This window comes from Elgaria multicarinata, chromosome 3 (assembly GCF_023053635.1).
Source record: "Elgaria multicarinata webbii isolate HBS135686 ecotype San Diego chromosome 3, rElgMul1.1.pri, whole genome shotgun sequence".
Taxonomy (NCBI): Eukaryota; Metazoa; Chordata; class Lepidosauria; order Squamata; family Anguidae; genus Elgaria; species Elgaria multicarinata.
In genome coordinates this window covers 2,797,232-2,916,179 of record NC_086173.1, presented here as the reverse complement: position 1 = coordinate 2,916,179, position 118,948 = coordinate 2,797,232, and the positions used below count along the sequence as shown (strand labels likewise).

Below are 118,948 nucleotides of genomic sequence, written 5' to 3'. Positions count from 1 at the left end.
TCTCTGCATTCTCCTTGTAGCACTTACAAAAGGCCACCATTTGGAGTCACTCCTAACTGAATGACTTTTTAACCCCTGCTGGCATTGACAAAAACCAAACATCGCTTTTGACTCAGGGATTCTGGTTTTGCTGAATGAAAAACTCAGTTGCAAAGCATATTGAAAAGGGCGGCTCTGGTGGAGCAAATATTTGCCATTATTCATCTCTGGGATAGCATAAGAAGCTGTTTGTGGGCTGGTTCCTACAAGACTTTCACCCCCTTTTATCTAGAGTATGAATACTCAAAGACAAAACCAACATGTAACAAGTCAAATATGGGCACACCTGAGGGCAAAAAAAGTCCACTAGGAACTGGTGCTCTGACCAGGCTGCCCCCCTGAGGACTGTTCACCTTCTGCAACCAGTTAACTGCTGGGCCCCAACAGGGAAAGGTCTTACTGGCACAGTTCTTCCATACCCACATGCACCTAAACCATCTAGAACACCTCCACAGCATGCCTAGGGCAGCCACTTATGGATCGCCAAAAAGAAGGAAATTCATGACCCCCCAAAATAGGACAGCAATTTGCATAACATTTGAACACGCTAATTAGAAATACTTTTAATTTAAATAGAAATCCAGTATGTCTCAATAGAGTGTGGAAGACGGTGACCTTCTGTGTGCCTGCTAGTTCAGGCTGCTGTCCAGGTGCTAATTGCTTGAACAGGACAGCCGTTCAAACGGAGGGCTGCCTTTTGGCAGCCCTTCAACTGGAGGATTGTCCTCTGTAAAAGAGGCCACATGGCCCCCCTTGCGTGCTCCTAAGTGCAGCCGCTGCTGCCCCTGGCGTATATTTCCCCCATGGACCCACGCAAAAGGTCTCTGTGCAGCTGCCCAATACAGGTCTAGCCTAGGAGAAACCTAGCAGAAAGCTGTGGGTGGAAAGCACTTGGGGCGAGGCATCAGTGTCCATCCAGATGTGAAACTAATATGCGTGGGTAAGTAGCTCCCTGGCACCCGCCCCTTTGCCTCTCCTCCTTGCGCCAAGGAAATACATGGGGCAGGGCAGCCATCTTTAGGTCTTCTTTCTATCTGTGGCCAAAGCGGCTGTGCAGGCATGCTTTTGAAACCACTGTCAGATCAAACGGCTCAGTGGAAAGAAAGAATGATTGGCTCCAGAGGTGCATGGCATGTTATGCTGGTGCAGGTTTGGGGGAGGCATCAGAGAGCCTTTTCCCTGGAGATGCGACCCACTGCCGCTTCATGCTGTGGCAGCCCCTAATCCTGGCTCTCCTGGTTGCCAACAGCCCCGGACTCCCAGCGCTGAATTAAGGCACTCCTCTGGCGACGGAACATTCGAGGGCTTCTCTCCAGCTGTGGGGGTGAATGGGGAGAGAGAGAAAAGGGGAGAGAGTGAGAAAGAGACTGTGGGGATTCAGGAAACACATGTGTGAAAGGCTGCCGGGGGTGGGGGTGGGGAGCTTTCTGGGCTGACACATATGGATAAAGGGCAGGAGGTCTGGGGTGAGGGGTTACTGTTTCCAAGCAGAGAAAAGACCCAGCGCCAATTTCTCTGTCAAGAAGAACCCATTGCTTCAGTGGAAACCTTGTGTTGCCCACTTCTGCTGTTGGGCAGCTCTGTGGAGCCCCGGGGATTATCCAAAGACCTACAGAGCTGAGACCCAGACCTAAAACACCAGCTGAAAATGCATTTATTTGTGCAATCTTTGAGGGTATAGACAAATGCTCTCTTTGTTTATCTGTCTGTTTTTGAAGCTGGTTTTATATATTTTATTATATATTTGCTAGCTGCCCCAGACTCTTTGGGACAAAGGGTGAGATACAAAGGCGATAAATAAATGAAGCAATCCCTGATTTACCCCTCCCATTCTCCTGGTGCAGATAAATCTTCTTCATGCACTTGGTCTTCATGCGCATTGTCTTAAAAAGAAGCCACAAGTTTTAAGCACCACCGTTGACCATAAGTTTGGAGTGGTGGCCTGGCTGCCCCTGTGAAACACAATCCTACGCACATAAACTTGGAAGTAAGCCCTGTTGTGTTCAGTGGAGCTTTCTTCCTAGCAAGTATGTTTAGGACTGCAGACTTCACGATGTACAAGGCATTTTAGTGCTCAAGGCAGAAATACAGTAGCCACAAGACGGTAATTGCATTATTCAAATTAGTGCAAAATAAGTTTGTTCCTTTGGAAGGTTTAGACCTGCCCTTCCCAACCGAGTGCTCTGTGGATATGTTGGGGGACAACTCTGTTCATCCCCAGCCAGCAGGGAGGGGGCATGCTGGCTGGGGATGATGGGGGTTGCAGTCCAACATATTTGGAGGCAGTGTCGGCTTCAGGTTTCTGAGGGCCTTTGGGCACGGCACCCTCAATGGGCCTCCTCCCTTGGTGAGTCTGTCTTCTCAACATCTTGCAACCAGCTGTTAGTTCTCCATCTTCTTTCTCATCATTGCCGCCATTGGCTTGCCTGACAGGCAGAGGGCAAGCAGGCAGGAGCATCCACTGCCCTCCTCACCACTACCACAGTCGTCTGGGCCAGAGCAAGAGGCAGGTGAAGAAGCAGACTGCAAAGTGAAGAGCAGGAGCAGTTACTCCAGGGGATCCTGTCAGCATTGACTCCGGCCCTGTCTGGAGGGCACCCAATTGGGGAAGGCTGGTAAGATTCTCAAACCAGTTTCCCAAAGTAAGGGCTGGCATGGCTACAGGTTTATATGTGCCACTTGGTCATCCAAGTGCATGTTCAACGTATGTCATGAGGCACAGCTGGTGTGGGCAAAAGGTAGGTCGTAATTCACCAGTGACCCACTGGCCTACAAGGTTTCTGATGGACAACCTGGTTCCTACTGGTGGTTGAGATTCTTCCAAAAAATATTGGATTTGGTAGAACTTGATCTGATCCAGGAAGTTACTTCTAATACTCTGGAGCTCACCCCATTGCATCCTCTTGAAACCGAAGAAGGTCTTTTGACATTCAAAAATTGAATGGTTGGGTGGGGGTGTTTTTTAAAATTGTATCAGTAAGTGAGCAAATGAAAGGAAGGAACGCCAAGCTTCTTGCTGGCATTTGCAGCCGTGTGAAAAATCAGCCACGAAGGATCTCAAGAATGACAACTCAGCACTGTTATGTACCACCCACTTGCCTCTTACTATCAGCAGCAAAGGAAACAAAATTTAAATGCATTACAATGAGCCTCTTGAGTTTGTTTTATTGAAAAGAGGGTGAGGTATGCAAAGGAACAGATAACCCACACGGCTTGTTGTTTCCACTGGAGGTGGATTTTGTGTTGCCATTAAGGGCAGCAGAGCTTCAAGCAGATCCGACCCATGGGATAGCTTGACCACGGTGGTACAGGCATTGGTAACCTCAAGATTGGATTACTGCAACGCGCTCTACGTGGGGCTGCCTTTGAAGCTGCTCCGGAAGCTGCAGCTAGTGCAGAACGCTGCAGCTCGGCTGTTGTCTGGAGCTGCCCCTTTCCGGCATGTAACTCCTCTGCTGAGGGAACTGCACTGGCTGCCTATTCGCTATCGGGCCAGGTTGAAGGTTCTTGTGCTTGTGTACAAAGCCCTAAACAACTTGGGACCAGGATACCTGAGAGAGCGCCTTCTCCCCTACCAACCTGCCTGGTCACTGAGGTCATCCGAGGGCCTGCTCCTGGTGGTTCCACATAGACCCATCCTCCGATTGGAATCCACCAGGGGAAGAGCCTTCAGCGTGGTGGCCCCCCTCCTGTGGAACTCCCTGCCTCTGGAGGTCAGACAGGCGCCAACCTTGTACTCCTTTCGGCGCCTCCTGAAAACATCTTTATTCCAAGAAGCCTTTCTTTAACATGCAGCCTTGGATTACTGTTATTGCTTCTTTTAAAATTTCGTTTCAACTGTTTTTATTTTTCATTTTACCTTGTACACCGCTCCGAAATTTTTCAATGGGGAGCAGTGTATAAATATTCTAAATAAATAAATAAATAAATAATGTGGCACGATCCACCAAGAGGTTTCCTGAGCAAGACTAACTGCAGGAGATGGGAACTGGAGGAGGAGTAGAACCTCTCCTTGCACCATGTTAAGCATGTAAGAACATAAGAGCAGCCACGCTGGATCATCTAGCCTAGCAACGCCGTTCACACAGTGGTCAACCAGCTGCATGAGTGCAACAGCAGCCTCCTGCCCAGGTTCTGCAGCACGTTCCCCTACTTCTGATACCAGAGGTAGCATATAGGTATCAGGACTAACCCCCTTTTAAAGCCATCAAAATTGGTAGCGAATTCCATAGTTTAACTATGCGCTGTGTTAGAGGGTGTCAAGCACTCCACCCACCCACCCCACCCATCAAAATTAGTGTTTAGAGTTTGGGGGGAAAGGTAGGAGAGGCCTTAATAAACTCTATAGAAAGGAAAGGAACCTCTCGTGCAAGCACAGAGTCATTACTGACTCTTGGAGGGACGCCAGCTTTCACTGACGTTTTCTTGGCAGGCCTTATAGCGGGGTGGTTTGCCGTTGCCTTCCCCGGCCGTGATTACCTTTCCCCCAGCTAGCTGGGTACTCATTTTACCGACCTCAGGAGGATGGAAGGCTGAGTCGACCTGAGCCGGCTGCCTGAAACCAGCTTCCGCTGGGATCGAACTCAGGCCGTGGGGAGAGTTTCAGCTGCAGAAACTGCTGCTTTACTGCTCTGCGCCACACGAGGCTCAATAAACTCTATAAGCTCTTCCTAATTGTAACTAAATTATTCTTGCTCTCCGTAGGCTTTTGAAAATCATAGGTAAGGAGTTTGTCATGAAAGGAAAGGGGTGGTGGATCCTCTCTGGACCCACCCTGCTGCCCATAGTTTGCACACTGAGACCAAAATAGGTTTCAAGCCCTGTTCATCACGCCTCGCTATGAATGGGGCTTGGATTTCCAGGGCCGGATCTACACTATTGCTTTAAAGCGCTTTATAACCGTTTTATAGCGCTTTAAAGCAGTTAAAGCGCTTTATAGCTGTTATAAAGCACTTTAAAGCAGTAGTGTAGATCCGGCCCAGCAGGTCACCTGTATCAAACTATCGCCCTGTCAAGCTTGTGTTTCCACTTTAGGAAGGTAATTGAGAGTCTGGCCCCTGTGCAAAGGATCAAGCTTATTTTGCACATATATTTACAGTGTGATTACAGTCCTGTAGCTGGCTCAGTCTGTTTATGGATGCGTGCGTACTCCTCAATGTGGTGCTGATTTGCTCTGAGTTACTGTAAGGAGGTGAAGACAACAACAAAACTAATCACAGGTTACTAGTGATCAACAATGATCAAGTTTCTAGCCCTCACTATTATTTTGGATTATTTCTGTAACGCCATCAGTACAAAGTCACATAAGCCCAAAAGACAGATCTTTCCCCTCCATGGAATTTCAAATCTAAATGTAGGGTGACCATATTTGGGAAACCAAAAAAGAGGACACCTAGCATGTGTGTGGGGAAGCAGCTTTCTGAGTCCTGCAGAAAGTACGTGATTCCCCCGCCACCTTAAAGAACCCGATTGGAGTGGAGGAGGGGAAAGGATTTCATTCTGCACCACCACCATCCACTCCAATTGGGGCCTTTTCTATAATGTCCACGAATGACCCACTTTCCCCTTTAAGATCTCAATTGGAGCTCGGGGTGGGGGAATGATGTGCCTCAAGAAAGCATGTCATTCCCTCTTGCCATGCTAATGGCAGCCTTAAAGAGGAAGGTGTGTCATTCCAGGACATTATTGAAAATTACAGAAAATCCCCCCTGACACCATGGAAAGAACAAAAACCAGGACAAATCCGGGGAAATCCTGACAGTTGGTCACCCTACTAAATGTTAACAGTGAGGGAAAGACAGCAAAGGGAAGTGAGGGTTAAGGGGAAGGGTAGCAGACAGCAGAGGGCTGTAGCTCAGTGCTGCCGCTTTCTGCTTTGCATGAAGATGGCTCCAGGTTCAGGCCCAGACTGAACCCACCCTGGAGAACTTCTGCCATTTGGCATAAACCACCCTTCTCCAATGTGGCGCCCTCCAGATGTGTTGGACTGCAACTCCCATCATCCCCAGCCAGCATGCCAGGGGGTGCCAGTTTGAGGAAGACTGATATAAACTGTACTGAGCTATAAGGGCCCATGGTCTGACTTGGTGCAATGAGTGTTTTCTATCTTGCTAGTAGAGAGAGGAGCTAAAGGTTATAAGAAATGAGCGTGAGCACCAGATAGGACGTGGGAGATCTGCGATTAGCATTTCCTACAGGGTTGTTGGTTTTTAAAGTGAACAGCAGCTGTCATGCTGGTTGTGCAGAAGGCATTTATAGCGTTGGAAAACAGATTTCATTCTGTCTGTTGTGTGGTTGGGTTTTGGTGGGTTCACAGGCTGCTGTGGTTCTTACCTGGTGGAGGCCGTTCACCTGGGAGGTCTCAGAAGGGCTGGGAGGGGGCCAAGTGACGTCCAACTTCTTGCAGGAAGGTTTCTCTGAAAACAAGAAGGGAGAACCAGGAGGGCTTAATCTCTGTGAAAATAAAGTGCTTCAGAGCATGTACAGAATGCATTTCCCCGAACACTGAATAACCAGACCAGTCCACACCCATCTGGGGTGGAGGGAGGGGCGTTAAAATCCAGATGGTGTGACCTGAGCCCCAGCCCTGCAGCTGGGGAACCAGAGAGGGGTCCTTCTCCCCTGCCAGGCAAGCTGTTTCCCATAATCTCTGCGAGATTTGCAGTTATTGTGCCCTTCTAGGGATATTTCCAAGTCCCTGGTCACACCCACTGATGACAGGTAGGTTTCTGTTTCAGGCTCGCCTCTGTTAAAGTTCAACCCAGTGTTTGCTACAGCAGCCTGGGAAACCTATTAACACCCACTAGGTACACACTCCTGCCTCTGCTGAGCGCCAAGTTCTAGTACTGCAGCTAGGGCCACCTTTTATTGACTTTATTCCTCTCCAGCCTTTCCTCCAAGGAGATCAAGACAGTGTACATGGTCCCTTCCCCCATTTTATCCTCACAACAACCCTGTGAGGTTAGAATCATAGAATCATGGAGTTGGAAGGGACCTACAAAGCCATCTAGTCCAACCCCCTGCTCAATGCAGGAATCCACCCTAAAGCATCCCTGACAGATGCTTGTCCAGCTGCCTCTTGAATGACTCTAGTGCGAGAGAGACCACAACCTCCCTGGGTAACTGGTTCCATTCTCATACTACTCTAACAGTCAGGAAGTTTTTCCTGATGTCCAGCCGGTTGATAAGGACGAAGAGTTTGTGACTGGCCCAAGGTCACCCACTGAGCTTCATGGGTGACTGGAGGTTTGAACTCAGGTCTTCCTGGTCCTAGGCCAACACTCTGTCCACCACACCACACCAGTACTTAGTTTGGTAGAGGCAAGGAAATGAGGCCAGATGCCTTCAGGCCAACCACAGCCCACATCCATCTCTCAAGCACTGAGCAGAGTTTCTCCTCCCCCGAAAAGCAGAGATGGCTCAGACACATTTTGGTGGCTGAGCCAGGAAGTCCAACCACAAACGGGATGTTGCTGGACCTTTATGGCTGTCGAAGTACGTTTGAGAATGTGTAAGCAATGTGTGCAGAAATCTCAGCAGCTGGATGGATAAGATTTTCACACAATCACACAACAGAGCTTGATCCCCTACATATTTCCTTGATTTTTTCCCCCCATCACTGGCAAAAGATGGAATAAATTATGCTGTACAGTAAAGAGTGCAGCACAAATTACACAATTGATCATTCACTATGTAAATCTGCATACTTTATACAAATCACAGAATTTATCTGTTCTTGGCACCAAATTTAGATTCTTCCTCTTTTTCCTTGACTGCAGGAAATGCAAACATGCACCGATAAATGAGCGGGGCATGGTGACACGTACAGAGGTGCATCTGTACACACTAGGCATACATATGGGATTTGTGCATGTATGTGCAGTGCGCCACAGAAGCACACACACAAAATGTGTGTTCAGGAATGCAGGCATCCCACTAAAAGAATAAGGCATGTACACAGATATGCAGTTACATCGTTATCCCACATAAAAAGTACGCATTTGATCGGCGTGGGCATCTGTGCCTTGAATGTCCAAGAGAGGCTGGAGACATATGAAGCAGAGAGACCCGTGGAAGATTCATGCATACAGAACCCCAAGCATCCATGCACATTCACAAGCCTTCTGAGGACCAAACTAGATGTGCTGATGGCCGCCCTTTGTGTTTAAATACAGAACGCCCTCAACCCTGCAGGAGGGCAGAGTACCTAGTTTTAGCAGCCCCTCATCCCAAGTTAAGGTCGCTTCCGATATTGGAACTCAGCAGTGGTAGGGTGACCATATTTGGGAAACCAAAAAAGAGGACACCTAGTGTGTGTGTGGGGAAGCAGCTTTCTGAGTCCTGCAGAAAGTACGTTATTCCCCCGCCGCCTTAAAGACCCCGATTGGAGTGGAGGAGGGGAAAGGATTTCATTCTGCACCACCACCATCCACTTCAATTGGGGCCTTTTCTATAATGTCCACGAATGGCCCACTTTCCCCTTTAAGACCTCAATTGGAGCTCGGGGTGGGGGAATGACGTGCCTCAAGAAAGCATGGCATTCCCTCCTGCCATGCTAATAGCAGCCTTAAAGGGGAAGGTGTGTCATTCCAGGACGTTATTGAAAATTATAGAAAATCCCCCCTGACACCATGGAAAGAACAAAGACCAGGACAAATCCGGGGAAATCCTGACAGTTGGTCACCCTAAGCAGTGGGGAAATGTACATGGGGAGGGAAACTATTGGGAAATATACAGAGGGCGGGGGGAGTTCTGCACCATCACAGCACCTTTTGCTGTTAAAAACACTGGGGCAGTTCTGGGTTTAAACACACAGAGCAGCCGCTGCGATTTCAAGTTTGGTTCCGGGAAAACGCCAGAAGTGCCGATACGCTGCTCAGAGCTGCTTCCGTGCGCTGCAGACCCCTTTCCTTCCCCTCTGCCTCATCCCACCCCTTTGCCGCCACTTACCTGGCTGGGTGCGCATCTCCTCCTCTGGGTCAGAGGTCTCTGCTGGGTGACAGGGCAACGCTGCGCCGTACAGGGTGTACCTCTGCCTTTGCAGCTCCCATTCCCGTTCCTGGGCCTCCTGGACTTCCTGCTCCAGCAGGGACTGGGGACTTTTGGCACACAAGCAGAAGAAGGGGTTGGCTGAAGAGGCCCTCCCTTGTGGGAGCTGTTGGGATCGTAGCAGAGGCCCAGAGTCCAGGATGACAACGTTGGCAGCATGGTTAGCCTCGGCAAAGGATGGTCCCTTCATGCCTTCGCTGCTGCTGCTGCACACCATCCTCCTGGAGGCTGGCGACTCTGGGATGGAGTGCTGTTCGAAGATCAACTTCTTCTCCTGCAGCTCCTGGGGGGTGCCGCGGTCGTAGGCTCCCCGCACTTTCCCCAGCTGCACCAGGTCCTCTTCGCGCCGACACTCCCGCTGGATCTCCCGCTGCATCTGGGCCCCGGCCCGCTGGCGCTCCTTCTCCTTGGGCAGCATGGAGGACGCCATGCTTTGGCTCAGGATAGACCTGATGCGCACTTCTACGTACTCCTGAGTGCCCCGGGGGTTGGCCAGGCCCCTTTCCCGCCGCAGGAGCTCTTCCCGTTCCAGGTGCAGGCGGATCTCTCGCTCAATTGGGGTCTCTGGGTGATCGGGGACATTCCCCATCTGGTTTGTAGGCCACCCAGATCCACCGGTCACGGAGGGCTCACCAGAAACCGGGATGGCCAGAACGGGATCTGCAGCGCTCACCAGATGGCCAGTATTGGCAGGCTCCCCAACGTCAACCAGCAATCCCTCGCTGGGATTCAGATTGGAGCCAGCATGCTGCGAAACAGCCATGGGATATGTGCTACTGCCTAAATCCTGAGTGTCTGCTCTATCCCTGGCACCGAGGGGATCTTCAGCGCTCGCCAGAACCATGGCACCAGCTGGGTCCCTTGTACACTTCAGTCTTTCCCAGCCAGGTAATTCTTTCGCCAAGCCTTTGGAGACAGCTGGGTCCTTTGTGCCCTCCGGATGCCTGGCGGTTTCTTCAGGCTGGGCGTCCCTGGTTGCTTCCTCCCCTCTCCTCTCAGATTCCAGCTCAGCCTCGATGCCAACCTCACCCTGGAGCTTACTGTTGTCACTGCCGGCTCCGCTCGATTCATGAATAGCCAGTCCTTCCCTGCCTTCGCTGTCACACGCAACAGCCAGGCCCTGGTGGGCAGGTCCATCGGTGACACTAGTTGCCACAGGAGACGGAGTTGGCAGTGCTGCTGGCACCTGGGGAGCAGTGTCATAACCTGCAGCTGCTGCCCTCTGCTGGCAAGAGGTGTCGACATCTGACCATGGGTCTGCGGATGCCAGGGAAGAGGCGTCTGGGGTGCAGGTAGTTCCTCGGGTGACCTGCTCCTCAGTTGTCTGGGGGTCATCCATTGAAGCCTCTCTTGAGACCTGCCCCTTCAGCTTGCCCAGGTAGTCGCCTGAAACGAGTAACAGCTGTTCTTGCCCACTGGACATTCTTTCCTCCTCCGCGCTCCCTGTAATTTCTTGGCCACCAGGCTCAATGTCTTCATGAATCTTGGCAGGATGAAACGACTCAGTAGAGGAAGCAGATCTGGGAGGGGGACCAGGGGAGATTAAACAGTTTCCCTCCAGTGGCCGCCTTGGAGAATTTGTCCCCAGAAGCGATACAGTGGGGGAGTCCGGAGAAGCCGCAGCAGCACAATCGACTCGGCTGTTCTCCTCGCTGCAGACCACCGGTTTGGGGCTACCTGAAAGTTCTGGTTGCCCAGGAGATCCTGGACACTCACCCAGAGGCTGGCCATGGCTATCCCCAATGCCACTGCCCTCCCTTATGTCCAGTTGATTTGAGATGCTGGCGGATTTCTGCTGCTCTGAAGAAATCTCTGAGATTTCCCCATCATGAACATGAGGGCTTCCTTTTGCCTCCTGGCCAAGTTCCAAGGAGTCAGTAGGCCCAATTGCGTCCTTCTCGTGGCCACGGTCGTGCCTGTCCTCCTCCCCCTGGACCAGCTGAACTGAGGTTCCAGCTGGACTCGGTAGCTCTGAGAAGGCATCTGGTATCTCATCATGGCACTCAGGATGGCTGCCCTCCTCCCCTTGGCCCAAAGGGCTTGATGTAGCATCAGCTTTCAGTTGCTCCAAGGAGAGATCTGGCATTTTGTTCTGATTAAGAGAATGGCCCTCCTCCTCCTCTTGGATTGGTTGGCTTGAGACATCCACTACATTAATCCTTTCTGAAGGCATTGCTGCGGATCGGGAGTCCTCCTCAAAATGGCCGTCCTTTTGTTCTGAGCTGGCTGATGCTTCCAGTACGTTGTCTTTGGCAAGGGAACTGATGGCACCGTCAAGTGGAGGAACAAAGGAATCGTCTGGTGCAAGGGTTACAGGGACGTTCTTCGCCATGTCCCTGCTCTCCACCATGTCCCTGAATACATCCACCTCAGAGCTCTCCTGGTCTCTGTGACACAGGCCAGTGGCAGGGGGAGCCAGTGACAGAGTTCCTGTGGACATCTGGGGAAGGGTGCGCCTCTTCTGTGTCCAAGAAACCTGGAATAAAGGCACTCTCTTTAGTGTGGTCATCCTGATCTCAAGAAAGAATGAAGATACGGCTCCCCCTCATGGACCCAAGACATTTCAATGCCTGAAACGGAGCAGCAAAGGCCCTCCCCAACATCAAGGGCAATGGTACGCAATGCCACCCATGCTATTTTGGCACATGAGGCAGAAAACACCCCAAGCACGTGCCCCCACCCCTGCTAGTAAAAACAAAATTTGCTGCCCTTTCATGACACCCCAAATCTGCCATCTGAGGCAGCTGCCTCACGCTACCTAATGGCAGAGCCGGCCCTGTACAGAAGCCTGCAGAGGCAAGGGGTGGGCTTCTTGCTAAATGCAATCTTACCCATACGTGCAGTGAGCTGTAAGGGAACAAGACTGGCATGCTGCCCAACAGAGGAAAACTGCCTGCTGAATGGGTGTTAGGAAAAAGAAGCGGCTAGCTCTGGTGCTATGAAATCTCAATAAGGTTTCTTTATTTTTCTTATACGAAATCTAGAGTATTGCGTCTAGTTCTGGGCTCCACAATTCAAGAAGGGTGCAGACAAGCTGGAGAGTGTTCAGAAGAGGGCAACCAGGATGATCAGGGATCTGGAAACAAAGCCCGATGAAGAGAGACTGAAAGAACTGGGCATGTTTAGCCTGGAGAAGAGAAGATTGAGGGGAGACATGATAGCATTACTTGAAAGGTTGTCACACAGAGGAGGGCCAGGATCTCTTCTGGATCCTCCCAGAGTGCAGGACACGGAATAATGGACTCAAGTTAAAGGAAGCCAGATTCCAGCTGGACATCAGGAAAAACTTCCTGACTGTTAGAGCAGTGCGACAATGGAATCAGTTCCCTAGGGAGGTTGTGGGCTCTTCCACACTAGAGGCCTTCAAGAGGCAGCTGGACAACCATCTGTCAGGGATGCTTTAGGGTGGATTCCTGCATTGAGCAGGGGGTTGGACTCGATGGCCTTGTAGGCCCCTTCCAACTCTGCTATTCTATGATTCTATAATTCTATGATAAAAAAATGTTCTAAAAACTTCAAACCAAACTTTAAACCTTCAGCTGAAGGAGAAAGAATGAATACAACTGCGATCTTGTAAAAAAAAATATCAGTGAGGTTTTTGAATTTATAATTACTTAGAAAAGTAATTCATTTCGTTGTGCAGCTCCTGACGAAGGACCAACAAGATCCGAAACGTCGAGCGCTGTACAAGTTTGGTTTAAAGGTTTTTGAACATTTTTTATATTTCGTATAAGAAAGATAAAGAAACCTTTTTGAGATTTCATAGCACCAGAGCTAGTTGTCTCTTTTTCCTATAGACTTTTCGTGGTGCTTTTCCCCTTTTTCACAGCTGCTGAATGGGTGGCCAGCAGTGTGAGGGCATTCCCCCCACCCCTGCATCTAGCCTTTCCCAACCTGCTGTCCTCCAAATGCTTTAGACCAACTCCCATCAGCCCCAGCCAGCATGGCTAATGGTCAGGAATGCTAGGAGTTGTTTTCCAAAACACTTTAGGAGATGCTGCTGCTTGGAGAAAGCGGTTTCCACCTCTTCTTTGGCTTTTCCCCTCACATGCAAGCTTTCAAACCTTGCCACCAAAATCACAGAATTTGAAAACCCCTCTAACCAACAAAAATAGTCTCTAAAACATTTTACCACCTGTAGCAGTTCCTTTGTCATCTATGCCATCCAGTGCAAATGCCTAAAAATCTATGTAAAGCAGATAGGACCTGTACAAATGGTACACATTGCAAAAAGAACTGTACAAATCATTGCTGTATTGAGCAAACAATCAAATTGTGTATTACATATGACATAGAATCATAGAATCATAGAATAGCAGAGTTGGAAGGGGCCTACAAGGCCATCGAGTCCAACCCCCTGCTCAGTGCAGGAATCCACCCTAAAGCGTCCCTGACAGATGCTTGTCCAGCGGCCTCTTGAAGGCCTCTAGTGTGGGAGAGCCCACAACCTCACCAGGCAACTGATTCCATTGTCGCACTGCTCTAACAGTCAGGGAGTTTTTCCTGATGTCCAGCCGGAATCTGGCTTCCTTTAACTTGAGCCCGTTATTCCATGTCCTGCACTCTGGGAGGATCCAGAAGAGATCCTGGCCCTCCTCTGTGTGACAACCTTGCAAGTATTTGAAGAGTGCTCTCATGTCTCCCCTCAATCTTCTCTTCTCCAGGCTAAACATGCCCAGTTCTATCAGCCTCTCTTCATAGGGCTTTGTTTCAAATATTACAATTATGTGTTAATACATTAAACATTATAAAAATTGTAGAACTTGAAATAGAAGCAAACATATTTGCTGTAAGTGAACAAGACAATGTGCAGAACGCTAAAATGACAACTCCAGATTATAATATGCGTTTCAATACTTCTTCAGTGAACCATTTTTATCATGTTTAATGTATTAACACATAATTGTAATATTGATGTCATATGTAATACATAATTTCATTGTTTGCTCTATACAGCTATGATTTGTACACTTCTTTTTGCAGTGTCTACCATTTGCACAGGTCCTATCCGTTTTGCCTATTTATAGTAAGGAGTTTTCTCTTGTTTGGCTGTTGGATTCTATTCGAGGTTTCACTATGGCTTTTTCCTTTACGGTACAATTTAATACCTTTTTTGATGACCTATCACTTTAAATTAACAAGTATATTTCTCTTAGTGATTTCATACATTCACTTTATATGGACCAATTCTATGGAACATTTCACCATCTTCTTAATTGCCAGACTATCTTAAGCCTTCACTTTGGAGCGTTAACAATTGTGTTCTCTCCGACGCAGCTGTTTTTGCTACACCATAATATATAGATCTTGGTGATCTTTCTCATTAGCAATCCACTCCCTCCTTCATGTTGTTTTCAAGATTAGCTCAGCACAAGGTGGACTTTTACAGACAAGTGAATTTATATTTATTTCACCTCTAAGATGGTTAAAATTTATAGTCATTTTCCTCACCTTTAAATGTTGCCGTAGGTGAGATCCTGCATAACATTACTGGAGCTTTTTTCTAAGAAATTAAAAGATTCAAAGTCCTGATATAGGAAGGTACCATGTTCAATTACCTTATTAAATGACATAATAAGAAAATTGCAGGAATAATTATTCTCTTTCATTATTGTTGTCACCCTTGTGTCTTCAGCTTGCCTCCAACGTGTAGAGAGAAGGGTATACAGCACCTTTCACTTATTAAAGTCTCAAAGTTTCAGCATGCAGAGTTGACTGAAGAAGTATTGAAACGCATATTATAACCCGGAGCTGTCGTTTTAGCATTCTGCACGTTGTCTTGTTCACTTACAGCAAATATGTTTGCTTCTATTTCAAGTTCTACAATTTTTATAATGTTTAATGTATTAACTACACATAATTGTAATATTTATGTCATATCATATGTAATACATAATTTGATTGTTTGCTCAAATTGTACAAATTGTTTGATTTGTACAGTTCTTTTTGCAGTGTGTACCATTTGTACAGGGGTCCTATCCATTTTGCCTATTTATAGTAAGGAGTCCTCTCTTGTTTTGCTGTAAAAATCTATGTAGGCAAAACCATCAGATCCCTAAAAAAACGCATAGGGGAGCACCTCAGCAACATAAAAAAATCATAGGCCAGGTGCACCATTAACTAGGGTGACCAACCGTCAGGATTTCCCCGGATTTGTCCTGGTTTTTGTTCTTTCCATGGTGTCAGGGGGGATTTTCTATAATTTTCAATAATGTCCTGGAATGACACACCTTCCCCTTTAAGGCTGCCATTAGCATGGCAGGAGGGAGTGACATGCTTTCTTGAGGCACATCATTCCCCCACCCCGAGCTCCAATTGAGGTCTTAAAGGGGAAAGTGGGTCATTCGTGGATATTATAGAAAAGGCCCCAATTGGAGTGGATGGTGGTGGTGCAGAATGAAATCCTTTCCCCTCCTCCACTCCAATCGGGGTCTTTAAGGTGGCGGGAGAATAACGTACTTTCTGCAGGACTCAGAAAGCTGCTTCCCCCCCACACACACACACTAGGTGTCCTCTTTTTTGGTTTCCCAAATATGGCCACCCTACATTAACCCCTCAGTTTGCAGAACAACATTCCCACACAGACCTAAAATTTTGGGCACTTAAGCTTAATATAAACAACAACAACAAATTACTACGGAGGGAGATTGAATGGATTCTCAAATTAAAAACTTTAAAACCTAAAGGATTAAATGAAGATTTGGAACTGCTACCATTACTATGATTTAGCAAATCACTGTAGATAATTTCCCCAGACAGCAACTGTGTCCGAGCACAATGACCTTGGCGTTTGCCCCAAAAGATAACATCTGACAAAAGGAAAAAAGTGTACAAGGATATAATCGAAGGCCAATGTTTTCAGTTGCTTTTAACAATCAGAGAAAGACATTCTGTTGATAAGAAGATCTTTGCAGACCTCTTGCTACAAGTAAGATATGATATATATTCTTTTGATAAGAAATGTTTTGTATGAATGTAATAAAATACTGTATACAGAGCACTTTGTCCTCTTATAAATTAGAAAATGCTTCGAAGAATTTACAAATGTACATAGGCCCCTGTAGCAATATGTCAATCTAATTTTATAATAATAATATATTTTTTCTTACATGTTGTTCCTACCATGTTTTATAGTATGTATTTTAAATGTTTAACAGCCCCCTGAAGAAGGCCTTGAAAAGGTATAGGCCGGAACGCGTCGGGCTTTACAACCTACAATAAAAAGTTCAGCTTCCTGAGAATTCGTTTCTCCCTTCTTTTCACTATACCCAGAAAGGGCAGGGCACCAGTGGGCTGCAGCCATGAAGACGTAAACGTACAGCTACAGCACACCTTCCCAACATCAGAAGAGCCCTGATGCTGGATCAGACCAAGGGTCCATCTAGTCCAGCGCTCTGTTCACACAGTGACCAACCAGCTGTCGACCAGGGACCAACTAAGCAGGACATGAGTGCAATAGCCCTTGCTAGGTTTTGAATGGTACAGCCGAGCAAGCAGGAATACAACCCCATTAGCAAAAAAAGGAAAAGGAAAAGTGTATTTGTGAAAAGCAAAGTAGCTAAGACTTATATTATAGGAACATGTAAGAGGACGGAATTAATCCCATGATCCATGTTAAGGAAAAAGTCTCTATTAATCCTACAGTAATGAGGGACTTTTATCCGACACAGCTATGACTTCCGTGGCTCAGAGAGGGCATTCCTTTTACGGTGGCCTTGATGTCCCATCGTGTCCACAAATGATGGGTTGCAGAGTACTGAGATGGCTAGATCTAAGGATAAATTAGACAGGCAGACAGATGGGGCAGCATTCCTTGGGAAAGTGCAACTCCAACCCCTGCCACGCCAGAGCCTGACCATATGTGCCCCTAAACCATTTCTCTCTCTCCTTCCACCCACCCTCTTCCAGTGATCCTCTGGATTAACCAGTGGTGATGACTGCCCTTCCCATGCACCTTTTCCTCCCTGCAGTGATGCCCACCACCACCCCACACACACCTTGCTTCTTTCCAGTCTGGCCACTGGGACTCCTCTTACCTGTCGCCGGTGCTCTCCGGATTCCGTCTGGCCAGAGCTGCAGACCCCTGGCCTCTCCCGGCAGGAGGTGCTTTCCTTGTGCTTTATGCTCAGCTCCTGAGCCAATTACACGCCCGAGGCTAATCTGCTGGCAGGGCACAGCCCTGTTTCTGTACAACTACAAAGAGTTGACAAGAAAATGCACAGCCCTGGGGCCACCCCTCCCCGAAACACGGTCACACAACAAAGCGCAGGCAGCTGGGCGACAGCATTAACTATTAACCATGCGCAAGGGACATTCCTAGCATTAGAGAGAGAGATGGATGGAGGAATCCGTGTCTCTCAGTGGGTATTAGCAGAAATCGCTGAAGGGAGCCTCCATGTACAGAAGCAGTATATCCCTTAATGCCAGCTGCTGTATTAACAGGGGAGGTCTGCTGTCAGCTTATGGGGTTTTTCAGAAGCAACTGAGAGGCTAGTGTTGGAAGCAGGGTGCTGGAATAGCCTGCCCTTGGTCTGATCCAGAAAAGCGGTTCTTATGATTTTGGGGGTTGTGAGTTGTGCACTTTTGGAGTATGGGGGTTTCTTCAGGATCAGACTCTTTGACCCACTTCCTACAGAGACCCCAGGGGAGTGGGAAGCATTAGGGGCCCTTGTTCCACTGTTACCAAGGCCAAGAACGCCTCTTCTCCGTTACCTCCGTGGCATGCCTGCTCTGCTCCTTCACAGCTAGGATTCCTGTCCCTGCCCTGAGCTGGGACTCCCTTCCACAACCCGCTGAGAAAGTGGACAGAGAGAAGCTTTTCTCCCTTCTCTCATAATAGTAGAATCAAGAGCTTTTCTACACAAGGCATTCGTTGTGTGCTCATGTTTCCCTACTGACGGTTAATAATATTTATTTACTTATTTATTTGTTAGTTACCCGCCTCTTCCTCAGGATCGAGGCAGGGTACAACACAAATGAAAACACCATAAAATACATAAAACTAATTCAAATGTTTAAAACCAGTGCATCATTAAAAGCAGCACACCATTAAAAAAGGCATCTTAAAATTCAACTGGGTAGGCTTGTTTGTGAGTTCTTTAGATGACATTGTGACCTCCAGTTTCACTTATGTTTGTAAACAGAACTTTCCACATCTTTTTTTTTTTTTTTAGAGCAGGGGAAATGGGACATTATTTCTGATTGGTTCAAGTAAGCGTGATTTCCTCTTGTGTACTTGCACTATACCACACTGCCATCTAGAGGTTATGTAGCAGGAAACACTCCTTGTGTGGTGCTCAGCTCTGAATTTTGTGACGAAACCGAACATAGATGCAATGGATTAGCCCCCAGTGTGGTCATCCAATGAAGCTGAATGGTGAGAAATGCCCAGGTTCCTACTTTACAGAGGACAGTCCTACGTTTGAAACGCTGTCAGAGGACAGACCTCTGTTTGAAGGCATCCTCTATATGAAGGGCCAAGTCCAGTCCAAGTCCAGTTTAAAGAGAAGAAACTTTAAGAAGGGAGAGAAGCAGGGGGCCTTGAAGTTGCCCATCAACAGACAGCATCCAGGCAGCAGGCAGAACAGGCACACAGGCCTCCTGGTCACACTGTTTCCCACTATGGGGAGATGGACCAGATTCCTATTTAATAATTATTTCTGAAGTAGCATTTGTACATCCAAATTAGCGTGTCTGTGACCTCTTTTGTGAGAATGCATTTTCTCTTTGGTGGCAATGCGTAAGTGGCAAAAAGGAAGCCCTTCTTCGCACAGTGCATAGAATCATAGAATAGCAGAGTTGGAAGGGGCCTACAAGGCCATCAAGTCCAACCCCCTGCTCAATGCAGGAATCCACCCTAAAGCATCCCTGACAGATGGTTGTCCAGCTGCCTCTTGAAGGCCTCTAGGGTGGGAGAGCCCACAACCTCCCTAGGGAACTGGTTCCATTGTCATACTGCTCTAACAGTCAGGAAGTTTTTCCTGATGTCCAGCCGGAACCTGGCTTCCTTTAACTTGATCCCGTTATTCCGTGTCCTGCCCTCTGGGAGGATCGAGAAGAGATCCTGGCCCTCCTCTGTGTGACAACCGTTTAAGTATTTGAAGGGTGATATCATGTCTCCCCTCAATCTTCTCTTCTCCAGGCTAAACATGCCCAGTTCTTTCAGTCTCTCTTCATAGGGCTTTGTTTCCAGACTCCTGATCATAGTTAAACTGTGTAATTGTGTACTCTGTACGTTGGGTACAGTACGTTGTGATGGACACCAACTTATACAACTTTCAAAGGGGACTAAACAAATTAATGGAGGGTAAAGCTCTCAGTGGCTACTAAGATCAGAGACAGCACACCTCTGAACACCAGCTAGGGAAGTCTATGGCTTCCCATTGGGTCATCTGGCTGGTCATTGTGAGAAACAGGATGCTGGACTAGATTGGCCTTTGCACTTATGTTCAGTCTATACTGTACTGTTCTTGTTGTCATGAAACCTCTGCCGTTGACAGGATGAGCTGGGGTGAGGGCACTCAGTGTTCACAAATATAACGGCTCAGGAGCAAAGCTGTCATCAACCAGCAGCTCCGTTGAGACAAGACAATTGTCAGTTTGGAGGGTAGGAAATCTCACACAGGTCCTATTCAAGGTGGGGCAAGACGGGAAGGCTGACTTGGAGCAGGGCCCAGAATATAGGGAACCTTAGAGGGCAGAAAGCGGCAGAGCAAGCAGTGGGCTGACATGCAAGGTGGACCTTCCTCCATCACTGCTGGACTCACGGGCTTGTCTAGATGGGTGCTTTTCCCCGCGGTAGCTTCAGAGTGGCAGCAGGTGATCTACATGATGCAGCCGCCACTCCGAAGCGATCCAGGGGCAAAGCCCCAAAGCTCCGCTCTAAAAAAGATGGGCACTTACCCTGACTTTTTTAGCTTGGAGCAAGGCTCCGTACTTCTGTGGACCCTTGTTAAAAAAAATAATAAAATTAAAAGGTTTTTTGGGGGGATATTCTGTGAGGGAGGGAGCACCCCCGTTCTTCCCCTTGTCCCCCCCAATTTAGCTCTAAATGTGATCCTTCGCATTTACAGGTTTTTGTTAAAAAAAGAAAAAAAAAAGAACAGAGGCCAATTTTAAAACAACAACACCCTAACCTTGGAAGAGGGGACACGGACGCTCCCAGGTGCCCCGGAAATGCAGTGTGTGTGCTCGGGTGGGGGGGCACAGAGGCACCGGCGCCTACCGGAAAGCCTGCAACTGTGCCCCTTCCACTGTAGATGGGCGGAAGGAGTGCTAACGTAGCGCCACCCCACGTTGCATACTCGACATTGTGGAGACGAGGGCCTGGCTGATATTTTAAATTTCCCACAATGCCCCAGGGCGGCACTTCCGGAGCATGCTGGGAAATTTAAAAATGTCAGGTGGCTCCCAGACCCAGTTGCCTTCCACAGGGAGTCTGCCCAGGCCTGAGTAATGGGCCCTGATAGGCCCATGAACAATGCAGTGCGATGGTGCCATAAAAATCAAGTCTGGAAGCACCTGCAGGCTTATGGCATTCATGGGATTTTAAGGGGATTCGCTTGTGGTTATCGTCCACTTGTAACCTTCCTATATTCTCCCACCACTTCTTCCATCCCCCCCTCCCTTAACTGTGGAAAGTCTGTTAAGAAGGAAAAGACAGGAGAGGTGAATAGAGTCTTCTGATTGGTAATGCTAGGACCCCTCTCTTGATGGAAGCATCTGTAGGGATACAAAAAGCATGCCTTGCTGAATTTCGGCCTGCCCTCGTCTGGAAACACCCTGCATCTCCATACTAGGAAAAGCTTCACCTTCTACGTTTCCGCCTTTTCTTGCCGGGGATTTGTGCGGAGGTGGCGAGAGAGGGAGAGCTCAAGTTCTATTGTTTGATGGGATTAGAGGACGCTCAAGGACTTGAATAACTGCAATCAGGCTGAGAGGCTTTGCGCAACCGCCCGGCACAGACTGGATCCACCTGCCACCCTCCCTGTGTGCAGCTGGGTGGGGGTGGGCAGGCAGAGCCTGGAGGTGCCGAGCTCAACTCCAGTCGTTCCTGGGATTGGAGGCTCCAAAGTCACCTCCTGTCCCATGCACATTATAATTACCCAGGCTCGAACTGGACAAATCCAGACTCTAGAGCCCTGTAGCAATGGAGAGGAAAGGTTCCTTCGAAGTGTTTTCACGTCACCCAGGAGAGATTGGGATCAGTTCTGTGAATGGAAGCGAGCAGCAAAACGAGAGAGTGAGACCAAGGTCAACTGCACAGACTGAGCTTGACCTTCCTAGCAGCCCAGAGGTCCACTGCTGGGGGGCAGAGACAGCATTATAACTTGGGGGTTTCAATGTGGTTCAAGACACCCCACATTCCTTTGCACACAGTCTCAGAGTTGGGCCCCGGCAGCACCCTCTGCGATGGATCCTGCGACGATTTCCTCAGATCATGGGGTGCAGCTGCTTGAGGTGAGGTAACCAACTGCCTTGGACTGCAGCGAAAATGACACTCGCACAGTATAGGCCCGGCCTTCCTCAACCTGGGGCGCTCCAGATGTGTTGGACTGCAACTCCCAGAATGCCCCAGCCAACTGGCTGGGGCATTCTGGGAGATGCAGTCCAACACATCTGGAGCGCCCCACGTTGAGGAAGGCTGGTATAGGCCCTATAATTATAGACCCTATAGGAGGACAACGGTTCCCATCTCCTCAGCTTAATGCTTAAATTGTCTCAGGGAAACAGTTGTGATTTGTCATGCTGGCATGCTTCTTTGTCAAACTCAGACCCAGTCCTGTCCACACCAGGGCCCTTAGTGGTGCCAAGAGACTGCTATTCCATAATCAGGAGGAAGCAGAATTATAACTGTGGTCCCATGCAGCATTTAACATCTTCCTCAAGAGATTCCCGCAAAGCCCTTTCCCATAGCAGTGTTCTTCACTGCAAGGCCCGAGAGCCATTGGTGACTCCCAGTCACCTCACGGGTGGCTCTCCACCTCTCTCACTCATTCACTCCTTTTCCAGGAGCTGCTCGCTTTCAGAAGGGCTTCCCTAACTTTGCCTTGGCGTGTGCTTTAGCAGGGATTTGGGCTACCGGAGGAGGCTTCAGGGGTGCAGAGTCAAGGAGACCTGCAGCTCATCAACGCAAGAGGCTTGCTTGGAAGACATGAAAGGGGATGAGGACGAGAGGCCCCAAAGACCTCTGCCCAAGTCCGATGATGCACAGTGTTGCTGCATAAACAAGGAGCGGGAGAAGGTCCCCGATGGCCCAGGAAAACTTGGTGAAAGTTCCTGAAGCCAAAGAGGTACCTGCTTAGAAAATAGCGAAGATCACTGTCATTGCTTAACCAAAACCTGCTCCCACCGCAATGGCTACAGTTAAAAAGTAGTGCGGAAAAGGACCAGTTTTCAAATGAAATGTATTTATTTATAATTATTTTAAGTGTTTAATTAAATCATTTAATGAACATTTTTAGTGATGCATGTCCAGAGGTCATGCCAGCTATTCCTAGTTCGCACTTTAGCCTTCTGAAACTTGGCACCCTCCAGATGTGTGGTACTACAATTCCCATCACCCTCAGCCAACTGGGAGCTGGCTAGAGCTAATAGGAATTGCAGTCTAATACATCTGCAAAACGCCAGGTTGGGCTGGGCTAACAGCCTGTCAGGAAACGCTGGGAGTGCATCGATGCTGCCATTTTAGGAAGGAGAACAGGCAGCGCCCCAGGAGCAGCTCACGAAGGCCAGAGGTGGTAAGCATGAAAAAACAAGATCAGTCTAGTTTCCCACTGTGGCCAGTTGAATGCTCCCCAGCAACTGGGGCTCAGCAGAATTCTGCCTTGGAATGTAGAGGTTCCATTTAGCTATCTCGGCCAGGCTTCCTTCCCCAACTTGTACCTTTCAAATGTTTCAAACTACAACTCACATCATCCCCCAAACACTGACCATGCTGACCAGGGGAACACTAAGTGCTCTCTCTGCCCCACATCCTCCCCAATGGGGGAAAGCTGAAGCTTCAGTTGGGGACCAAGTGTTATCAAGGGGTCATGGGCCTGCCCACGGACATTATTTTGCTCATGGAAGGGTGGGGGTGATCCAGCCCCCCAAAAAACTGTTTCCAAAAATCTCTTTGCCAAACTACAAATATTACAGTTCGCAGGGACTGCTACATACACATGGTTCAAGGTGCTGGGGGACCCTTTTTATCATGTTAAAGTAGGGTGACCAACTGTCAGGATTTCCCCGGATTTGTCCTGGTTTTTGTTCTTTCCATAGTGTCAGGGGGGATTTTCTATAATTTTCAATAATGTCCTGGAATGACACACCTTCCTCTTTAAGGCTGCCATTAGCATGGCAGGAGTGAATGACATGCTTTCTTGAGGCACATCATTCCCCCACCCCGAGCTCCAATTGAGGTCTTAAAGGGGAAAGTGGGTCATTCGTGGACATTATAGAAAAGGCCCCGATTGGAGTGGATGGTGGTGGTGCAGAATGAAATCCTTTCCCCTCCTCCACTCCAATCGGGTTCTTTAAGGTGGCGGGAGAATAACATACTTTTTGCAGGACTCAGAAAGCTGCTTCCACACACACACACACTAGGTGTCCTCTTTTTTGGTTCCCCAAATATGGTCACCCTATGTTAAAGGAATGATTTAACATGTTAAAGGAAACATGTTAATGTCAAGTTAAAGGAAAGGGATCAAGTTAACATCAGGAAAAACTTCCTGACTGTTAGAGCAGTACGACAATGGAACCAGTTACCTAGGGAGGTTGTGGGCTCTCCCACACTAGAGGCCTTCAAGAGGCAGCTGGACAAGCATCTGTCAGGGATGCTTTAGGGTGGATTCCTGCATTGAGCAGGGGGTGGACTCGATGCTATTCTATGATTCTATGTTTTATCAATACAATTTCACAAATCCACTATCATGCACAATCTGAGCATTATACCACCCCAGCATCGCTGCAAAATGAAGAAACAAACAAAAAACCACCCAGGGACATATTTCTTGGATCATGCAATGTAGTTGCGGGGTGCGGGTGCCCCTGCATACTGAGTAGTTGATGAGGGATTCTCCCCTCTCCTACCTCAGCGTTCTGTCCAGCGAACCAAGAAGAACGTACTTCTATTTCTGTCTTGCTAATCACCAGGCCTGCCTTGCTAGCCCAGTGTTTGGTACACAGCCCTCTTTAGAGCGCTAAGCTCCTTAATATTCCCAGGAGAAGAAAGAGAGAGAAAGCCTCGGGGAGGGGTGATGAACGGAGGGGTGGAACATCAAAGCAGCAGAGGCCCCACAGGCAAAAAGAATCCAGCTTTTAATTGTTAAAAGTAACAATGAGCAGCTGAGTTTTGCCAAATGTCATGTGTTATACCTCCTGCTCTTCACCAAGCAGCCTCTTTAATTAACACGTGAAGGAGGGGGTTAAGGAGAAGCGGGATGTGCACAACCTCCATAACTAAAAACATGTCGTTCCGCTAGCCGTCTGTATTTCATTTTAACTAGGGTGACCCTATGAAAAGGAGGACAGGGCTCCTGTATCTTTAACAGTTGCACAGAAAAGGGGATTCCAGCAGGTGTCATTTGTATATATGGGGAACCTGGTGAAATTCCCTCTTCATCACAACAGTTAACGCTGCAGGAGCTATACTAGAGTGACCAGATTTAAAAGAGGGCAGCTTTAACTGCTGTGATGAAGAGGGAATGTCACCAGGTTCTCTAAATATACAAATGACACCTGCTGAAATTCAATACAACTGTTAAAGTTGTATTGTTCCTTGTGAAGCTGTTCCTTGTGAAGATTGTGTAGCTGCAATTTTGATAATTGTTACTTTAGTAGTTCCAAGTGTTTCTTTAATTGCCATAGCAAATGTTTTTAAGAAAGGATTTGTGCCTTTTACCACTCATAAGTGACTTGGCTTCGTTCCACAATTGCCAAATGTTCTTTGCAAACGCTTATCTTCCTTGCAAAAGCTTGTGATCACCACACAAGCCAAAATATAAGATAATTAAAGGTTCAGAATCATAGACACATATTATGATTCTACCCAAGGATTTTTAGAGCCCTACGTTAGTTGTAAATGAAAGTTAACAAAGAATCATAGAATAGCAGAGTTGGAAGGGGCCTACAAGACCATCAAGTCCAACCCCCTGCTCAATGCAGGAATCCACCCTAAAGCATCCCTGACAGTTAGTTGTCCAGCTGCCTCTTGAATGCCTCTAGTGTGGGAGAGCCACAACCTCCCTAGGTAACTGATTTCACTGTCACACTGCTCTAACAATACAGGAGCCCTGTCCTTCTTTCCATGTGGTCACCCTATTTTAACCATTTTCTATACTGCTGCCCTTCTAAAGATCGAATGCGGTCTTCAAAACAACGGAAGCAAAACTCGAATGTTTCCATACGCGCTCTCCATGCGTGCTCTGAAATGAAGACATTCATATATGTCAGTGCACTTTGCTTAACTTTCCTACTTCTTTGCTTATTCACTAACCTCTCATCTTGAGTAAATGAAGCCGCCTTGTGAGAGGCAATACTGTAACTGCCCCAGAAATCTCTCCCAAGCATGTCTGGTGCACAAAATTTCCCCTTAGGCTTAGCTAGAGAAATTGAGGCTTCACTTCCGAAGCTGAGTGAGCCCATGAAATGGCCAGTTTTAAAAGCTCTCCCAGTTCAGTCTCAAGTCCAAGAGAAGGAGCAAACACAGTCCAGTGTTTCTGCCATACCAAGTTGTAAAGAAACTCCTGTGGTGTGTTCAGAAGTAAAGACTGCAGGTATAAAGCTTGTTGAAGAATGCTGTGTATCGCAGAAAAAACATTCTCAAGAGAGAGAAGCAGGACTTGCTTTGTCTCCTGACCTGGTGGCAAAGTCTAACGAAGAAATCCTTGTGTTTGTTAACCAGACTTTGCTTCCTAATAAGCGGCCTTTTCATACAAGAAAGACTTCAAAAGTAGAGCCTCCAACTGCAGGAGGTGTCTACCTGAAACCTGAATCCAATTTAAAAACTAACATTGCTTTCTCCCATAACCAGCAGATAGCCTCAGACTACAGCCACAAGATAGCGGACAAAGATCTGGAAGCCCAGAATCCTGTGCCTGTGTGAAGCCAAATATTGCGAACACTGAAATTTTCTTTTTAGATGCCAGCAACAAACCGCAAGATGCTAAGCCAAAGTTCACCCGTGGCATGTGTGTACAAACACTAATGATTTTGTTTCCCAACAGCACAAGTGAAAAGCAATCCAGAGCAATTGGTTTGCAGACAGAATGCTCACCTAAACAACTCACTGCCACTGCTAAGCAGGCAGTGAGGTGGTTATTTGATTTCCATTTTTCTGCAGTAATAACCTTCCTTTGTTTAGAAAATCTTGTAGACGGACTCAAGATCCAAGACTGGTACAGTGATTATAAAGATTACAGGCATTGGGTAGTCCCTTGTAAAGCACATTATGAGCCCCTTCAAGACACCAAGGCCTCAGCTAGACCTACTGGATCTAGGTCAATGGAGGGGTGAGGATCTCACGATATTTTTATCGCGAGATCTCCGCCTCTGTTTACATGCGGCGCTCGACAACCTCGGAGGGCGAGGACGTTGTGCCTGCCATTTTGTTTTCCCCCCTTTAAAGGAGACGAATGCACAAGCGCTCATGCACAAAAGGTCATTTTTAATTTCTTTTTAACAATTTCCCCTGCTCACCCCACCCTGCGCCGCGGGACAAACCTTGACGCCTGCCCACACATTCCACGGTCTTGGGATCAGCATGACACTGATGATCCCAAAAAGCGGGCTCAAAGGGTAGGGCGAGATCCCAGGGAAAGGCAGGGATCATCCATCGGGGCAGGGGGAGAGGTCGGAGCCGGGGGCGGGGGGGATCAGAGCTGGGGCGGGGGGGAGCGGGGAGAATATTTTTTTAAAAAAAATACTTACCTAAGCGCACGAGCGTTCATGCGCATCTGGCTCCTTTAAAAAAAAATGGCGGCTGCGACAGGGCTTTCTTGCAGCCTGTCGCATCTGACGTATGGATAGGAGCGACTACTTCTAGTGCGGGCTAGCCCCTCCGGATTATCAGGTAAGTCTAGCAAAGCCCTATATAAACGTGATACAAGCCGAGGTGTGTGTGCTTGCTTTGTGAATTATCACCAAGTACTCCTTTCTGCACAGATTGAGGAAATAAAATTAAGTTGGATCCTCCACCCCTGTGTGTTTTATTGGACCCAGCGTGCTGGGCAACGGGGCTTATTGTCATTTTGGGGGAGAACAGTCCCATCAGCCGTCCAGAAAGCAGGAGGAGGAAATGCAAAAAAATTAAAAACACGCGGTGAAGAAAAGACACGCCCCTCTTCCCATTGCAAAGCACATCCCCACCCCCACCCCAGATCTCCTTTGTACCTCCTCCAACAGTTCATTGGTTGGGGGTAGTTGGACATCACGCCCTCCCTGCACACCCCTCTCTTTTGTCAGCAAGACCGCGCCTTGAAAACACGCCCACAGAACAGCGGGATGCTTTCACGTTACCGGAAGAACCGGACTTTCCATGCACCAAAATATGTTGCTAAGAGGGGGGAAGAACTGCAATCACAGCAGGACATGGTCGGTGTCATAGGAGTCCTTTGCCCCGACAGCAGACTGTAACGTTGACATCATCTGAGTCCTTTGCAAGCAATTCGCCGCGACAGCAGGCTATAAGGCTGGTGTGGTAAAGCTCTAAACCTCCCTCTGCTGTAAATTCAGTGTGTGCTTTGGGCATAGGCTCTACCTTCTTTTCCCCATCTGTGAAACAGAAAGGAGACTATTGTAAAAGTATTTTGCGATTAAAAGGCACTATTTAGCTGTGGGAAGTAGAATGGGTAAAAGGATCGCATGTTTGCTGGGAGTGTAGGTTTTGAATTATGGGAGTGCAACAAGAGATTGGGATATGATCAGGATGGGACTGCAGGAATGGAAATGGGGAAAGAAGCTGCAAAAGAAGACCAGAAAGCAGACACTATAGTTGCATGCCAGCAGAGGGTGCAAGAAGACTAACCAGAAATGTCCCAGTGGCTTCTCTGCTTCCACCTGTAAAGGAGGAGGAGGAAATAGAAGTGACGGGGTGAAAGCTGTTCAGTTCAGGTCCAACACTGCTGGCACATATAGTGACGTGTTCCAATGTACTCACATTTAAGGGCCAGAATCTGCACACCTCATGGATGACAACTTGCTGAGGCACTCCTGCAATAGTTATAGGTTCCATTTGGATCTTACATTTCCTCCAAGGCGCTCAGTGCTTTCCAGTCGCACAACAACCTTGTGAGGTAGATCACTGGAACATAGGAAGATGGCTTGTACCACTGGTCTCTGCCACTCCGTATTACACTGACCACCAGCAGCTCTCTAGGGTTTTAATCAGATGTCTTTTCCAGCCCTGTTGTCTTTCCGTTAAAAATGCTGTCCAGCTTTTCACCAGGGTGTGGAAATTAAAGAGCTGAACAGTAAGAACTGGTGCAGCCACAATCTCAGGAGTGTCCCATTTACAAGGGTATTTCACATAGCAGGCAATGTTAGATGCACTGTCTCTCTGCAATTGCCTCACCTAAATTGCACCTTTAATGTCCTTCCTTCCGTTTTTCTTTCAATTAATCCAGAGCCCTTTCTATGCCTCTAATAAGAGCCTTCCCAACCTGTTGGATTGCAACTCCCATCATTCCCATTTCCATAATTGACATTTCCATAATGGCCACTTCTTATCAAGAGGCAGCTGGACGACCCTCTGTCAGGGATGCTTTAGGGTGGATTCCTGCATTGAGCAGGGGGTTGGACTCGATGGCCTTTAGGGGCCCCTTCCAACCCTGCTGTTCTATGATTCTATGATTGTATGTAAATATCCAATTGAAGCAAGAGTCGAGGCTGTCATTGCTTCTCTGACAAACTATTTGGCAGTTCTATTGTCTCCCTTCCCTCTCAGCTGCAGTCTCTACACTACTGCTTTAAAGCGCTTTATAACAGTTTTGACAACTGTCTACCGGGTGTGTTCTGGGCCCCAACAGTTGTCAAAACTGTTATAAAGCGCTTTAAAGCAGTAGTGTAGATTCGGCCCAGGAGGGGATCTACACTAGTCAAGTTAGAACGTGTCTTACCATTTTAAAGTGTGCGTTTGGTAGTATTTCGCCACATGACGTTCAGTTTGTGACGTTTTATTGTTGTCTGTTCTCCGGTTTTTATTTTGAACTTCTCCGAAATAAGTCGTTTTATTTGGTATGATGTGGCCGATTTCATCGTATTAAATGGGTTTCCCATGGTTCTTAATTAGCCAATCGCATTCCTGGGGGGCATGTTTATGTAATTTCCGCGCCCAAAGTTGGAGCCATTTTTTTCTTTCAAGCCTCTTTTTTGCAGACACTTTTAGTTTCACTTTTGGGAGACTGCTTGCTGGATTGTTTGTAAGTGGAGGATTCTCGGAGAGAAGAGGAAGCAGGAGGGGAAATTGGCAGCTGGAGAAAAAGAACAAACAGATTTCTTTTCTTAGTGTGGCCAAAAGGAATGTATTCCCACAAAAAGAGAAAAGTAAGTAAACGTTTTAAAAACTGCTATGTTTTAAATCGTTCAAAAACAAAACATTCAATGACTGTAAAAACAACGTTTCATATACTAGTGTGATCCCCTCCTGGACTCTACATGGTAGGGGTGTTTGCAGATGAGGATTTATTCTGCAATTGACATCTTCCATTTGTAACCCTCCCATGTTTTTCCACCATGTTGTCGTCGTCGTCCTCCTCCTCTTTCTTCTTTCCACAGGAAAATCCACTAAAAACGAAAAGATTTATTTATTTTATTTATATATTTACAATATTTATATACTTCTCCCCATTGAAAACTTTGGAGTGGTGTACAATATAAAATAAAATAAAAGCAGAATAAAACACTTCAAAATATATTTTAAAAGATGCAAAATGTACAGTAAACCATGGCTAGTCATTAAGGAAAGGCTTCCTGGAATAATGATGTTTTCAGGAGGCGCCAAAAGGAATACAAAGTTGGTGCCTGCCTGACCTCCAGAGGCAGGGAATTCCGTAGGAGGGGGGCCACCACGCTGAAGGCTCTTCCTCTGGTGGACTCCAATTGGAGGATGGGTCTATGTGGAACCATCAGGAGCAGACCCTCGGATGACCTCAGTAATTGGACAGGTTAGTAGGGGAGAAGGCGCTCTCTCAGGTATCCTGGTCCCAAGTTGTTTAGGGCTTTGTGCACAAGCACAAGAACCTTCAACCTGGCCTGGTAGCAAAAAGGAAGCCAGTGCAGTTCCCTCAGCAGAGGAGTTATATGCTGTAAAGGGGCAGCTCCAGACAACAGCTGAGCTGCAGTGTTCTGTACTAGCTCCAGTTTCCGGAGCAGCTTTAAAGGCATCTAAGTACCTAAGATGACACAGGTACTTAGTGCCTTTTGATCGGTAGCTCTATGAAGTCCACCCTTTGGAAACACCCCAGGCAGATTAAGAGACTGCAGAGGGAACGGGCAGCAGAAGCCCATAACTGCCTTTTCTTCTGAACAAAACCTTGAAGTAATATTTTTAAGAGAGAAAAGCTGCATTGGGAGGGAACTATTTGGAGTAGATTCAGTTTTCCTTACTTGTTGCTTTTCATAGAAACACAGAATAGTAGAGTTGGAAGGGGCCTACAAGGCCATCAAGTCCAACCCCCTGCTCAATGCAGGAATCCACCCTAAAGCATCCCTGACAGATGCTTGTCCAGCTGCCTCTTGAAGGCCTCTAGGGTGGGAGAGCCCACAACCTCCCTAGGTAACTGGTTCCATTGTCGTACTGCTCTAACAGTCAAGAAGTTTTCCCTGATGTCCAGCCGGAATCTGGCTTCCTTTAACTTGAGCCCGTTATTCCGTGTCCTGCACTCTGGGAGGATCAAGAAGAGATCCTGGCCCTCCTCTGTGTGACAACCTTTTAAGTATTTGAAGAGTGCTATCATGTCTCCCCTCAATCTTCTCTTCTCCAGGCTAAACATGCCCAGTTCTTTCAGTCTCTCTTCATAGGGCTTTGTTTCCAGACCCCTGATCATCCTGGTTGCCCTCCTCTGAACCTTACCTTCTTTCCATCTGGCTGTTTTCTGAATATTGGCCACCAGGGGCCAGACTTACCAGCAAAAAAGCCACCATAATAGAATCATAGAATCATAGAATAGTAGAGTTGGAAGGGGCCTACAAGGTCATTGAGTCCAACCCCCTTCTCAGTGCAGGAATCCACCCTAAAACATCCCTGACAGATGGTTGTCCAGCTCACTCCAAATCACCTCCAAGCTTCTCTGACTTTTGTGGGATTCCCCCATGTATATGTAAACACACATGTGAAATCTCATGACAGTAGGGGTGGGAGATGTCTTAGGAGGAATTATAGTGGAGAAGCCACTGTTGGGGAAAGGGGTAATTTCCCGCTTTTTCTGTTTCTGTTTTCCCTTTATTAAAGCACCCTTTAGCTTTCTCTTGCATTACCACCCACCCATCCAAAAATGCCATTAGAGATTTGTTATATCAGTTTGCATGGGTGTGATAAGAACTTCTTACAATAATTACTAGTGTGTAGAGCCCCTTTCAAGGTTTCCATATACATCTTAAAATACAATCCTATGCATGTTTTGATGGAAAAAGTCCCACAACTCCCAATATTTGCTAGATGAGAAATGCTGTGAGTTCTAGAACTTTTCTACATGATGGCTTTATTGTGCATTGGTGATTCCTTACTCACAGTTGTTTACATGTTCTTTAGACAAGGTTGTGATCGTCCAGCTTCGCTTCTGTTTTTTTCAGAGTGTTTTCAGGTATGTGTTTTTATTGCTGGGAAAATGGGGTATTATTTCTGATAGTAAAAGGAAAGGTATTTTCCTGTTTGTGTATTTGTGCTATTCTGCTATAGCACAGCACCACCTAGAGGCTATGTAGTGGGAAAGTAGGGAAAGGGAAAGTTCTATGTAGCGCTTGTGAGCATCATCAGATGAGCGTTTTATACCACTCTCGTTACTGGCCACTCACAGATTTTTGCGGGTCCTTTTCATGACGCCGTCTGCCTCCCATTCCTTCTGCTCATTTTTCCATCACAAATCAGACCCAGAAAATCCTTTTTTTTTTCCTTGTGATGAAACTTGCCACCATTTGCTCCTGTGTGCAGGAGAAGCAGTGTGATAAAAACACCCACTGAATGGGCCATGTGGTCGTTGTTTGCTCCCTCTTTTTTTCCCGTGTGAAGAAAGAGGAAGCTGTTGGTTCCTATTGTGGGACAGAAGCAGGAGATAAAGTGACGGTAGGGAAATGCAATTCCCCCCACCCACCCGTCTGATGCCGCTCTGTATCTTAATATTGCAACAAAACTAAAAGTAGATACAGCTGTTAATAACCTCTTGTGGAAAAGGTTGTAGGCATAAGCCTTTGAGGGCAGCCCCTATTTCATCAGTTGAATGAAGGGAACACCTAAGCGGGTGGATATACCATGAGTAAAGGGGAAAGAAAGTTTGTTGTGTTTAACAAAAGTAAGGCCAAGCAATGCAAGAGAGGTGCATCATAGTAAAATGCAGAGTGCTGTGTAGGTCTGGATGCTCCAGAAATAATAATAATAATAATAATAATAATAATAATAATAATAATAATAATAATAATACAAGAACTGGATATATGCTACTTTGAAACTAAGTATCCAGAATTTAACTTGGCCTTCCCAAACATGTTGCCCTCCAGTTGTTTTGGACTATAACTCCCATCAGCCCCAGCCAGGATGGCCACTGGTTGGGTGATGGAAGCTCGTCAAAAACACCTGGAGGGCACCAGGCTGAGAGAGACTGGTTCAACCACCTGACCATATGTGCACCTTCTTATGGGAGGCAGGGGCGTCATAGCTCTTCTCTAACTGTCAAGCTGTTGGATGGTCTTATAGGATGGGGGGGGGGGAGAGAAAGCGACAAAACAGGCAGGTAACCAAACAAGGCAGCCCAGGAATGCTGGTAAATAATTCAGCTAGACAGCTGATAACGTCTCTGACCCAGGAAGGTGGGGGGAGGTTTTCAAGGGCACCAGGACCTGGAATTGCTGGTGTCGCCTGCGAAGAATCTCGCCTCCCTTTGCCCACGTCTGCCTGACTACCTCTCAGCTTTCCCTGAACTCAAACCGGCCAGACCAGCTCCGGCAAGGCTTTCTTCTCCCACCTCTCCTTTTTGACTCACACACCCACAAGGGAGAGCGGAGCCAAGCCGGCCTCTGCCAAGTTGGAAAAGATGCCTCCTCGTTGACTCTGCCGTTCGGACGGTGCCGAGGCACCCCTGGCCTGAGCAGGACCGAAGACCCCCCCACCCCTCCGTCCCCCCTGGAGGCCTCATCCACGTCCTCCTCAGCAACAGCAGGCGCTAAGCCCTGGGAAAGGGAGTTTGCTTTCTGGGTATCGGCTGCTGCAACGGTAAGTGAAAAGTGCAAGGGAGAAGGCAGAGAAGCTGTGGCAGGTGTTGGCCTACAGACACAGAGAGGATGGAAATGTGGGGCAAAGCTCATAACAGCCCAAGACCAGAACTTTGCTGTTGGGTCAAAGCCAGTCCCTCCTTTTCAGACATTGGGAAACGGGCCCCACTGCTTTGTCCTGCACTAAATTTGCCAAGCACCCTCAGAGTGCTTGCTGTTCATGAGAACCGTGGTGCTCCTAGGTCATTTTAGACCCTAATGGGCCTCCCCTTTAGATGGTTGGTTGTGCTTCAGGTGTGACGCACACAACAGACTTTTCTTTTCTCTTCCCCGCAGCCTCCCCCAAAACGAGCTCTTTCATACTTTACAGCTGCTTCGACATGCCTGGTATTTTAGACTGTTTGCCAGCCCGGATTTTAAAGAAATGCTGTGAGAGTTTTGTGCGGTTTTGTGTCTTAAACTCTTTTGAATCATAGAACGGTCATAGCTCCAGGAATAAAATAGTTTGCTCCTGCTGCCCTGCTGCCACTTTCTGGGTGGTCATTGGGGGTGGGGGTGGAATTTGACCCCAAGGGCCTAGCTGCATTACTTTCTGCGATGCAGAGACTGACATGATGTCTGTCCCTTTAATAGTTCCTTGGGGAAGGGAATATTGGCAGGTGGAGCTTGTCACGTAGAGAGGAGAAAAGCTGCCCCATTGAAATTTTTCTCCTCCTCCTCCGTATCTGGTCATACTACTGAGATTATGGCTTCATGTAGAGCCTGCCTTCTGGGCAGAGGAACCAACAAACCTAGGGCTGTAATCAAGGTCAGCGTTGAGGGAAGGGTAACTTTAATGCCCCACAAATTCCCTCCGGCACTATTTATTTATTTATTACATTTCTATACCGCCCAATAGCCGAAGCTCTCTGGGCGGTTCACAAAAATTAAAATCATAGTAAAACAATCAACAGGTTAAAAGCACAAATACACAATACAATATAAAAAGCACAACCAGAATAAAAACCACGCAGCAAAATGGATATAAAATTAAAATACAGAGATAAAACAGTAAAATTTAAATTTAAGTTAAAATTAAGTGTTAAAATACTGGGAGAATAAAACGGTCTTCAGCTGGCGACGAAAGGAGTACAGTGTAGGCGCCAGGCGGACCTCTCTGGGGAGCTCATTCCACAACCGGGGTGCCACGGCGGAGAATTGACATGTACAGGTATCTGTAGGAAGGAACATTGTACCTATTTTTACCTCAGGGACACACAACCTTTCTGCTTTACCTCTGGGTACTCTGCACGTTCCATGGTGTAGTTGCTACAAGGGAAATTTCAAGGGAGCCTAATGGTCCGTTCAGCACTATTCCAATGTGGCTTATGGAACACGTCATTCCTGGTTGTCCACATACCCAGGGTGCACGCTGAGGATAACTTATAGATGTATTTTTCCGTTAAACCCTTTAACTGTCCTGTATGTTTATATAAGCAAAAATGTGGTTAAAATATGGTCTCCCCTCCCCACAATGCTTCAGGAAATGCTTATGAAAGAAGAGGCAAGTCTTTTCCTTTTGATTTCAGTGATTGTATGTCACTAAGGGGCAGTAGTTATTCCAGACGAACACAGAGCGGGTGCTTCCTTCCAGGCAGACAGAGGGCTCCTAAGAAAAGAAAGTTATTCCGTCTTTTCTTCCTAAAGGATTTTCTGTGGTAAGGTAAAGACTGAAGAAGTGGTGGGAAAACATGGGAGGGCCAAGAGTGGAAGACGCCATCTCTCCTCGTCCGTCCCCTATCCTGCCCCAGTAAAATTCCTTGATAAAAGCTTTGCCTGGAAGCACCGAGAGTTTAAAAGTCTGTGGTTACATATTTTTGGGTTGTCTCCTGCATAACCTTGGGCTGGCCTTGGAATGACTTGGGAGGTTTGGGAGAGACCTTGGTTAGGAAATGGAGCCTTCAGGCCTTTTTCGTTTCCAGCGTAATTTGAATTTTGCTTAGCTATGTTAATTTTTTCACCTGCTCTCTGGGACTTGACACAGATTTCCCACCCACGCCAGCTAACACTTCCTTTTCATCTGGGGTGGCCAGAGGGTAGATCAGGATCTACTGCTAGATCTGCAGGTGATTTGCAGTAAGTAAATCAGCAAGGGTATATTCCTACCGTATTTCTTTGATTGTAAGACGCCATCGATTGTAAGACGCACACTATTTTCAGTACCACCAACAGAAAAAAAAAACCTAAGACACACCCGCGATTCAAAGACGCACCCCATTTTTAGAGATGTTTATATGGGGAAAAAAGTGTGTCTTAGAATCGAAGAAATAGGGTACTTTCAAACCCTGTTCAGATGACACGGTTAAGCATTTTGAGCTAAACATTATGGCTTAGTGTGTCGTGTGAACCATGATGTAGCGTGTCGTGGGAACCATTCCTAACCATGGTGGCTGCCTAACCGCGGTTTAAACACGCTCGCTAACCATTTGCTGTGAAAGGGTTAGAGGTCTAACCTGTCTGAACAAGCCCTCAATGGTTTAACAATAGTAACAACAAGTAGAAGCCTCCTTTTTTCTTAAATTAGGCTGCTGAAATCAAGAACACTTGGATGGGAAAACAGGCATGTGTGTGTGTGTGTGTGTGTTAGAGAGAAAGGATTTGTGTGTGAGTTCCAGGTTTGGTACTTAAAATGAATTCCTGGGCTTAGCATGTGCTCAGAAGGGTCACTTTGTCCCACAATTCTATGTATGCCTTTCTGAGCCACTGTTTTGTACCTGGCTTTTGGGGTTCTAGTGAAAAGCAAGAAAGATAGATGTTCAAGGACTGCTCCAAACGGTGGTGAGATCAGGCATTTGCTGGGACTCTTGAGGCCTCAAGGAGCCTATCAACCCAATCTTGCCACCATTCTCACTTTGCATAGGGCATCCAGAAAGCCGATGAAAGAATGTCTGTTTTGCATATCCTGTCACTTCCAGGTTAAGAGGCCTCATAGAGGATGTCCTGCACAAGGCCTCCACAAACCTTGGACTGGGATGCACTAAAATTGATACGGGCAGTGGCTCACAGGTCTGTTTTACTAGCCCATAGCTGGAATCTCCAGGGGCCAAAGTGGATCTGGGTTGGGCCTGGGCCTACTTGGAAGTCCCTAGAATCAATGTAATTGGAGTGCACTCATAGACTCTCAATTGGACTTCCAACAGACAAGGAAATGAGAAGGATGGTCCAATCTCTGCTGCACAAGTTGCAGCCTGCTCAAAGGCACAGGATACTAAGGTGCATACTAGGGCCTCCTTGCATTGTGGGAAATTGAGTTCCCGTGCCTCGGCACCCTAGGCCTTTGAGCTGGCAGTGGCAAGAACATGATCATCATGTGACTCTTCCCATTCCCACATAGATGAGGGTCCACCTCTTATTATGCAGGCTGCAGCTGTTGTATCCCCTAGTTCTGAGGTTCGACATTACCCTGAGGAAGACTCAGATGGGTCACAAGTCACTCTGATTCAAGGGAAGCCCTTCGCAACCCATTCTATACCATCCCAGAGGATGTAGCTCTCCCATCTTCTGACTGAGGATGGCTCTCTTGCAGCTTCTCCTGTCCCTTAGGAATGCAGGCCCACAAGATAGCACTCTTCGAATACTTAAAAGGTTGTCACACAGAGGAGGGCCAGGATCTCTTCTTGATCCTCCCAGAGCGCAGGACACGGAATAACGGGCTCAAGTTAAAGGAAGCCAGATTCCAGCTGGACATCAGGAAAAACTTCCTGACTGTTAGCGCAGTACGACAATGGAATCAGTTCCCTAGGGAGGTTGTGGGCTCTCCCACGCTAGAGGCCTTCAGGAGGCAGCTGGACAACCCTCTGTCAGGGATGCTTTAGGGTGGATTCCTGCATTGAGCAGGGGGTTGGACTCGATGGCCTTGTAGGCCCCTTCCAACTCTGCTATTCTATGATTCTATGATTCTAAGACTGGAAAAACAGACACTGGCCTTTTAAGAACTGCAATCAGCATTCAGCAGGGCTGGCTTGACCAGGCTCCATAATAAAGCTAGTGCTACCTAGCAATGAAAGCAATTACTAAGCACATCTGCTCAAGCATGGCCTGAGATATTATATGCAAAACCCGAAGGCATTGGGAAACATGCTTTTTTTTTTAATTACATGAAAATGGCCTGATTAACATTTTGTAGGGTTTTAAAATTTTGCAACTTCCAGTCCTGCATGTAATCCAAGAGTTGCGTCCCAACATCCTCTGTGCGTCAGATGGCTGATGTATTTGGTCTCAGGAGCCACGTTTCCTGCAGACAATGGTCTGAAAGCTGCATGTGTTTTAGCCACACAATCTCCTCCTGGATGGGGCCAGAGAAAATATTTGGAGCTCCAACTGCCAGGTGTCCACTTCTACTCTGTGGTGTTGCTTGAGACCCAGAGGCGTAACTCTCAAGATTGTAAATTGCTTCATCAGCACCCTTAATTTTTTTGTAAAAAAAATGGTGCCTGGCCTAGGTGACTGTTTGGGTTAGGGCTAGGCCAGTCTTGACTGGAGGCGATGCACACCATGGCAATAGGCCATAGCCCTGCTCGATCTATGTGGCTGGCTTAGGTGGGCCAAAATCCCAACCCTCAGGCTAGCAAGCAGGAAGGCGGTGATGACGGAGCGTCCTGGGACGTAGCCCTGCACGACGTTCCCCGTCAGTCACCCTCTGCTGCTTTTCAGTCACACCCTCCCAACAGCCCGGCATGCCTACCAAGGACCTTCAGCCTAGTCCATCGCACTCCATTGCTTACGTGGCCCAGTTCTCTATCATCTTACGCATGAGTGACCCTTCCTCCAACTCCGAACTTGTGACTCCAGGCCTATTGGGTCCCAGGATCTGACCATTGGTCCTTGCCCTAGTGACTGAGAAATAGTTGAGGTTTTTCTTTTTGTTGGACAGCTCTTGCCAAAGTGCTGACCCTGAAGGACTCCATCGAAAAGACTTAATAAGCAACCACATATTAAATCATCTAGTTCATCTAACTAATCATTTATTTATCCAACATAAATCAAGCTGGCTCTGTAGCAGTGTTTTCCAAAGTTCAGTTGCTGAGACACCTTTCTTTTTCTTTTCTTTTTAAATTAAAGGCTGGGGGGTCCACTTTACTCTGACTCCCAAAAACGCTTATTTATGAATTACCTGTCCTCAGTGAAGACCATCCCTGTGTTTCTGTGTGAGTCGTTGTTCTGAGCGTGCCTTCTCACGGGACATAGGCAAGCCCAGTGCAGATGTTTCTGCTGCAGCTCTGAAGTGGTTGAATGATCCAAGCATGCAGATACCCAGCAGAGTTATTGGTTTCCAATAGAGGCTGATTGTAGAGAAGCAGCCTTCCCCCCACACCTGATGCCCCGAAGATGTTTTGGGCTTCGGCTCCTATCAGTCCCAGCCAGCATGGCCAATGTTCAAGAATACTGGGAGCTGTAGCCTGAAACATCTGAGGGCACCAGGTTGGTGAAGGCTGGAGAGAGGTACGGTCAGACCAGTATATCATGCAGAGACACAGCAGGCTCCCTCTTCCGTGATTGGGAGCCTCAGGCTCACAGGAGCCTTGAATTAATTAATTTAGCATAGCACACTGGCGCAGTATTCCACAACAAACTCATGAGCCCTGCCACTCAGTGTCTGAAATGGTTGCTGTCTGTTACCAGCTGAGGTCAAGGAGCCCAGTGCGAATGACGGGAAAGAACTTGCTGAAAAAGTTTCGCAGGAGGAGGTCTGACTGCCTCTCAACATAAGAAAGCCAGTGCTCTTTGGAGCAGCACAGTTACTTGCCTTGACCACTGAAGGCTTATTGTTGGCCTTCCCGATGTTTTGGCCTACAACTCCCATGATCCTTCACCGTTGCCTATCCTGGCTAGGGATAATGAGAATTGTAGGCCAAAACATCTGCAGGGCCACAAGTTGCTCACCCTACAATAACTTATCACCTTCAATGCCCTTTAACTTCCTTGTGGACCTGACCTTGCTTGGAAATCCTTGACACCATCTACTTTGCTCAGGCCCCAATCGCACAAGGGCAGGCTGCTATTTCCCATCCATTTAAAATAAAGGAGCAAAGTACTCCCTGCTTGAGGAGAGGACCGTGAGTCCGGCTTCCCAGGTAGACTGCCAGGGGACCCTGCCATTTATTTCTATATTTAGTACATTTCTATACCGCTCAATAGCCGGAGCTCTCTGGGCGGTTCACAAAAATTAAAACCATTCAAAGTATAAAACGACAGTATAAAACCAGAATATAAAATACGATATAAAAGCTCAACCAGATAAAAACAGCAGCAATGCAAAATTACAACTTTAAAACACCAAGTTAAAATTTATTTATAGACTGTTAAAATGCAGGGAGAATAAAAAGGTCTTCACCTGGCGTCTAAAGGCATATAATGTAGGCGCCAAGCGAACCTCCTTAGGGAGCTCATTCCACAGCCGGGGTGCCACAGCAGAGAAGGCCCTGCTCCTGGTAGCCACCTGCCTCACTTCCTTTGTCAGGGGCTCATGGCCAAGGACCCCTGAGGATGACCTTAGGGTCTGGGCAGGTACATATGGGAGGAGGCGTTCCTTCAGATAGCCTGGCCCCAAGCTGTTTAGGGCTTTAAATGTTAATACCAGCACTTTGAATCGGGCCCGGACCTGGACTGGTAGCCAATGAAGCTGGAAAAGGACTGGCGTGATGTGGTCTCGTCGGCCAGTCTTGTTTTCTCCCAACTGCTAGTGACACCCCAGAGAGACTCTTGGAGGGCAGACAGAGCTGCCACCTCACAGGACCGGGCCACTGAGCCAGGCCTTTCCACAGGGCTTTTTTGCCAACCTGGGAACATCTGTCAGCAACTTTCTGGAACTTGAGCCTAAAAGGGAATGCTGCTGCTATGGCAACGGACCCACTGCCTGGCAGCATCACCACCAAATGAACTCAGTAGGCATGGCTTTGCCTCTGGCATTAGGGGGGATGGAACCCTGAACCCTGACATAATTTGATCCCTGGGCCACCTGGTACAGGACTCGGCTTTACTGTGCGCAGGCTTTGACCACTGTGGAAGGTCTGTGTGCCATGAAGCGTTGCCAGCCAAGCTCACAGCTGACTTCGCTCCTGTTTCTCGTTCCCCACACAGGGAAGGTGAAAGATGAGCAAAGCCAAAGCCTGCTAGCTTTGTGCCTGCTCCTGGCTAGCATGGCCAGTACTTAGAATCATTGAAGGCCTCTCCTGGACAGGGATAGCTTGACCACGGTGGTACAGGCATTGGTAACCTCAAGATTGGATTACTGCAACGCGCTCTACGTGGGGCTGCCCTTGAAGCTGCTCCGGAAGCTGGAGCTAGTGCAGAATGCCGCAGCTCGGCTGTTGTCTGGAGCTGCCCCTTTCCAGCATGGAACTCCGCTGCTGAGGGAGCTGCACTGGCTGCCTATTCGCTACCGGGCCAGGTTGAAGGTTCTTGTGCTTGTGTACAAAGCCCTAAACAACTTGGGACCAGGATACCTGAGAGAGCGCCTTCTCCCCTACCAACCTGCCCGGTCACTGAGGTCATCCAAGGGCCTGCTCCTGGTGGTTCCACATAGAATATGAGCCAACAGTGCGATATGGCTGCAAGAAAGGCAAATGCTATTTTGGGCTGCATTAATAGAAGTATAGCTTCCAAATCACGTGAGGTACTGGTTCCTCTCTATTCGGCCCTGGTTAGGCCTCATCTAGAGTATTGCGTCCAGTTCTGGGCTCCACAATTCAAGAGGGACGCAGACAAGCTGGAGCGTGTTCAGAAGAGGGCAACGAGGATGATCAGAGGTCTGGAAACAAAGCCCTATGAAGAGAGACTGAAAGAACTGGGCATGTTTAGCCTGGAGAAGAGAAGATTGAGGGGAGACATGATAGCACTCTTCAAATACTTAAAAGGTTGTCACACAGAGGAGGGCCAGGATCTCTTCTCGATTCTCCCAGAGTGCAGGACACGGAATAACGGGCTCAAGTTAAAGGAAGCCAGATTCCGGCTGGACATCAGGAAAAACTTCCTGACTGTTAGAGCAGTGCGACAGTGGAATCAGCTACCTAGGGAGGTTGTGGGCTCTCCCACACTAGAGGCATTCAAGAGGCAGCTGGACAACCATCTGTCAGGGATGCTTTAGGGTGGATTCCTGCATTGAGCAGGGGGTTGGACTCGATGGCCTTGTAGGCCCCTTCCAACTCTGCTATTCTATGATTCTATGATTCTATGATTCTATGACCCATCCTCCGATTGGAACCCACCAGGGGAAGAGCCTTCAGCATGGTGGCCCCCCTCCTGTGGAATTCCCTGCCTCTGGAGGTCAGGCAGGCTCCGACCTTGTACTCCTTTCGGCGCCTCCTGAAAACATCTTTATTCCAAGAAGCCTTTCTTTAACATGCAGCCTTGGATTTCTGATTTTTGCTTCTTTTTAAATTTTGTTTCAACTGTTTTATTCTGTTTTTATTTTCATTTTACCTTGTACACCGCTCCGAAATTTTTCAATGGGGAGCGGTATATAAATATTCTAAATAATAATAATAATAATAATAATAATAATAATAATAATAATAATAGAATCATAGAATACCAGAGTTGGAAGGGGCCCACAAGGCCATCGAGTCCAACCCCCTGCTCAATGCAGGAATCCACCCTAAAGCATCCCCGACAGATGCAAGAGCTCTTACCAGCACCAGCAGAGTGTGCAGTATTTCGTGTGCCACTCCTCAAGAGAATCGCCTTGTTATCTCTGATCTGTGATTTTGTCCTTTTCAGATTTGTGTGTTAAACATAATTTACCTGCTACGGCTCAATGGCAATACTTGCAATTGTAACACCTGCTGGAATCTAGGTTTGGCCTAGCTGCTTTTACAGCTTCAGAGCCTCCAGCACTGTTAGAAACACTTTCAACAGCTGAACTGACACGTAGATATAAGTACTTAATAGCAGCAAGTAAATATGATACCAATCTAGTTTAAGACTAGATTGGAATAGAGAATTGGAGTGACCTACCTTGCCTAACCAATGGACAGTTGTTCTAGCATCTGTATCTGAACCTTCTATGGATCTTAGGTTACTTTTTAAAGTTCACTGTTTTTAACTTTTGTAAACTGCCCAGAGAGCTTCGGCTATGGGGCGGTATATAAATGTAATAAATAAATACGTCTTATTCAGCAAAAAATGTTGTTTGGGGTCCATTGGACTCCACAATGCCTTTTCAATAAGGGTTTGTTTAACTTGCATAATTGCTGGAGATGTAAGGCATCTGATGCTTCTTTAACTCATATGTTTTGGCAATGTCCAGTAGTTGACCCCAGGGAATCTTTTTGTTATCTCCAATCAGATTGAAGATAACAAGCAGTTTCCTCCTCAAGCTTCTGGTGGCCTCCAGCTTGGGAAGAGGCGTGGGTGGAGTCCACGGAGGCCCAAGCCGCCATGGGATGGTTGGGAAACTGCTGCGGGTCAGATTAGGCCCATGCGGTGGAGGTTCCCTGTCCTTGCTTTAGGATGCCGGCCTATTTTTAAAACGTCTCTGTGGGAGCCTACATACATGCAGGGAGTATTGTGGGTGGCAGTACTCTCAGAGATATGCATCCATGCCATAATACACATAGGGGAGAATTGGTGTGCATAAGAACTTAAGAAGAGCCATGCTGGATCAAACCAAGGGTCCGTCTAGACCAGCCTTCCTCAACCTGGGACGCTCCAGATGTGTTGGACTACAACTCCCAGAATGCCCCAGCCAGCTGCAGTGGGTGACCTGGGTGGCTCTTAGCCCGGCAGCAGGAGGCCGGCGGGGAGGCAAGGACGTGGCCGGTTCCCCAGCCGCCGCCTCCTCTGCCTCTTCCTCCGTCTCTTCTTTCTCGGTCTACACAGTCGTTGTGGGGGCGCACTGGGGGCGCATGTAAGCGCCCTCACAACGACGTGTAGATTCCCTCCTGGTGTACATCCTTAACCTCGGCTATGGGGTGGTATATCTGCTTGGGAGATAAGGGCTGCAGGTTTGGAAAGTGCTGCAATCCCCAGCCGAGCTCAAGCCAGTGATAGTAACCGCATATTAACTTTTCCCCTAGTTTAGAGGCCTGGCACGGACAGCAGGCAGAAAGTGGTTGCTGTCCCATTGGCTGCCCTCCCCTCCCACAGAGTAACCTTTGGAGTTACTCCTGGGAACTGCAAGCCTCCTTGAAGCGCCATTTTTTGCGGTTTGGAATGTTAACCTGGTAGCTGCAGGAGGCCTCTGGGAGGCTGCCCCAAAAAGCAGGACAGCAGCTCCAGCAAATGGGCATTGCTCCGACATCGGCCCCTCGCAAATGATGTCCAGTGAAAACGGTGAAAGGGTATGAGTTAAACTGGGCCGGGCGAATGTGCTTTTGTAGCCAAGCTAAGCTCTGTGCAAGTCATAGGATTAAGCCGTTCATCCACCTGACAAATGGGCATTAGCTCGGGGTCATCGAGAGAGATGCTGATGTGACAGTCCTTGAAAGCATGGTGGCTCTGTGGCTTAGCTGCAGGGCTTTTGCTGGGAGTGTGCCCATGGAATAATGAGTTCAAATCTGTCTTTTGCCCCTATGCAGGGTACTGAGTAACCATGAACTCACAGTAGCAACCCAGATTCATCTGGGTGCAATGAAATGTTATCTGCCTATATATGTGGTTCTCTGGTGTGTATGAAAACTTCTCTGTGTTGCTTGTGTACAAGACACACTCACTCACTCACTCTTTCTCTCAGTTTCCCCTTCCCTGCAAATGTGTATGTCTTATCAGTGGCCGTGAATCTTGGAACCTCAGAATAGGTTCATTTTCCTATGTGTATGTCAGCTGTAAAATGCCCATCTCTGAATACCAATTGCCTTTCCAAATCCATGCATGGAGGCAATGTCTGTGCTCGTGTGAAGCTCCCTCTCTCTTCCATAGGGCTTGCACCGGAGATCTTCCCAGTGGATTGTTTCCCCTTTGCAGGAGATATGCCTGTTTCCTATTATGTCCCCATAATGATGCCCCAAATCCACCATTTGAGATGGCCACTTCTCCTTGCCTCATGGTAAGGCCAACTCTATGCATACATTCTTAAACTATACATTTTCTCAGTAAAATACAAGAGTGGCAATCGGTAAAGGATCAGCTCTCTACATACAAGACATTTTGCTTTAAAATGTGGTTATTTCAGTGTGCCATTCATAACTGATACAAGGCACATCGATTATGTACTTGAGTATTTGAACTGAGTACATAAAATTTTATGGGCTGTCCATGTCTAAGCAGTGAGAGGTTCCAGGAACAATGCTACTGAGTTCAGTTTCCTTTAAAGGACAGAACACTGGAGATTCATGGTGTCTTTGTGATATTTATTTACAAATATGAAAGCAGAGCAGTTTGGAAGGAAATAGGTATGTACCTACATTATCCTCAAAACAGCAAGTTCACTCATCAATGTATAGCTAAGAGCTTTATCACACCAGCGTTATACTGTGCAATCACTGCGAATTGCGTGCAAAGGACTCCGAAGTTTTCCAGCTTATAATCTGCTTTTATTGTGAAGTACTCCCAGGCATCCTGCTTTAATTCTGCTTCTTAACCAAAAGAAGCGCAATATTTTGCTACTAGTTTTCGAGCGTATCACTTGTTGTTTTCCGAGGGGCCACTGGGGCGCAGGAGCAGAATTTGAAGAAAAATTAAACAAATGCTTACATCTACGTAAGTTTTAAAGATAAAGACATCAAAATTGGCACAGTAATAGATACTAAGGAGAGCTTTATGCATACCAAATTTGAATCAAATTGGGTCTTCCGTTGATTTTTTATGATTTTTTTACATTTCCCCCCCTTAAACCCATTTCCTGGTATGCAAAGGATCTTGCTGCCTGGTAGCAACAGCAACAAGAATGGTCACAGCTTAGCGCTGTAGGGGATAATTCAAGGGAAACAGGTACATGGGATGAAGCTCTAACTCACGGGTGTCTGCCTGATTCACTCTGAATCAAGCTGCAAACTAGGGGTTGCTTAGACAGCGCCGAGTTGCAGCTGCGTTTAAAAAAGCCCCATACTTTCTCTGCTGTAGGGTGGCAGCGGCTAATCCTGACACAGAGGAAGGGTATGGGTTTTCCAGCGGCCATTCAGCTTGCTGGACCTCCCTCTGCCCGGGCGGACAGCAACCAATCGGGGTCACCATCCACCCAGGAACTCCCCTGCCGTGATGCTGGAGCGAGGTTAGATGGCAGAGGCACCATATTCACCTCGTTCCTGTGAAAGATTGGGGGGAGACATGATAGCACTCTTCAAATACTTAAAAGGTTGTCACACAGAAGAGGGCCAGGATCTCTTCTCGATCCTCCCAGAGTGCAGGACACAGAATAACGGGCTCAAGTTACAGGAAGCCAGATTCCGGCTGGAAATCAGGAAAAACTTCCTGACTGTTAGAGCAGTACGACAATGGAACCAGTTCCCTAGGGAGGTTGTGGGCTCTCCCACACTAGAGGCCTTCAAGAGGCAGCTGGACAACCATCTGTCCGGGCTGCTTTAGGGTGGATTCCTGCATTGAGCAGGGGGTTGGACTCGATGGCCTTGTAGGCCCCTTCCAACTCTGCTATTCTATGATTCTATGATTCTATGAAAGAGTCGGGGCAAGATCCTGACTTTTTTACCTTGCAGCTTCACGGGAAAAACCCCATGATGGCTGCAAGGCGGCTGCTGAATCGTATAACTGACGCAACACCACCGCGCACCCACTGCAGGGGCATCTGGGCATCTAGGCATCCCCTGGGCTCCAAACTGTTTCTTCGCTCGCTCCCACTAGGTGGAGGCTGTCACCTTCCAAAGCTATATCATTCCAAAGTCTGGAGAGGGATTTTAGCTTCTAGGAGAACATCTTTTATAATTAGCTCCAGCCATTAGCCAGCCATTAGCCTAACAAACAGTTGTCAAACAGCATCCATAACAGTATTGTAAGAAATAGCCCACAATGTGGGGGACACCATTGTGGGTGACATGTTTCTATATTTTGCAGTTTAGGGCCCTGAGTTAAACAGGCCGGCTTACATGGTTGAAAGACTCCCCTTAAAAGCATTCCACCCTGATTTAGAGAACAATTTTGAGTTGATATCCTTTTAGCAGACTGGATGTGATTACATCAGCAAAAAAATCGAATCCAGCAAAACGTAATTAGGTATCCATTTCTTAAAATCTGGGAGAAATATAGACTTTTTTCTTGGCACCTGGAACATTTCCTTTGAATAATGTTGGCCTCCGAAAGCAACAGAAATGGCAAATTACTCAGTTTGGTTTGATAATAATTTGATAATAATTTGGTAGAAGATGAGGATTTTGTATTGCAGGGAGTTTTCACTTTGTATACCCAGTTAGCAGGAAATATTAATCTACATCTCCCATTCTTTCAGTATATCCAGATTAGAAATTATATTCAGAAGATTTATCCAGAAACTAAATTCCCTTTTTAAAAATGGCTTTCTGGAATAAATAAAGGGTTATTGTGTAACATAAACAAAAAGCTACTGGATATATTAATTAATTATTGCATTTAATCCCACTTTCTTTCCTCCAAGGAACCCAAGGCCGTGTGCATAATCCTCCTCCTCTCCATTTTATCCTCACAACAACCCTGTGAGGTAGGTTGGGCTGAGAGTCTATGACTGGCCCAAAGCCACCCAGTGGGTTTCCATGGCTGAGTGGGGACTAGAACCCGGCTCTCCTGACTCCCAGGCCAACGCTTTAGCCACTACACCACATTGAAGTAGTTAAACAGAAATAGGAGAATATGGTATAGTGACAACAAATGAATAATGGGAATATGTGCAAATTTTCTCAGACATGTATCTGAGACATTTTCAAGAGAAAACTTTGCATATTATGCATATGTCAAACTTGTGACTTTGGACATATTAAACATGGGATGAGATATGTTTAATTATACCATGTATTGGAGAATATATATTATAGCTAGAGTGACCAGATACAAAAGAGGGCAGGGCTCCTGCAGCTTTAACTGTTGTGATGAAGAGGGATTTTCACCATATACAAATGACACCTGCTGAAATTCTCTTTTCTATGCAACTGTTAAAGATACAGGAGCCCCCTGTCCTCCTTTCCATATGGTCACTGTACTATTAGGGTATAATCCTATGCATGTTTACCCCTGAAAAAGTCTTACCACTTCCAGCATGCCCCAGCTAGTAGGACTTTTTTCTGTCTAAACATGCATAGGATTGCAAACTTAATTATTAATCCCCTAACCAGAATAGGCAGGAAGCAAAACCATCAGGACATGCAAACAGGAAACTTTTCAGTGAAGTTGGAAAGCATCTTTGCTGAACAGGACTTACTTCTGAGGAAACAGAAGATTCTTGGTTGTGGAGAAGGGCATTGTCGGGTCATACGGCACCATAGAGAACTGTGTGGAAACTACATTTTAATTCCATTTCTGGGTAATTATAGAAAAACTATGCCTCAGCAGTGTGGAAATAACCCAAGCAGTTATTATTATTATTATTATTATTATTATTATTATTATTATTTATTTATTTATATAGCACCATCAATGTACATGGTGCTGTACAGAGGAAAACAGTAAATAGCAAGACCCTGCCGCATAGGCTTACATTCTAATAAAATCATAATAAAACAATAAGGAGGGGAAGAGAATGCACCAAACAGGCACAGGGTAGGGTAAAACTAGCAGTATAAAGTCAGAACAAAATCAAGTTTTAAAAGCTTTAGGAAAAAGAAAAGTTTTTAGCGCGGACCCCCTATGTCAGCCAGTTAGCCATTGTATCTGCCTGTCTGCTCACCCAGGAGCCACCTTGCTTCACCACCCGCCCCCAGCCTGTCAGGCCAGTGGTGACCAGCTTTCTGCCTGCTGCAGCAGACATGGCAGAGTGCTCCAAATTGCTGGTTCTGCCACCTCTAGTGAGTGTAGCTGAAATCCTGCAAATTGGAAATGGCAGCTATTGTGGATGAAGCCTCTTGTGCCCTACTTACTTTCTTTGACCCCCTTTCTTCTCTATGCCCCCTAGATCAAAATGAAGATGGGTTCTCAATCTTTTATTATTTTTGCCCAGTTGCAGAATATCATTAGGTAAGGCCTGATGCTCATTAACATAACAAACTCAAATATTATTTATTTTTCTTCTCTTCTCACACAAGGAGGCACTGCCATAATGCATGAATGTGCAATTGCATAGCTTAGGCTGACTTTAGCTAGGAAGATGACGGAAGGCGAGTCATGCCTATTCATGTCTGATCAACCCATTTGCCTGCCACCAAAGTAACCTAAATTTACATCAGAAGGAGCAGATGACCTCACAGGGGACCTTATAAGAGCCTGGAAGTTGCACAAGTGCATGAACTGGGATGATTATGATTTAAAAGTAGCACACAGTTTCAAAATGCACTAAGAGCCAGAATTAAAACGGAAAAAAAAAGTCTGCTGAGATAATACTTGCATAAGAGCAGGCAATAAAGAAGCCAGGTGTGACTGTCTTGGGAGACCATTGCACAATCTGGGTGTCACCACTCAAGAAGTACCCCCACCATGCGTCTGTTAGTGTGAGAGAAAAACTTCATATGTCAAGTGAAGCAGGTGTACATGCAGGGCCGCTGCCAGACTATTTTACGCCCTAGGCAAGGTGAGCTACTTTCACACACACACACACACACACACACACACACACACACACACACGTATGCCAACTTTGATTTTTAAGAACAGATGTTTCCTGGAAAAAATAAGAAGCACAAAACTTGAAACTGCTAAATTTATTTTAAAGTGCAAGAAATACGTCATGCCAATTATAGCAAACAAATTGGAAAGGAACGTCTGTGGGTCTAAAATGCATGATTTAATAGGAATATCGCCTCCAAATCATCCCCCCAACTCACACACGCGTGCACGCACACACTCTGCATCACTGACTCCAAACAAACACACGCATGAACACATGCATTCACTCAAAGACCCCATACGCCCCATTCACGCATACATTCTCTCTCTCTTTCTCTCTCTCTCTTTCGGGCGCGTTCCGGAAGTCCGAATGTGGAGCCGCCCCACCCCCACCCCAGCGTCTCTGGCTTCGCTTCGGCTGGGCGGGCACGGGGCGCCATCTTGCCCGCCCAGGCCCATCTGAATCCTCGGGCCGGGCCGGCTCACAGCCAACGCATGTGAGTGCTGCACTGTGCCCGGCGCCCCTCTTAGCTTGGCGCTGTAAGCGGCCGCCTGAGTGGCCTCTATGGTAGCACCAGCCCTGGGGAGAGGGGGTCCCAGGCCATGTGGGGCATTTGGATCAAAGCTGACACTTTGAATGGAGCCCAAAAACAGATTGGCAACCAGTGAAGTTGAAAGAAGACCAGGGCTGATGAGAACCAATCTGCTAGCCCCAGATGAAAAACTGCAGATGAAAAGCACTGTGGCTGCATTCTGGACCAATTCACGTTTCTAGCCACCTTCAAGGGTGGCTCCAAGTAAACCACATTCCAGTAATCCAGTCTGGAAGTGACTTGAGCTTTCCCAAGCTGATGCCATCCAGAAGATTTGTACTATGACTCCCAGAATTCCTGATCATTGGCCATGCTGGGAGTTGAAGTCAAAAACATCTGGAGGGCACCAGGCCCTCGTCTTCACGACGTCGGGTCTGCAGCGCGGGGCTTGACGCTCCTTCCTACTGTCTACAGTGGAAGGAGCACAGTGGCCGCCACACCCCGTTGCTGCCACACCCGCCCAGCCTAGCACAGAGGCAGCAGTTCCAGGACGCCTGGGAGCATCCGCGCCCCCTCTTCCACGGGTTTGTTTGTTTTTAAATTGTTCCGTGTTGTTATTTTTAAGCTGTAAATGCGAAGGATCACATATTACAGCTAAATGGGGGGAGGAACAGGGTGCTCCCTCCCTCACAGAATATCCACACAGATATTAGAGCAGAGCTTTGATGCTTTGCCCCTGGATCGCTTCGGAGTGGCAGCTGCGTCATGTAGATCACCTGCTGCCACTCTGAAGCTACCCCGGGGTAAAGCACCCATCTAGACAAGCCCCAGGTTTGAAAACTCTGGACTAGAGCATGGGTAACATGCATGTCATGCATGTTTGTATGACTGAGCACACGTGTGGAATTTTGCATAGAGCCACTCCAATGGTCTGGAAAAGCATGCAGAAGGCTGATCTGTGTAGCATTCTCAGCATATTATTGGCTGTGACTTCACTGCCTGAGCCTATAGTATCTACAGATTTGCAGAGCCACCGCCTTGTCAAAAGTCCTCATGTGACTTGGCCTTGAGTACTTTTTGGAAGAACCTCTCTTTCTTTTAAGCAATTTGAAACTTAACTCACCCATTATGTCTTCAAGCTGTGATTGTATCAGGATATTTACCTTCAGCAGTGGAACGCTGCTGCATTGCAAAAAATTAAAAAGAAGACACAACCATGGGACAAATTTTGGAAGATGCCAGAGAAGAGGAACCTGTCTGCAATCCCCCCTTCCCCCCCCATGCCCTGGGTTTGCTACTGAATGCCATAAATGCAGTAACCAGATGTCAGATGTGGGGGAGGGGAGGGGGTCTGTGTGTGTGTGTACGGGATCAGAGCAAGTAAGGACGAGAGACGGAAGTTGGGGGAGGAGGGAGCGAAGGTGAGTTCTGGCATCCAACTGGCATCCAGTGTCCTCTGGACACGTCCCAAGAGGCTCGGTTTGTCTTTCAGAGGGAAAATGGCAGAGAGATCCCTGTTTGCGCAGCGCCTGCAAGCCATTACGGTAAGTATTCTTGTTTCTACCCCACCCCACCCCACCCCAACCCCTGCCCCACATGTGCAGAGATGGAACTCTGATTTATTAGCGAGGATTGTCCCTCTGTTCCCCAAAGGAGCCCCCCCCCAGTGTCCCAAAGATGGGGAGGGAGGGGGAAAGGGAGGGGGAGGGGATCCATTTCCTCAGAATAAGGGACTCTTATGCACAGTAGCATAACTAAGAGGGGGGGCAATAGAGGGGCATCTTAACCTGGACCAAGAGAGATGGAAGACTGGGCCTAAAACCTCATGCAAATATATTTGTAGTTATCTCAACTTACATTTCACCCTTCCTCAACCTTGTACCCTCCAGATGTTTTGGGCTACAACTCTCATCATCCCTGATCATTACCCATGCTGTCTGGGGCTAATGGGAGTTGGAGTCCAACATTTGGAGGGCACCAGGTTGGGGGCATTATGTAATACTTTCTTTTCAGTTTGGAATAGGCACATTTTTGAGACTGATATCAGCTTTCAGGGAGGCTTACTGAGGGCAGCAGGATAGACGCAGTAGCCTCTCATCATTTGCCCTGGGGTTGTAGCCTAGCACAATAATTCAGCCATCCAATACTGCTGGTGGGAAAGAGAATGTTGGTGGCATGTGACTCTGTCCAGGTACTGCTGATTGGATAGCAGATAGTGTGTGATTTGGGGTCCTAATTTCAAACAACAGGATGAAATTTAATAGGGATAAATGCCAAGTTCTACATTTAGGACATAGAAACCAAATGCACAGTTAAGAGGCAGCTGGACAACCATCTGTCAGGGATGCTTTAGGGTGGATTCCTGCATTGAGCAGGGGGTTGGACTCGATGGCCTTGTAGGCACCTTCCAACTCTGCTATTCTATGATTCTATGTCACAGCTTCTCAGCTGACACACTGTAACATGCAAGCAGCAGGAACGTCCTGATTGAGCAGTGGAAAACTTGGCATTTCAGCATCAGTACTCTAAATGATACAAATGATGAATTATGGCACAGCTTTGAGTGCAGGGCCGGGGAACCTCTTTCTACCCAAAGGCCGAATTCATAGAATCATAGAATCGCAGAGTTGGAAGGGCCTACAAGGCCATTGAGTCCAACCCCCTGCTCAATGCAGGAATCCACCCTAAAGCATCCCTGACAGATGCTTGTCCAGCTGCCTCTTGAAGGCCTCTAGAGAGGGAGAGCCCACAACCTCCCTAGGTCATTGATTCCATTGTCGTACTGCTCTAACAGTCAGGAAGTTTTTTCCTGTTGTCGAGCCAGAATCTGGGGGATTGTCTACATGGTGCTGAGATGGCACTGCTCCACCACCAAAATCTGTGGTATTGCTGGTGCAGGGTGGCACTGAGTAAGCTAAGTGAAGGGAGGCAGCACGGGCTTTCTGGTGGCCATTAGGGTGGCCAAGTCCGCACCCTGCCTGGGCAGACAGCAACCAACCAGCTCCCCGTCCGCCCGGCCTTGCCTCTGCCACGACACCGGAGTGAGGATAGATGGTGGCTGCACCATACTCATCTCACTCCGGAGAAAGAAGTCGGAGTAAGCCCCCGATTTTTCTCCGCACCTTCGCTAGAAATCCTCGGAAAGTATAATCAATGCAGTGCCACCGTGCACCCGCCTCAGGGCTTTCCGTGTGTTTAGACAGCCGCTGGCTTCCTGTACCTTGAGCCCACTACATAAGAACATAATTTTTGTGAACCACCCACAGAGCTTCAGCTATTGGGCGGTATAAAAATGTAATAAATAAATAAATAATAAATAAAACATCAAAAGTGCCCTGATGCTCGATCAGACCAAGGGTCCATCTAGCCCAGCACTCTGTTCACACAGTGGCCAACCAGCCATCGGCCAGGGATGAACAAGCAGGACATGGTGCAACAGCACCCTCCCACCCATGTTCCCCAGCACCTGGTGCACACAGGCTTACTGCCTCGAATACTGGAGATAGCACACAACCATCAGGGCTAGTAGCCATGGATAGCCTTTGCCTCCAGGAATTTATCCAACCCCCTTTTAAAGCCATCCAGATTGGTGGCCATCACTACATTGTTCCATGTCCTGCTCTTTGGGATAATCAAGAAGAGATCCTGGCCCTTATCTGTGTGGTAGGATTTCAGTGGTAGGCTTGGGACCAAAATACCAAACTTTTATTAGCTTAAAGCTCTTACTGGCAGTAACTAAGCTTTGTGAGAGGCACTTCAGAATTGTTGTTTTTTGAAGGGTGATGGACTGCCCAAAAGCCAGGAAACCACCCAAGAGTTGGCAGTTGGAAAAAGGGGGTGTGGCCAGGGGAAGAGGGCGTGGCCCTTTGAGGAACCTGGCAGGCCAGATTGAAACCCTGGAGGGCTGGGTTAGGTCCTTGTCCCACCCACCCCTGTATTTATTTATTTATTTATTACATTTCTGTACCGCCCAATAGCCAGAGCTCTCTGGGCGATTCACAAAAATTAAAACCATTCAAAGTATAAAACAACAGTATAAAACCATAATATAAAATACAATATAAAAGCTCAACCAGAGAAAAACAGCAGCAATGCAAAATTAAAATTTAAAACACCAAGTTAAAATTTATTTATAGACTGTTAAAATGCTGGGAGAATAAAAAGGTCTTCACCTGGCGTCTAAAAGCATATAATGTAGGTGCCAAGCGAACCTCCTTAGGGAGCTCATTCCACAGCCGGGGTGCCACAGCAGAGAAGGCCCTGCTCCTGGTAGCCACCTGCCTCACTTCCTTTGGCAGGTGAGGAACTGTGGCCTTTTCTGTTGGATTTGTGAGGTGTGTGTTTTTCCTATGAATTCCCTATGAATTCCTTTGATCGCCCCACATCACATTTATGAGACACAGATCAAGTCCTGTGACACTTTGCTTTTTTCCTGGCTCCATCTTCCAAGCTAGGCACGGTGGGAGTGCGCCAAGGTGGAGGGCCAGATGTAAAAGAAGACAAGGCTGAATAATTGCGTCGAAGAGGCTGTCCCACCCGGTGTATTTTGTTGCTCAAGCTACACCTGGGGATGTCCTCTCTCCTACATAATCATTAAATGTGCAGGAGTTCTGGCTTCTTTTGCCTCTGCCTGCCCTAGCTCTAAGCGGCAGTGCTGGGCAGCTGGTTCTAGCCACCCTTTTAATGTCCCACAATGCCTCAGAGAGTGAGGCAGGCCCAGGGACATTCAAAGGCTGCCGTCTCTTGCAGAATGACACGTTGGGAAAGGATTAATTCAGCCTTCTTCAACCTGGCCATGCTGCTTTGTAATTATGGGAGTTGTAGTCCAGAACAGTGTGCTCCCAATCTAGATAAGGAAAAGACATGGGAAATCCCAAGTGTGTGACTCAAACGTACCATAAAAGTGATGTCTGACTTGACAATGAGAAAGAGTGTTAGCTAAGAGCTGAGGCCCTTGCAGCTCAATTTGCTTCTTTCTACACACGGCATTTATTGTGTGCTTGGGATTCCTCATTCATGGTAGTTTGTGTGATGTTGCCATCCTCCAGGGTCTCTCCCATGCTTGCAACTATTATAGCAGGGTTTTGGTTTTTTTCTTATGAGGAAAGTCTGGTATATCTGTGAATGGCAGCATGAAACCCTAGAGCATTTGCGCTACTCTGCTTTGCCACAGTACCACCTAGTGGTTGTGTAATGGAACATATAGAAAGGCAGAGGGGGGGGGGAAAAACCTCAGTTAAAAACACGTGTAAAGGAACCAATCTTAATCCCACAAAAATTCTGGAAGCAAAAGCCTTAATAAAGTGGTGGGTTAAAAGCCTCATTGAATGCAGGGTGGCCTGATGCAAAAGAGGACAGTGCAGCTTGAGGTAATTTCAGTAAATATAGCTTGGCATGCAAGCTACACATGCTGAAGTCACCAGTTCTACACAGCTGATAAAGGTGCAGGAGTCTTGTCCGGCCACTCCAAGTGGATGCTTCATTGCTTTCTCTTAGTCCCAGACTAACAGCAGAGCCCTACTTGGGTTGATGTGAGAAATAGTGCATGTGAAGTACTTTTCTCATCCCATCTATACAAATTCCCTTCTGCTAACAGGCAATTCCTGCTTTACCCAGCCCATGCCAATGTCTGTTGACAAGCCCACCTGATGATCCTGCAGGGAATGGTGCAACCGTGTTTTTTACTAAAAAGTGGACTTGCTGCAGATGACATTTCTGGGATCTTCCTTCCAGTCCCACATATGCCTTCACCTGGGAGAGGCTCTGGGAGGAAGTGGCCCCTCGGAAGAAAAACACACGCGCTCCTGCCCGGTTTCTCAGTACATTCCATTTTTGCTAGAAGAGAGTGATGCAGCCAGAAAATCCCTACTTCATCTAGACAATGTACTCAAATGGATGAGAAAAACATCCAGAAGATCAGGAGCAGCTATGGGGGTGGTGGGGGTGGTCCCAGTCCAGATCAGGAACACAGCATAGAGGAAGGGGTTTGTTTCTTTAAATACTGGACAACATTTGTGTCCAGTTATATGGCTATCGCACGGGAAGGACAGGGCAGGTCTGTTCTGGTTTACAGTCCTTGAATCTAGTCAGAGCATCTTTGGATTTGGGCTAAATCCAGCCTGTTTGTTTCCCGTGCTCTTTGGGAGGAAGCACTGAACAAGCCCTGGGTAATCTGAGCTCCCCTTTTCTTTGCTCATCCTATCTTGGAACAAATGAATTATTCACCAGGCAGGCAGTAGCTCCAACCTGAACCAAACAGAAAGAGGAAGGTCTGGAGGGCTGCCCGGATTGGGAGAGTCGGGGCTGGGGCTAGTGACTGGCAATTAGGATGCAGCCATGCTGCCCCTGTGTGCAGCCCCACGCACGCATCCAGATGGAGATGTTGTCATGAATGGTGCATGCCAGAAAGTGTAGTAAACATTGATTGTTGTGAGAAATGTTTCAGCAGATGTTTCTGTGCAGGGAGTGAACACTGGGTGGGGGCGGCGGTGGCAGCGGCGAGGAAGTGGAGGCTACAAATAGCAGCAGGAATGCACCAGAGCCTTGAGTACGTGAATAGCAGCAGACACATCTGTGGCCATACGTCCGTGGCAAGGCGTCTGAGCGCATGGCACAGACTGTGTAAACAGCAAGGACACTTCTGCACACAGAGAGCACAGCCCGTGGCGGCACAGCCCCAAGCACCTCGTCAGAGATCACGCCCTTGTACTCAGCATTGACTCAGCCCCAAAGTAAATACCACTCCTTCTTTGCATATGCCCAGTCAGTCATGCAGATTGGAATCCCCTTTTCACCCATAAGCGTGCAGGCGCCGAAAACTGGGCCAGGCCATGGCAATCCAAACCAGCCTTCTGCTGCCCACACTCATTAACATGAGTTACCCAAGCACGGCTCCTCCTCGTACGCTTGTGTGGAATTCCCATTCATTTCAAGGCAAGTTGCTCAGGAGAACATGCTGGCGGATTGTGTCCTTTGAGTCATCACTGCCCGTTTCCTAGAGTGACCCTATAAAAAAGGAGGACCGGGCTCCTGTATCTTTAAAAGTTGTATTGAAAAGGAAATTTCAGCAGGTGTCATTTGTATATATGGGGAACCTGGGGGAATTTCCTCTTCATCACAACAGTTAAAGCTGCAGGAGCCCTGCCTTCTTTTAAATCTGGTCACTCTAGTATAGCTCCTGCACCTTTAACTGCTGTGAAGAAGAAGGAATTTCACCAGGTTCCCCATATATACAAATGACACCTGCTGAAATTCCCTTTTCTATGCAACTGTTAAAGATACAGGAGCCCTGTCCTCCTTTCCATATGGTCACCCTACCGTTTCCTGCTCTTTGACCTTTAACGGTATCCCAAATCTACTGCTGGAGGCAGCTGCTGGGCTTATTTATTTATTGCCCTCTTAGCAAAGCTCAGGGAAGGTCTGTAGCTGAGTGTAGAGCACCTGTTTTCTATATCCGAGGTCCTAAGTTCAACCCCTGACCTCTCTAAATAAACAGTCTCAGGTAGCAGGGCTGGGGGAAACTAAGGCCGTGGGCAGCCACTGCCTGTCAAGAATCAGCAGCACTGGCCTCTATGGACTAGAGGTCAGAACATCAAAATCAGCATTCAGTTAAGTTACACATATTTATTTATTTAGTACATTTCTATACTGCCCAATAGCCGGAGCTCTCTGGACGGTTCACAAAAACTAAAAACATTCAAAGTATAAAACAACAGTATAAAACCAGAATATAAAATACAATATAAAAGCTCAACCAGATAAAAACAGCAGCAATGCAAAATTACAAATTTAAAACACCAAATTAAAATTTATTTATAAACTACTAAAATGCTGGGAGAATAAAAAGGACTTCACCTGGCGTCTAAAGGCATGTAATGTAGGCGCTAAGCGAACCTCCTTAGGGAGCTCATTCCACAGCCAGGGTGCCACAGCAGAGAAGGCCCTCCTCCTGGTAGCCACCTGCCTCACATCCTTTGGCAGGGGCTCGCGGAGAAGGACCCCTGAGGATTCACCTTAGGGTCCGGGCAAGTATATATGGGTAGGGTGACCATATGGAAAGGAGGACAGTTGTATTGAAAAGGGAATTTCAGCAGGTGTCATTTGTATATATGGAGAACCTGGTAAAATGTCCTCTTCATCACCACAGTTAAAGCTGCAGGTGCCCTGCCCTCTTTTAAATCTGGTATAGCTCCTGCAGCTTTAACTGTGGTGATGAAGAGGAAATTTCACCAGGTATGACATGCATACAAATGACACCTGCTGAAATTCCATTTTCAATACAACTGTTAAAGTAGGGTGACCATATTTGGGAAACCAAAAAAGAGGACACCTAGTGTGTGTGTGGGGAAGCAGCTTTCTGAGTCCTGCAGAAAGTACGTTATTCCCCCGCCACCTTAAAGAACCCGATTGGAGTGGAGGAGGGGAAAGGATTTCATTCTGCACCACCACCATCCACTCCAATGGGGGCCTTTTCTATAATGTCCACGAATGACCCACTTTCCCCTTTAAGACCTCAATTGGAGCTCGGGGTGGGGGAATGATGTGCCTCAAGAAAGCATGTCACTCCCTCCTGCCATGCTAATGGCAGCCTTAAAGGGGAAGGTGTGTCATTCCAGGACGTTATTGAAAATGATAGAAAATCCCCCCTGACACCATGGAAAGAACAAAAACCAGGGCAAATCCGGGGAAATCCTGACAGTTGGTCACCCTAGTTAAAGATACAGGAGCCCTGTCCTTTTCATATGGTCACCCTACATATGGGAGGAGGCCTTCCTTCAGATAGCCTGGCCCCAAGCCATTTAGGGCTTTAAATGTTAATACCAGCACTTTGAATGTGCTCACCTTCAAGAGGCAGCTGGACAAGCATCTGTCGGGGATGCTTTAGGGTGGATTCCTGCACTGAGCAGGGGGTTGGACGCGATGGCCTTGTAGGCCCCTTCCAACTCTGCTATTCTATGATTCTATGAATCAGGCCGGGACCTGGACTGGCAGCCAATGTAGCTGGAAAAGGACTGGTGTGATGTGGTCTTGTCGGCCAGTCCCTGTTAGTAACTGTGCTGCCCTTTTTCTACAGGGCGAAGGTTGTTGTTTCGGAACCTCTTTCGGTGGTGGTGGGTCGATCCTCTTTCAGCCCAAGTGCTGAATTCCTTTTCAGAGAAGCTTTTGGGGTGGGGGTGGGGGGCAGGGTGTGTGTGTGAATTCCATTGTGGGTGGGGCCAAAGGTGAAAGGAGCGGGCCAAAATACCAAACATACCAGCATATTTTAGCTCAAAGCTCTTACTGCCATTGACTAAACCTCCGAAGAGGCATTTCGCCCTTCTAGAAAGGGCGGCAGCGGCAGTAGTGGTGGTGGAATCGCACAGAAGCAGGGAAACCACCGAGCGATTGATGGTCAAGGAAAGGGCGTAGGGTGAGGCGAAGGGGGCGTGGCTGTCTGAAACATCCCAGAGGGCCAAATTAGGACCCCGGGCAAGATGGATTTGGCTAGGGTGACCCTATGGAAAGCAGGGCAGGGCTCCTGTATCTTTAACAGTTGCTTAGAAAAGGGAGTTTCAGCAGGTGTCATTTGTATATATGGGGAACCTGGTGAAATTCCCTCTTCATCACAACGGTTAAAGCTGCAGGAGCCCTGCCCTAGAGGGCAGGGCTCCTGCAGCTTTAACCATTGTGATGAAGAGGGAATTTCAGCAGCAGCTGCATGCCTACGTATGACACCTGCTGAAATTCCCTTTCCTATGCAACTGTTGAAGATGCAGGAGCCCTGTCCTCCTTTCCTTTCAGTAGGGTGACCGTACGAAAAGGAGGACAGGGCTCCTGTATCTTTAACAGTTGCATAGAAAAGAGAATTTCAGCAGGTGCCATTTGTATATATGGGGAACCTGGTGAAATTCCCTCTTCATCACCACAGTTAAAGCTGCAGGAGCTGTACTAGAGTGACCAAATTTAAAAGAGGGCAGGGCACCTGCAGCTTTAACTGTTGTATTGAAAAGGGAATTTCACCAGGTTCCCTGTATACACAAAGGACACCTGCAGAAATTCCCTTTTCAATACAACTGTTAAAGATACAGGAGCCCTGTCCTCCTTTCCATAGGGTCACCCTAGATTTGGCCCACAGACTTGAGGTTCAATAAGTCGTTAAGGTGTCAAGCGCAGTCTCTCTCTCTCTCTCTCTCTCTCTCTCTCTCTCTCTCTCTCTCTCCTTCTCTCCTGGTAGGGTTAAGGGGGCAGGACCTTTGCAGTGTGGGGTAGGGGTGGGGTGGGGTGGGGGGCAGTCTCCCCCCTCCCCCTTCCAGCCTTTAAAAGAGGGATGCGCTGGCACACATGCAGCATCCTCGGCACTGATGCGTTTCCTTTCAACCTGGGGAGGGAGAGAACTAGCAGGTGCGGGATGCGTGCGCGGGGGGCGCGGCCCCTGCTCCCTTCCGAGCGACGCCGAGGAGAGCGGCCCAGCGGGGGCTCCTTGAGGCTCAGCCGGTGCTGTTGGGGTTAAGTCGCCAGCGGCGCAATCGGCCAGGCAAGGAGCCTCGCCTGCCTGTCGGCCACGTGGGCTCGGTACCGCCCTGCTTCCCTGCGCGGCGGGCCCTTTGTCCGCCCCACTGCAGGGCGGCTCCTGCCTCGCCTCGCCTCGCCTCACCCCCCGCCCGGGTCCCTTTGCTTTGCTTTGCTGCAGGAGCGGCGCAGGCTGCAGGAGCGTATCCTGGCCACCCGCAGGGAGTTGGAAGAGGAGAGACTGCGAGCCCAGCGCCTCAAGGTACCACCCGGGAAAGGGATGCAGGAATGGATGGACCAAGGGATGCAGGTGGCGTTGCGGTAATGGGAGGATGAAAGGGGAAAGGAGGGGCGGGGGTAGAGGGGTAGGTGGGTTGGTCTCTGATGGGGGGGGGACCACCAGTGTGAAACTCTGGGGGCGAGAGGACATGCCAATTAGGTCCCCTGGGGGAGGGGGGTGCCCATAATGTGCTGTAGATAATACATGCACATTAACGCTATGCACATCGATACCTACTCAGACATGTGCAAGTAGGCATTGATTTTCTGCCTTTTGTTTTGATGATCTTGGTGAGCTCACAGGTGTGCAAATGGCCAGGGTCACTTGTGTGCAGATGCTTGTGCCCATAGAAATTCAAGGTGTGGGAATCCCACTCTGGTTATGTGATCCTTTGTGTGCAAATGCTTAGCCAGTGTAGATCTGTGTGTGTGTGTGCGTGAGAGAGAGAGAGAGAGAGGGACAGACAGACAGACAGACAGACATTCACATTCTGGTTATTTGTGGATACATGATCTGGTTATTTGTACAAATACTTGGCTAGTGTGTTTGTGTGTGTGTGAGAGAGAGAGAGACAGACCGGGAGAAGGAGAGAAACTGAGCATTACGCATGGAGTATCTGCACTAGTGGGTGTGTTCAATATCTGCTCTCAAGCCATGTAGCTTCATATGTAACTGTGTTCACATATATCATATGGGCATGAGTGGTCGAATATACATACAGTTCTGAATGCGCCTAGGGATGAATTTGTCTGTGGATGTGCTGGTATGCATGCACATCTGTCTGAGTGAAAGTCAGTTGTCTCGCCTCGATGTGTTCCGACAGCCCACGTGTCCACATCGCGGGCATGTCTAAGGCAGGTGAGCCGGTCGACGCATTCTCTGTCTCTCTCTCCCTCAGAGGAAATCCTTGCGCGATCGGTGGCTGATGGAGGGAATGTCCGCACCCACTGATGACAACGGTCACATGTCTTCCGTCTGGGAGGCGCAGGCTCGCATCCAGGGATTAGAACAAGACCTGTCCAGGTGGGTGTGTCTTGGGTGCTGGAGGGCTGGGGGAGCATTGACAATAGCTCAAAGGAGTTCTGCTTCCCAGGATTTCACCACGCAGCACAGAGAAGCAGCAGCCTCTTCTTAAGATGAAGCGCAGCAGCTGTTTCAAGAGCTGTACAAGGGTCACAGCATCCAAAGACAGTGATGTGCTCAGCTGGCAAGCAGCAGGACAGGATTGCTTTAAGGAGATTGATCCGCTGTCCTCAATTACAGCCACCTCTGGGGCATAGCAGTTGACGAATAGCCACCAAGATCTTCCTGCCTGTAACCTCCCCTCCCTCAGCACCACTCCCCCCTCACCTGTGCAGAAGTCTCCCGCTCCCTCAAACAGGAGACACTGCCTTTGCCGCCCCTTATGCCAGGAACTGCCTCCCATGATGCTGCTACTTCTCCTGCCTCCTTGAAATCCCTCCTTCAAAAGCAGCCCTTTCTGTGATGCCTTTGTCCCTGTGCCCTAGAGCGGCCTTCCCCATCCTGGTGCCCTCCAATTATGTGGGGCTGCAATCTCCAACATACGCAGCCCGCATGGCCAGTGGTCAGAGATGATGAGAATTGTAGTCCAGAACATCTGGGAGGCGCCAGGCTGGAGAAGCCTGGCCTAACGTAATTCCTCCTAGGTACCTGTAACTGAATGGAGTTCAAGTTCCTTACCTGTTTACTTCTCCAGTCTCCATTTCCTTTCCCCACCCCCCTCCCTGTTGGTTCCCCTGTGTAAGATTGATGGGGATATATAAATAAATAACAATGACAACAATGTGCTATTCTGGTTGGCGCTGCAGAGAGAAACAGATTATGATGATGGCATTGAGGTCCTCAGGGGACGTGGGGGGAGGGCGGTTTGCCTGGAACTTTGTGTCTCCCTCCTGTCTCTGTGACTTCTCCTTTCCGGAAGAGAAGATGCTTCAGAGTGAGAGAGAGAAATCCAAACAAAGGCCAGGGCTGAGAAGCCTGAAACCACGGCCTGGCCTGAGGGAGCACGAGTGAAGGAGGATGGGAGTTGTGGGGACAGAATTGAGTGATGAGTCAGCTACACGCCTGAGCATCAAATTGCCCTCTAGCAGCAGCGGCGGCCCACAGGCAGTGCAAAAGTGAAAACTAAGCAAGGGGGTGGGGGAGCCTCCAACCAACAGTCCCATTTTAAATTTAGGGAGCTTTTCACGTGCGCACCACAAGCAAACATCCAGAATTTGTCTAAATAAAGAGTGTCAAGAGAACAATGCCTCCGCATAGAACAAACTCATTTAATAAGCTCACGTTATTATTGTAAGGGATCATTGGGGCAAATTGCTGCTCTAGTAGACAATGGTAGAGTTCAGAATGGACTCTGATATTGTGCTCTGGGTTCCAAAGTGGATCTGGATATTATTGTATTTATATGCAATAATATTATTGCATTTTTTGCATTTATATCTCGCCTTTTTTCCTCCAGGAAACCCAAGGCGGCGTACATAATTCCCCGCTCCATTTTTATCCTCACAACAACAACCCTGTGAGGTGGGTTGGGCTGAGGGTCTGTAACTGGCCCAAAGTCACCCAGTGGGTTTCCACGGCCGAGTAGGGACTAACCCGGATCTCCCGACTCCCAGTCCAACACTTTAGCCACTACACGATGGGTCTCCCTGTTGAATTCAGATCCATTTTGGAAGTGTTAGCTTAGCACAATACCTTGATTCTTTTTTACAAGACTTTGTTATGCAGAGTCCAACTTCAAGATACTAAAGATACTCAAGATATTCAAGATACGAAAAGGTTTAGAGTGGGACTCAAGCACTCCAGCTTGAAATCCCTACTCGGACAATGAAATACATTTATTTTAACATTTCTTCCCTGCTTTGTAGCCTAGTGGTTCTTTAAAGCAGATTGCAAACGGAATAAGACAACACAATAAAACATAATTAGTATAATAAAATGGACAATCCACATCAAATCAATAAAGCCGCACTTAATTAAAATAACTTATAGTACTCTTAGCAGCTTGCAGATACCTTTCTAAAAAGCAAGGTCTTACCATGGTTGGTAGCAATTCAAAGTGTTGGTTTGGATTTTCAAAGCCCTAAACAGTTTAAGACTAGTAGATCTTCTGGATTGCCTCTTCTCCACAGACTTTATGCTTTGGGGAAGTTTTGCAAAAAAAGCTTTATCCTCATCTTCTGAAATAAGGCCCATAGGAATGAGTAACGGGGTCTTCGTGGTGTTTGCCTCTTAACTATGGAAACTTGCCCGGCTCATTCTTTGCTCACTTTAGGAAGCTAGTTAACTGACTCCCATATTTTGGAACAGTTGCAGTTTCTGAATACACTCCAGAAGTGGGTCCCATGTAGAGTAGTTTATTCTGATCCAAACTAGAAGTTACTCATGATATGTTAAAGGGGGGCTAAGTCTCCTGTGAATAAAGCCCTGATTCGCAGGTCTCTGCTTTACAATAACGACATAGATCTTTGGTCTCTAGCACCATCTGCTCCAAGATTACTTCACAGTCAGCTAAAGGCCTCTGGCATGTGGTCCTTACTGACTGTTTTTCTCTATCCCTGAAGTCTCCAATCTCAGATGCAGCAGCTGGATAATCCAGAACTTCACCAGGGACGACTGCAGCCTGATGAGTCTGTGAAGGCTTTGAAAGAGGTGAAGCATCCATCGCTGGACGGCCTTGGGGAGGTATGAGCAGATACATTTACTCTGAGCAGTCGCAGGATTTCCAAGCAAGTGCAAAATTAGTAATCTGGCACACAATGTGGCATCTTGAGAATTTCAGCATACTTTAAAAAAATAAAAATTAGCTCTTATGGTGATAGAGAAAAGCTTAAAAACACGTGAGGTACTGGTTCCTCTCTATTCGGCCCTGGTTAGGCCTCATCTAGAGTATTGCGTCCAGTTCTGGGCTCCACAATTCAAGAAGGACGCAGACAAGCTAGAGCGTGTTCAGAGGAGGGCAACCAGGATGATCAGGGGTCTGGAAACAAAGTACTATTAGGAGAGACTGAAAGAACTGGGCATGTTTAGCCTGGAGAAGAGAAGATGGAGGGGAGACATGACAGCACTCTTCAAATACTTAAAAGGTTGTCACACAGAGGAGGGCCAGGATCTCTTCTCGATCCTCCCAGAGTGCAGGACACGGAATAACGGGCTCAAATTAAAGGAAGCCAGATTCCGGCTGGACATCAGGAAAAACTTCCTGACTGTTAGAGCAGTGCAACGGTGGAATCAGTTACCTAGGGAGGTTGTGGGCTCTCCCACACTAGAGGCCTTCAAGAGGCAGCTGGACAAGCATCTGTCAGGGATGCTTTAGGGTGGATTCCTGCATTGAGCAGGGGGTTGGACTTGATGGCCTTGTAGGACCTTCCAACTCTATTCTATGATTCTATGATAAACAACGCCAAGTGAAAGTTCAAATGCCAGGACTTTGTTCAGAAACAGGACACCTCTGCTTTGGTGCCCCCCTTTTTGACTTCCCTGGACATTTGTTCTTACCGTCCACCTAGTCCCTCATGTCCATATTCTTCCATTCTACCAGGAACCAAAGCGGGATTTTGACCTTTTACAGCTTTGAAATGGATCTTCTCTCTTATCCCACTGCCATAAAGGCAGAAACAGGCCACATAGACGCCCCTCCCCCCGGCAATCCAGACCGTAGTGGAGCACATGCACAGGGGGGGAATTTGATCTAGCCTTGTATTATACGCAAAGCAGCCAGTGAATTCTCACTTTGGCTGCAATCAGAAAGGAAGGAAAGCTCATTGGACTAAATGCAGCTTACCTCTGGGCAAACCTGCTTAGGATCAGGCTGCAGAGCAAATACCTCTAGAACGCTCCCCACTACAGAGCCCGGATACTGCTTGCAAGGGGAAGCAACACCTTTGGCCAATCTGAGCCCTGCTACGGAGATCAATTGGACTCTGGAAGCACGTCTGCACCAGAAATCCTTGTTGGATTTCTTTGTGTTTTTGTCTTGCTCTGGTTTACTCCTCTGGCGGCCTCCTCCTCAACTCAGGATATGGGCTCACTTTAAAAAAACAAAACAGAACAATCCACAACCTGCTGAATTACTCTCATGCACAGGCAAGTAACTTTGATATGGTGTGAAGGAGGCGGAGGAGGCTTGAGATTTCTCATGAGAATGTGAAGGATGAAAACCCTCTCCCTGCCTAAAGAAGTTGGGGGCGAGCAGAGGGTGAATTATGAAGGCAGTTTGTGTATATGCACAAAATCAGATTTTAAAAATACCAAAAACAGTGGGTGGGAGAAGCTGTATTGATGAAGAGGGAAAGGCAGGGCAGTGGCTGGGCTTAGAAGCACTAAGGACACCTTGGCTCAAATTAATTGGGAAAATTCACACCACTTCAATGGAGTGTGTAACAGAGACACATCTCATAGGAAATGGGTCAAGCTTATAGGTTTGTGTGAAATGACTTGGCTCAGGTATAGTTTGATGCTTGCAGAGGGTAATACAGGGGTGGGAAACCATTTTCTTAGAATCATAGAATCATAGAATAGCAGAGTTGGAAGGGGCCTACAAGGCCATCGAGCCCAACCCCCTGCTCAATGCAGGAATCCTCCCTAAACCTTGTAGGCCCCTTCCAACTCTGCGATTCTATGATTCTATGAATTCGGCCTTTGGGTAGAAAGAGGTTCCCCGGCCCTGCACTCAAAGCTGTGCCATAATTCATCATTTGTATCATTTAGAGTACTGATGCTGAAATGCCAAGTTTTCCACTGCTCAATCAGGACGTTCCTGCTGCTTGCATGTTACAGTGTGTCAACTGAGAAGCTGTGACATAGAATCATAGAATAGCAGAGTTGGAAGGTGCCTACAAGACCATCGAGTCCAACCCCCTGCTCAATGCAGGAATCCACCCTAAAGCATCCCTGACAGATGCTTGTCCAGCTGCCTCTTGAATGCCTCTAGTGTGGGAGAGCCCACAACCTCCCTAGGTAGCTGATTCCATTGTCGCACTGCTCTAACAGTCAGGAAGTTTTTCCTGATGTCCAGCTGGAATCTGGCTTCCTTTAACTTGAGCCCGTTATTCCGTGTCCTGCACTCTGGGAGGATCAAGAAGAGATCCTGGCCCTCCTCTTCCAAGGGCAGACTGCATGCCTGCTCAGGCTACAAGCCTTTCTACATTTATTGGGTTGCTTTGCAACCATTATAGAATTTTTTTTTTTTTACTAATGAGGAAAATCTTGTATTTCTATGGGTGGCAGCATGAAACTCTGCTTTATTTGTGCAATTATGTTTTACCACAGTGCTACCTGGTGGTTGTGTAATAGCCCATATAGAAAGGCAGAGAAAGAAAAACCCTGGGGGTGGAAAACACGTGTAAAGGAGTGGATCTTAATCCCACAAAAAAAAATCCAGAAGCAGAAGCCTTAGGAAAGTGGCAGTTTAAAAACCTCATGTAGAAAACCCCTAATTTGCAAGATTGTTGTGAAGATAAAATAGGAGAACCCCCGTGGATACCACTCTGAACCCTTCTGAGGAAGGGCACAGTATAAATACGATGAATAAATATTACTCATGAGAGTCAGCAAAAGTAATTTCGAAGACATTTTATTTGGCTCTCTTGTGATCACTTTGGAGACGGTTGCCATGAAGTTTATTTCTTTGCTTTTAGGTTGATGGGACATCGTCTTCTCCAGGAGGTGAGTCATTTCCTTTTCTCCAGAAGGTGTTTTATTTGTTGAGATATAGATTACTTTTGGTACTATATCACAGTGAGCACAATCCACCTGGGAATTTTTCTGCACAAGCTCCGTTGAAATGAACAGGATTTGAACGTCGGGCCCGGTGCTGTCTTCTCTTCCATGCAGAGTCCTAGCCGTGACTCAAGAATTCACATCCTGTCCTGCCTTAAGATGTTACTTTCCCAATGCTCTTTTCACTTTATCCTGACTCTTTATTGCAGGACTTTTTTTCCCTGCTGCTGGTGGTGGTGGTGGGGAATATAATAAGGCTGAAAGCATGCTCACGTCCCCAAGTATATTCTGTACCTTGCTACTTCAAATATGTATCAAACCATTCACACACACCAGCCAATTGCTTGTTTTCAAAGGCCAGGTTCTGAGCTTTGGAGTGTGATTCATATATAGTTGTTTGTTCTAGGAAATGGCAAAAGTTTGATTTCTTTATCCATTCTAGCCTGTTGGCACAACCTTGCAGGGCATTCAGATAAAGACACAGTCATGGATTTCTCCCCCAGCTACTTTCAACTGTGTTTCTGCTTTATCTTTTGTGAGCCTAGCTCTGGAACCTTGGTTGTCTACGCTACTTTTATTCCACCTTCTGCCGTGGCTCTGCGCATGCTGACATGTGCTCTACTCTTCTTCCCTTTCCTCTGCGTACGCAAGTGGCATCTCTCTTCATCCCTCCCATCTCAGTATGGCCTCTTCTTTCCTCCTTCCACCTATCACAGGACATTTGTGACCCACCAAGCCAAAAACCAACTGCCAGGCATGGATTGTGGCCTGCAAGCTGCTTGTAAACTCCCTTTGCTTTTGCAGTCTCAGGGAGCATAACCGGGAGGTTTGTCTCACTCCAGTTGTCACGCATAGCTCCAGCTTAGCTTCGCCCAGCTTAGCCGGTCCCGATGTGTGGAGGCTAGTTTTATATGCTCCTTAGAGTTCCTTGTTCTTGCAGACATGGGCTTGTTCTCATAGATGTGGGTGAATATGAAATTTTATTGCTCAGTTCGCAGCACTGGACTGACCGTGTTTTAGCTTGCCTGAACTTTGATCTGCAAAGTCTCAGCACCTGACCTGAATATTCAGGGTTGAAACCTTTTCCAAGGCATGGGCTTAAAAAGAAAAGGCTTCCTCAACCTGATGCCCTCTAGATGTCTTGGACTTCAACTCTAATCGTCCCCAGCCAGCATGGGCAATGGTCAGGAATGCTGGGAGCTGTAGTCCAAAACTCCTGGAAGGAGATTGAAATAAAATCTCAGGGTCATTTGCCCCCATGTCCACAAGGCTCCACCTTGAGCAACCAGCCAGAGCAAGGCATTTACCCCTGACCCACCATGTGCCATCTCCCACCCCAGACCAGGCTTCCCCCTCTGACCTATGCAGCATGCCTCCCCCGCTGCTCCACGGCTCCGCACACCCCTTGAGGGGACCTAGTGGCCCTATCTGAATGTGACCTCATGAATTCCTTACAGGGAGAAGTAGCACTGAGTCCAGGCTTGAGTTGGCTCCTGTCCCACCCAAGAGGCCCGTGCGGGCAGCGGCCAAAGAGAAACTACAGAATGGAGACTTGTCAGGAGTTGGTGGGTACTGGCAACTGGCAAGATCAGCCCATGGGTAAGGGATCAGGCCCAGGCACTTGGGTGGGGCTACCACAGCTAGGACCCCTGGCCCAAGCATTGGCATGCCAGCAGAGGGCAAAAGGCAGAGCTCTGGAGCACAGTTGCCCCATGATTTCATGCAAACAAGGTCCACGGGACGGAATGGCAGAGGATTTGGCTTCTTGGAAATCTCAGCTTTCCGTTGAAAGCAGGCTTCTGGCCCTTTTGGATGTACAGCTGGGCATGGAAGAGGAGGAGTGAGGCCTCCTTGTGGGATCTCAGAAGGCCAACCTTTATGGTGCGACCACACTTGGAATATTGTGACCCCAAACTACACTCCATCTCAAAAAAGATATTGGAAAGCTGGGAAATGATCAAAGGGCCGGAGCAACTCCTGCATGAGGAATGGTTGCAGTGTTTGGGGCTATTTAGCTTAGAAAAAGGATACGGGGAGACATGCTAGAGGTGTACAAAATGATATGTGGTATGGAGAAAGGGGATAGGCAGACATTTTTCGCCTTCTCAGGGCCGGTGCCAGACTATTTTGCGCCCTAGGCAAGGCAAGCTACTTGCACTCCCCCCCAAATTATGCAGAAGTCCAAACGTGTGCGCCGAGTGGAGAGCTAGGACTGGCTCACTTCGATTTGGGACCGAGCCGTCTGGAATTCACCGGGAGTTACTTCCGTGCGAACGCAACCCGCTATGCAGCCTGGCGTCCCGATCCCCTCCGCACGTTTACTCGGGGGAATAAGACTTCCGAGTAAGGAGACATAGGCGGATCGGGCCGCACTGGTGCCTCCCGGTGCAATGCTTTCTCAGATGCAAGTCCCGTTGATCCAAGAGCGCAGGATCGGGAAGCAGGAGAGTTTGCCTTGCGAGGAGTCCACAAGTCCCCAGCTTTCCTGGGGGAAGGGAGAGGGAGTCCCGCTTGCCCGCCTGCCTGGACATCACAGCCTGTTTGAGGAGAGAGGCGAGGTGACCCGGTGCCCTTTCCTGGGGAGTAAGGCAGAGGCTGGCTTGGGTCAGGGTCGAGCTCGCCACGTGCTTTTTCTTCTTCTGGTGGTCTCCCGGCTCTGGGACGGCAGCTTCTGGGTGGCTAGAGCGGCTCTGGGAGGGCGGCTTCTGGGCGGAAGTCCGAATGTGGAGCCGCCCCACCCCACCCCAGTGTCCCTGGCTTCGTTTCAGCTGGGCGGGCGCAGGGCGCCATCTCACCCGCCCAGGCCCAGCTGAATCCTCGAGCTGGCCCGGCCCGGCTCACCGCCAACAACGTGCGTGAGTGCTGCGCGGCACCCCTCTTAGCTTGGCGCTCTAGGCGGCCACCTGAGTGGCCTCTATGGTAGCCCCGGCCCTGAGCCTTCTCCCATAATGCTGGAACCCATGAAGTTGAATGGTGGGAGATTCAGGACAGATGAAAGGAAGCACTGCTTCACACAGCACATAATTAAGCTATGAAATTTGCTACCACAAGATTCTGTGATGGCCACCAATTTGGATGGCTTTAAAAGAGGAGTAGAGAAATTCATGGAGGAGAAGTCTATCAACGGCTACTAGTCCTGATGGGTTCTGTGCTGCCTCCAGCGTCGGAGGCAGGTATGCCTGCTGTATGTGCACCAGGTGCTGGGAAACACAAGCGGCAGGGTGCTGTTGTGCTCATGTCCTACTTGCGGTCTTTGGATTGGAGCGTGTGGTTAGTCCCTGTGTGAACAGAAAGCTGGATACGATAAGGCCTCTGGTCTGATCTAGCAGGGCTGCTCTTAAGGCAGAGAGTATGGAGAACCACTCGGGGGCCAGGAATCCTGCATAGCTCCTGACCCCTCCCCAGGACTGGCAAAAGCAGAATAAATTCAGCCAACCCAGTGTGTGGACTTGTGCGCACGTGGATGGATGGGTGTTCTTAATTTGCATGAGTGGTTGAAACTTCTGGTTATTTTACTTACGAATGGGCTTATTGGTGCACAATGTTCCTTTGTTCTAGTGTAAAACATGAAGTCCTGCTCTGTCTTCTGTCTCCTCCTTTGAGTCTGAGGAAGCTGGGAATCGCTCCCTTTCTGAGGATTCATGTAGCAGAGCAATTGGGAGTGCCTGAAGTGGGGATAGCGGCAAAGACTCTCTTCTCTTCTCTTTTTTGCTGTGAGCTTGTAGGACAGAGTCAGACGTAGGTTTTTGCAGACGGCTGTAGGTGAACTCTTAAAACGCCTGTCTCCCTGCACCAGATCCTGCGAGTGCCAAACCAGGGACTCCAGAAACCAGGCCCCGGTGCCCTGCTCCCTATCTCAGCCTGGCTATGTGCCGCAACAGGGCACTGAAGGCTTGCTGTCTGCTCTGCCCTACCCTGAGGGCAGGACAGCAGCTTCAAGTTCAACGGTGACGTGAGGAGGCCAGGAGGGCTTGGTTCTGTGACGTCTCTGCCTCTGGCCTCAGTGTGAGCAACTTTCCAGCTTCAAGCTGCTTGAGGAGAGGAGGAGCGTGCTTTTAAAAGGTTGCCACACAGAGGAGGGCCAGGATCTCTTCTCGATCCTCCCAGAGTGCAGGACGCGGAATAACGGGCTCAAGTTAAAGGAAGCCAGATTCCAGGTGGACATCAGGAAAAACGTCCTGACTGTTAGAGCAGTACGACAATGGAATCAGTTGCCTGGTGAGGTTGTGGGCTCTCCCACACTAGAGGCCTTCAAGAGGCAGCTGGACAAGCATCTGTCAGGGATGCTTTAGGGTGGATTCCTGCATTGAGCAGGGGGTTGGACTAGATGGCCTTGTAGGCCCCTTCCAACTCTGCTATTCTATGATTCTATGATCCTATGCATGCTTTGTTTCCAGTGGGGTCAGCTCTGACAGGTTCCACGGGATGGTTACCCCAGCTAACCGCATTCCGTAGGTGCCCTAGCCAGTCACTGGGCTTTGCAGCAAGCTTGGATTCCTGAAGCTTGGGAGCTCAACTCATGTGCTCAACTAACCCTCACCTCTGCCTCCACTGCTCTCTTCCTTTGGTGTTCCACACCTGCTTCCTGGATGTTCCTGTTTGTCCTTCCTTTATCCCGTACTGCAGTACATACTGTAGGCCTCGGACACTCCCTGCTCCGCCCCATGCGGTTTTTTTAACCACTGCTCAGCTGATAAGCTGGACTATATATGTGTGGGAAGGGGGGGCGGGCAGCAGGTGTCGCCTGGCTTCTGAAATCACTGCTTTGCTGCTGCTAGCAACAGTAGAGAAACAACACTCTCAGAGACAAGTGCTCCCCACCCCTCAATGATCCCTACTAGGTCTCAGTGGGCATGGAGGGGAGATTTAACCCCCCATCTCTTTCTGCTGAGATGTGTAGTGGGGGAAAACTGTGCGCGCATGTGTGCGCCCCCCTCAATCAACACCGGTGCCACAGTTGTACACAGACCCTTTCTGTGGGATATAAATGCAATAATAAATAAATGAATGAATGAATAAATAAATAAATAAAATGGGCTTAGTCATTCTGCCCTCTTCACAGGGGTCTCTAACGGAGAATGCTAGCACCCTCGCCAAGCTATAATTCCCAGGTTTTGCGAGTGCCACGATGGATCAAACTGGCATACGAGCAGCATGGCTTTGCAATGTAAATAGGCCCAGGACCAGATGTCATCCTGCTTTCCTGTCCTGCCTTGCTTCTTAGTTTTACTGGGGGCGGGGGGAATATCACAGAGGACTTGAGTCGTTTTTTGTTCTCCGCAGGTGTGTTTGGCAGAGAGAGTAGCCCCGAAAAGGCAAGCGTTGAAGTGAGCCCTGTGGCTGTAGAAGCTGGGCTGGAAGTTCAGCCTCCTCCTGCTGTGAAGCCGGCCTGCCAGAGCTCAGAGCCTGGTGAAGCCCCTGGCAGCCACCAGAGAAAGCTGGCAGTAGAGGAGATGGTCATCAGGGACCACTTGGGCCAGGAAGTGGGCAGCATGGATGCTGTTGGGCAGAAACAGAGATCTCTTGGGAAGGAGGAAGACCCGGAGGGCCACACGGAACTGGGGAACGGATGTGAAGCGTGTCCAAAGGAGGCCCCCGCAGCTACTGAAAGCCAGCTGGGCAGTGAGCTTGGCAGCCGTGACGGCCCGGAGGGGGAGTCCCCCACTTCCCAGGATCAGCAAAGCCCCTCCCAGCCCCCGCAGGAGGGGACTAGCAGCCTTGATTCCCCCACGCGGACGGCAGACGGGGAGGCGGAGGTGAGCCCCCTGGCCCAGGGGGTGGCTCTGACGGGAGGGGAGCAGGAGAAGCTGCCAAAACTGGGCGCCAAGTCGCCAGAGCCTGCCCAAGAACTGCCCGTTGGCAATGCTCCTGCAGCAGGGCCCGTGGCACAGGGGCAGGGAAACCATGCTGGGAAGCCGGGGCTGCAGGAGCTCCAGGGATCTGGGCAAGGAGGAGAGAGGTCTTGGCAGGAGCAGCCCCAACCATCTCGTCCAGACCAGATCCCTCCAGCACAGGAAACACAGACCCCAAACTCTCTGGAAGAGGCCAAGCTGCCCCTCCTAGGTCCAGTGAAGTCATCATCTCTGTCAGAGCAGATTCCACTAACTCTTCAGGATCAGCTCCCTACTGTGCAAGATGCTACCGGATCCCTTCCAGACCAGATCCCGTCATCTTTTCAGCCACTTGAGGGTTCACTCCCAGAGCCGGTGCTGCCATTGTTCGCAAGTCCACCTCCATCCACATTTTTGAACCAGACTCCTCCTTTGCAAGAAAGTAAAGAACCTCTTCTCGTTCAGGTCCCGGCCTCACTGCAGGAACCCCTCGTAGAGCCAAACCCACCATCTCTGCAGGACCATTTATCATCTTCTCTGGAACAGAAACCATCTTCCTTGCAGGGCGAGGCCACTTTTCCACAGGAAGCTAAATGTTCCTTAATGGACCGGATCCCATCTCCTTTAAGTGAAGCTAATGGGAGGCTTCTGGACCAGATCCCAACAGTTCTCCAAGACGAGAGTGCTTCTCTACCAGATCAGATCCTGTCTCCTCTTCCGGATCAGTTCACAGCTCTTGCAGGACGGCATGAAACGGAGCGATCCCTCCTGATACCAACCGCTCTGCAGGGCCAGGAACTGGAGGCGAAAGAATCCCTTCCAGACCTAACCCTCTCTTTGACTAATCAGCCTTCTTCTCTGCCTGATCAAATCACTGCCCTTCAAGAAGCTGAAGGGTTGTCCTTGAGAGAGATTCCAGTAGCCCTGCAAGACCAAATTACGGCATCATCAAAGGCCCAGAATCCTTCTCTGCTGGAGGCTGACGACTTCCTTCTAGGCCAGGTCCTGTCCTCTGAGGATGAGGATAAACAATCAGTTCCTGGAGAGGCTCCAACATCTGGGCCAGGCCAGCTCCTGTTCTACCCCCCATCTCAGGAGGGTACAGACCCTGCTTCTCTGCAAGAGGCGAGAGGGTCTCTTCCAGATCAGGTGATGGCATCGCCGATAGGTCAGACAGTGGCCCATCTCCCGGGAGCGGAAGAGTCATCTCAAGACCAGGCCCAGACGACTATAGTGGCACAGATAACAACCTCTCTGAAGGGCCAGGAAGCAGAAGAGGCCCTTCCCGAAAAGCTGGATCCCCCATCTCTTTTAGAAGAAACGCCAACGCTGCCGGACCAAGTCCTGTCCCTTAACAAAGCCCCAAACTTAACACTGCAGGATGCGACAACTGTTCCAGACATCCTGCCCTTTTCCAGCCAAGACCCAGTGCAGCCCCTCCTGGACAAGGTTGCAACAGTGGAAAATAAGGAGCTCAAAGCGGATGGAGGTGGGGAGACAACTGAAGTCTTGGGAAATCTCCACGCAGAGCAACAACCTCTACTGAATGAGGCCAAGCCCTCCGTCGCCTGTCCGGACGTTTCCACGGGAGACCAGCAGCACCCCAACGCTGGGGTCGTCAAGCCCCCGGCAGCCCCCAGCCAGGAGGCTCCAACCTACACCGTCACCTCTGCCAACACTGCCTCATTGTGCCAGCTCCAGGCTGCGGCGCCCCGCCAAGGGGAAGGCCAAGAGCAGGGTCAGAGCAGGCGCAAGCAGAAGTCGTGCCAGTGCTGCTCGGTCATGTGAGCCCGGGGGCCGCGCACTCTCTCTCTCGCCCGGCTGAGGCGACCCCTCGCCCTCCCCCCTCAGGAACAGGAGTCGTTGGTCAGGCTCTGAAATTGGTGGCGTGCCCTGCCAGTAGTCTAGTGTAGGCAACACACATGCACTCCCTCCCTGGTGGGAGACGTGCTGGTTGTGGGGATGGGACCCTGGAGGGAATTGTTTAGAGTGGGTTTCCCTCTCCACTTATATCACACAGCCCCCTCTCTGTTCCCCCCCATAGTTGGTGAATGGGAGAGAAATGCAATACCCTTGGCTGTTGGAGAGGTCCCTGGGTGCCTTGGTGTGCACACAATCACACCCTGACACTCAGCACGCACACACCTCCGCACCCCTGCATTTCTGTGGACACCCTGATGCTTGGATGTCACCACCCTTCCCTCCACTTCTGTTCCATGTGTCTGCGTTCTGCCCAGTATTGGTGTGCAAGCATGTACACTGCACATTTCAAATGCACAGGTAGCCTAGCACGAATGCACAGCTACAAACATTCATACGGACAGTCCCGTTTGCTCTCACTGGCTTGCAGTGCATCTGTTGGGAAAAGCCCACCATTCATGTGCCACACCACAAATACCAGCTCCCGCATACTTGTACATAACTCTCACAGGGCTGGACAGAAAGACTATTCCATATGCATGCAGAACTCTCGCCATCCGCACTCTCCGCATGTGCCTGACTCCCTCTGCCAACTCAGCATTACTCACCCAGTCAGTCGGGGCACCTTCCAGACACTGAGCAGAACCTTCTTCCCTCCAGTGTTGCCTCCTGCCCCCTTGCTCAGATGGCCCAGCTGTGCACAATTGATCTGGCAGGCAATGCTCAGCACTGTATGACACTTTGGGCATGAGCGGACTCTTTGCCAGCAAGGGGTGGACCTCTCTCTGCTGGTCGTACCCCCTCTTCCCCCCACCCCAAGATCTCACATGGTGCAGAGTTCGTGCTGCATCTCCCAAGGCCAGACTGAGAGATGATCCCTCCATCCCTGTTGCAAGCCCTGGGCCTGCGTCCTGCCAGGGAACCATGGCCCTCAGCCCTCCCTCCTCCCCACGTCCCGTTACAGTTTATTCTATGCACTTTGTTTTAATTCTAATTGTATAACTTCTGTTAGGGCCACCACCAGCCAATAAGGAGCCTTTTACATGTGTCAGTTCCTGGGCAGTAGAGAGAGAGATTCTCAATTAAAGTCAGATGCAATGACAAGCAGGACCTCTGGCTGTGCTTGGGGGCGAAAAACATTGAGTCTTTTACTCTGGAGCTGGAGACGTTTGCGTTGTTAGCATCTTCTCTGGTAGCATCATCACCAAAATCTACAGCTGGAAGAAGTAACAGGAGCCAGAAGGCAGGCGAGTGGCAAGAAGGCGATTAGGGGTCCTGGCTCACATTCCCTTGTCCTGAGCCACTAAGAGCCACTTCACCAGCAGTCTTTTTCCAACATGGGGATCAGCATAAATAATAAAAAAACAATAAAACGCTTTTAAAAAATCCTGCCCATTTAACACAAAGCCCTGTGAAGAGAGACTGAAAGAACTGGGCATATTTAGCCTGGAGAAGAGAAGATTGAGGGGAGACATGATGGCACTCTTCAAATACTTAAAAGGTTGTCACATAGAGGAGGGCCAGGATCTCTTCTAGATCCTCCCAGAGTGCAGGACACGGAATAATGGGCTCAAGTTAAAGGAAGCCAGATTCCGGCTGGACATCAGGAAAAACTTCCTGACTGTTAGAGCAGTGCGACGGTGGAATCAGTTACCTAGGGAGGTTGTGGGCTCTCCCACACTAGAGGCCTTCAAGAGGCAGCTGGACAACCATCTGTCAGGGATGCTTTAGGGTGGATTCCTGCATTGAGCAGGGGGTTGGACTCGATGGCCTTGTAGGCCCCTTCCAACTCTGCTATTCTATGAACACCAAAGTCAAAGCTATCTCATGTTCAAGCTTCCCAAAGCTAGAAAGTTGGAAGCAAAGGCTGATGACTTCTCAGGCATGTCCAGTGATCAGTAACTATTGTGTTATGTCAGAAATTGTGCTTGCTGACAACTTGCCCTCCATGTCAGATTCCTTGGAAAAGGCACACCGGGGATCAGATTCTCACAGGGGCATAGGTAACTCCAGCCTGGTAACTTGACCAGAGCGAAATGTGAAACTGACCAGGCCCAGCCTTTGTTCAGTGCCCAGTGAAGCGGAGAGATCAATGGGCTTGCCAGAAAAAGAGCAAAGGAATGATTTTATTTCCATCCAGGGACTGAGAGAGGCTCTCATCTCATGGATCGTTCACAAAGGGGAGGAAATAGCATTTGTCTCTACTTAACACTGCTGGGAATAAGTGAACCTAGACATTCGGGTTCCAGTCCCATGTCCCCCACCTGAACCAAAATGGATTCACCCTTCAGTCAAGGAGACAACCACACACCCCTGCTTTCTAGCGCCACTTGCTCTAGTCCAGTGGTTCCCAAACTTTTTCAGGTCACCGCCCCCTTGGTTCCACAAACTCATGCCCAGTGCCCCCTACCCTACACTATAAAAATCATTATTCAGAATAGTGGTTTTCAACGACCCACTAAGGAAGCTAATAGCAATAACATTCGAAATAGTAACAATTAATTGAATATTTATTCAAAATCCAAAGCACCCACCACAGGCTTGCTGAGGGAGGGAGGGAAAAAAGAACGAATGCCTCTGTTTTGCAGCCAGCATGGCGGGGCACACCAAGCAGGGTATGTCTCTTCATTAGCATTTTGGTGCTTTTGAAACATTTCAATTCACCGTTAAAATGGTATTAATACATGTGTGGATTCTTCCCCTATATGGCTTGGGACCAAACTACCTTCTCCCATAAAAATGTCCCTGGGTTTTAAGACCTTCTGGAGAGGCACTTCTCGGAAAAGACCACCTTGAGTGCCCCCCTGCCACCCCCTATGCAAGCCCACCGCCCACTTTGGGAACTGTTGCGCTAGTCCAAGGATAGGCAACTTGTGGCCCTCCAGATTGTTTGCACTATAGCTCCCATCAGCCCTAGCTAACATAGCCAATGTTGAGTGATGCTGGAAGCTGTAGCAAAAACATCTGGAGGGCCCCAAGTTGTCCATGCCTGCCTAGTCCAGACTTTCCCAACTTGCTGCCCTCCAAATGTGTGGCTAGAACTCGCGGGAGGGCTCCAGGCTGGGGAAGGCTGGACTTGCCCATTTGTTACAAGCTGGCGTAACTGTGAAGCGATATGAAAGGTGTCACTTTGGGCAACCTGTTCCAAAGAAACATTTCTTCTTCTTGTTTGCTGGCCATCAACCCTCCTCTCCATATACCTTTAAAAACATGCAGGTTAGAAGTGCCATTTTAACCTTAATGTTTTAGTTGAGATGTGAAGATGAACCCGTGGGGGTGAACTCTCTCACTGCAGGATAGTTCGTTCCACTGGATCATGCTGCCACACATGGCGAATGTTATCACATACTGACTCTAATGCTTGATAAAATGATAGCCTCAGAGCTTAAGAGCCAAACCAGACAATGAGATCAATAGCATGACAATGGCATAGATGTAAATTGTCTGATTAGTAATTTCCTCTCCCCAAGGAAACCTGGGATCCATAATTCAAGATGGCTGGGATGGAGAATTTGCAGCAGCCTCAATGCCCAGGACACTATATTGTAGGAAAGTGGAACAGCAATAACAGAAATATCGCTGTAGTGTTAAGTACATTCCAATGCCAGCAGTTTAGAGGCACATATCTGTCTCTTGTCAGCCTTCCACTTCCTGGAGCTGTCAGACATGTTGGACTACAATTCCATTCACGCTCAGCCGGCATGGCCAACACATCTCAAGAAAGTGTTAGCACACCATGGGGAAAGCTGAGCCATGTAAACACACAAGAAACATGGGATGGACACCCGTCAGGGAGCCTTGAATGTGTTTGCTTCAAGCTTTACTGTTGCAAACTGGTAAAACACACACCCGGTAAATATGTCATTTAGACTGGTCCCATGTGAACAGTTTGACTGTTGTGTCAGGCGGGTGGGGGATGAAGATGAAAGATTCCAGGAAAGTGCCCCCCCAACCAGGTGCCCTCCAGATGTTTTGGACTAACGGGCTGATTGCAGGCCAACACATCTGGAGGGCACCAGGTTGGTGAACTCTGCTCCAAGGCTTTTCTCTACATGAGGAATTGGGAGGTGGGGTTACAGAGATACTTCTGGCTACGATTCCCAGGATCTACACCCTCCCCCAAAGGGAAAAGCCCTAACTACTGAGAATTTTGTATGAAATCCCACACAGCAACCTTCTGGAACCTGCGCCCTTCAGCTGTTTTGGACTACAACTCCCATCACTCCTTGAGCACAACTTTTAGTGAAAAGACAGGAAAACAAAAATAAAATAAATCATCCTCGAGCATTGGCCGTGCTGCCTGGGGCTTGTGAAAATTATAGTTTAAAACATTTGGAGGGCATCAGGTTGGGGAAGGCATGAAAGAGGTGCGTAGCACCACTGCTAGTGCCAGATGGGCTCTATGCTTCCTTGACTACAGATAGCAGCAAGCAGGCATACATGAGGCTCCATTTCACACAGGACTAATTGATTTTGGGACAAGACCAACCATGTGGCGCCCTCCTCATATCTATAAAACCTTCTCCTAAAGGAAGGGAAAGGGGGGGATTTATTCATGCAGCTGGTAGAAGGTGGGATTGAGCAAAGCCGGGTGCCCAGCACTCTGGCTGCAAAACTTTGGTCAATTCCCTTCTAATCAAGCCTTCAATTGGAAGAATAACGGGCTCAAGTTACAGGAAGCCAGATTCCAGCTGGACATCAGGGAAAACTTCCTGTTAGAGCAGTACGACAATGGAACCAGTGACTTAGGGAGGTGGTGGGCTCTCCCACACTAGAGGCCTTCAAGAGGCAGCTGGACAGCCATCGGGTAGATTCCTGCATTGAGCAGGGGGTTGGACTCGATGGCCTTGTAGGCCCCTTCCAACTCTGCTATTCTATGATTCTATGAAGAAGGAGACAGTCATGCAAAGTAATTATTAATCTTCATATAAACGTGGGGAAAGTGGATTGTTTTAGAATGCTAGAGCAAAATAAGCAATCAAACAGGAATTCCATGTATGGATTTGGTGGGGGGGGGGCAGCGGGCGAGAAACGAAGTTCATATTTAAAAACAAATACAAGGGAAACTTCCAAAGCGTCTTGAAGTCTTCTGCCCCCAAGTGGGCAAATGGGGGTTGTACCTGCAACTTTTAAACTTCAGTCAAAGCTGCCAGTTATATTCTTAACACATCTGGAAGGCACCAGGTTGGGGAAAGCTGTAGTAACAGAAATAGGATGGTCCAGTGGCTACAGGGACCTTTAATCTAATGCAGCAGGATTCTAGCTATGTTCTTAAAAGGAACAAACCACCCATCTGAATAATGAAAGGTAAGGCAAGAACACTCATCAATTCATAAAACAGAGCTCTTGACGAAAACACAAAACGCTCCTATAAAAAAACCAACGTACAAAAATCACCTTTAAAACAAACAGCTCATAAGTCACAAGTAATAAAACTTCTTTGAGCCGAGGAACCAGCCCCAACCCAAAAAAAAATTAGTAAAGGTTTTACAGCCCTTCTCGAAAGAAAGCAAAGGTTTCCTCCACTGTCCTGGGGTTACAGCTGTCAAGAGTCTGAAGCAGGGCCCAGTCAGACAGAAAGAGGCCCTGTATCTGGAAGGAGCTGCCATTCCAACGCTACCCTCACATCCAGACGACCGGGCTGAAGAGGGGTAGAGAGGTGAGATCAGGTCTATGCAGAAAGACTGAGCCCAGGCAGAAGTGTGACTGCTCAGTGGGAGAGCCATCTCCCCAAGGAAGTCCAGAGCGGGGTGGGTGGGTGGGTGGGCAGGGGATGCCCTCCAGAGACATCTGGCACAGCCCTTGGCCCCTTGAGGTTGGAGGCATTGTCCCTGCAGACCACCTGGAAGTCCCACTTTTTGTTCGTAGAGGCACATCAAAGGCAAAAGAACGTGGCACAGCATTTTTCCTACGCCATCTCCCAGGCTGAGGAACGAATCCTCACAGGAAAGTCACGCTGATCTTCGGCTGGACCAGGGCCAGCACCTTAGTGGTCCTCAGATGTTGAAGTGTTATTTTCTCTCTCTCTCTCTCTTGTCTAAACCAGATTCTGCAGCTCTTCTGGGGTGGGCATGAAACGCTTCTCATAACCGGAGATCTCCACTGGAGGAGGGGGTGCTGTTGGCTGTGGGGCTGGCTCCGGGGCGGGCTCCTTTATCTCAACAATGTCCATTCCTTCTGGGGACAGGGTCGGGTCCTGGCTTAGAGCGTTCTGCAAGAAATGGAGTGGAGGAATATGAAGGCTCAGCAGCCAGCAAATTGACAGTAATTGACTTCCCCGTCTTCATGACAAGTGGCTAAAGTGATGGCAAGGCCTTCCTAGGACTCCCACAGATAAATGCCTAGCAAGACCCTTTCTTCAGACTCTAAAGCGGGGCTGCCCTGTCTCATTGGTAGGGAGCCACAAACATTGGCTTGGCTTACTAGCCAGCCAGTATTTGGGGTCGCCAAGACTCCTCACCTTCCAGAGCCCTCCTTCTCACACAGAGAACGTGTGTGTGTGTGTGGGGGGGGAACAGGGTCTTCACTTATTTGTGCTGAGGTATAAAAAAGGTCAGCATCCATGACTCATGCTGCTTCTTACCTCTGGGGAGGGAAGCTGTGTGGTGATGCTACGTGACCTGCTCACCAGGGCGATGGAGGTACTCGCCCCTGGGGAGTGGATCTATTTGTGGATGTCTGCTCACCAAAACTCCCAGCTCTCCAGGGTGCAAAGTAAAACGTTAAGCCAGTGGTTCTCAACCTTCCTAATGCCGCGACCCTTTAATACAGTTCCTCATGTTGTGGTGACCCCCAACCATAAAATTATTTTCGTTGCTACTTCATAACTGTAATTTTGCTACTGTTATGAATCGTAATGTAAATATCTGATATGCAGGATGTATTTTCATTGTTACAAATTGAAATATGTGTTTTCCGATGGTCTTAGGCGACCCCTGTGAAAGGGTCGTTCGGCCCCCAAAGGGGTCACGACCCACAGGTTGAGAACTGCTGCGTTAAGCCATAAGCCAACCATCTTTCTGCATGGAGACCAGCCTTTGTCTCCTGCTCTGACCCAGCATGATCCTGGGTAATTCCCTTGATCCAGTGGATCAAATGATGGACTTTGCCATGTGTTTGTTTTTTCAGTGGCTGTGCTTCTGCGCCTTCAACAACCTGATATAAAAATTAAAAATGGTGACGCTTTCCCTCAGCACGCCATCTCCATGTCAGGAACACTTTCTGAGGCTTACATTTCTATGAAAAAAAAACCATGGAAGTGTTTGATGTTTTTGCTGCGACGGACTAAGAGTCTTCTTTGTACCTTCAACATTAATAGATTTATTGTGGCATAAGCTTTCATGGATAAGAGCCCATTTCATGCATCTGATGTGTTGTGCATTATTCTATACAATATGCATGCATTATGGTACAATAAATCTTCTGGTCTTTAAGATACTTTATACTTCTGTTTTGATAGGCTGCTGTTAGAACGGCAGGGCCAAAAAAAAAGAGAGAGGAAACCTTACCTACATCATGAGGGTTTTGCAAGGATAAAGAAAGTAGGGGTGAATTATAGCCTGCCCTTAACACAGGGTGGGGAAAATCTAAACCAAAGAATGGGAACTTCACACATTGGGGATTTCCTACTTAAAGCAGCCAGTATAAGAAAAAAAAGAACTAGAAAATTGGCCTAAAAGTAGATTTTATTAAAGGTCGTTACACACAAGGGGTTTTATTAACTGTTAGTCATAAATAATATATAAGAACTGTACATTGTTTTATAATTTTAAATCGTAAATTTTAATTAACGCCTGTCTGTTTTTAATGATGATGTGATTTTTGAAATGGTCGGAAGACTTATTCCATAAAGCTTCATTCATTCATAAGATTTGTACTGCAGCTCTTAACATGTTTTTATTAGGACTGTAAGCTTTAAGTAGTAAATCAAGCAAAGTATCCACTAATCAATGGAAACCATTTTTAAAATCAGCAAGTCCACAAGTGAAGGAGGCACAATATCAAGATTACTTTGGTTCTGATGCACTGCAACAATATGGGCTGAAAAAGAGAACACTGAAGAAGCCACTTGCTGCTGGACAGAGATTGGCTACATATATTAAATTATTTTCTAGGTGGTTTGCATGAGATCCCCACTGGAGTCACTGATCAATGCCCTACTTCTGGGTTAGTTATGAAGGGAAGAATGCTCGTCTCTAAAGCAAAAGAAACTTTCCCCCTCATGTCTGAACAGACATTGCACAGAACATCACATTTGCTACCTGGAAGAACTCCCCTGACTGAAGCAGATCACCCTGCTACTAGCAGACCAGGTTCAGCCCTTGCAAAATAGGCAGAGTACGGAGAGAGCTCCATTTCAAGTGACTGAAGGAACTCTCCCCGGCCCAAGCAGGAGCTGCAAGAGATGCCAGGTAAAGAGAGCATCATTTCAAGAAATAAGCTGGAGCCCTCCCAACCAGCAGATCAAACAGTCCACCCACCCACACACACACTGCAAAGAGCAATAGCAAATGTTTCAGAAGAGAGAGCAGGACGGACAGCCGGCTCTTTTTCCTCCTTCCAGCGGCATCAGTATGGTGCCCTCACACCATAATACTTCCGTCAGGATCTTAAAAAGGTGCATGCCTTTTCAAGATGCAGAAGAAAATATTAAGGGGTGTACACACCATACTGATTCAGTTTTAAGGGTTTGGGCAATAAACACATTTATTGAAACAGATTACAAGATCAGCTAGTCCCGTATGAAGAAGCTGATCCGTCGTATTTCCCACCAGGCCCCCTCTGCAAATGCACACACTTCTTACCATGCCAGGTGCGGTGCTTGGTTCACAGCTTTGTTCATTTATCTTCAGGACAACAATGCTGTGCCCTGGATCTGGAATTTCCTCCCAGCAACATGGGGGCAGGATCTTATGGCAGAAGCCGCGGACCCTAGGGAGGAAAGACAGCAGAGAAGAGTTTCTGCACAGGGCCGAGAAAGACACGGAGAGTCCGCGCCGACCACAAACTTGGGATGACCGCAGATGTGGAGCGAGGCAGCATGTGACCCATCCACACTCCCCCTCCACCTGACCCCTCTGCCTTTCATGACCTACCATCTGCGCTTAACAAGCGCCACAACCAAGGCCACAATCAACAGACATCCCACTAGCAGGAGAACCACCACGATGTGCAGCCAACTGGAATCTGCAGGACAGCGTGAGGACAACACCAAGGTTAACTTCATCACCATGCACTGGCAATTCCCCACCCCACACAAGAGAGTGAACTGCTTTGCTTTCTCCACATAAGGAAATGGTTCCCTCCATTCCACAGGGATAAAGTAAAAACCCTCCACGTAGGGAGAACAGGGGGCTTTGGGGGTGTGTGTATTGCCCCGGCTGTGGGCTTTCAGGTTTTTCCAGGGTCGCCAAGGAGACAAAAGTAGCCAGACTCACAGGTTTGCTTACAAGGAGACTAAATTTATTGGCATATCCCAATAAAAGTGGACTAGACTACGAAAGCTTCCTGCGCAAAAGACCCTTTGGCAAAATCTGGACCCCCCCCCACCCCTGAGCACAAGAACAATTATAGCATAAATGACCTTGGCATTGCTGCCAAGTTAAGCAAGTGATGGATTGATTGCGTAGCTACTAATAACAAAGGAGTTCTTCTCATCATAAATCTACATTGTTTTGATAAACAAGGCACTACTTGGCATTTCTTTGGCACACGTAAGGATCCTCTTCACCCAGGTGCACTGACTAATTTGATGAAGAGACTGTAATGTCAGCTTGTTGGAGCCTCCAGATACAGTACCAGGCTACACAGATAAGACACTTGCTGTTCTCATGGGTCAAAAGCACAATTACAGTGATCTCATGAGATCACTGTAATTGTGCTTTTGACCCATCTTTCCCATAACACAAAGGGATGTTGCTGATTGGTACAGACTGAAAATAAGTTTGCTAGCTTAAAGGCAGAAGCAGCCATTCACCCAGAAGCCTCTGCAGGCAGCCATGGTTTGCCAGCCTCCAGGCCATACAGGGGGAAACCTGCCCCACACTCTTGACATCAGGTGGCCCTGACCCCAACAACAGAGATCTCCCAGGGGCTGGGTGTGTCTTTATGCAGAGCAGATGCCAGAAGGTCTTTGCACAACAGCCATCGCTGGCCAGAGCTCTCCTCCTTGCAGGGCCACCCTGAGCCTCAATCTTGTTCCAAGGTTAGCGATGTCCCCGTCAGGCCTATAAAGCTTTCTCCTGCACTGGCGTTGCCCGAGATTGCTCCTGTCCACACACACTAGGGCCACACTTACTTTAGGCAGCCAAACGGCCCATCCTACCTGGCGTGCGGAAATGATGCAGTGGGCTGGGCCTGCCTTCTCCAGACGAGGTGGAGCCAGTTATCCAGAGCTGGTAGGAAGTCCCCGGCGTCAGACCTGAGAGCTTGTGGCTCCTCTTTGGAGCACCAACTGCAATCAGGAGAGGAGAGGGTGAGCCTAGGCAGCCAGCAGTCAACGCTCACCATCCAGAGTTCACAGCACCAGTCTCAGCAGGGAGGCGGGGGCCAAGGAGATACCATACAGCAGGGGCGGGGAGTGTGTGGCGCTCCAGTTGTTGTTCAACCACAACTCCCATCAGTCATAGCCAGCATAGCTCAGGGTCAGAGATGATGGGAGTTGCAGACCAAGAACACTTGGAGGGCCACACATTCCCATCCCTGGCATAGAAAGAGAACAGAGCCCCACATGGCCTTAATAACTTTGAGTTAAGCCAACACGGCGTTTATGGAAACCAAAAGGGATTGAGACTGTATCCTTGCATCTCTATGGTGAAATTCAATCCACTGCACAGAGAAGGGATCAAGCTGTCACCTCCACACACACACCCAGCTATCCCTCGGTCTTAGTAAACAGATTTAAAGCTCCCCATCGCAGCCGACTGAGGGCATTTCACCGCCTCAAAGAATCTCTGACACAGTTGGATGCTGGGGGAAGACCTTGAAAACAAATGTCTGGAGTCCCGGAAGCACAAATATCCGGATGATGACGGCCCTCTTTCGCCCATTAAGGAAACAAACGGAGAGGACCCAAATGAAAACCCTGATGATGAAGACATTGGTGCCGAGATAGTGGAGAAAAGCTCTTTCGTATTAAGTAGCATAATTCCAAAGAAGAAATCCAAGAGGAAGAAAAAGTGAGCGGGATTGTTCGGGGACTGTAAGGAAGGGAAGAACCACGGAGCTTCATTGCTCGATACTTAGAACATGTATAAATGTTAAAAATATCACCTTTTCAGATCTTGAACTTCTCAGTAGCCGCAGTTCAAATAAACCACACGCAGGCGTTTCTCAAACTTTGGAGTCTAGCCTATTTAGCCATACTCCCTTTTGCATTGCCTTTGTAAACCGCCCAGAGAGCTTCGGCTATGGGGCGGTATATACATTTAATAAATATAAATGAATGAATTTGACGAACCCCTAGAAGTGGGCGCCTTACGGCAATTTCTTGAGAAGTTACTGCATTTCTCTGTGTGTGGCTCAGTTGGGGTTTCAACCCAACATCTGAATATATGAATGTTCCCTCTGAACTAGTTTCTTGTCTAAAGATTTTTTCTAAAACAAAGCCTAACCCTGTTGCAGCAGTTTTATTGCATGTCTAACATGTGGAGCTTCGTATTCCTTTTTAAATAGATATATACTATTTTTATTGATTTTCAAGTAAGGACAAATACAATAAACAGAGAGAGTAAAAGAAAACACTCAACAACAATACGAATGTTCCTATAGCACCACTGTAAAAAGCATGGGTGTTCATACCTTCAATAAGCTCTTAGTAAATATAGAAATCTTAACCAAATCTATACTTTCTTGTACAGAAAAAGATGCAGGTTAAGTTAGAACCTCTGACCAAAAGGATTCCTGAGTCATTGGGGGTCTAGGATCGCCAGGATTCATATTAATAAATTAGAAAAAGTCCAACCAGTTTTCCAAAAATGTGTCTGACATTATTTCCCCTCTTGCTAACCTGCTACGTTGAGTCAACTTATCGTTTAAAGCTAGTTTCCAAATCTGATCAAACCAGCGGTGATGGTCAAAAGGTCTGTCGCTTTTCCAGAAGTGAGCAATTTCCCAACTGGCTGCAACCAGCAAGTGGGTGACCAAGGCTTTGGGAATAATTTTTCTATCATTCCCCGACTGGAATGATCTCACCGATGAGGTTTGCCTGGTGCCAACACGGTTATTTTTCAAGCTCCAGGTCAAGACTTTTCTCTTCAACCAGTCATCTAACAGCATTTAACAACACTAAGTTTGTTTTTTAACGGACCCCAGAACTGTTGTTTTTAAACGGATACTGTTGTTTTTATGGTTTTTATGGTTTTAAATTTTGTATTTAAACAAACATTTTGTATATGTTTAATAAATTTTGTATATGTTTAAATTTTGTATATGTTTAAATATGTTTAATAAAACAATAAGGAGGGGAAGAGAATGCAAACAGGCACAGGGTAGGGTAAACAGGCACTGGGTAGAGTAAAACTAACAGGATTTTGTTCTGACTTTATACTGTCAGTTTTACCCTACCCAGTGCCTGTTTACCCTACCCTGTGCCTGTTTGCATTCTCTTCCCCTCCTTATTGTTTTATTATGATTCTATTAGAATGTAAGCCTATGCGGCAGGGTCTTGCTATTTACTGTTTTACTCTGTACAGCACCATGTACATTGATGGTGCTATATAAATAATAATAATAATAATAATAATAATAATAATAATAATAATAATAATAATGTTTACTGTTTTTAACTTTTGTAAACCGCCCAGAGAGCTTCAGCTATGGAGCGGTATATAAATGTAATAAATAAATAAATAAAATAAATATTGGCATCCCTAAAATAGAAAGTAGAGCCAGTGCTGGATCAGTTTCTACTTCAACATGAATAATGTTTGTAATGGTTTGGAAAACCCTTGACCAAAAAGTTTTGACCTGTTGACATTCCCACCAAAGATGAATATAAGTGCCAGGAACTGAGCAACCCCGCCAACAGGGCGGTGACATATTACCACGAATATGGCGCAGTCTAACAGGGGTGATATACCACCTGTGAGTGATTTTCAGAGTGAGCTCTTTAACTTTTGCCGATATTGTTTTATAGGGCGCTGATCGCCATAAGCTTTTCCATTCACCTTCAGTGAAATTCGTGTGCAGATTATGTTCTCAAATCATTTTAAACCCTCCCTTACCTGGGAATTGACAATTCAACATCTTGTGATATATATCAGAAGCTCCCCCTTTAAACTTTCTAGAATAAGTCAGGAAAGTTTTCTCAAATATAGTAAGCGAGCGTGGAATGTTATGGAATCAATATAGAGCATTTGCAAAAGAGACTATTTGCAGTTTTTGGAGCCAGGTACAAGGGAGTGGGCTCAGTTTTGCCTCTAATTGTTGCATAGATAGGGCTTTTCCTTGTATAAAGAGATCACGAATATGGAGAAAACCTTTTTCTTCCCAACCTGCAAATTGTCTATACTTAAATTGATCTCTGAATTGGGGGTGGTCTAAAATCAGGGTGAGGGGGGAAAGGGATGGTGCAAACCATTTTTCCCATTTTGCCTATACCTTCAAATTTGTTTTCAAAAATGGGTTAATTGTTTGTATATATTTTTCCAGTGTTGGAAGAAATGGGAGCGCCCTGATCGTAGGGTTGCAGGGGGCGCTTTCAACTGAGATCAGTTTCTTAGGGGATTTCTTTCTCTGCCTTTCTATATGTTTCATTATACAACCACTAGATGGCACTGTAGTATGGTGAAATTGTGGAAATACACAAAAGTCTCATTCCGCCATTTCCAAATAATACCACACTTTCCTTGATAAAAAAAAAAGCCAAGAAATGGTTGCAAAGAGCAAGAGAGGACCCGGAGGATGATGACATCATGTACAGCATCCACAAACTACTGTGAGCAAGCAATCTGGAATGGCAATAAAAGCTTAGTGTAGAAAGGCTCTAAGACGCATGCATATATGATGGTGTATGCCGAGATGCACATGCATATATATTTCTGGGGTCATGTGGGGCTGCACTCACACTCATTTTAGACTGGAATGCATCCAAATAATCAGAATCATCCAATACTATACTATCTGGAGTTGAGAAGCCATCACACGTTCTAACACCTTGCCCAGAAATGACAAATTTGACACTGGGCAGTAATCTTTGTAAACTGCCCAGAGAGCTTCGGTTATGGGGTGGTATGTAAATGTAATAATGATAATAATAATAATAATAATAATAATAATAATAATAAGAAGAAGAAGAAGAAGAAGAAGAAGAAGAAGAAGAAGAAGAAGAAGAAGAAACAACCTTTGGATTTCTTTAACAGTGGGGACCATCCCTTCCCTCAAGAAGAAGAAGAAGAAGAAGAAGAAGAAGAAGAAGAAGAAGAAGAAGAAGAAGAAGAAGAAGAAGAAGAAGAAGAAGAAGAAGAAGAAGAAGAACAACCTTTGGATTTCTTTAACAGTGGGGACCATCCCTTCCCTCAAGAAGAAGAAGAAGAAGAAGAAGAAGAAGAAGAAGAAGAAGAAGAAGAAGAAGAAGAAGAAGAAGAAGAAGAAGAAGAAGAAGAAACAACCTTTGGATTTCTTTAACAGTGGGGACCATCCCTTCCCTCAAGAAGAAGAAGAAGAAGAAGAAGAAGAAGAAGAAGAAGAAGAAGAAGAAGAAGAAGAAGAAGAAGAAGAAGAAGAAGAAGAAGAAGAAGAAACAACCTTTGGATTTCTTTAACAGTGGGGACCATCCTTTCCCTCAAGGAGGCATCAATCACTTCCGAGGTCCAAATAACCCACCCAGCTCCGGCTAATTTCATGAGCCAGGATGGGCAAAGGTCCAGAGGACAAGCAGTTGGCCTCAGTCCACTAAGCAATTTGTCCATGACCTTGGATTATACAAGCTGAAATGCAGCTTCTTGGCCTCATCTAGTTCCACCCTGAGATGTTAGAGAAAAAAACTTTCCCAGACCCCAAATTACCACAGACCTTTCATATCCGCAAATTCTAGAGGAAATGGAGATCAATGGAGCTCAATGGAGATAAATCCAGCGCTTAGGGCAGACCCAATTCCTCCCCCCTCCCCATTCCTGCCTCTTGGGCTTGGATCTCACTCACTGGTCTTATTCGCCTCGAAGGTCCTTGACGCCAGCTGCTGCAGGTAAAGCGTGTAGTGGGTGATGTGCCCATTGCGATCCACTAAGGGAATCTCCTCCCAAGTGATAAGAGAGACTGTAGAGGAAGTACTTTGGTCCTGCAGTGCCTGAGGACTATTCGATGGCGCTAGAAAAGAGAAGGGCGGGCTGGGATTTAAAGAGAATTTCCAGACCTTCCATTTTGCAATATCTACAGTTAAAGTTCTTTTTTATGGATACATTTCGGCACAGTGCAAGGGATGTTTTGGAAACAGCCGCTCCTGAAGAGATCGGGAAATGGCAAATTCAAAGCTAAAGACTGATTATCTAAAATATATCCAATTAAGGAAGGAAAGGAACCTCTCGTGCAAGCACTGAGTCATTACTGACTCTTGGAGGGACGCCAGCTTTTGTTGACGTTTTCTTGGCAGGCCTTATAGCGGGGTGGTTTGCCGTTGCCTTCCCCGGCCGTTATTACCTTTCCCCCAGCTAACTGGGTACTCATTTTACCGACCTCGGGAGGATGGAAGGCTGAGTCGACCCGAACCGGCTGCCTGAAACCAGCTTCCGCTGGGATCGAACTCAGGCCGTGGGGAGAGTTTCAGCTGCAGAAACTGCTGCTTTACCGCTCTGCGCCACACGAGGCTATTTATAATTTATGTTTTTTATGTTTATAAACTACCACGAAAAAACCACGTGTCTGTTTGGCATTTATCATCTGACGTTTACACATTTAGCACTCACTCTGTCAATAATTCCCCTCAGCACATATAACTCACAGTGTTTTATTACATATATTAAAATACATCTCCATTTTAACCCCTTTCTCCACATAGTTTGGAGGAAGGTGGGTTTTATCCCTTGCCTCAGGCGTATCAAGCGGTGGTGCTTGGCTTGAGCAGGGAGTAGCCTCGGCCGGGTCTGGTGTTCAGAGCCTGGGCCGTGGCAGTCACCCACTTCCAAATTGTACTGACAACTCCCACTTCCCCCGTGCCCATCCAGAATACCTTCTTCCTTGAAGTAAGCCCGCACTGGGTCCGAGGCACTGTACCCATGAGCATGCACAGCGTAAACATACACAAGATATGGGACCGTTGGCGTAAAGTTACCTGAGGGGGGGGGGGGAAGGAGAGACAAAAAAGTGGCAACTGAAGGATGTACCACCAGCAAACAAGATATGAAACCACTCCCGAGAAGCAAGAAGAGAACATCCCTTACATAAACAGGCAGGAGACATATATGCCCTGTTCGAGAAAACGAAAAACAACATCGATATTTCCTAGGTTAAACTCAGTATTTTTTAAAGGAAAATCAGGGTAGAATGCAGAAGTACAAGCAACTTTGCCTCTCCCGTATCCACTGGACTCCAGCCTCTCCTCAGAGCAGGGGGGCAAACCTGGTCTCAGAGCAACCACACATCCCACGTTCTGCAGAATAAGTATCTCTGCCTAGGTGGACACAGCAGCAGCCCCTACTTTGCAAATGCTGAGGGACAAATAGACGTGAGGCGAATTCCATCAACGTGACGAGAGTGCACCGTTTTTAATGACGCCAATTGTCCTTGAGGGACTGCCGAGGGAGACGTCTAACATTTGCTCTTTCTGCCATGGCCCCCACAAAAACAGCCCCTCCAAATTCCACCAGTGGTCGGACTTCCCTTGAAATGCACCGCATGGCTTCGGAGAGGCTGGCCTCACATCGCAAAAGAAATGCACACATTAATTGCGTTAAGTGCAGTTAATGCCCCATCTAGGTTGGCCTTGAGTTTCGCTCTCCCTTAGTTGCTCCCAGCTCTGCCCACCGCACCGCCACTCACCTCTCAGCAGGACACTGTCGCTGCTGCCAGGGCCGCGTGACCAGTTCAACGTCTCACCCTTGCTGCGAAGCTCTTCTCTCCACTCGACCACGTATTCCTCAGGCTGGACCCACAGAGGGCTCGTGCTGGGCTTCCATGTCACGTTGAGGCCCAGGTCTTGTACAGCCAGCACCTGGACTTTTTCGGGACCGGGGAGTACTGAGGAAAGCCCAAACGGTTTGTCTTTTCATAGAGCGTCGCCTGAGGCTCTGGTTATCGTCCTCAACAAATTGCCATCCCCCTGACCCAGAGGGGAACACAGAGGGAGTCAAAGGGTTAAAGCCTCCCTATGCCCCCTTCAAAAACACAATGCCCTCAGGATGTCCCCCCTTTCCATTCCATGTACAAATGCTGTCTGGACGGGTGGCTGAATCTTTATTTATTTATTTATTATTTATTACATTTCTATACCGCCCAACAGCCGAAGCTCTCTGTGCGGTTCACAACACCTCTCAACTTCTGCTGCCTAAGACAACTGCTTCACTCTGCCTGAAGGCCAGAAAGGTCGCTTGTAAAACAAAACCACACGGCCCTCAAGGCAGGGCCGGCCCAAGATATTTTGCAGCCTGAGACAAAAAACAAGGTAGCATCCCCTTTCCATTCCCTGTATAAAAGCTGACCGGACTAGTGGCTGGATCCTTCTTGAGCACTGGCAATGGGACAGCATCCTTCGCCACACCTGAAAGCAGCTGGCTAGGTTAGGGGTGCAGGGCAGGCAGGGCCACGTGACCCACAGTTCTCTCCTCCAACACCTTGCTGCCACCTCCCAGCAACCTGCCGCCTAAGTCAACCGCTTCACTCTGCCTAATGGTAGGGTCGGACCTGCCTCAAAGCCAGAACTACTCAGGAAAGGTCACATGTCATTTGGATCCAAATTGCAGGGAATCTGGACAATCACCCAGCCTACGGAGGAACTGGAGAGTGGTTTGTCCATCCCCTGTTTCTCTCCCCTTCTCTTAGCAACTTCATATTTTGTTGGAATCCTTTATATTTACCTCAAAACCTTAATCCCCACTTCCAGGAAATTTACTTAAACCAGGTTTTCCCAACTTAGCGCCCTCAAGGTATGTTGGACTACAAGTACCATCATCTCCAGCCAGATGGGAGCTGTAGGCCAACACATCTGGAAGTGCCTGGTTGGGGAAGCGCGCTATAAGCTGTTCGGGGCTTAAGCAGGCCATTCCATCTACCGCCCCCTCAATGCTTTCTGTTCTCCTTCCTTAGGCCAGAACTATTAACTAAGGAACATTAACGGACATCCTTTCAATTCCATAGGTTCTGGGTGCTCGCAGGTCCGTGTCTGGCAGCTTGATTGTGTTTATTCCCCTTATCTTATATATTACGCTTAGGTATGTTTCCGTACAGGCTTCAGCTGATACAGGTTGCTAAGCAACAGTAACAATGTGTAACGTCAGCTGATACTGGTTGCTTAGCCCCTTGCCCGACTCCTCCGGGCTTTCCAAGGTAATCCTATCCCCCTTTCTGCCTCTTCGCTCCCCACTCCCATGAAGGGGGCAGCGCCACGGTCTGGAGCATGAGCAAGGCATGGCCAGGAACCTCGGTGGCCGAGTGGGGGGCCGCTCGCCTGCTGCGAGCCCAGGCCCCGGCCTAATCTCATGCGAGCTGGGCAGCCGGCCCAAGGCTGACAGGAACCCCGGGGAGAGGGGGACACCTGCTCCCCCTCCCCCCGACCTCCCTGCCCCCCAGGTCTACCAGACGGCGCTGTATCGGCGTCCTCCAAGCAGCCCGCGCCCCTGCGATGATATTTAATTAATAAACTTTAAGATATGCTACAACGGCGCATGTTACGCCGGGTACAGCTAGATATTATTCATTTCTTTATTTCCCTTTTTAAATTTGCAAACTGATATACACACGTCCATGTACGGCAGGAGCCCACCAACTACGTAGAAACCACAAAGTTATTTTGGGACAGCCCTGTTCCGTTTTCAAACTGAGTGCACTCAATAGGTTCATGGACCTATCATAAGCTTAGCATAGACGAGGATATTTTCTGAAGTCTGGGGAGAGAAAAAGGAAACAGAACCCTCTTGCAAGTAGGCGGCGGTGGTGGCGGTGGTGGGGGAAAGCGCAGGCAGGACAACGCCAACCGCTTTCCCTTCACGGGGGAAGATGACTCAGCTTTCACCTAATGAAGGTGGCAGGAAATAGTGCAGGAGTTAAAAGGACTGTATCGACCACTGGAGGCCGGTGGCACCGAGGTCAGTGGGGCTGTGAATCCACTCTGGGTTTGAGACAGAACTCTAAAGGAGCTACCCAGGGCGCTGAACCCATTTAGGGGGAACGGGTTCAGCACTTTGGATAGCTCTTTCTCTGACTGAAACTCAGAGCGGATTCACAGCCCCACTGAGTTAGGAGCCACCAGCTCCCACTGGTATGGCACCTTGCAAGAGGCCCCCACAGGCCTTTGCTGCCATATCATCAATCCTTACCTGCATGGACCAAGCTGAGATTGGCCAGCTGCGTGTTCCCCACAGAATTGCGGGCTGATACCCAGGCGTAGTTGGCGGTGTGAGGGAGGTTAGTTCTGCAGCAGGGACAAGTCTTCCTGAGGACGCTTCCCCCCTGGTTCTGGTAGTAAACTTCATAATCCAGGATCTTTCCCTGAGCTGACTCTGGGTCCAGTGCCTGTAAAAGGAAAGTGGGCGGAGGTCCTTAGAATCATAGAATAGCAGAGTTGGAAGGGGCCTACAAGGCCATCGAGTCCAACCCCCTGCTCAACACAGGAATCCACCCTAAAGCATCCCTGACATCCCTCTTACTGTCACTGAAGAGCGGAAGGGTGGCAGGGAGGAAGAGGACAAAGAATTCCTGCTGCCGTGACGCTCCCAGCCCCACAGGCCTCGCTCACATGCACAACCAGCAAGCCATACGTAAGGTTACTTATTTTGTTAGTGGACAGGAGGGTCTTTGCCTTTAACAAGCTGTGCTACAGGGCAAAAATAGACCAGAAATAAAAAACAACAGGGTGCAGCTTCTCTCGGCATAAAAATGCCATGCTGTGAACATGGCCAAGTGCTGTGAGCACTTAGCACTCTTCAAATACTTAAAAGGTTGTCACACAGAGGAGGGCCAGGATCTCTTCTTGATCCTCCCAGAGTGTAGGACACGGAATAACGGGCTCAAGTTAAAGGAAGTCAGATTCCGGCTGGACATCAGGAAAAACTTCCTGACTGTTAGAGCAGTATGACAATGGAAGCAGTTCCCTAGGGAGGTTGTGGGCTCTCCCACACTAGAGGCCTTCAAGAGGCAGCTAGACTACCATCTGTCAGGGATGCTTTAGGGTGGATTCCTGCATTGAGCAGGGGGTTGGACTCAGTGGCCTTGTAGGCCCCTTCCAACTCTGCTATTCTATGATTCTATGTGCTCCGGTTGCCCCGCAGCTGCTAAAGGCACAAAGCGGGCAAGTGAAAGACAGGTGAAACAGAATTAAATTGAGATCAGCAGAACGAGAAGGCACCCGGGAGTCATTTCAACCCTTTCCCCGCCAAGTGCCAGCACGCCCACCAAGTTAAGAGTGGCCTTGACTGCCACCCTCTACCAACTGAAAGTACTCCCGATGGGTTCAACTACAACCCCCAGCATGCCCCAGCAGGAGGCTGGGAGTAGTAGTCCAACACCAGGTTGGGGAAAGATGACCTATGCCTTCTCTTCTCTCACCCATTGGTTGGGTCGCCTGCTTCTCAGCAAAAGGCCCTCAACTCAGGAGCGTTCTGGACAATGCTGGGGTCACCAGTAAGACCCATCCCCAGCTCACAAGCTGCTCTGGCTTCTGCTGTCGGGGCCTTAGAGAAATAGCGCTGCTCACGCTGTTTAGAAGATGAAGGGAGCACACATTTGCAGAAAGGACTGATGAGGAGTGGGGGCGGGGGAGATGGGCTTGGCATTTGCCAACAACCCAGAGCAGATGCCCTTCAGGAAGAAAGTTCTGGAAGAAATCTATAAACCTTTACCACCTGAAGCAAGGACATTATTTTTGGATGATACATCCCCTCCGGCTACTAGGCGCAGCTAGCCAATTTGGCCTTCTTTGACTTTTTTTTAAAAACCTAGTACACCATCTAAAATTATCTCCAGCTTTGGTAAAACAAAATCTCTCTACTTTGGTTTTTCACCTACCAAGGAACCTGCGTGTTTCACCTAAGGATGGAGACTTTTTTGAGCAACAGCTAGATGTCATATTTTAAAAAATGGGGGAAATCAACCATTGTTTGTTTGTTTCTTTGTCTTTCCAGCAACCCTTGGAAGGGTTCCAGTGCAGGCATATCAGCCTGCCCACACTTTAAAATCAGAAAAAGAGACCCTTCACATTTGCTCACCTGTGAAAGCAATTAGGTGGGTCTCCACACAGGAGAGGGCCTTCTCTGCAGTGGCCCCACATCTTTGGAACAAGCTCCCATTGCAGGTCTGCCGTGCTCCATCATTGCAGGCTTTTAAGAAAGCCTTGAAGACAAATTATATTACTGCGGCCTTCTCGTGATACAAGTACTGTTGCTGCTGCTATTGTCAGCATCGTTGCTAGTATCGTTGGCTTTTCTTGTTTTGAATTGCTGTTTTGTTGTGTTTATGTTTTTATTGCTTTTAATATTTTAACTGTTTTTTAGGGTTATTGTTGTCAGCAGCCTTGTGAGGGCTTCTGCCCTGAATGGCAGCTATTTATTTATTTATTTATTTATTACATTTTTATACCGCCCAATTGCCGAAGCTCTCTGGGCGGTTCACAAAAATTAAAACCACAATAAAACACCCAACAGGTTAAATGTTTAACAGCTAAGAAATGTTTTAAATAAATAAATAAATTAGTGCAACCTGAAAACACCTCTGTAACCGGTAGTGTCTAATTTGAATGACTGCAGCCTCATCCTACTTTTCATATTAAGACCGTAACGACGTTCAGACTCTGGTGGTTTGAATATCAGCCATTTCCCCCCCTCCTCCCGTGTCTTTTTTGCTTTGTGTACCATCTTGCCTGATGAAGAGCTGTGGTGAACTCAAAAGCTTTGCACAATATTCTGTGGCCCTCGGGGCTTGGATCAAGGCCATGATGGGCCCTGTGGCTACCAGTCTGTAGTAGGCCTCTTACTCTGCCCCCAATACTGGACTCACACATCACAATTACAGATGTGCACACAGTCAAAGAAAGCTATTTTATGTACCGTATTTCTTCGATTCTAAGACGCCATCGAGTCTAAGACGCACCCCATTTTTAGAGCTGTTTATTTAGGGGAAAAAGTGTGTCTTAGAATCGAAGAAATACGGTACAACAACCACCCACAACACACACACCATTCTTACTACATATGTTGGAAATCCCCTCCCATGCTTTCTTGGAAGCAAAAGACTAATAACTCATCCATGGGAGATCAATCAAATACAAACGTAACCATCCCCTTTTACAACAAACATCACTCAGACACAGGAAGCGCACATACAAACACTTTCACAATTCACCCAAGAAAGAGAGCAGACTGACTCACGAAGGCAGGGCAGCCAGACAGGGCAGGGCACACACATAAACACACAAAGCAAGGTAGAGAACAGCTGCTGAACTTGTGGCCCTCCACATGTTGTTGGATGTCCCTGCCCATTGGCCATGCCTGCAGGGGCTGATGGGAACTGCAGTCCGTTGTTTCACATCAGTCCGTTGGTTTCTGTTCACCACTCTGCCGCAAAGATCATCTTCTTGGCTCGCTGCTCTGACCATGTTACTCCACTTCTGAAATCTCTTCATTGGCTTCCAATTCACTTCAGAATCCAATATAAACTTCTCCTGTTAACCTTCAAAGCTTTTCACGGTCTAGCTCCTTCCTTTCTCTCCTCTCTCATCTCACACTATTGCCCCGCTCGTGCTCTTCGCTCCTCTGATGCCATGTTTCTCGCCTGCCCAAGGGTCTCTACTTCCCTTGCTCGACTTCGTCCATTTTCTTCTGCTGCCCCTTACGCCTGGAACGCTCTTCCAGAACATTTGAGAACTACAAGTTCAATCGCAGCTTTTAAAGCTCAACTAAAAACTTTTCTTTTTCCTAAAGCTTTTAAAACTTGATGTTGTGTGGACTTTATACTGTTAGTTTTACCCTACCCTGTGCCTGCTTACCCTACCCTGTGCCTGTTGGCATTCTCTTCCCCTCCTTATTGTTTTATTATGATTTTATTAGAATGTAAGCCTATGCGGCAGGGCCTTGCTATTTACTGTTTTACTCTGTACAGCACCATGTACATTGATGGTGCTATATAAATAAATAAATAAATAAATAAATAAATAAATAAATAATAATAATAATAATAATAACAGTCCAACAACATCTGAAGAGCTACATCTCCCTAACCTTGAGCTAAAGGAATTCTGGCAGTTTCTTTCGAGCTGCTGCTAGAAAGAGAAGACTGGACCGTTGGATGGACTCATATAAGGCAGATGTGTATAAGACCAGTGCTTACATCACCCCCAGTATCAGAGGCAGCAGGCCCATATACACCAGTTGCTGGGGCGGGAGATTGCCATTGCACTTATGTCCTGCTTGTGGATTTCCTTATGGGCAGCTGGTTGGCCACCGTTGAACAGAATGTCTGATCCAGCATGGCCCTTCTTACGTTCACTCCCCCAGATCATCCTCAGCTTGTCTCTAAAATTCTTCCACCTTCCAGAAACGGGACTGACTTGTACTACAAGAGAGGTGAATGTAAGGAATAGGCCAGTGGGGTCCACTTACCTTCCATAGCAGGAGGCGTTTCTGATTGTCGGAGACATCAACTTTTTGCCACACATCTACCCGACCCAGTGGAGCTAAAGGTAACAGAGAGACACCAAGTGGTTAGCAAAAACTAATATAGCAGCTGGACCATCTCAGGTGCTCTCCCCAAAGAATATGGGCAAGAATCAAATGAAGGACTAGCACCACGTATTATCTGCTCTTTCCATCTGGATATCAGCAAAGGGCTTCTCTACATGAAGCTTTTAACCCACCACTTTATCAAGGCTTCTGCTCCCAGATTCTTTGTGGGAATAAGATTGGTTCCTTCACACACGGTTCTCTCTCCTCCAGGGTTTTTCAATCTTTGCCTTTCTATGTGTTCCATTACACAACCACTAGGCAATGTTGTGATATAGCAGAACTGAGCAAATACATCAAGGTTTCATGCTATCATTCACGTAAATACCAGACTTTCCTCATTAGAGAAACAACAATGCTATAACGGTAGCAAAGAATGGGAGGTCCTGAAAGGTGATGATGTCATGTAAAGCACCTGCAAACCACTGCGAGTGAGGAATCATGGAATAAATGCCTCATGTAGAAAGCTCAAAGGTAATTTATCAAGCACAAAACTGAATCCAGATGTTGAGGCTCAAAGGCCACGGTTTCAAAGATGGTACCTACCAGCCTCAAGAGTTTGGAAGTGTTGCGAAGAGCTCCATTCACTCCAAAACCCCTTTTCTGGCCTGCACCGTGCCTGTACTTCATACAAAGTGAACGGCTTTAGGCCCTCAAGGTAATGGCTGCTGTGGCCTACATGGTCCTCATGAACCTGGGAAGAAAATAGTCATAATTATTATTTTCCATATTTATATTATTTCCCATATTTATAATGCTTCCCCACCCCACAATGCAGCTCACACATCAGGCAAAAACCCCACTACCACAAACACAGTCAAAGCAAAAAAAAAAAACAAAGAAAAAAAAGACATCTCCATAAGAATCCATCAGAATGGATGTAGGTTTTGTGCCCACAGACTTTTACTTGGGAGTAAGTACCATTGAAGTCACTGGGCTTCCTTTGGAGTAAACATGCATAGGATTGAATGCATGTGGCTTCACTTCCACTGAGGCCTTTGGTTCCGATTCTGTCCCAAAGCATTGCAGCTTCAAGGTGCACTAGCCCATGTGAACGCGACGGACAAGTGTCTGAAAACCTATGTATCACATAGGAACATTGGTCAGAGAGCCAGGATTGGCTGTGGCTCTCTGCTGAGCTTGTTAGGGTCAGGCGTAAAGCAGCCTTAAGTGCAGCAGATCTACTTGGGGGTTCTTTTAGATCCATCATTGTCACTTGAGGCTCAGGTGACCTCAGTGGCACGGAGTGCCTTCTACAAACTCCGGTTGGTGGCCCAGCTACGCCCCTATCTAGACAGGGATAACCTGGCTTCAGTTGTCCATGCTCTGGTAACCTCCAAGTTAAGATTACTGCAATGCGCTCTACGTAGGGCTGCCTTTGAAGACGGTTCGGAAGCTGCAGCTCGTGCAAAATGCAGCAGCCAGATTGATTTCGGGAACCAGAAGGTTCGACCATATAACACCTGCTCTGGTCCGCTTGCGCTGGCTGCCTGTATGTTTCCGAGCCCAATTCAAGGTGCTGGTTTTGACCTATAAAGACTTACACGGCTTGGGACCACAATACCTGACGGAACGCCTCTCCTGCCGTGAATATACCCAGTCACTACGTTCAACATCTAAGGTCCTCCTCTAGGTGCTTACTCCGAGAGAGGCTCGGAGTGTGGCAAAGAGGGACAGGGCCTTTTCGGTGGTGGCCCCCAGACTGTGGAATAATCTCCCTGATGAGGTTCGCCTGGCACCAACGCTGCTATCTTTCCGGCGCCAGGTTAAGACTTTCCTCTTTGCCCAGGCATATGGCGGCACATCCTAATTACCCACATGTTTAGTTTTTAAATCGGTTTTTAATGCTTTATGTGTGTATGTTCTGTGTTTTAGAGTTTTAAATTTTGTATACTTGTTTTTACCTCAATTTTAGAATTTCTGTAAACCGCCCAGAGAGCCCTGGCTATGGGAGCGGTATACAAGTGTAATAAATAAATAAATAAATAAATAAAATAATACTCAGCCAGGAACTCTCCTCTCATAGGACAAGCCAGATGACAGGGAAGGGAAGACACACACACACACAAACACACACACAACCTCACTCTCTCTCTCTCTCTTTCACCCCCCCAAAACAGACTCACATAGATCCAGCCATGGTCTTTGGACGCCTTGTATTGAAGGGAATAGATGAGACACTGGTGACTGGGTGGCTCAGTCTCCCATTTTACGTCACCTCCATGGGAATCAGGCTCCACGGAGTCCAATACTGGAGGAGGGGGCTTCACTGAAAGAAGCAAAATGGAGGAGAGACGCTTGGGCCCCAGAAGTGGTGGCTCTTACCGTTGAATGCCATTCCCCACCCCCAACCGTAAAGGACAGAAGCAACACCAACCAACCCTAAACCAGAACATAAACAGAGCTCGGGATCTCCACGATCTCACAACGTGAGCCCAGAACTGGCCAAGTTACTCTCAACTTTCACCACGTTTTATTACTGAAGTTACTAGTCCCAATGGACAGAGGGTAGAACATAGCTAGTGAGTTCTCAGAAGTCAGGGAGGGGCCAGTCAGGGAGGCGACAGTTCAGTGTGCTGCACAACCCACTGGAAGATGGCATCGGTGCGTGGCTCTGAGCTGCCTCTGAAAATTTCCCACAATGCCCTGCAATGACATTATGCTGGGAGCATTGTGAGAAATTTAAAATGCCAGCTCACAGAGCCAGCTGTTGGGAGCCCCCCACCCCCACCCCACCCCACCACAAGTGTCCGTGCCGGGATGCCTTGTCAGGACCTCAGCAACGGCCCAAGAGTGCCAGGTGTTAACACTGTGCCTGCACAGGTGGGAACACAAACAGTCTGGTACTTGGGGAGAATTTCTTTAATACCTATCCACAAGGTTGTCTAGATCAGCCTTCCCCAACTTGGTCACCTCCAGATGCTGGCCATGCTGGTGGAAGCTGAAGTCATAGAATCACAGAATAGTAGAGTTGGAAGGGGCCTATAAGGCCATCGAGTCCACCCCCCTGCTCAAGGCAGGAAAACATCTGATGGGCACCAGGTTGGGGAAGGCTGGTCTAGAACACACACACACACACACACACACACACACACTGCCCCCAAAGTGCTTGGGCCCCCTCTGCACCCTATTTCCTCTAACCTATCTCATACAGGCTGAAGTTTAGCTTATTGGAGGTTGCAGTCCCAGCTGCTGTGTGAACTTCCACCCAAACGCTGCAGTCGTCTCCCTGCATCACCGTGTCCTGTCCAATCAGCAACCAATTTGCTTTATTCTGAGCCTTCAACAAGTGAGTTTGGTTAGGACGGCTAGTAAAAAAACAGAGACCAAATAAATAAATAAATAAATAAATAACATAGCAGCAGCCGACATAAATCAGAACCAATATCATATCATTACCCATATCATTCCTTACAAAACTTTCCCACAGAACCCTACAACTCTGCAAATGCTCCATAGCATGTCCAGAATGGAGCATACAAATGAGGTTATGCCAAAATGAATGTGCTGACTCACGGTGATTTGCATGTGTAATGTTATTCCGAGCTCAGTCATTGTGTATCTGATTATTTTAAGGCAGGGTCGCAGAACTCACAAATCCTAACTGTGTGTCTCCCCATGGCACCCCCACCACTGAATTCTGCCACCCACTGATCATGCAGTTTGCTTTTTTTCCCCCACTGCTGTTGGCCTTGCCAAAAAAATAATTAAAAAAATGACTTGGCCGATTGCAATGCATTGTGGGTATTGCCAACAAAGCATACAAGCAAGACAGACACGGATACACCTGATGGCTGACAGACAACTGAATGGCTGACATTTGGGAAGTCCTGCTTCCTTCAAACCTAAATCCCCAGACTTTCTGGGGCAGGTTCAGCACTAGCGGTGGTACTTGACTTACAGTTTTAGGCTTTCATAGTGAAGAACACTGATGCTGCTAACATCTGGAGGGTCCCGAGTGGACCAGCTGCAGTTCATACTGATGTCTGGTACTGAGAGGTAACACTGCAGACCCATGGGGGTATCTGGGTCACCTGCAAACAGAGACAGAGTCCCAGATTAACAACAAAACCACAGCAGTTATAACTAGTACATTATTAACATTCATGGGAAGGGGCCATCATTGACTGGCAGTAAACATTCCCATAATTCAGTTAATACAATAACCTGGCAAGGTAGGCTAATATGATCACCCATGTACCATGGGAGGGAAAGGGCTGAAGCAAAGAGATAACAGTTACCCAATGCATATATGGCAGGGCTGTGGTCTGAACCAGGGGATTCCAGATCATAGCTCTCAACCACAATACAACGTCTGCCCAGCCCAGTCCAATTCTTGCCCCCAACTCAAAGCATTTACTGCGGAGGGCAGGGCAGCACACAGCACAGCATGAGGGGGTCACGTCACACCCTGTGTTCAGCTACATGTTCCAATATCATCTATAATAGTGACGGCATCATAAAGTACGGCATGGAGGTGGGTTGCTGTGTGGGAGATGAAACCTAAACAATTTTCAGAATCTCCCTAAGCCAATGGTTCAGTGATTTGAGAGAGGGGACTCTAGAAGGGCACAGAGTATATTGATATCTCTCCACCGTGCCTGGGTCCAGCTCCAGCTCAGAGCCCCCTCCCTCCTGCTACCAACTGTCTCTGCAGAGGCCACCAGTGAGGGAGGAAGCAGCAGCCAGGCACCTCTCCATCGTGCCTGGGTCCAGCTCCAGCTCAGAGCCCCCTCCCTCCTGCTACCAACTGTCTCTGCAGAGGCCACCAGTAAGGGAGGAAGCAGCAGCCAGGCACCTCTCCACCGTGCCTGGGTCCAGCTCCAGCTGAGAGCCCCCTCCCTCCTGCTACCAACTGTCTCTGCAGAGGCCACCAGTAAGGGAGGAAGCAGCAGCCAGGCACCTCTCCATCGTGCCTGGGTCCAGCTCCAGCTGAGAGCCCCCTCCTCCTGCTACCAACTGTCTCTGCAGAGGCCACCAGTGGGGGAGGAAGCAGCAGCCAGGCACCCCTCCATCGTGCCTGGGTCCGGGTCCAGCTCCAGCTCAGAGCCCCCTCCCTCCTGCTACCAACTGTAACTGCTGAACTTTCCAACTAAGATTGTAGTGCCTGAATTTGCTTTCCTTTCCCCCCTCCTCCTCCTCCTCCCTCCCCATCCCCTTTCCTTTTGTGTCATGTCTTTTAGATTGTAAGCCTGTGGGCAGGGACTGTCAAGAAATCCTTTTGTAAGCCGCCGTGAGAGCCTTTTTTGGCTGAATGGCGGCATAAAAATCCTTAAATAAATAAAAATAATAATAATAAATAAAAATATTCACACAAATGCCACAGCTAAGAGCGAAAGTGCCACAGAGAAGCCGTTGCCATGCCGCTGCAGGAGTGTGCATACATGAGGGGATAGGAGACCTCCATCGAGGAAAGCTCTGCTGTGGAATTTGAGACACATCTATTTGAGGGAAGCAACAGATGCTGGTCCCTTACCTTCTTTCAGCCCAGAGGTCTTTAATGCCAGAAGCAGCAGGCATGCCACATTCCACCTGCATCTCAAGGTTCCAGTTTTGCCCTGTATGAAAGGACAGTAAAGAGTGAGTTGGGGGAGGGAGCCAACAACACTTAATTCAATGCCCCCAGGTCACCAATTATACTATCTATCTATCTATCTATCTATCTATCTATCTATCTATCTATACACGCACATACATGCGTGTGTGTGTACGTGCATTCATGGTGGAGTGGTGCACTGAAGAAGCACTCACCCTGTGAGGCATGAAATTAAAACATTATAACATTTTAAATCATTATATAAACCATGAAATAAAGCTTTTTACAAGCTCCACGAATAGAGGTGGGTGTTGGCGAGCTGCCATGTCACTCATCACTGGTGCCCTGCATAGGTACTATACAACAGGGGCCAATGATGACTACATTAAATACATCCCACAGAGCAATTGGCATAGCAATGGATGAGGGACGACGCCTCATTCTGCCAGTGACAATGGCCCAGTGCAGAAAAACACAAAAAAAATGGTCAGCGCTGACCAGCTTTTGTCACCTTTACTAAGAGTCCACAAATTCTGGGTGATGTTCAAAGTCAATTATTGCTTCTAGAGGCTACTGAAGCTCAACTTTCTTACTCCCAGCTCCACAGAGATAACAGCCATTTCTACACCTGCCTTTCCCCCACACCCCCAGGATCATTCTGGGATCATCCCTGTGCATGCAAATGACACACAGGGGATCCCAGGAGCAGACAGGGATGACCCCTCCATTTGCCTGGGATAATCCTTAGGTGTAGAAAGGGCCAACGTGTGCCCCTTTCGTACCTGCTGCTTAACAAAGTGGTTTTTCTCAGGCTGAACAATACGCAGGGTGGGTGGGTTATATGTCACAATGCCTCTTCTCCAGTCCATGTCTCTGATCCTGTGTCCCAGCAAGAGACCCAACTTGGTGTCATTTTGAAAGAGGAACTCATTGGCTCCCTGCGTTGCAAGTCACTTCTTAAAAATAGATTAATTCTGTAGCACAGGATACTGAAGGCTTTTCCTGTTGCTTGCCAGAATTAAATTTCTGGTGGTCACTAACATCATAGAATCATAGAACAGTAGAGTTGGAAGGGGCCCATAAGGCCATCGAGTCCAACCCCCTGCTCAATGCACATTAAGAGGTTGAGATCGCAAATGCACAGCGAAAGCATGTCCTGTAGTACAGTGTAGTGGTTATAACGCTGGGCTAGGACTCGGAAGACTCAGGATTAGAACCCGGCTCAGCCATGAAGCTCATTGGGTGACTTTGGGCCAATCACCACCTTTCAGCCTAATCTACTTCCCAGGGTTGTTTTGAGGGGGAAAATGGGTGGAGGGCAACAGAACCATGTAGGCCAACTTGAGCCCTTTAGAGCAAAAGTGGGATAAAAATAAAAGCATACTGAGACTGCAGTAAGATCTACTTGTCATAAGACAAAAGGACAGAGAGGCAGGTAAGTGGCCCTAACCATAGTTTGCCATGGTTAATATAAACCATGGCTTGCAAACTCATTTCAAATTATCATTTGAACATGTTCTGGTTAGCTGCCAATCTCTGGATGTTTCTACACCTGCCTTTTCCCCTGGGATTATCCCTGTGCATCCAAATGACACACAGGGGATCCCGGGAGCAGACAGGAATGATCCCTCCATTTTCCTGGGATAATCCTTAGGTGTAGAAAGGGCCTTTAACAAAGATGTTAATTATTGGTCACGTTCACACAGAATAGTAAGCCAGGATTCTTGTGAATTAGCTGTGTCCTGATGCACACAATCCATTTGCCCCTGCTTGACTCCTTCAGCCAGCACGACAAGCTAAACCAACAAATTATGATTTCGTTAGTGTGTGGTCTAAACCCAGAATCATGACTTGCTGATACCAAACAAACCAGAATTTGCAAAACAAGAACAAATTATGGCTTACAATACTGGCTTGTAACAGGAGGAGCAAATCAGGATTCCAGGTTTCGATGAAGCTGAACTTTTCTGGTTTGTTTTGTTGATCATGCTAACAGGAGATGCCAAATGGCAGTGAATGGACTATGTGCACTAGCACACAGTGCCTTCACGGTAAGGCAAGATTCTCCAGAATCCTGGCTTACCGTTCTGTGCCAGCATGGTTTGCATGCCCTAGTTAAACCACCTGTGTGCATGATCTCATGCGGTTCTAGTCTCAAGGCCCTTCAAGGCCCAAGTAGGACTCATGCCAATTAGACTAAATGAATTTAGCTGGGCTGCTGTGACAACTCCGCTTTCCCTCCACCCTGCCCTGAAAGCTTGAGGGCACTATTCAGCCAGCTCATGATTGGCTAAGGAGGCTCACTTCATCTCCGTCAAAGGCTTTTGAATGTAAAACAGGCATGGTTAGAGCTGCTTTTTGGTCTTCAGTTTTTGTCTCTGTCTTTGGTTTTTGGCTTTTATTCTGCTTTTGGCTTGTGATTCCCAGGATCATAGCTTGGGACCCTGTCCTATTTGAAGAGCCGTGCTTAGGTGACATAGCATGAGATATAGTTTTAGGTAACTTCTGTTATTTCTGGCCTGAAGTATTGTTTCCAAATGTACTCTGGTTCTTGTGTGCCTTTAGTCCCTTTGCCCCACCTCCCCCACTGTAAATAATTTTAACACCTATACCAAGTGTTATGTGCGCTTCCTTCCAAGTAAGCCTTGGTACAAAAGGTTTACCCTACCCTGTGCCTGCTTACCCTACCCTGTGCCTGTTGGCATTCTCTTCCCCTCCTTATTGTTTTACTATGATTTTATTAGATTGTAAGCCTATGCGGCAGGGCCTTGCTATTTACTGTTTTACTCTGTACAGCACCATGTACATTGATGGTGCTATATAAATAATAATAATAATAATAATAATAATAATAATAATAATAAGTCAGAGCTTTCTGCTTGGGTAATTGCTACTGTTTAAAGTTTCAAGCCTAGGGCTTGAATTACAGGGCACCGGCATTGCACCCTTGTTTCTCAAGCCCTGGAGTTACGTATAAGGTCTGAGAGTCCCCCAACTCCGTCTGAAGACGCAAAGGGTGACAGCAACCGATTTGAGTAATTGTTTGTCCCTGCCTTCACTACAAGGAGAGAGGCCCAAACACCTCCCTTCTTTTATTTATTTATTTATTGCATTTCTATACTGCCTAATAGCCAAAGCTCTCTGGGCGGTTTGCAGAATTAAGACAATTCAAAGGATAAAACAACAGTATAAAGGGGTGTGTGCAGCCCATGGAGTTTGTCTGGGGCCAAAAATGGTCCCCAGACCACCCCCACCCCTGATGTAGATACATGCACATGCACACAGCTCAAATTCACAAAGGGGAATAGTTAAAATATTAAGAATTAGGGAATCCTACTTTGTGGAATCCATTTCTGGCATCTTTCACAGTAATAAGACATCTCCTCTGTCCTTCCCATCATGTTTTAATTATTATATTTGTACAGAGCTAATGCATCGACACCTCTGCGGAGGCTGCACCTTTATGAGGAAAGGTATCTAAATCTGAAATAATGAGTAATGTCTAACTCCAGCAAAAGGAGCTTGGGGGTCTTTTTTGTCCTAGTAAGAGACTGATTGTCTAACAAGGCTTCAGTAAAAGGAGGCTTAGAAGTTGGATTTGGTTTTACCCAGACAAAGTCCCTAATCAAAGAAAAACAAAACAATATCAAGTACATATATAGTGGTTTGCGTTGAGCCCTTTAAAAAAAAAAAGTTGGGGAGTTGTACACCCTGGGGCTGGCGGAGAAGCGTGTTTAGCCTTCAGAGAATGAGGGCTGAAATTTTATGTGCATTTACTTGGGAGTAAGCTTCACAGAACTCTATGGAACTAACTTCAGAGTAAACGTTTTAGTTTTTGTGAACCGCCCAGGGAGCTTCGGCTATTGGGCGGTATAAAAATGCAATAAATAATAATAATAATAATAATAATAATAATAATAAACGTACATAGGACTGGGCTACAAATGGAAGAAAGGCAGATGGTTCGTGGTTTGTGTGTGGTAGGCTGTTGCTATGGAGAGCATGGGGAGGCCTTCCCCGTATTCAGCACTTCATCTTTAAAAGCTACATTTATTCATGTAGGGAAACATTCACACTGTGAAGAATTACAATACACAGGAAGCTCCACTAGACCAGATCACACTAGTAACCTAACATGGTCCTACTTCAGGGGTGGAGCACCTCAGGCCTCCAGTGCCTCAGTCCAGCAATCCGTGGTTCCAAGGTGGCCCCTTCTTGTGGCCCCCACTGATCGTTGTGTAGTTTCCTGGCTCCTGGGCAGTATTTCTCCCTCTTCTAAGAGGTCAAAATGCTTCTCCGAAGGCTCATTTATGGGCAATATGAGTGTTAGACTAAAATATGCTGGTATTTTGGCCTAGACGTGACCTCAGTGGCACGGAGTGCCTTCTACAAACTCCGGTTGGTGGCCCAGCTACGCCCCTGTCTAGACAGGGATAACCTGGCTTCAGTTGTCCATGCTCTGGTAACCTCCAAGTTAGATTACTGCAATGCGCTCTACGTAGGGCTGCCTTTGAAGACGGTTCGGAAGCTGCAGCTCGTGCAAAATGCAGCGGCCAGATTGATTTCGGGAACCAGAAGGTTTGACCATATAACACCTGCTCTGGTCCGCTTGCACTGGCTGCCTGTATGTTTCCGAGCCCAATTCAAGGTGCTGGTTTTGACTTATAAAGCCTTACATGGCTTGGAACCACAATACCTGACGGAACGCCTCTCCCGACGTGAATATACCCGGTCACTACATTCAACATCTAAGGTCCTCCTCCGGGTGCCTACTCCGAGAGAGGCTCGGAGTGTGGCAACAAGGGATAGGGCCTTTTCGGTGGTGGCCCCCAGACTGTGGAATGATCTCCCTGACGAGGCTCGCCTGGCACCAACGCTGCTATCTTTCCGGCGCCAGGTTAAGACTTTCCTCTTTGCCCAGGCATATGGCGGCACATCCTAATTACCCACATGTTTAGTTTTTAATCGGTTTTTAATGCTTTATGTGTGTCTGTTCTGTGTTTTAGAGTTTTAAATTTTGTATACTTGTTTTTACCTCAATTTTAGAATTTCTGTAAACTGCCCAGAGAGCCCTGGCTATGGGAGCGGTATACAAGTGTAATAAATAAATAAATAATAAATAAACAGACGTGTTGCCCTTGGTCCTTTAACCTTTTGCTTCTCTGAAATGAAAACTGGCCCCTTAGGCTAAAAGAGGTTCAACACCTCTGGAACGCTCTTCCAGAACATTTGAGAACTACAAGTTCAATCACAGCTTTTAAAGCTCAGCTAAAAACTTTTCTTTCTCCTAAAGCTTTTAAAACTTGATTTTGTTCTGACTTTTATACTGTTAGTTTTACTCTACCCTGTGCCTGTTTGGTGCATTCTCTTCCCCTCCTTATTGTTTTATTATGATTTTATTAGAATGTAAGCCTGTGCGGCAGGGTCTTGCTATTTTATTGTTTTACTCTGTACAGCACCATGTACATTGATGGCGCTATATAAATAAATAATAATAATAATAACAACACCCACGGTTGACTCGGACTTGAACTGGTTTCCCAGCAGACAGAGCACTCTGCCCAACACAACTGCCCACTGCCCTTCCTTCAAGTGACCCTCCCATAAAACCCAGTACTAAACAACAATAAGGATGTAAGATGAGCCCTGTTGGATCAGACCAAGGGTCCGTCTAGTCCAGCACTCTGTTCCCACAGTGGCCAACCAGCTGTGGACCAGGAATCCACAAGCAGGACACTGGTGGAACCGCACCCTCCTACCCCTGGTCTCCAACAACTAGTGCAGACAGGTTTACTGCCTGGTGTATACAGCAAGAAGAGCCGTGGTGGTTCATCTAGTCTAACATTCTGTTCACACGACGGGTGGCCAACCAGCTTCTTGTGGGAAACAGCAGCAGCACCCTTCCGCCCCTGTATTCCAGCAACTAGCGTGCATAGGCTTACTGCCTCTGATATTGTAGGTAGCGTTTAGCCATCAAGGCTAGTAGCCATTGATAGCCTTCTCCTCCAGAAATTTCTCTAACCGTGTTTTAAAGCCGTCTTGTGGCAGCAGATCCCATAGTTTAACTATGTGCTGTGTGAAGAACAATGTACTTGTTATAGCAGGGATGGGAAACAGATGGCCTGCAGGCCCTATTGTGCCCTGTGGGGACCCTGTTTCCGAGACACTCACAGCCTGACAGATAGCCAAAGGAGAAATCCTGGCTTCCCCAGTTGGAAGGGTAGCTGTATGCCCTCGGGAAATGCCTACTGCTGTCAATGATCAGAGGTAACAGTGAGGATTCCCTTTAGCGTCCCCCTTCCCTTCCCATTGGGAGCACCACGTCTTCCCCACCACGCCACGGCTTTCCCGGGCTCCGCCTGCTGACATCCGACCTACAGAGGGGGCGAGTACGGGTCATCTGGGGTCCCCCCCCCCCACGAGCATTACAAGGTGGTTTTTTTTGTTTTTGTTAATACACGCACAGACCGTGGCGGAGTTCGGACGACACGCTAAGCAACGGTTGTTTCCCATTCTGTTCTTATTACCCCCCCCCTCTCCGTCCCCCAGTTGATTAGCGTGTCGCCCGAACTCAGCCTGTGCCTCTTTCTGCTACTCCTGCTGCGTCTGGGGTCCGATGCCTTCAGCTAATATGCCTTCCAGTCTAGAAAACCACAAGTTTCCAGACCGGCGCAAACAAAGAAGTCAGAACCAGGACCCTCAGTCCCACCGGACCGCTCCTTCTGCTCCAGGAATCCCCCATTCAATTTGGGCCCAGCACTGTACAGCTGAAAAAAACACTGGCGCGTTGACCTGGTTCTCTCTCTCTCTCTCTCACTCACACACACACACACACTCCCTCTCTCTCTCTCGCTCGCTCACTCACTCACTCACTCACTCACACGCGGCAGCTGAAACACCTTCCTTCCGCTTCATCGCGGGGGCCACGAACTCGAGCGCAACTTTCAACGGACAAGATTTAGGACGCAGCTGCTCCTGGGCGGAGGTCAGAGAGCGGGAGGGAGGGAGGGAGAGAAGCCCCTGCAAGCCCGGGTCAAAGCATCTCAGCATCCTTCGCAGAGCTGCGAGCGGAAAACCTGGCCGCTTTCTTGCCTTCGGGAAGGCGGCGGCGGCGGCGGCGGCGGCGGCGGGCTGCTCCAGCAAGCCCGTCCTCCCGGCCTCCCTCCGCGCCGCGCTCCGCCTGCTGCTTACCCCCATGAGCCGCCGCCGCCGCCGCCTCCTCCTCCTCCTCGTCCCCGGCCTTCCTCCCTCGGCGTCTCCCGCAGATGCTCAGCAGGCGGGCTCGGGGCGGCTCTCGCCTTCGCTCCGCGGCGCTGCGAGCCTGACCAAGGAAACGCCCGAGCGCGCACCAGCCCCGGCGCCGCCAGACGCCTCCCTCCGCCCCCGCCCTCCTGCTCCTCCCCGGAGGCTGGAGTTGGGCAAAAGCCGCCCGCTTCGCGGAGGCTGTGATGCGGGGGCGAGAGAGAGCAAGCGAGCGGTTAGGGTAGCAAGAGGCTCGGGCTACTCAGCCGGAAAACGCCGCCGCCTTCCTCCTCGTGCCTTGCGCCCTTTTTTCTTGCAATCGCCGCAGCCGAGAGAAGAAGGGAAACCCCTTTCCTCCCCCCCCCCTTTTCTAGTCCCGTGTTTTGAGAAGGAAGCGAGCGGGATCGAAAAGGAAGCATGTGGGTCGGGCTCAAGCGCTGCAGGTGAAACCGCTTTCCGTCCAGGGGCGCAAACGGCGCGGTCGCGCGCGGGCGCCTCGTTCCCCAGTCCCCAGCCGAGCCCGGGCAGGGGCGCGCGCGCCACGCGTGCTTCCCTGCACGTGTGCAGGCGGGGAGACGCGGCTAGGCTCGCCTGCTTAGGAGTAAGTCCCGTCGCTCGTTTTACTCGGCCTGCTCGTGGTGCACGCCGGCTTACTGCTTCAGGGCTTCCCCGCCCAGACCCAGTGGGAGCGCCGAGGCAGGACTTTGGGGCAGAGAGCCCTTAGCCCCCTATACTCAGTGCCCCAAACGCAGCAGGGCTGGTTTACCACATTTTGAAGTGAGTGAAGTATTCCACTTTGTCATTTAAAGAGGGAGGGGTGTTTAGAGGAAAGGAAAGGAACCTCTCGTGCAAGCACTGAGTCATTGCTGACTCTTGGAGGGACGCCAGCTTTCGCTGACGTTTTCTTGGCAGGCCTTATAGCGGGGTGGTTTGCCGTTGCCTTCCCCGGCCGTGATTACCTTTCCCCCAGCTAGCTGGGTCCTCATTTTACCGACCTCGGGAGGATGGAAGGCTGAGTCCACCAGAGCTGGCTGCCTGAAAACAGGCACAGAGCAGCCTTCCCTAATCTGGTGCTCTCCAGATGTGCTGGGAGGCTACAATCTCCACCATTGGCCTGGCTGGGACTGATAGGACTTGTAGTCCCAACACATCTGGAAGGCACCAGGCTGGGGAAGTCTGGCATACAGCATACTCACCCATCCAAAGAGTCGTTCCTCATACTCAGCCAAGTTGCGGGAGGAAAGCGTGGTTTACTCATGGCCAAGGCCTTGATGCTATTTGGGACTGAAAGGGTAGTTTTATCCAAACGCTTGGGGCTCTCCTTACTGTTTTTCAGCTGTTTTACATGAGGAGGAGCCCACCCAGTTGGCTTCGAAGTGTACTTTGGGCAAGCTTGTTGTGACACCTCTAAGTTTTAGGCCTGTTTGTGACAGCATTGCTAAGAAAAAAAACCCTTCCTCCAAGACGCCCTCGTATCCCCCCTTTGCAGCTCCAGGTCAACACAGTTCATCTCACAGTTTTGTTTCATTTCATCTTTTTATTTCAATTTTGACATAACGTTTAGACTCACGGAGGACAGGCGATGTGTCCTTCTGCAGGAGGAAGGAACTGCTGAACAGAGAAGTGGCTGCAGCTCAGGGATGCTGCCCTGCTCAAATCAAAACCTGTGTGCACTTCTGTCCCCTGGTCCCTGTGACAGCAGGTACATTTGCCATTCTCTTGCTATAATGCCTCTGGAAAAACAAATCTCCATTGGTAAACCTAAGTTTGTTTTCTCAGGGGTTTACCAATGGCAGCTGTGAGAACGTAAGAAATGTTGGATTAGACCGAGGGTTCATCTCGTCCAGGACTCTGTTCACACAGTGGTCACCCAGCTGTCAGCCAGAGACCAACAAAGCAGGACATGGTGCAACAGCACCCTCCCACCCATGTTCCCCAGCAATTGGTGCATATAGGCTTACTTATGTTGACCATATGGTGATAGTAGTAGTAGTGGAGCAGGACACAGGGCGCTGTATCCGTCTACCCTGGCAGTAATTGGGGCTTGTCAGTATCATTAAAATAAATCCAAATTGTGACAGGAGCCACAAACACAAATGCTGCGTGGCACTTCATGAGTGTAGGTTGCTGTCAGCGAGTGAGACCCGTAGTGTGCCGGAATTCTAGAGAATCCATTCCTAGCTTGGTGAAAGGAGTGGTTGAGACATTCATGTGCATACATTTTAGTGCCTGATGGTCTAAACTTTTAAGCTCACAAAATGTACATGTACTTCCTATTTTGCTAAGAGTGCGCCCAACACAGACATGCACACGCACACACTACTAGTACTGCTACCACTGTCTAGCACAAAGAGCTGATTTCACTCTTGCTGCAGCCCCACTTACAGCAGGCATTGCTCAACCCCACCATAACGTCTCGAGCTCCCCGATCCAAAGCCCAGGTTTCTTCTGAAGGACTGTGGCTCTGCTGGCCCAGCCAGTTCCCATAATAGTTAGACGGCTCCTTTGCAGGGGCACGGACTGGATCCCATTCGCTGGATGAGGAAGTTGCGACAAAGGCTTCTGCAGAATCTCCTCCAGAGAGAGCACCGACATTTCCTGCAATGAGAAGTCAGCGTTGGAAACTTGGGCCAGGGTGGGGTAGGGTGAACCTAATGTACTTGGCTCAGCAAATTGGCAATGATGCTGAATCTCAACATCTCAAATATCAGGCCTTCTCATAGCAATGAATGTTACATGAAACAGAGGGACTATCTGAATTAGAGCGCGAACAAAATGTAGAACAAATTCTAAGCACAGCCATTTTCAATTTTTGCAGTTCAGATTTTGACTCAACTGGAATTCAAATTTCAGATTATTTGTTTTAAAAAGTAAAGCAGCATAGAAATTGTTTAAATGAATGAATTTGACATCGTAACTTGACGCTGCTGTTTCTCTCTCCCACCCAACCCCATTCAAGAGGAAGTTTTCTGAAAGTTAGTAAAAGCTTTACTATATGCTAATTTAGGTCAGCCATCAGGTTACTGTGAAACATTAATCGCAAAGCCATGGGATGTCATGCGAATGCCAAATATTTGCTGGATACTTTTTCCATAGGTAGACACAAATTTTGAGGATTGGGGGGACAAATTCACATCAGCTGTACTACAGTTCTCTCATTGGCTGTGTTTGGACAACACAATGGTAATGGTGGTTTAATAGTTAACTATAGGCTTAATCTGGGGGTTCCTACCATCCTACATTTTTATACTTTATACTTAGAAAAAACTTCTGCACCACAGAATGGAATTCAGATGTTTTCTGTACTGGACCAACAGTTGAGCTTTTGGTTAAGTCCAAACTTGCTTAGCAGTGACAGTGACTGGGTTCGGACAACACGATAACCAATGGTGGGTTAAATAGTCAACAGTGGTTTACGAGTCGGGACTATTTCATTGCACACAGTTGGTTATTTTCAGTGATTATAGAGTCCCCTGGCAAGAGTGACCAATGCAGTTGCTGCAGCTCTGGTCCAGCCAGGAGAACTTGCAATGACTAATGGGATACCATTATGGGTAGATAAGGGTTAGTTGATGTAGCTTATGGCTGGTATCTGGTGGGTGTGTTTATGACTCAGCTGGCGCCAGGACCCAGCTTGGTATGTGGTGGGAAAAAGTGGGAGTGAGGCTTTCCGGGGGCCGGAGTTGCTCCGAAGTCCCGAGGTCAGTTAGAGGTCTCGCACCTGTATGTTATCTCCTAGTTGAGCTAATTGGAGGGGTGGTACAGCCGGGGAACAGAGGGATAAAAGAGCTAATTGGAGTAGGCTTCAGTATGTCTTCGGCCTAGGGCGATGGACGTCTGAAGTAACCCGGTCGGGGTGCTTGAGGAAAGTTAGCCTTTTGTTATGTTTTAGTCTCTGGTTTTCTAAGACAAAGCTTGCCACTATTTGGCCTGGACGGAGGGAGGCTGGGTGGCGTGGTTGCATGTTTTTTTAATGGATTTGTGGGTAGCCTTACCAGATACAAACCTACCTCATCCTTTTCTTTCCCTTCCCCCTTTCTATCCCCCTTTCTATCCCCTACCGTCTTGGTATGGGGTTTGTAGCTGCTGCAGACTGAGGCCTTATGTAGTAATTGTGTTCTTGCATTAAACCTTTGCCTTGGTCAGTTTTGGTGTGTCTGTGTGCCTTTGTTCCAAAAATCTACCGGTCCTATAATACGGAGTTTTGGGGGAACCCGGGGTGGGCACCCCTGAGTGAACCCTTGGGAAGGACTGATTGACTCAGGCTTCCTCTACACTGACCATAGGTGCAATTAAGACGCAGCAATCTGGTTTTAAATTATGTGCATTTGAGTGTGATGTAGTTCAACCCTCAGCTCTGAAGTCTGGTTCGATGAAGCTTTGGTTTTAGCTTCTGTCAGAGCAGAAGCAGCAGTGCCCCATCTCAGCTTCAGCCTGTCCTGGTGGAAGGGACTGTTCCCAGGATGAAGCAGAGAGAGAGTCTGCCTTTAACACCACCAAGAAAGAGGGAGCGTATTCATCTGCTCTGCTCCGTCCGCCCCTTTCTCTGAGGTGTCATAAGAAGCAGCTGCTGCTTGGCTGATAGTGCTGAAAGGTTGGCTGATAACAGCCAACCAGCTAACATGCCCAAAGCCTGCCTGAATAAAAAGTGTAAGGACTACAGAGATGGAGCCGACCTAGCCTCCCTCAGCAGCCAGCTCCCTGGGCGTGCCTTTGGGCCATCTGAAGATCCTTGGGGCTGGCCTGAGGCAGCTCCCTCACCTTCCCTTGGGCTGCCCTTTGCATCTCCTTCATAAGCAATTGTCCTGCCCTGTCCGGTAAGGGATGAGCTCTTGTTCAGGGGCGGAGCACACAGACGTTGCAGGCCAGAAGCCCCAGGCTCAGTCCCCTGTACCTGCAGGTAGGGTGGGGAAAGACCCCTGCTGGCTGGGGGTGATGGGAGTTGTAGTCCATGTGGAGGGCACTAGCATGGGAAGACCGATGCTGGAAGTGCTCCCTGCCCCTCCCTGAACTGCTTTTGTCTCACGCCATCCCAACTGTTCATCCAAAGCCGATAAACAACCATCCATTTCTAGTTCTCCACAATTCATCTCCTCAAACATGGGATCCACTTTGAACCACACGGTTGTGTCTTATGTGTGTGGGAGAAATTTCCCCTTCCCGCACAGCAGGACGATACAGATGTTCAAACTGCCCGGGGCAAGACAGCTCACCCGCCCCCGCCCTTCCATGATTCATTCTAACGCCATGCGCGACACAATATGGAGACAGGAACCGTTGGATTCTTCTCCTTCGAAAAGGACAGGGGAGGGGGTGAGCGCAACTGCCCAAATAAGAAATGGGCCTCTACGTGGAGACCCCATGTTAAGAAGAGTCCTGCTGGATTCCATCCAACCCAGCATTCTGTTTGCACAGTGGCCGATGGGCTGCCCACGGGAAGCCCACAGGCAACAGCACCCTCCTGTCTTTATTCTTTAGCAACTGGTGCACTTAGGCATCCTGCAGGCAGCGCATAGCCATCAGGACTAGTAGCCATTGACGGCCTTCTCCTCCACGTCCCAGTAGGCGTTTGTGCGCCGGGAGGTGCCGTGTTGATTTCTCCATTACAGCATGGATTGACACCAAGTCAACGTATGATCTGGGCCTTAAGTAGGCTTTCCCAACCTGGTGCACCCTAGATGTTTTGGACTTCAACTCCCATCAGCCCCCAGGCATCATGGCCAGTGGTCGGGAATGCTAGGCGTTGGAGTCCAAAACCTCTGAAAGGCACCAGGTTGGGACAGGCTGGCCTCTGTCTTCCTTTGCCCTAACAGCTAGGCTGGGCCCCATTCCTGCTTCCCTCAAGAATCCCCAAATCTCCATGCACTCACTCACCTGCCCGTCTCCAGCGGGATCCTCCACATGTGAAGATGACTGCGCGGATGAACTCACGGCCGCACAGCTTAACGCCATACGGGGGTGTCCTGGCCTCGCTTGCCAGCCTCATCTCTGACAGCAACACCCCAAGGGTCAGAGCCAGGAGAAGCTTGTGCATGGCTGGGTACGGACGGGACGGGACGGGGGATACGAGCAACAGCACAACTCCTGGCGGCTTCTCCTCTCACTGTGCCTCTGCCCTCTTTATAGCATCCAGATGTATGCAAGGGGGGGGAGCTGTGGATGGCCTTCCAAGCTATCTACCCAATTATCAGCAGGGAGTGGATAGAGACCTTTCTTGAACACCGGGCAGGGGGGTGCTGGGCGGGTGGAAAGGACTCTGCCACCACCAGCGATGCTAGCTGGTCGGAGATAACCTTTCCCATCGTTATCAGCATGGTGGTGGGTAAAGCATTGCACTTGGCGCTTACCTGGCCTTTCCTGGCTCCCGTTGACGTGCAGGTGTGTACAGACACACTGCAGACAGGAGCATGCAAAGGCAGACAGGAAGAGTGGGAGAGGAGCACAGGAAGAGCTACTTGGGCCTGTACCTGGCAGGAGAGCCTAGGGGTGCCTGCCCCCCTCATTTTCTCTGCCCCCCTAAAAAATTTTTACAAACAAATAATTAAATATGGTACAGAAATTTTAGAAAACCATCAGGAAAGCCAATGTTTTTCTTCTTAAAGGTACAGATGCTATTATTTTGGGGCAGTTGCGGCCGTGGAAACTTTCCCCAAAATTCTTCATAGTACATGCATTTTGAGTCTCACATCCCTCAGCCTCTCCCAATTCTATAATTTCATGACAAGAATACTCCTGTTGTAGCTTGTTTTTGACATTCTACTTGGTAGATTTTTTTTAAAAAAAAATTCACCTTCTTTGTTAATTGGTGGAAAGAACTGTTAACAAGTGTTGAAGTTGCTTAGTGAAATGTTTTGAATGTATATAAATTGCAGTATGGCTGCAAAAATAAGGGTTAAATAAAAACAGTTTAAAAATTCGCCCTTAAAAGGCCTGCAGGCCAGATAAACTCCCCGCCTCATGTTTTTGGCTATGGGCCTGGATCTACTCTCAAAGATTCACCCATCCCTGAATACCAGCAGGCACTTGCTGTGACAAGCATGGAGATACAGGCAGGCACACAGCCAGGGTTCCGTATGACTAGTCCCCTTCCCTAACCTGGGGCCCTCCAGAAGTTGTGACTACTACTACTACTACTTGGGCTGTCCTTCGTGGACTGACTACATTACCACCTCTACATATCGTAGTGTCCTGCTGTCAGTCCATTGGAGACCTGGTGACTTGAGGAGCCGATATTTGGTGTGTTACCGTAATAGGGAATGGAAAAAGTAAAATAAAGCTGGCCTTTATTTATTTATTTATTTATTTATTTATTTATTTATTTATTACATTTATATACCACCCCACAGCTGAAGCTCTCTGGGCAGTTTACAACA

The 118,948-nt window shown here is 48.1% G+C and overlaps 3 protein-coding genes and 1 long non-coding RNA gene across 4 annotated transcripts; 1 reads left to right on the top strand and 3 right to left on the bottom strand.

Moving 5' to 3' along the window:
- Positions 1-1,220: 1,220 nt before the first annotated feature.
- LOC134396513 (uncharacterized) lies at positions 1,221-9,048 on the bottom strand. The gene is made up of 3 exons (XR_010025277.1): positions 8,989-9,048; positions 6,373-6,455; positions 1,221-1,355 (listed from the first exon to the last, which is right to left on the bottom strand). It is a non-coding gene; the product is annotated as an uncharacterized LOC134396513 (long non-coding RNA).
- Positions 9,049-33,409: 24,361 nt separating this feature from the next.
- On the top strand, positions 33,410-76,279 carry PALM3 (paralemmin 3). Its single transcript, XM_063119101.1, has 7 exons — positions 33,410-33,490; positions 51,169-51,220; positions 60,346-60,426; positions 61,343-61,467; positions 64,029-64,149; positions 67,104-67,131; positions 72,469-76,279. The coding sequence occupies exons 2-7, from the start codon at positions 51,176-51,178 to the stop codon at positions 74,802-74,804; spliced, it is 2,736 nt and encodes a 911-aa protein (XP_062975171.1). The 5' UTR covers positions 33,410-33,490; positions 51,169-51,175; the 3' UTR covers positions 74,805-76,279.
- Positions 76,280-80,265: 3,986 nt separating this feature from the next.
- Positions 80,266-111,637, bottom strand: IL27RA (interleukin 27 receptor subunit alpha). Its single transcript, XM_063119075.1, has 15 exons — positions 111,525-111,637; positions 104,274-104,355; positions 102,699-102,831; positions 101,939-102,105; positions 100,924-101,066; positions 99,344-99,491; positions 98,678-98,751; positions 94,403-94,598; positions 91,911-92,108; positions 91,102-91,203; positions 90,078-90,242; positions 85,261-85,389; positions 84,032-84,122; positions 83,741-83,867; positions 80,266-81,147 (listed from the first exon to the last, which is right to left on the bottom strand). Exons 1-15 carry the CDS (start codon positions 111,528-111,530, stop codon positions 80,974-80,976), a joined length of 1,935 nt encoding a protein of 644 aa, XP_062975145.1. The 5' UTR covers positions 111,531-111,637; the 3' UTR covers positions 80,266-80,973.
- Positions 111,638-113,315: 1,678 nt separating this feature from the next.
- RLN3 (relaxin 3) lies at positions 113,316-117,609 on the bottom strand. The gene is made up of 2 exons (XM_063119120.1): positions 117,450-117,609; positions 113,316-114,173 (listed from the first exon to the last, which is right to left on the bottom strand). The coding sequence occupies exons 1-2, from the start codon at positions 117,607-117,609 to the stop codon at positions 113,917-113,919; spliced, it is 417 nt and encodes a 138-aa protein (XP_062975190.1). The 3' UTR covers positions 113,316-113,916.
- Positions 117,610-118,948: the final 1,339 nt, after the last annotated feature.

Bases quoted from the DNA above. Each gene is read 5' to 3' on its own strand.
- RLN3 (XM_063119120.1), bottom strand. From the start codon at position 117,609: ATGCACAAGCTTCTCCTGGCTCTGACCCTTGGGGTGTTGCTGTCAGAG. The intron at 114,174-117,449 runs GTGAGTGAGTGC...TTCTCATTGCAG, and splicing joins ATCCCGCTGGAGACGGGCAG to GAAATGTCGGTGCTCTCTCT.
- PALM3 (XM_063119101.1), top strand. From the start codon at position 51,176: ATGGCAGAGAGATCCCTGTTTGCGCAGCGCCTGCAAGCCATTACG. The intron at 60,427-61,342 runs GTACCACCCGGG...TCTCTCCCTCAG, and splicing joins TGCGAGCCCAGCGCCTCAAG to AGGAAATCCTTGCGCGATCG. The intron at 64,150-67,103 runs GTATGAGCAGAT...CTTTGCTTTTAG, and splicing joins CGCTGGACGGCCTTGGGGAG to GTTGATGGGACATCGTCTTC.
- IL27RA (XM_063119075.1), bottom strand. The intron at 94,599-98,677 runs GTAAGTGGACCC...TTCCTTTTACAG, and splicing joins AACGCCTCCTGCTATGGAAG to GCACTGGACCCAGAGTCAGC. The intron at 92,109-94,402 runs GTAAGGATTGAT...GGCTTTCCTCAG, and splicing joins TCTCAGCTTGGTCCATGCAG to TACTCCCCGGTCCCGAAAAA.